The sequence below is a fragment of the Netta rufina genome (genome assembly GCF_964035555.1).
Source record: "Netta rufina genome assembly, chromosome: 4".
NCBI lineage: Eukaryota > Metazoa > Chordata > Aves > Anseriformes > Anatidae > Netta > Netta rufina.
The window spans coordinates 67,345,099-67,481,354 of record NC_140127.1 but is presented as its reverse complement, the minus strand read 5'-3'; the positions used below and the strand labels follow the sequence as shown (position 1 = coordinate 67,481,354).

Below are 136,256 nucleotides of genomic sequence, written 5' to 3'. Positions count from 1 at the left end.
CTCTTACTGTTTATATATCATTTTCCCTGTCATGATTCTGTTGCACAGTGCAATTAAAATGATGATTTCCACCCCTACCCTTCTTGTCTTTAATAAAGACAAACTCACTTTAAGTTCTCCTATCGAAATTTTTTATTTAAGATGACTTAACTTTAATCTTCTAATGCTTTTCCTGGTCTGCAGGATTCCCTGTGTGTTGGTTGACTTCTGAAGTAGAAGTAAAATCAGTTACTGTTGAAAAAAGGTTATGATTATTTTATTAGTATCTTCCTATCTTTCTCATAACATTTGGGAAGAGGTCCAGGTGAAACTGAAATTCACTTTTAATTCACTTTTGTCCAATGGATTACCAGGCTTTTATGCAATAAAACCTTTGTTACACAAGCAGTAAGAAGAAAAAAAAAAAATCCTGTCCTGGGAATAACAGCTGCTCCTGTTGCCAGCACCAGTGCTGTTTTCTCAGCAGAAATGTATGTGCTATTTACACAGCGGTGGAAGAGCCATCCAGGTCCCTACTGAGTGCTGCTCTTGGTGTCTTGGCTTTGGGGGAAGGTGGATTTTTGTTACCGCTCCTCCAGTAAGCTGTTAATTGCCATTTAGTCTTCTTGTCGTTGATACTACTTTCAGTTCATCTTCTAGCCTTGGGCAGAGTTTTGAGGAAGAAAAGGTACTACTGAACATGTTGCTTTGCCACATTCTCCTTTTCCTCATTTTTCATTTCTTCAGAAGAGGTGATGAGTCTGAACAAGCAAAAGTGTACACAGAGAGTTCTGGCTCTCTGTTCAGCTCTTTGAAACAATATAAAGTATATATATTGAGACCTTTTGGTGGTTCACCGCTTTGAAGTTGCTTTGGGACTCAAAAAGTCATATTGCATAGCTCCCAGGCGGCAGAGCCACACAGACAGGAAGTCTAAAGCTGTGATTATTCACCAGCTTCTTTTTCTTTGCTCCTTCTTACTAAAACCTACCAAGAACTGTGAAGTTTTAGAATACCAGAAAATACTGGAGAGTCTTACTCAGTTTCTTAAACTCATATCTTTTTGTAAAACGAGAAGGAGCTACACAGAATTTTACAACAATAAAGTGTGGTTCCTAAAGTTTAAGAGTTATACATTAAATACTCCAGTGATATAAAAGGACATAGCACCCATTAGCTTTACAACTTTAATTCTTTTTTCATGATTAAGTGATTCTGCTCCTATTATTGAGGGAAACATTAATATTAGTCTCAACACATTGTGTGACTGAATGAGGATATGTGCTGTAAGAATAACTGGTGTTTTAAAAACTTCCAAGATTAAAACCCATTTGAGAGCCATGCTAAAATCACAGTGGTGGAGCAATGTTGGATGTTAGGGGAATTCACAATAGCATTTTTGAGGCTGTCAGTGCTAGTTGGTAGCTGAGTATTTTTTTCTCATGGCAGTGAATAAAATGAGCTGATTGTCTGAGCCCATATCCCACTGCAGCCAGGTATCCGTGCCAGGGAAACACAGCTGGCAGCAACTGAAATCAGAGGTAGGAGTGGGTGAACAGGCTTGGAAAGTGATGCAACTGGATCCCACACCGTGATGAACTGAGCTGCTGAAGCAGAGCCACAGTGCAGTGTGTGCGGGTTGGCTTTGCAAGCACTCAGCTTGTACCTGGGCTAGGGATAAAGGGGGAATAAAGGGATAAAGGGGGAAAGCTGTCTGTTCCTTTTGATCCATAGGATAGGTAGCTTTAAATCATACTGTGTATCATCTATGCGGGACACAACAAAGCAGTGACAGCACAGTGGTTATGAGAAAATGTTTAAAACATCTCTGTATTTTAAGTGGTTTTCCCATGTTTGCTTCTTATTGTTTTGGTAACATTTAGCTAAGAATTGCTCGTGCTAAGTTATTTCTTTGCACAGATAAATGGGCACGTTTATCCTATCTTCCAGCAAATTAGTAGCTTTGTTCTAATCAAGACCAACATTACACCAGTAAAGCTCAAGAGAGGGCTCAGTGACCTGTGACACATTTTGCACTTTTTGTGTGTTTTGGAAAATCAAATCTTGACCTCAAGCAGGTTAAAGCTTGAAACTCAAATACAATAATTGCTGTCTTTATAAATCCTTGATCAGTATTTTAGATGAAACCATCTTACATTGTGGAAGTGTGCCTAAGTGGTGTTTGGTGAGCAATATACAGTTATTTAACTGGAAAAAGAGACAGCTGAGGGGAAGTATAATGATGTCCTAAAACCCTGGAGTGCTATGGAAAGGGTGGACAGGGACAGACTGTTCACTCTCTTCTAAGACAAGAGTTAGGGACCATCAGGAGAAGCTGGTAGAAGCCAGGTTCAGTTCAAAGAGGTGGTTCTTCACCCCAGAGTATGAGACTGGTGAAGACCTTAGCCAAAGGATGTTGGGGAGGTGGGAAATTTACGTGGGCTGCACTAGTAAGTAGTTGAAAGAGACCTACTGAGGTTTGCTAAACAGTCAAAACTCATGGGATCCAAGAAACCTCTTGAGCTTGAAACCCCACAGCTTGAGCTGGGTTGTTACGCACGTGGAGGTTGGGTGGACACAGCTGAAGAGCATCTGGTTATCCAGCCTCTGTGCATCCTTAGCTGGTAGAGCTAGTTGGTTAATTTAAGATAACTGAAATTTGGTCTGTTTTCTTTCTGAACGCTGGTAAACTGAAGAAAAAGAAGGCAAACAACGACAACAACAAAAGCTGTTTTTTAAATACTGAGTGCAGCAAACTGGGTCTGACTCTATCAAGGATTCAAAGGAGACTCAGGCTGCGTGCAGGAAAATGAAGGATGTGGAAAAACGGAATTTTCTTTAACATAGGGAAAAATCCTGGCACAATGCCTGGAAATCCTGTAAACAAGGGAACATGGGAAAAACATTCCTCCCTGCTCTGCACTGTTATGCCAGCTATTGACATATTGTTTAAAACAATGACTTCTTAGCTAGGACTTGTGAAAATTCATTACTTGGACTCAGAAATAATAATATTAGTTCTCCATTTCAATATCTGGCAGAAAAGAAAAATTAAACCTGCTGGAATAAGTTGCCACAGATCATGGAGTTAACAAAAACAAATGTGGAGAGCCTATCTCTGGCTGATATTTTCCCCAGTTTTACTAAGGATATTGTCCAGTTTTAATTACCCTGTGACTTCAGCATTATAATATGGCTTTAAGTTACCTTATTATCCTGTGGTTTCCACTACTAATGAAATCGACTTGCAAGTAAAAAAGCAGCCCATTTGAAGCACTCCTTGGCAGTGTAATCCTTTATCTTGCCAGTTAGTTCTTAAAGATAATCAGGCTTTATGTGGCTTTATTTCTCTTTCACTTTTCCCAGTTTCCCCTTGTTGAAGCTCCACTTACAAAGTCAGTTCCTCTTAAGGCCACAATGACACATAAAACAGGAATTTGATGTTCCCATCCTTTTATGTGGATGAGGGAGATCCACTGACCTACAGCCTCAAACTGTAAAACATAGTAATGCCAGAGATAAAAACAAAACAAAACAAAACAAAACGCTTAGAAAATCCTGTAGCTTTCTAAATTTTATTTAGTAAACCAGTTCTCTCATATTTTACTCGTTGTCATGGCATCTGGGCTTCAAATTGTAGTGGTTGCAGCCTCACAGGCTCCACAACAGTGACAGTCTTCTTGTTTATTGTTTTAAAAGCTCTGTGAAGAATAGAAAATACACATATAGGCAAACTTGAAAAGGGACTTTCCCCTCAGGATTACTCTAGCAGTGCGCCTTGTCAACAGATTTGTGATATAACAGACACGCAAAATAAAAAGCTGCGCAATTTAGCTTTTGGGGCCTGCATGACAAATAACCGCTGTTTTATGAAGGCACATAAACAGGCTTTGCAAAGGGACTTTGCAAGAGATTTACTGCTCCATGGGAAGGAGCCAATACCTGACTGCACCATGCACTTTCTCATGCCCTTCTGGGGGCTATTTAGTGTCTTTTAAGGATGCTGGGTCCTTCTTGCACTACTTCTCCTCCTGAAAGTTTTGAGCTCTTTTTCTTGCCTTTGCTGTCATGTGCATTGTTTGATTTCTCCTCATCTTGTGTTGGAATTTACTTTCTTGACAGAAAACTGCCAAAAGGCAGTGGTTCAGCCAGCAGCCTCCTTGTCTCTTTGGCACAGAGATAATCATGAGCCCATTTTGCTTTTTTGGAAGTAGCTGATTTTCACCACAAAACTGAAATCATTGACTGTAGTTGTTTCTCTGCAGGGGTGTTTCTGCCCATACCACCTCTGACACAGTATTGCTAGTGAATATTGTCATTAAAAATCGTCTCTCTTAAGGTCATCTGTGGCTGGCAGACCAGACTGGTCTGTGGTAGCATGCTGCAGCATCTGCAATGAAACAGCCTAAGGCATCTTTTCTCCAGTTCTCAAAGATTTTGAAAAGCTTCCAAAGGCTCTGCTAGAGAAAGGCCCCAGCCCAACGGCAGGACCTCTTCAATAAGTGTGAGAAGCCAAAACTGTTGCAAGTCCAAGCCACTCCTCATTCCCCACCGCAGCTCATTGTGCTGGGTTTAGAAACGGCTGTATTTTCTGCATCACCAGGCAGATTTCCAAGCTCTGTGAGAATGTAACAAGCCAGTGTGACAACAGGGCTGCTCTGCGGATGGTGTGGGTGTTTGCCCTGCAGCAAAAACAAGTGGCACATCCAAACAATTCTCTGCCTGTGCTCTTGGAGTGTCCCAAGGTCAGCATTGTGGCAGCAGGGTACTGAACAACTGGTAGATTTGTGAATCATAACCCAATGCCAATTAAAACACAGGAAAAAACTTTCATTGATCTTACTAAAATATTTCCCTGCTGTAGACCCGCTGTTATCTTTCACCAGGTCCCTCTTGATTTTTTTCAGAAGACCATTATCTGCTGGGAAGTGCTGGATGATCAGGTGTCTGCAAACCTTGCCTGCATTACTCAAAATGTTATCAAATCCAATGCATTACACATGAATGAACATGTTTTCCGAATTGCTTGTGTGGAAGATAAGGAAAGAAAATTGTTTATATTTTTTCATCCTAAGTGATCATTCTGTTGAATAGTCTAAATATTGTGTTGTACAGTTTGATTTGTATTCTTGTTTTATTTGTGGTTGTGACTTTAAACTTCTCTATAATGGATTTCTAATATGAAAATGCACATTGAATTAATTTCTCATGCCTTGTCTTTCCAAAGTATTGAGAGATCTGTACCGCACAATGATGTGTTTATAGGATCTTCAGTGTGTCAAATATCTAAAATGTTAATTGTGTATTACTAAATAAATAATTTATACCACTGAAACTGATAGTGGCTTGTTGACATCTAATTTCAATGCAGGGGAAAAAAAAAAGTGATTTTTTTTTTTCCAGTTATTCACAAGGAAAAAAAAACTACATTATAATGACTACTGTACATGAACTTAAGTCGATGCATTTTAGAAAGTTCGCATTTTGTCCTCAACACTGGTTCTGGTGGAGTGTGACTGAGCTGGGCACTGGCAGCCATGCAGTGAGCTCTTGTCCCCATAGCCCAGCTGATGGGACCTCCTGCCATTTGGACCTAGCACTTACATACATCACAACTTTATTACAGTATGAGACAACTTGGAAGCAGACTGCACTTTATTAGAGCTTGCAAAAGCTCTATAGAGGAGCTTCTTAAACCTGGCTTACATAAAAAAATCCTTTAAAAGAGAGTTTTTAAGAATTCCTGCCAAATATTTATATACCTTAAAAATAACTCATCTTCAGGAATTTAATAATAGTGGGTTAGATTTTTAGCCTTTAATTAATTCCTTTTGCTTTATTCGAGCAAGACAAAGGAATTGCAGTCCTAAGGTATGGCTGTGGCTGCATGTTTTCCAGGTACAGACTAATCCCTCTTTGGCTGTCCTGTTGCATAGACCTGGGGTTGTCCAGCTGTGCAGTTTCTGCATGGATATATGCACTAAAACTTCTCTGCCTAGCTGCAATGTATGAATGCACTACCAGCGATCAAGAGTGGAACAACCTAGGGCTCAGAGGGTCAGTGTTTGTGTACATTGATGTTAATCAGTGATGTGATAGTCCTTAAATGGTTCCCATCTCATTCACCACCCTTGTCATTTGTGCTTTGAACACTCTGCCAGCGAACACCCTCCCAGAGCAAGGGTCTGTGCAGCAATTTGGTTACTAACATCAGAAAATAATGACTGATGGGGATGGGACGAAAAGTAATTCTTCAAATTCCATGCCAACACTGTGTTATCTGCATGACAATCTGGTACCAGTTTCCAGTAATGGTGCTGAATCCCTCCCATGCATCTACGCAGAGCTGTAAAGGCACAAGAGCAACTGCAAGCACCTATAGCCTGCACCAGGTATTCTTAAATACTTTGTGACTGCTTTGCTAGGACACACTGACCTGTATCTCTCTGCTCACCTCTCTGCTCATGGTCTCAAAACAGTGTATAACTTAGCTCAAGCCTCAGTTTTGGAGCAGGCTGGCGAAGAAATGAAAGGCCAGCTAGAAGTACATCTAATTTAAGTTAATCCTTTTGGAGTGGAGAAAACTTAAATCACAGCACAAAAATGAAGCCAATGTCTGTCTTCTATCCTGTGAGAGAGAACTGGGGTCTTAATGATTTGAGTCTTTCCTGAAAAGATGAACCCATGTTAAGGGAAAACTACCCTTTAATTACTATTCTCCCTCATTTAGAGACTTGCACAAGAATCCCTTTCAGTAACTATATTTGCTACTTTATGAATGACATAAACTCACATACCAATGATATTCACATAACTTCCACCTCTTCCACAATTTTAAAGTTTCCAGAGCCAGTCCTACAACTAGGATGAAGCAATGCCTGGCTGAGATCAGTCCTCTGTATGTAAAGCAGTTAGCTGAAACTTATTTGCAACCAGGAGATAATTGGTGGTGGTGGGCACATATCTTTGATCTTGTCCTTGCTAACTGGAGCATTGAGTAAAATGTATGCATGTGTGTGTTAGAAAATCCAGCACAATGCATGCCACAACTGCACTCCCTGGCGAGGGGGTGAATGCAGAAGCACACTGGTGCCAATCTTCATGTTGGAAGGTGCCTGATGGCCAAACCAGCCATCACAAGACTGACGCCATGCCAGTTTCCCGCAGAATGACGATTCTGCCATTGCATTTTGTCTGTTTGATGAAGAACCTTTCCCTAACCCCCAGCCTGAATCTTCCCTGTCCCAGCTCCATCCCATTCCCTCGGGTCCTGTCGCTGTCGAGGGAGCTGCAGGCCGCCATGACGCCTCCCCTTGGCCTGCTCTGCTTGGGGCTGAACAAACCAAGGGGCCTCAGCTGCTTCTCATATGTCTTGTCCTCTAGACTCCTCACTATCTTTGTAGCCCTCCTTTGGACACTCTCTAGTAGTTTTATATCCTTCTTACACTGTGGCACCCGCAGCTGCACACAGTACTTGAGGTGAGGCTGCACCAATGCAGAGGGCGAAAGGACTTGGCATAAGACATAGTATTCCTTGCTGTGCGACTCCGTAACTAACAGCACTGGGCCTTGTGAGAGCAAAGTCCACTTAAATTCAAAATAGGCTTAACAGAGCTGATCTGAATGTCATGATTTCCCTCCTAGGAGACACTGTCTGGGATCTTTTTGCCTAACTTTAGGTGTCTATTCTAAAGCTGCCTTTGTGCCCTGAACACAGGTGTTACTTTATGTAGTTGATAGAGATATAGTTCATCTTGTCTGTGGAATAAATGTGGAACAACAAATGAGTTGAAACATACATTTGGATGTGTGATCTGTACCTTAAATTTCATTCTTCTCTATTTTCTAGGTCTACATTGGAGCCTCAGTCCCTGCCTCAGATGTAGATACATATGCAGCAGGTCCCTTGAAGTTAGGTGGGGTGAATCTGATCTGCCAGTTTCTCCTGATGTGTGAACAATGTAAGTCAATGACAGCTCAGATTGTTTCTGCAGCAATTACACAGAGCAGCAATTACATTTCTGCAGCAATTACAAGGAGTGGCACTGGAGTTACAGGGAAATGAGGGGAAAAAAAGAGAGAGAAGGAAACACAGCAGGAGTATTGGCCACATTGTGCAATCTGTAGCCTAGACCTATTCTTGGGGCAGGCAGTGAGGCAGCGAGTGGTACACAAATCACTTCTGAATTCAGGAGTTGTGCATCAGAGAGAGAGCTGCTCACTGGTAGGAACCCCAATCTCCTCCTTTTATGCTTTTCCCTGCCTTTTTGGGGGGAGTGCAGAAAAAGTGTCCTTTAGGCTCTGTCAGGGACAGCGTCCCTATTGCTTTGGTGACAAAATTAACAGACAGAGTGACCAGTTAGGAGATGATGAGGGGGAAACATGAAAACAGAGAAAGTTTATGTACCCTCTGGGCTTTCTGCAACATGAAGGCCTGGGGCACCTTCTGCCTCTGCTGACCTCTTGAGGGCTGGTGGACCTCAAGAGGATTTTCTAACATGAGCGTAGTTGGGTTTGAACCCACAGGCTTTTGGCCTCAGCCACTCCCTCTGGCAATGAGTAACTATGCTGCAGTCTCTGAAAGGAGGAGGCTGTGGACAGATGATGGCAGAAGGAGGTCATACAGCAGAAGGGGAGGCCATGAGTAAGGGGGCTTTTTGTAGGCAGCAAGAGGGGAGCCCTGGATGAGGGACAACCATGTCCCTCCCCACCTTTCCATTATGTTACCAGCTTTCCCAAATGCACTGGGATCTATGGCACTGAGAACCAAGGGTTGTGTTTCCATGTAGATACAAGAGCTCTGGTGGGGAGAAAGGCAGTGTGAGGAGGAGGCAGGAAGAGAAAAGAAAAAAAGGGACATTCATGACAGATGGGGAAAGAGATGGCAATTTGTCACTGAAATAATAATTAGAAATACCTTCTGAGGACATCCCCTTAGAGGTTTGCCACAAGATTTGTAATGTAAAAACCCCAGGGAAAGCCTGGGCAAACACTACGCTAAATTAGCAGGTGGAAAATACAGATTAATAAATCCAAAGCAAGCATCCTTATGGTGACACTGCAGCATCCAAGCAGCCCTGCTGGCCCTAGGCAGCTGCTGCAGTGACACCGAGTGATGAGTGTGCTCCCTGTTCGTGGCTTTAGCAGAGGATACCTCATCGTGTGGCCTTGCCTGGTCGCTGTACTCAAAAGGCACAGTCAGAGGCTCTCCGAAGGGTGTTGCCTGGCACTCCAACCCTTGGCGCGTGAGCTACCTACAAAGCACAAAGTGAATGCTTATTAAGGCATCTGGTTTCCATACATATATACATATGGAAAAAAAAATATGGAAAAATATATATGGTTGTGTATGTGTAGGTTTCCATATAGGCTATTATTCGAGCTGCAATCAGAATAAATAAAGTGATGTTGTTGACCTCTGCTCCCTGTCCTGCCATAGGCAATAACCCTGATGCTGAGGCAAGCTGCAGAGCTTGCCTCCTTCCCGTGAGGCTGACCCTTACCCCTGAGTGCTCTCTCCAACCTTGAGAGGGAAGATTTCAGCTGCCTTCAGCTGCAGAAGTGGAGCCACCTTCCCTCACACATGCCTGACTTATAGACCATTTTAAAGTACGCCATGGGGGCGTCTAATATGCTAATGAAGAAAGTGGGTGGAAGAGCAGGAATTTGAGCACAGCTAAAAATGTACATGCCTAACAATTGCAAATCAGCCTGTGCTGAAGTTACCTAAATGGGTTGGCATCAGTGGAAGGTGGGTGCCTCTACACCTCTTCTTGTCAGTTTGCTGTGAGTACACGGCTAAAAAAAAATCATACGCCTCTCTATATGGACCTGCTGTTTCAGCCAGGGTTATCAGTAAAGGTTTATATCAAAAAGTCCCTACTTTCCACTCTTACTCAAACAGTAGGAGGAACAGTGTCTTCATGTAAAGACATCCCAGACTAGTTGCAGGCATAGTATTTCAGATATGCTGTGGCATCTGGGTGCATTAACAGATCTAAGTATCATCTTGAAATGGACTTCTAAAATATTGGTTAATTTTTGCAACTGGATTCACGTCTGGGTTGTGTCAATGAAGGTTCTGCATATTGTGGCTTGTAGTAAAGCCTTAAATCACTCACAGATTTGTGTGATTAAGGGTATAAAATCCCAGCCTGGTTTCCTTTTTGAAGCTCAAGCTCAGCTACTTTTATATGACTTGATTTTTCAGATCAGAACTAATGTTTTTTGGATGCATGAAAGAAACATTTGTAAGTACAGCTGCAAGTAAAGGCAGGACTCTCATAATACATAGCTGCAGTTGCAGTGGCTGAAATGTGATTTTACAGAGTAGAAAGCTTGAGGCCATTACAAAAGCAGTAAACAGAAAGGCGGACAGTTGAAAAGAGAAAAATCACAAGCAGGATATTGTCTGATACGACATCCTGCCAATGCAAAGCCAGGTGTGCCAATGGGGAAAAAAAGTGAAACAGAAGGTGGTGCTCACAGGATTGCATTTACATGCTGCTTAGTAGCACCCAGGGGTGCTTGCTGCTGCTGGGAAGGCTGTGGCTGCTGGGTGCTATGTGAGAGTTGTATGTCTGCTCCTGATATGAGCAGGCAATGAACTGTTCAAGTTGAGCTGGGGAAGGGAGACCAACACAGAAACCCTGTGTCTGGGGAGGGACTGCACTGCTGGTGGAAAGAAAGGCCAAAGAGGTAATCTCTGAGGGATTGCAATGACATAAAGGGCTGGAAGGTGTAGGTAAGCAGCAGGATGTGGGGCATGGTGAAGAGTGACATCTAATGAAAACACACTGAAGATGGTGAGATGCAGGGCAGAGGACCCTAGGGAGATAATCCCCGAGTCCAGGTGCAGATGTATTTTCATGGGGACTCACGACAGCAGCACAAAGGTCTGCAGAGCCTCCAAGGGAAAGACCCAAGCCCTGCAGAAGGCAATGGTGAAAGGAAGACCAGCTAACATGTGTACAGAAGATGTTTGCTCTACCTGCCAGGTGCTGGGGAGGTAGTGGAGGCTGCTGGGGAGGTCACAGTCTGGGATGGGACACACACAGCTAGCGTGTTGGGGTGAGGGATGAGGGTGGTGAGGAACTGACATGAAAAATAAACACGATAGATCTAAGAACAGATTCAGTCCCTGGAGAGAAATGGGAAAACGGTGCAGAGAACCCCAGAGCTGTGAGCTCATGGTTGAGGGAAGCCAGGAGAGGCGCTGGAGGAGTGTGGGAGGTGAGAGGGCTGAGGAGGAGTAAACATTTGGGTGAAGGCGTATCTTTCAATCCCAGCAGGATCTGCTACAGCGCAGCAGCTCCAAATCCGTGTTTGCTGGATCCCAGATGCCCAGAAACCAGACTTTTGCAGCTTCACTTTTACCAGCCTTGCTGCTGCTAGCAGCAGGGGGGGGATAGTTTGAGAAGGGATTGGTTTGCTCTCTCACATTGTGGCTGAGGTTATGAATGGCCGAAAATATTACCAGCAAAGCCTAGTGCAGGAGAGGATGAAACAAGAAAAGCTACAACCATGTATATTCAACATTCCCCCTCTCTTGCCCTCCCACAGATTTCTGAAGCTCCCAGGGAGAGGGAAGGAGATGTGACACCTCAGGGTGTTTGCGTTTGCAGTGTGCCCATGTGGAAAGCGGTGCCTTTCAGGTGCTACGCTGTTTAAGGTTCGTATGAATAACTCATCAGTCTGGGGCACTTTCCAGCTCGGTTTGAGCCAAAGCTTTTCTTTTTTCTTGCTGAAATAAGCAAACAAACAAAATGATTTCAGCTTTCTTCCATTGCACATGGCCTCAGTGAAGGAGGGCAATGGCTTTTCTCTGGGCTCCACTACAGAACAGGGAAGAGGAGGTGGATGGAGGTTCACTTCTTGCCCAGCAGTGAAGACCCTGGTTTTGGATGTCAGCAATCAGGTTGAAGTTACTCTGTTTCTTGAGACAGCTTTGACCTGTGCTCCTGGCACCAGGGTTCCCATCTTGTCTTATTTTAAAATCTTTAGAAAATCAGTAGCCTTGGAACCCAGGAGCATTACCCTCTGTTTTGGTGATTAGGATAGTCAGTAAGAAGGACAGCCACATTTTGATAAGTACTCCCAAAAGCAGGTGATGGGAATGATCTCAAGCCACAGAGGTAAAGTAATCCTGTCCAGCAGTGACAGCAAGGTTGTAAAAACAGAGGACACCGTTGAACCTTCAGCCATAGGACATTCCTCCCCAAGTCTGCTCAGTACCCGATACACAGGTGTAAAAGTAAATGGATGCAAATATGTTTGAACCTGTCTTCTCCATTTACGTCTAGTGAACTCCTTGATGAAAAAAATGCAATTTTATTATTTAATGCTGGTGGCTGACTCAATTTACTTTTTGTTAGTATTGAGTGATTAAGGATGGTTGTTAACATTGCTTCATTATTACTAAGTAGTTCAGAGTCTGGGCTCAGTCTGGGCTTTTACTAATTATTGCTAAATGTGAAGAAATAAAAGCCATTGCAATGTGGGAAGTGAGGAAAAGACAAATGTATGAGGCAGCATAATCAGTATGTGATATACCCCCTGCAGCAAGCATTTCTGTCTCTTTCTGCTCATTTATTGTGTGTTTATTTGCCTTTTCATTTTCCCATGATGATGTTAATATAAAGGGAAAATGACTGCTGAAACTGAGGGGTTTTAGCCTTTGATACAGAAGAATTACAGCTTGCAAACGTGACAAAGACTTCCCAGTCTTACTTTGAAACCTTTCATTGACTTCAGCAGTAGCAGAAGCTGGCTCTAAATGCATTTGGATTATGTGTGCTCCACAGGAAATGTTCAATATTATGTGCAGTGAATTTAAGAATCAGGACATGCCTTTCTTTAAAAGAAAAATGGAATTTTCTTAGAAAACAAGAACCAGACTCTAGCTGCAGTTTCACTGGTGGAATGAGCTGCAATACAGGCCCCATGCTTTGAAGCTGCCAAATAACATTGCTCCAACTCCAGGTCTTTCCTCTATTTCCTATTTTCAGATTTCCTCTATTTATAACATAAATATTCCTCTATTTATAACATAAACACTGAAGATATATATATATATATTCTCAGTCTTTTATGGAGCCTCAACTGAAACAGGCACTGAAAGAATTCTGAAATTTAACATTAGGGACTTTATCCTGAGTGTGACAGGGACTGTTTCCATATCACTGCTTCTCTTGTTGATGTTATGATATCTTCTCTGTCCATACACAACTGTTTTCTCCCGTTAGGGAAAGTTTCCTGCAGTATGCTGGAAATGATGAGTCACAGGCAAAGCGGTTCGAGAAGGCAGAGGAGAGCAGCTCAGTGGGCTGATCTGCCTGACCCGTGGGTCATCGTGTGGTGCTCTGCCTCCATCTCTGCTTAGTCGAGTCCCGAGGTCACGCTGCAATTCCCGTAAACTGCCTGAGCACCCGGGGTTGCGGCACCAATGTACATGAGTAAATAAAAAAGGCTGTACTTGCTGGAGAGTCCTAAGCTCCGTGCTGCTGATTTTGTACCCATTTCTGTTATTTTCATGCTGGAAGCTCTGTGCAGCTGGATTCTCTAAAGGAGAGAGTTAAAGAGTTAGGCATGAACATGTGCTGGGAAGGGTTGTCTTCTCTTCTTGGTGCCTTCGGGGTCTTTCCCAGCTCACCCAGCACTGTGTAAAGGTCTATGAGTGTTCTTGTGTCTCAGCTCTCTTTACCCAATCTGTTCCCAAACTGTCCCTGTGTGCAAACTTGTGCTGCTCATGACAAAAGCGTCAGATGGGAAGACACAAATATCTGCAGCCTCCCATGTTCTTCATTCTCATGAAGTCCCAAGTTCCCAGTACCCTGTGAGGTTTCTAAGAATTGAATACCAAAATTAAATCTCCAGTTTCTCCAGTTTTCTGAGTAGTTTCTTGCCAATTAAATATTTCTTCCTCTTTAAAAAAAAAAAAAAAAGGTTTTTTTTTTTTTAACAGATTCTAGAAAAAGCCTGTCAAAGGCAGGCAGACTTTCTCCTGGTTATAAAGAACGCATAGGGTCACTAATCACTTAATGTAATTTAAATTTTTTTTTCTCTCTGGCAGTAAGATCTGCTCAGACACCTCTCTGCTGAATCTCTGTAGAGCTTAGGGATATGGTTTAGTGGGGATTGTTAGCGTTAGGTAGAGGTTGGACTCGATGATCTTGAGGTCTCTTCCAACCTAGAAATTCTGTGATTCTGTGAATCAATGCAGGCAGTGTTCCTATAGTAGTTGGGGTTTTTTGGTGGTTCATATCTGTCTGAACCCTGAAATCACTGTTGGGTGATTCAGAGCTCAGAGGTGATTCCCATTACATGGTGATGCTCCTTGGGCGGCTCCTGGAAGCAGCCATGGCAACTGCTTGCTTTGATGTCTTCTTTTGCTTTCTGCCTGCAACATCCCTGGTGTTGATTCTTCCTTTTCCTTTTATTAAGGAACCAGTTTCAGCCAAAAGCTAAGAGTTGTGACTCCCCAGAAAGATGTTCTGCAATTCTTGCTTGTAGTTCAGTGCCACCAAACAGCAACCAGGAGCAGACACACTGAAGGGGGACAAATAATTTATTTTTCTACTTTCTTCCTTTTAGATATATGAAAAAGCTTTCCTACAACCTGTCTTGGTCACCACTGAAATGCTTTTGGTCCCAGAAGTAGATGGTTTTTATTCTGGAAAAGGATGGAAGGAGATTTTGAGTGTTAAAGAAGCATCTTCCTTCTTCTCTTGCTGTCCAGGCCTCACTCTTCTCTCTTTCTGCAGAGCTTTTGGGGACTTTGGATGGAATACTAACCAATGGCTCCCCTGTCCCCCCTCCACCCCTCCACAATTTTAGGAGCATAGATGCTAAGAGATGTCTACAGGTCATTGGATAGGAATTACTAGATTGAAGTGTAATGACCTAAGTCAAGAATGAGGGTAGGAAGTGGAAACCTGTGTGCCAGCTTTGCTAGGTGTCTCCAGACAGACCAGACTGTCTCTGCCTCTCATTTCCTATTTGTAAAAAGAGGAAAAATTAGACAGATCTGTTCTGTGAGTCCACTCTAAAGCTTTTTTTTTTTTTTTTTTAATTTCAAATCTTCAGGCAACAAACAATGCATAATGGCATAATCTTTTTCTGCTTGTTTGCTCTTTGCTAAATTTTGAAGGAGACAGTTTAAAATTTATGTGGTTCCTGCTGTTTGAAGCCTTACTGACAGTAGGAAAGTTTTGTCTATAATTCTATATCTGCATAATTGTACTAACAGGAGCTATTACTGTGATGACAGACACAGCAGCGTGATAGCACATCCAGTGGAAATTCCCTCCAACATGATAAACCATCATAGAAAAATCGTGCCTCTCAGTCCCAGGGCCTTAATGCCATTGTCGTGTTGGGGTAAAAGAAAAAATCACGCCACTTCCATAGCTGTGCCGGTGAAACTTCTAAGGGCAGAGCAAAACTTAAGCAAGGGCCATGTTATTCCTTCTACTGCTGTGGCTCTGTGGATGTAGGGTGTGAAGAGGTGTGGTCCCTGATTGACAGCAGATGGCTGGCAAAAGCCTCCAGCACAGGCACAGTTATACCAGCCAAACCTGTGGATTTTGGTTGTGGGGCAAGGTGGGGCTGGAACAGCCTCCACTGGCGAAATCTCAGTTTTAGCAATACTCTGCATCCCAATTAGAAGAGCTTCTGTGCAGCTATCGTGGGCAAGCACTTGCCAGACAGATGGCTTTGCTCAGGTGGCTGCAGAAGGGAGATTTTTGGTACACCGACTGTTTTGTCAGTGCTGTGTGTTCTTTCTCCTTTTAGTTTTCCCAGTCTGTTGCTCTGCAGGGCTGTTGTTGTAAGTCACAGCTGGGCAGGTAACCATCTGTTAATGAGTAATTCCTCTGTCTGATACTGGCATTGATCTGTTCCATATTTTGCAATGCAATGTCGTTTCCTGAGTGGGCTTGTTGGGAGCTCCCTGTTATTGCTATACCGTGCTTTTAATTAGCTCGTGAAGGGAAGATGGGAAGTGTCTGGGTGCTAAATGATTTCTGTTACAGGCAACATTGGATCAGCTGCTCTCGAGGTGTCCTTAGCTGTTTTATGAGCCCAGGGGAGGGAAGGGAGGATACTGCTGTCTATTAGAGGGACAGGCACTTTGTAACCTCTTTGCTCCTTGCGGTTTAGGCAGGGTATCTCACTCCATGGCATTCCCATCTACCCACAAAGACATTAATGATTAACGATAAGAGCTCTGCTTACTTAGAAAACTAAAATACCCTAAAGTCAAGTAAATTACAGTGCCTTGCGAAAGTTCCTTGCTGATTCACCCTCCTGCTTCAGCCCAGCCCTGGAAGCTTCCTTCTGCCAGGAAAAACCTTTGTGAGAGGAGAGTGAAGATGAAAGCCTGTTCTGCTTTCACTCTTGTCTTGGCTCTGGCTCTGAGTGGTGACTGTTTGAGGATGGTAAGTGTGATTCCTCTGCTTTGGAGTGGCTGATCTCCTACGTGCTGCCTGGCAGGACGATGTTGCCCAGGGGCTGAATGAGTGATGCCGCTGGCCAGACGGAAGGGAAGAGTGCTTCGAGTGAAACACGAAAGGGGTTTGTTAGATCAGGGCTCTCAGCAATGCTGACTAACCAGGGGCCTGTAGGATGGCTTGTCCCTATACATTTAAAGCAATTGCTTACATGCATGCTTGCTAGGGGCAAGAGTGAGGGGGAGTAGGGACTACTAAAGTTGTAATACTTTGAAAACGCATCTCAGAAGTGTGTTGGTGCAAGCAGGTACCTGCAATAGCATGGAAAGAGTGCTACCCCACCAGGCTTCGCTGCTAGCTGGTAACAACATGATGGCAACTATCTCCTCCTATTGCTGTTTTCATGCCATGCCTGTCAGTGTTTTAAACACATTTTGTGTCCTTTTTGGGGAATATCTGCAAGGCAGCTGTGGCACTGCATGGCCATGCCAGCTTGACTTTGCCAGTTTGCTCGAACACTGCTGTGGCCCGGCATCCACCATGGCCTAGCTGATAGCTCTCACCCACACTTGTGTGTGTCACGGTTAGTCTTTTATCACCAGCTAGATTAAAACTAGCTCAGGTGTTCTTAACTGATGCTATAATCCTGACTGTCCAAGTGAAGTGCAGAAGTATTTCTGTAGATGTTGTAGGTTGGAGCAGAGAGGGACATTCACAGTGCCAGGGACAAAGATCAGCCTTGGCTGAAGCCATCAGGGACTTCCCAGTGCAGACAGAATTAGCACAGAGGGTGAGTGCTAAAATTGTTTCTTCCCCAGAACTGTTCAAGCCTACCTATATATCTTAGCAACAGCTTGGCTTTACTGCTTGCTTACTACATTTTCTGCACTGCTCTATGTTCATCATGTGCTGCTTCCTTGACTGCTTTCATTATATTTTTATCTTTCTATGGTTCAGCTGTCAGCAGCTTTGGTAGCAGCAGCATTTTAGGTCTATTACCTTTTTTATTATTTCCTGTGGCTTCAAATCAGCTCAACCTAGTGATCTTTGCTTGCTGATTGGTGAACCCAGATAAAGCAGAGGTTGGTTTTTAGCTGATGTCCTGGGGGATACAGCTAAATGGAAGAAAAAATCAAAAATTTGACTTTTTTTTTTTTTTTTTTTAAAAAAAAGATATTATTTGTAACTGTCAGTTGGCCCCAAAATGCACGTGTTCTGCAGAGAAACAGGGCATGTGTCTCTTGTCTCTTGGCAGTAGAAAGATATAATGGAGCAGGGCTTCAGACTTTTCTGTACTGTGCTGGGTTCTGGTTTAACAGAGACCTTTCACTAGCCAGTGTTTACTTACCCTGGTTCATCAGGTTGTGCCCCCAGCTAAAATCAGGTGCAAATAATGAGATCTTTGCAGAAAAACTGAGAGAAACACAGCTTGAGGGCACCTTGGAAAGCATGTTTGTCTCTACAGGATGGTTCCCAGAGTGAATTTCTCTCTCCAATCCACGTTCTCTTTTTCTCTTTGTAGCACTACAAATCTGGGGCAGGAAGAGGCTCAAAACATGAGTTCACTCACCCACAAGGTACAAAGTCAAATCCAATAGGTTTCATGACAGTAAGAACGATCTGCCTGTCTGCATCCATGCTGTGCAAGCTGGTAGTAAGCCTGTCTTTGTTTCAACATGAATAAGGATTATGGAATGGTTATGACAATATTAATGTCTGCGTAGAGGTGAATTTGGGATTAGCTCAGGCATCTAAGATAATTTCCCTTCAGGTGGGGATTAATGCGAAGGTGCTGATGGGATTTTCATTTTTTTGAGCTGGTGTGACTTATGTTTTCTCACAACACGGTCAGGCTGTAGATGTGCAACTCCCTTTATTTTAATCAGAGCTGTGTCTGCCCTGCATTTTAAAGTACATGAACTCTTTGTATGTATGGGTTCAATTTCTGCCACAGCCCTTGATCTCTGTGTGAGACGAGGGTTTGAGTACCATGCAATTTGCTGCACTGCCTTTATTTAGATGGCACATTAAAAATCAGATGTCCTGGCTGTGTGCGGGCATTGCAGACTTCCAGTTTTAAAGCTTTTATTGCCCTGCATTTTTGCCATTATGGATTATATGAATTGGACCATTAGTGGTGCCTTTACATCTTAGAACAGTCTTTAACGACCTATGGGATGAAATATGTCTTCTGGATGGATGTGTTTTCACAACTGTCCTTGCTACATATAACAGGAACTATCATACAGCTAAGGTAAATATCTGAACATTTGCTCAATTCGTTCAGATAATTTTCAAATAAATTTGAAAACCACATTTCAAAAAGTGATAGCAAAGGGTCTTGTGGAAGCTATTTTGCAGTGGCAATGCAGAAGTGATGGGGTGACTGTAATTCCAATTGGCCAAAAAGGGCTAGGACCACCAGGCTGGGTTATTTTTTTTTCCATAGTGCTAACAACTGGCCTCAGCAGCTCTTTGAGATAATGTCAGGGCTTGAAATGGTTAACAGATATTGCAAGAGTGTGCAGGAACCCCAGCCATAACTGCAGGGTAAGCTCAGGACATGGAGTGATTGCACGTCGTCACCAAGAAATGGAAACATGCTGTGCTGCAGGCTTGGTTGTACGCCCCATTTCTCACCTACAACAGCTGTTGGCTTCCCATTCATGCTCCTGGTTCTCAGAATGGATTGCTTTTAGTTTAATGGTTAAATAAGCTCTGACAGTTTTCCATTGTCTTTTTTTATCTTCAGTCTCTTTCATTCTCAACATTCATCTTGAAGGATTTTTTTCTGTTAGACTCCCACCACCCATCCTTACAAAACTATCGCTGACTTGGCAAATGTAAAACTTGCCCTTTTCAGACACCAGTCCCATTGATTTATCTCCATTTATCCCAAAGGGATACAGAATTATCCGTCACCCCCTAACCTTTCCCTACAACCTTTAAAACCTTCTTTCCCCTGGCTGTTTCTATTTCAGTTTGTACTGCCTGGTGCCTCAATTGTTTTAAACAGATGTTACAAAGTGAAAGATAGCCTGAAAGGATACTACTTCAGAAATCAATTTAATATGCTATTACAATACTCCATAATTAGAAATGATAATTGCGATTAATGAATATAATTGGCATTTGCTGTACCAGAAATTGTAATGTATTTTGAGCTTGAAATGATCTGTGATCTTTACCACATAGCCCATTACTCTCTGTTGACTTAGTCATTATGTAGGATTTTTGGCCTCTTCTTATGCACTAGAAGTTGCAAAGACACAGAATCCAAAGCACAGCTGAAAAACTTGAAGTTATCTATCTTTACAATTTCATATAATAACATACAATACGTGTATATATACCTGTGGGCTGGTGTTCATGTGCATGATGCGGTTTTTATTCTTGTATTGCAGTGTTTACGGAGGATGGAAATTTATGCAAATTTCCTTTCCGGTATGGCGGAAGGCTTTACCACTCTTGTTTATCAAATATATTTTCCCAAAAGAAATGGTAAGTTAATGTTGTTCACAAATGAAGACAATGTTCAAATGAAAGTGTCATGCTTTTAGTATTTTAATCTTATTTTTGTAGTAACTAAAATGGGCTCATTCTTGCGCCCACTGAGGGCAATGCTGTTCCACTGCTGATACTCATGGTCCTTGGACCAATAGTCGTGCACAAAGGGGGGTGAACCCAGTTGTGGGGTCCTTAAAACCACATAAATCTCAACAACTGCAGAAATGTTTTTTTTCCTTGGCCTTCAGATTGGAATTGCAATTCTATCAGTGAGGAGAGCTGGTACAGAATGAGCCACTACCAGACAGCAACCCTCTGCTGAAGGCCAAAGGAGAGAGATGACCACCTGTAAGAAGTGACACTTTGTTAAGAAATTGGTTGATTTGTGTGGGCTGTACTTGTAGTGCAGCAGGGACAAGCTGATTTTTGAGGGAAGTTGACTTTTTCCCCCGTATCTCTAATTTCTATTCTGATTGGCACCAGACTCCTTTTGCATGGTGCATTACTCCTGAGTAGAGATTTATTCTACTAGTATGTTTAAGACCAGGTCTCCTAGTTTTGAGCAAAGGTTGTTCTTTCACATGTGGAAGTTGTTAGTATTCATTATTCATTTAAGGTTAAGGGCAGTCAGGTGGGAACCCTACTGCAGCAAGCACCGAATAAACAAGACTAACTTGCAGACAAACCTGTCTAATGAGTGTATTAACAGAAACCAAAGGCAACAAAGCAGGGAGTATATGGGCACCAGTAACGTGAGAATATATGCACAGATGACCTATGTGAAAGGCACATACATACACATTTTCAGGATGAAGATGTTTTGTGTAGTGTGTATTGCTGGCCCATGCAGGACAGAACTTGCAGGTTTTATGCTGCACTATTTTTTTTATTTATTTTTAGGATCTTTATTGTCTTTCTGATGGCACATCTGTTTCAAGTGCAAGGGCTGGTGTAATACAAACAACACAATGTGTTGCAAATGGACACAGAGCTTCAGGTTAGGAGAGCACATCTGATTGTCCTCAGCATCCAAAGATACAATCCAGACAAGAAACACCTCAAGGATTCAAGAACTAAAGGAAGGGAACTGGAATAATTTTCTAGTATGAAACCTGTCCTTGATGGACTGCAGCCACAATGAGCTTGACCTTTGGACCAATTTAATCTCACGCAATGTTTAAGATGAGTCTTGTTAATACGTGACACTCTGTGTATTTGTTTTTAGCCAGTTAGGCTACAGAAATGGAAAACCCGTGAATGTATGGGATCCAAGGTTAAAGCATACTTTAGAGCTGACCTTGGACACTTTGCAGTTGTGCTTCCTATTTTTTTAAAAAGCCATTTACAAGTGGGTAGATGAGGAGGGCAGCTGGAGCTGTTTGGTTTTGACAGGCCATTTAACCCCATGGTTGACCTTCTGGCCAGTGTTTACTCTTCTTTCATAAGATAAAAGCAATGCAGTGTGTGACACGCAGATGCCAGGAACAGAGCCCTGAGGAACTGTTGGGAAATGTGCTCTGTGCATGTTTGTGTGTGCTGGCATCAGCCCCGTGTGGGCTGATGGTGAAGGACTGGTCCCAGGGGATAGACAGGTGAGGACAAGGCTTAGCTCCTTCCTGCTGCTGCCTGTCCATGAGCTGCAAGCAAGGATGGAGATGGTGGGAGGCTGGGAGCCACCTGCCTTTTGGGAATGAGACCAGACCAGGAGAAATTGCTCCTTTTTAGATATTTTGCTTACTCTGCAAGGGTTCTCTGTAATAATTGGCTTTCTGTGCTTGATCAAGACCAAGAGAGTTCTGGAGTATGCACTTAATGAGTACATGTTCTTACTCCTCAGGTCAAACCTTAAGGCTTGACTCAAGGCTAGACTGTGAGCCAAAGCCTGCTTCCACTGGCTTTAGTTTTGTTACGTGCATTCTTATACTTCCTATGAAGCAGGTATAATGCACTAACCCGTGATGTTAGGTTTAATAAAAAGACAGTCCTGCTTCAGAAAGCATTTAAGAGCAGTGTCTATCTTAACACAATGCAGCATATCTCACTTCTGAAAGCTGAGATGTTGATTAAAAGGGCTAAAAGTGTTAAGAAGATCAGACGTGACCTTGATGATTTCTAGCATTAAACATTTCAACATAAGTCAGAGTTCTGACTGCAGTAACCTCTCCCTACTTAATTCTGAGTGCAACAAACAACATTGTATCTTTATAAATATTTATCGAAAACACAGGAAAGAAGACAAAATAATTGCAGTATTCAAATAACAAACTTCCTTTAACAGCATCCTGTATTGCATTCCCCTTTAATTATAATCTGTTTTCACAGATAAATTCCTATTTAGCATTCTCTTACCAGGTACTAAAGATGTCATGTAAATTCGCCTTTTGTGTTAGAGGAAAAAAAAAAATGCTGGAACTGGTGATGAAGCTCATTCGCACCTCCAGAAACACAAAACAATGTAGGGATGGACAAAATGGGGGTGCAAGTGCCAGGGACATCTGTGAGAGCAAATGTGGCTGGTCTGAACTGATTAGATCCTGTGGCTGCAGGGCTGCTGCTGAACCCTGTCCCTTTTGCTAGTGGTGGGATGAGCTCCCCTGAGATCTCAGGGCTCAAATCCTCAAAAGAGGGCTTTTTGTCCAGCTGACAGAAGACAAAAGGTAATGAATTTCAAGCTGGAGGGTTTATGGTAGTTGACAAAAGAAGAAGGATATGCAGGGTGAGCCAGGAGACACCAATCATCAGGCTTTGGTTTCTGCTGGTGCTGGCGGTGGTTGCTTTGGTGGTGTTTGGCAAAGTCAGGCTATCTCTCATGGCTGGGACAATGCCTAAGGAGGCCAGAGGGAACCTCCAGGCCTTGAACACAGTGATAGCACCAGACATGACCACGAAGCTCTTTCCTTCCACCTATCTGGCTCCAGCTCGGTGCTTTGTGTGGTCTCCAAAAGGTTTTATTATTAAGGCTCCCAAAATGCTCACAATGGATAAAACAATGGATAAAATAGCCTTTCTTCCATTTGTTCTACCTATCAGTTAGGCCACATCTGTGGTCCACCATTTTGTCTGTCCATTCCTGGTTCTGTTCCGTGTTGTTTATCACACATAGGTTAAAGTATTGGTTTAATCAACCCCTAGTAATAGTGTGCTACTGATTCTGGTGTAATTCAATATCTGTGTATTTAAGTTTTCACTTTTTTGTTAACAATTTTATGTGACAGGCTGATGTAAAGACACTTGTTATCCCCAAAATTTTGAGAGCGGGCATAAGTAAAACCAGCACAAAGAAAAAATAAGCTGATATTGGCTGGTCTGACAGCTGGAGGCAACATCCTGTGAAAGACCAAAATGTTACCACATTTTTGGAAAGCCTCCCAGTGAATAACAGATATGAAAAAAGGAAAGGAGGGAGAATAGTGAGGTAGCTTTGAGGATGTGCAGAGCTTGTCCCAAACAGTAAGAAACATGGCAGAATATAAAAGGCTTAAATGAATGTGTAGGAAGCCTGGCACTGAGGAGGCAGCCTGGCAGCCCAGGGCATGATCAACGCCTTTGTAGTCATTGTGGGATGATAAGGAATGAGGGGACAGATTGTGAAGAGCATTAGGTGAGAGAACCAGTGGGTTGCAGGAAGCCACTGGCAGAAGCAAAGCCAGGACCTCTTACGACAAAAAAAAAAAAAAACCACACAACAAACCTTTATGAAGAAAAAAATTGAGCTCTCTATTTGCTTCTAACGTGACACCTGCTGGACAGAGTCCAGAGAGTATTACTTTTTGTATAATTTTTCCCCCTAATAACAGGAATTTGCTCCAATTCTTTATGACAAATACTCAGTTAGTTCTACTTTTAGATGTATACGGAACCTTTTCTATTTGCCTCCCCCATGCTGCTCAGTGTAACACCACTCTGCTAAATCAATAATTATGTCATTCAGAAAACTCTCCTTCCCCATCATTACTGGCACAAATGAAATGTGAAGTCTGAGGCCATTTTGCCAACAGTAACACAAGTAACACACTGCTGAGAAGCACTTAACTCACTGCAATCTTCATGTGCTGTCGACCATCCTTTAAAAGAGCATGATGATCCACTTGCCACCAAAAGAGCACAGGGAAATTTCCATCAACTCCCAGCAGAATTGCAGGGACCTTAATGCCTGTGAGAAAGCAGCATCTTTAAGAACATGCTGAGTTATTTTGCATTAGAATACTAAGCACCTTTCTTTTTATGCGCCTTATATGATTGAGGTCAACTAACTTAACATGCGTGGCCTATTCAGAATCTCCATAGGAACCAAAGCATTTTAAATACCACATAGCATCTAGTTAAAAAGAAAGGTAGGGCAGTTAAAAAAACACAGATGTGCTCTACAATAAAATTTTGACCTAGCTTCTAGGGTCCTGGAGTGGAAAGATAATTTGATAACACGAGTGTTCAAAGTATAATGAAAATGCAAATAATAAAAACAGATTATCTGACATGTTAAATAAAGAAAACCTCTATTTCTTCCAATGCCCTGTAGCCACACATTTCCCTATGTGGTGACAGATGGTACAGCTAATATTTATTACAGAACCATAGAACCATTTGATGGTTTAGGTTGGAAAAGACTTTCAAGTTCATTAAGTCCAACCATTAATCTGACCTACTGAGCCCTATCACTAAACCATGCCCCTAAACTGTGTCCCTTAGGGCCATGTCCAGCTAGGGAGGATGTTTTGGTGGATGGAATATTGGGACAGGACGTGGACCTCTGGGGTTCAGGGTTGGTTCAGTCATGTACTCCCTGCATGACCTTGGGGAAACCTATAAGTAAGTCTACCTCTTCAAGAGGGGAATATGAACTTAGTGCTCGTGAGAGTGCTATGAGTCTTGGAGGCAACAGACAGGTAAAGGCAAAAGTGCACAGACTAAATGACCGTCAAAGTCTGCCTGGATGGTGCCTTGGTAGGGTTCTCATAGGCAGTGTGGGGTGCAGGATTCAACGTGCTGCTCTGCAGAAAGGAGAGGGTTTATCCGTGCCTTTGGAAACCACCCATACGTCAGTTATTTCCTCATTTTGTCAGGCAAACTAAAAATTAGAAATATTTTAAAGGAACTGAGTGTAAAATATGTTTGCTGCTGCAAGCCAGGAGAAAGTCCCTCTGCGGACAGTCTTCTGCCTCCGCAGATTATTAAAGGTAACTGGCAGCCATCAGAAATGGGTTGGGTCCTGTTTGGCTTGTTCTGTAATGAATAAAGGAGACATAATTTATTGGCTTTGGTTTTGGTTTTTATTTCTGTCTTTTGTTTTCTAATCTTAGAAATAGAAAGCAGATTTTTTTTTTTTTTAATTTTCCTTTTTCTGGAGGATTCATTGGGGATCTTAGGTTCTGCTTCCACATCTCATTCTTAGTCTGTATTTAATTTGAAACAGATGGGGCAGAGCATCTTTAACAACAACAAAAAGGCATATATTTTCCTCTGGTGTTCAGAGAGTTTGAATGAAACAGATGCTGACTAGGAAAAAAGTATGAATTTACATATTGCCAAAGAGCAAAGGCCATGTAGTTTCAATGTAAAAGTATATTCTTGGCCTTTCTGGACTGAGAGCAAAAAGACGGTGCCTGGCTATAATGAAGCAATGTTTTGAGGGGCACAGTGGTCTGTAGTAGCCCTAAGCCTGTGAACCCTCATAAGCATCTTCTGCTCTGTAAGATCTTTATTTAAAGCCAAAAATCCCAATATTCTGTGCACAAATTGCTCCAACAACAGCCGGGGTGAAACAGCTTCCCATGCTTGCCCTTCATTCTCTGTGATTGTGAGGGGTCCTCTTGCTTCACCTGGTGCAACATCCATGCTGTTTGAAGCTGCTCTAAGCTGCATCTCTAATTCCTTCCAGGTGTTCAACAACGCATAACTACGACCGCGACAGGAAATGGGGGTACTGCAAGTTGTTCTCCAAAGAGCAGACAGGTAAGGCAAACCATTGCCTAGTCACACCATTTACCTGCTTCCTACTTTGCCATCTACAGCAGGAAGGCAAGTGCCTTCTGTGCAGCTTTTATTTGGTATACACAGAACAAGCCTTCACACTAACCATTTCTGGGGTCTCTCTGTGACTCTGCATAACCATAGCTGTGAATTCATAGCCATTGAATATTCATAACCACGAGGCTGTGAATATCACAGAGTCTTTAATTCACTGTTGACTAACCCAAAGCCATGGAGAGAAATTATGGCAGAGCCAATATGGAAATCTGAGCTCCTGCTGAGCACAGAGGTGATCGTCTTCTCCTCCCTCATGCTTTGGAGGTGCCTTTTAGTTTTTCCCTAATCTAATCAGCTACGTTTTCTGTCTCTTTGATTATTATTTTTTTAGAAGGTACAGAAACATTTCACACTGTGTACAACATACAGCCATCGCTTTACAGCTGTCCTGCCTCAAGATCTCAGAGTAAGGGGTAGGCCTTCAAAACCAGTCTTTCTTGGGGTATGGGCTGCTTCAGAAAATACAAGAGGACAGATATTTCATTGCAGGAGAACCGAGGGAGAATGAAAGGGTTATTTAGCCAAGCAGTGCTACAGCTTCATGTGGATCACCCCACTCAAGTGCTATGATTACCTCATTGTGAAAGTCTGTCTAAAACGAGAAGCCAAGATCTGTGGCAAACTCTCCTTTCTATATAAGTCACTCCTAAGTGACACAGTGGGTGAAAGCACCATGTCCCAAGCATTCCTGTGGGGAGCATGCATCCCTGTCCTCAGCATTACCTCGATGGCTGGCTCTAGCATGGCTGTCTCCCCAGCTTCATGGGCTGGCTGCTTGGTGATCTCATTTGGCAGCATATGACATTCATTTTGAGGCATCTAACTCATTCATTTTGCAAGGAATATACACATCTAGTCCTCAATTTATACAGTGACAGGGTGGCGTTGAAAAATCGTATGTAGCACTGATTAGACTTGATGCCCCTGTGTCTATTTTTGGATCTGTGTCTAAATGTTGATCATGTTCCTCTGTTCTCCTTGATACTGCTTTCAGATGTGACCTGTCTTGTTTAGTCTGTGGAATCTGGCTGGACAACCTTATATGTTCCCTTCTCACTTTCAAACAAAGGACATTTTCTGCCATCCCCTTGCAGGGATTTCTCCATCCTGTCAGGAGACTCATTGTCAAACATATTACAATCTACCAGAGCACTTGAGAAGCCAATGCTGGCTGAATCATCCTGAGAGTCTCAAATTAAGCAGTGTGCAACATCATCATTTTAAACTTAACAACTTTAAATTATTTTCCAGCCTGGCTTTAAAACAGATCAACAGTAGATCAGAGACAAATGGCCTAACCCAAAACAAGCAGCAGTGCATGTGCCTTTGTAATGCAAGTGTGCCAGACATGAACACAGACTTTATAGACAGTTCATGCTTGCAAGAGTCAGGTCATGAAGGTTCCACTTCCTTATTCATGGGTGTCCTCCCAGATCGTGAAGTGTTGGAAGCAGTAACTCATGACTATTTTAATCCTCCAGTGAAACCGTGTCACAGTGGTGTCTGGCTGATGGCAGGAGGCTGTTTCAGTGTCTGAGGAAGCAGCTCGCCAAGCCCCATGCTTTGCATTTCCATGTTAGTGAGCATCCTGGCAGGCACAACTCAGGTCCAGCCCCACCAGTGGTTCTCCAGCACCTGAGAAATGCCCCTGGGCTCTGCCCTAAAGTGAATTTAAAAGGAGGGTTCCTGCCTCTCTCTTGTCTTTCCCCATCCTTACTGCTTTTATTTCCCCACTCCATTTCTTCTCAGAACAGATCTTTCAGCCCTTTTCCTTTCCTTTTCTCTTTGAAGTCTTGGGGGTAGAGTTTCTGTTGTGCTGTTTCTTCACTGCTGTGAATGGGTCCCAGACCACCCTGGCATCACTTACTGCTCCTCCTATGCAGAAAAACACAGGGCTTATAGGACCTGTGTCCTTTTGGGACCCAAGATAGTCCATTTGGCCAGGAAAGGGAATTCCCCAGTGGAGGATGGATTTACTGGGGAGCCCTCCATCTTCCCCCTCTCCCCACTGCTCCTCCAGGGGTTCCTCGTGCCACCTCTGTCCCGCTCCCTGCCCATCACTGTGGTCCTGGCAGCCCCATGAGCAGCTGTCTCCAACTCTTCAGCTAATTTTCAGCTGTTACTCTCTGTAGGGTGGTTTGCTAAAAGAAAGGCTTGCCAGCCCATCTCTTGATGAGGGCTGTCAGTGTACTACAACCCCAGTAAGGCCTTTCCCTGGTTACTGGTTCTTCTCCAGAAAGCAATGTGTGAGAGTGAAAAGGAAAAGAAAGAGAGGGATGGAATCATTGCTGGCTGTTACAAAGAAAATACTTTATTTCTAGAAGCGTTAAGGATTTTGTAAAATTAAATATAAAAGTATTGAGATGTTTGTTTATTTATAAGCATAGTTCTATTTTATTTACTTATGTATGTATGTATGTATGTATGTATTTATTTATTTTTTTAAGCAGCAGGCACTGTATTTGGACTTGGAAAAGGTTTAACAGACCACCAGCCATAGGTTAAAGAGTAAAAGTTTATGTTGAGTTCTAAAGGGAGGAGTGGCAAAATGGCTGAAGGGTATTTCAAGCAAAGGGAGGGGAGTTCACTTGGTGGGGAAAATAACTGGGAAGAGGGCAGGAGTCAAACTGAATAATGCTGATCTTCTAAACATGGAAAGTATACCATTTTATTGTGAAAAGAATCCCATTAATCTAACCTAATCGCACTTTTGGGGGAGTCTCAGCTGCTTTATAGGCACCTGAAAAGCAGTTAAAAGTGAAATTCTGGGGGGAGAAAACATCCTTGGCTGACTAGTGAGAAGTGTGCAAACTGGGATGGGAAGGATCAAAGACTGAAGCATGGACTCTCTCCAGGCCCAGAATGCCCTGTGTACGTGGGGAGTCTGCTTGAACCCATTGAAGCTGCTTGCAAGTTAGTGTTAAGCAAGCATTTGAGGCATCGATCCAGAAAAATACTTCTGCCAACTTCCAGAGAAAGTTTTACCAACAAGCCTTTAGCTGCAGGGTGAAGTTAAGCTTGGGTATAAAGGCTCTGCTGGAGGGAGATGTTAGCACTGTGCAGTACAGAGCCAGAGCTCACAGAAACAACACCTGGAGCGCTTGTTCAAAACCCCCTGAAATTAGCAGGAGCTTTATCGCTGCCTTTGGGAGATATTTGTTCAGGTTTCTAGAGGATCTGCCTTTCCTGCCCCGGAAATCCTTTGGAGAGCATGTGTAGTATCCGCCCGAGGTGAGCACCTTCATGGACATGGGCCAGGCTGTGCCTGCATGGCTCAGATTTATACAAATATATAGGCATACATGCACAATGCCCTTATGTACGGGACCTCCAGATCTTGGGCAGCCTGTTAATATTACTGCTCAGGCTGCTGAACGTCTGGAAATCTTGGACAAGTGGCCAAAACCCTGATTTGGAAAAAAATGTCAGACAGCCAGACACCAAGTTCTTTTTTTAAGAGATGTTTGGACTGATATGGAAAGAAGAACTAGAGAATTAGTGCTGTGTGGGCTGCGCAGGCAGGAGGAAGAGGCACCACTGCAGGGGGGGCTGTGAGGAAGAGCAGCCCCTGGGAAAGGTGGGTGGCAGAAACAGAAAGTTTTTGTGGGCAGATATGGTTAGACAAGGCAAGACAAGGCTCCTGCTCATTCAGCAGAGCTTCAGAGAGGTGAAGCTGAAGTCAAAGTGACTGCTAGCAAACACAGAGTGTTTTTCCCATGAGAGTGGGGAGGTAATGCTGGGTGGCTTTAGACATTGGCTGAACAAGCAGGGACTTGGTACTCCCTGGTTAATGGTGGGCAGGATTCCTTACAGAGAGGTGTGAATTGTCCGTGTGCTTAGAAGCATCTCTCAGAGGTAGAAGTTGGTCCTGGGCTCCAGGACAAGAGGGGAAGGATGCAGAATACCCTGGGGAAGTCTGGCAGTGCGTAGGTGTGATATAGTGAGGGACTTGGACTAGGAAGGAAAGGAAGGGATGTTAATGCTCTTTGCAAGTTTAATGAGGGTACTGAGCACTGCTGCACCAGAGGATGGCCTGGAGACCAACTCATGGTTTGGACTTGGTGGGTATAGGAAATACAGAATTTGCCTTTGAAGAAACATTACGTCACTACAAATTTCATAACTATCAAGCAGCATGAACAGAAGAATCATCACTGCCTTTACTTGCTTTCCCTTGATGTTATCCTGGAGTGAAACTACCAGTGAATACACCCAAGGCTGGTATTTACACCAATTACACCACTCTGTCCTGAAGTAAATATTTTGATAAGTGCAGGGGAACCTTCCCATTTACACTGCCATAGCCAAGTTCAGGATCTGCTCTTTCATGCTTCACCTCAGCTCTGTATGTGTGTGCCTGTGTCTTCATACATTACCTCCCATGTTTAGGACCACACTTTAACCAAAGGAGCACTTGGGTTGAATAACTCTACAGCTGCTCTTGTAGAGTTGGACTAGCTTTAACAAAAAGGATTGAAATGCAGACAAGATGTTAGGCTAACTCTTCCACAGGTGTAAAATATGTTGTTGGTTGACTTCAGGGGAGATACTGTCCTGGATACTATCTGGAATCAGGAGCTCTGGGTGGCCAGCTAGACTCACAATTTTTGTTTTGATGGAAGTAGAGCTTCCATCACAGGGCTGAGAGAGTCGTCCTGGTGCACCCTCTTCTCTTCCAACCTATTTTCCCATGATTTAGAAAATTCCCGTACAAACAGATACACTACTCCGGTCCAGCTCAATTTCACTTGGCCTGATTTATTTGGATGTGCCCTTGTTTTGCTTCAAAAGTTTTTTCCTTTGTTCCGGCTGTCCTTTCATTTTAGACATAATCCAAAAACCCATAGCAAATTCCTCTGTGGAGGATCATCCTTTGTGTCATTTGAAAGAGAAGATGCATAATCCCGGTTATTTCTGTTGAAATGCGAAGCATGCAGGGCGGTAATCCGGGCAGAGGCAGAGCTGCAGCCTTCCCTCCCCAGTGCAAAGGCACAGCTCCATCTTGTGGGCATTCAGCCCATCTTCTTCCTCACCATACAACTTCACGCGTGCCTGAACCCACCACCATGGGACAAGTTACTTTGGTGGAGAAGGTTCAGCACAGTGGTTTGCTCTCCTTTTTAAAAAAGCTGGGTAAGTATAGCTGCTCTGGAGCTTAAAACAAAAACAACGTGAATAGTTTGGATAAACACCGTTTTAGATTCATAGGTGGTATTAAAACCACTGTGCATCGAACCAGAATGGTTAAGGTAACCAAGCCGACGCCTAACACAACAAAGCACGGCTTATCTGGCAGTCATTAACAGCAGCTTCTTATGTGGCCTGCCTAGATTACTGCGCAAACAGCCCTTGCCAAAATGGAGGGACCTGTTTTCTCGCTTACGGCCATAGGATGTACCACTGTGCCTGTTCTGAGGAATTCACGGGAAGGGACTGCCAGATGAGTAAGTATCTTCTTACACGAGTGTTACAACATGAAATACGAGCAGTAAGTAGAGCTCATTAAAGTTTGCTTAATGAAAAGGTAGTGTTGTTGTGATGGGAGAGACCACTGCAGCATGGATGTTTGTGTAGGCGGATTTCCAAATGGTTATGACAGACAATCCATTAGTGACAGGACAGCTGAAAATAGCTTGATTATACAGTTGTAAATCCAAGCATGCTCTGAGCCAGTGAGATATTAAGTTATGGGAAACACAAAGAGCCTCTTCCCCTCCCTTTGCTGTTTTTAAGATTTAAATATCACTTACATGTTTGGAGAAGACTAATAATACCATCTAGTAGGTAGGGCAGGGAGACATGAAAAAGCAGCAGCATTTCAGGTGACGCCTTACTGCTTGTGCATATGCAGACACGGGGCCATTTCAGCTTCTCCTATGATGTCAGCCTTCCACCTGTACAGCTTCTCCACCTTCAGGGGAGTCATTTCCAAAGGTGGAGGAGATTCAAGCCGAAGAACTTTGTTTGGGTCATTTCTCCAGTTTTGTGGTGGTGTCACTCCTCCCTTGACATGCAGTAAATTAGGAATTTGGCTTTTACAAGGGCTTTCAGGTACACTTGCTGTTGTTTAATAAAGGCTTTCTCCTGAAGCTCTAGACTGTCTCCCACCATAAGCAAGGATGCCCTTTTCAGTGTTGGTGCTCCACCGTCTCCAGCGCAACCCATTGCCTGTGACTGACACCATAAAGTGTGACAGACACAGCAATACATCACTGATTTTATTTTTTGTATTTGCTGACTGAACTTTTGGGAGGGCTGAAATGATGCTGCCATGTTAACTGAGCTTTAGGAGAAAGCCACCTCTGCCTTGAGGTCCTTAGAGCTGTGGCTTAGCGCAGCCACACCTTGGAGGCTGGCTTCTTTGAGAAGCACCAGCTGTCAACAAACATACATCAATTCAACAGGAAAAAAAGGGAGAAAGGGTATGTGGTGCTGCCTCCTGCAAGAAATAACCTCAGAAAGCCTGTGATGTTTTTTAAACTGTGTTTTAGGGAAATGTTTTGACAACAGTCTCTATGAGTACTTTGATGTGGGCATGACCTGGTCAAGAGTCCAACAAGGAGCTGTGGAGCAGTGCACATGTGTGGATGGCGAGATTGAGTGCCAGAGTATCAAACATGAACGTAAGCACACTATTTTTTATTGCAGCTCTTGACCAGCATGGGGGATAAATGATAGTAAGGGTGTCAGGGTCTGAGTGGTGTTACTAGAGCCAGGCTGCTATTGCAGCTCACGTGCCCTTCCCAAGAGGGCCGTATCCTCCCATGTGTGAGCAGTAATGCTGACCCAGGGAATCACTTTAGTGTGTCCATCTTTATTAAATGAATTAAGCTGAATTTTAGTGACAAGCCTTAGTGCTGTCCTTGACGGAGATTCAATCCTGAACTGCAGTGCGTAGGAATATGCATCAGATGATACAGTAGAAGTGCTGAAATTTCTGACTTTTCTCTCTTCCAAAGCTGTAAGGTGCCTGAGAGACACACCCTCCTCTACTCTTTCCCTGCGCACCTACAATTACTTGAAGTTACTGTTTCCTCTGAGATTTCTTCCCAAGCCTATCCCAGTGTGTTAACTACTTGCCTCCAGGATCCCATTGCCCTGCATCGAACCCAGAGTCCCCATGACTTTAGGCTCAACATACTCATTTCCAACCAGGGTGATGCTTAAGTTGTGAAGCCTCCACCTTGTTTTGGGCTCCCAGGTGCCAGACAGAGTTATCCAACTAGCTGCAGGGCATGTGCTCCAGGTTGTCACCTATCTGATGAAGCCATCATGGCACCTCCCTTTTGAAAGGATAGATGGTGGGAAGCAAAAGTATGCCTTACCTCTGTGTGTATGCTCCAGTATGGCTATTGTGTTATTCAGTCCGGCTGACTGGATCCACCCCCCTTGACTACCAAATAACTTAGAGTACCAAGTAAGCTTCACAGAAGCCCTTTGAAGTAACTAGGTGCTTTTATTTCCACCTTACAGAAGTGGAAATTGACATATGGAGAGAGTTGGTGGCTTTCTAGGACAATGGGAGTCCTTGGGAGAGCTTGTAAATTTAATAGGACTTCATATTTCCTCGTTGGACACCCTAAATATTTGGCTGAGCTTCCTGCTAGATACCTCGTTACAAATTTCAACACAGCTCTGTGGCAAACTTGGAATTGGCAGAACCCTCTGTACAGAACAAAATGCTAATGCCAACATCATCACCACTGGTAATAACAATCACCACCCCCTTTTATCTATTGTTCATTAATAATATTTTTCAATGGCTATGCTGACATTATCCAATACAAGTGAAAGCAATGAGACAGACCTCAGTGGGCAGAAATCAGCGTAGTTTCCTTTTCTTCAATTCATATCAGGTGTAGGTCTGAGATGAGTAAAAAGGAAAACCTTCCTCAAAATATATATGCAGGAAGAAGATGTACTAAATTAAGGTAAAATGGATGGATTCTCTTGAATTGCTTGTATCTTTGATTTAATCTTTGTCTTCTGCTTGTAGGTTGTGTTCGTGATCCTTGCATGAATGGTGGAGAATGTAAAATGATTACCTCCAGCAGGGAAATCGTATGTGATTGCAAAAGAAATTTTGTAGGAAAGTATTGCAATATTGGTAAGTATAACAATGTTCTGGCGGGCAGGAAAGTTGGAATTTTCATGTATGTGTAAGCCTAGGGATTTTTTTACCTCTTTGTTGTATTTTACCTTTGCAGACATTTCTTGTAATAACAGAACAGTAATGTAGAACTTCACAAACAATTTTTAATGTATTCCTCCAGTGTAGAACGTGACACACTCTTCTTCACTGAAACACTGCTTCTAAAAATATTTGTTCATGTCCTTAACTTTATGGAAAATTAAACACAGAAGTTTTAATCTAATTACTCATGTCCATAAAACTAAGTGCATGTGCCCATTTTGTAGGGTCAGAGTCACAGAGCTGTTACCCAATACAAATGCTTCCCCATGGATTCAAGCATCTTGTGCTGTCCCCTCATGAAATAAGGAGTTGTGCTCTAACAAAAGCTAGCAGCTGGCTATATTTGGTAGCACGAGGTTGTTGTGAGATGTAGACAGAGATAAATGTACACCCTTTGTTTGGATTATTTTGTACTTCAAATTAATATCACATTTAGCTCTGTACAACTTACCTAAAAAATTCTTACTTGTACTGGTGGGTCAGGGAAGAGAAATCTGCCCTTTGGTGTCTGTGTGCTAGCTCTCTGCTGCTTCTTATTTGTTGCTGCATTGTTTTTGGTATAACTTCACTGCAGAAGATTTAACGTTTCTCACTGCAAGGGTTACATCTGTTTGTAAAGCTCACCTGAACACTAAATCTTAAGTTGTATCAGTGGCTGCTTTTTAAATACCAAAGATATTAGGCATAATTTATAATAGACCTGCACTCATACCAGCCCGTGATTCCAACTGACTCATTGGCTGTGGCTTTCAGTACATAAACCCCAAGACTTTGATCTAGATTTCATCAAAATCGAAGACAAGGCTTCTGGAAGATACGGTGGGCACCTAGTTGGTCTGATTGAGTGCTTGAGTTAAAAAATAAACAAAAAATGAGAGCACTAATATATAAGTTGGTATCTGGTAATCTTCTCTGTTATTCTGGTGGTTAACAAATTGTGCAGCCATCTATTCAAACTGGAAAAGATCTACTTGGGAGACCGGCAGTACAGCTAGAATAACAGATATCAGGAAAGAATTGGCAAATTGAATGGTTTATGAACTGGTCCTGAACCTTCATTTACCAGATACCTGTTTAATCATGTGAAACAAGTTTGTGACTCTTGGAAGTAGCTCACTGTAGCTCTGTTTTTGTCCTTCTATTGCCCCAGTGAGATTTTTCCTGGGCTTTGCTGCTCCATGGATTTGGGTGGCAGGACTGCATGTATACAGTGCATTTGCAACCTAATATCCTGGGGAGGACTGCACACTGCTTCACATGAAAACACTTTCCAAATTCCTATTTAGTTATCAACTTCCCAAGCCCAGAGCTGCAATGCTGTATGTAAACATCCACCAAGCATGTCTGGGATTGGGAATGTCAGGATGGCAGTGTTGTAGCTGTAATACTGGTTTTCTGTTAGACTAGCTCAGAACAAGAAATAAGCAGGTGCTCTTGATTACTTGAAAATAATAAAAGCAAACATTTGGTTTGCTAAACAAATGGCTTTAGATGCTTACAATCCATCTGCATTCAGCTGCCTAACACCCCCACACAAAACGGGTACTGAAGGATTGTGTTTATGTGTCAAGGGCTTACAAAGAAGTATAAAAATGAAAAAAAAAAAAAAAAAAAAAAAAAGAAGCCTCTTTGCCAGGATTTAGTCATTCTAAATTAATGCAAATAAATTAGTTCTGGAGTCTACTGACCTGATAGTGCCACCACTCAAGTGCAATGGTATTTTGGGGAAAGCACAGGGAGTTTGTGATCTCACAGCACATGGAACAGATTTCTAAATATGTGTTGGATTAATTTATTCTTCAAACCTTCAATTTGTTGCTGTGAGCACAGCTGGCTTTTTTTTTTTTTTTTTTCCTTTTTTTTTTACAGTCTTGTAGTTTCCTTTGTCTCACAGGACTGAGTTGGGAGGTTACACTTTAATCTCAGTAGCCTCTGGTTATAATGCTCGATTTAGAGAAAGTTGCAGTGTCCCCGTCCCAGTGTCTATAAAATTTACTTTATTCTAAATTGTTCATTTGTAGAGGCAACTTTAAACCCAAGTTGTGATGTAAAGATGCCTTAAAAAAAAGGAAGGAAGGAAAGAAGGAAGGAAAACAAAAACAAAACTATTTAATGGACGATAAGTACCCCCAAATGTTATTGGGCTGTGATGTGATTGAGATCTCTGTGATCTGCCCTTGACTTCTACAAAAAATAACCAATCTTCATGTATTTCTAATAGAAAATCAGCTAATTTGTCTTAACATCATACTCACAAATATAAATAAATGCAGTGTTATCCGGGGTGAGATCACAAATCTGAGTACTGTTGTGCCTTGAGTACTGGTAAAGTAGAGGATAATTGAGGAGTAACGTTACTAGCAGGAAATTACAGAGAAATACTTCTGGTCTGAGGAATTTCTCAGCAGACCACTGGACATTCATATTTGATAGACCTTTACTTGTTTTCCACTGAATTTGTCTGAACTTTATAGAACTTTATGATTTCACCTTTCAGAGCATGCCATGACAAGAAGTTCCAGAATTTAAATAGATGTGAAGAGAAACAGTATTTTCTATTGTTAGCTTAAAACCTACTCCCTGATAATTTCATTTCCCCCCACTTTGTACTGTGAGTAACAGAATAATTGTAACTTTGCAGATACCTATTTATCTGTCCGTTGATGGTCTCTTTTTCAGACTACGGGGTCTTGATCACAGCTTAAAATCATTTTTGACAATTTTTATCATTTTCTTGCAAACAATCGTTACAGATATTGCCAAGCTATTCTCATAATGGCCATGCAGTTCTTGGCAAATTGTGAGATAGATTAAAAAAAAGTATGGGTGGTGACAAATGTAACATAGGACATGTCTATAACAAAGGGGATCTATATACAAAAGACAGTTTCTAATATAGATTTCTATTTTTTTGGTAATAATAATTTATTTTCTAACCCCTAAAGAAGAATCCATCATTATTAAAGAAAGACCTGACATTTAAAAAATGTTCTAACACAGTTTCTGCATAAGATTTTTGGAAAGGAAAATAGATTACATCACTAAAAAGTCCCTCCCCAAACAGATGCTGTTTAAAATTATGCAGGTATACACTTTTAATTAAGCTTAATTCATAATAATAGCACTTACATATGTATTTGTAAATTAAAAAAAAAGAAACACGAACAAGATTTTGTATAAAGAGTAACTGTGGAGACAGAGCTCTTGATGAGGGAGCTCTGAATCCAAGCTTTAAGTGAAAATTCAGAATTAATTATCCAACCAAGAGTAGCAATGGTCATCTTACTGTACAGAGAAAGTCACAAAAAGGGTTCAGAGTCAGTACTTTGGCAGTAATAAAGGTGAGAAAGAAATGAAAACTAAGAGGCATGTAATGGTGATATTTTATCTGTGGCCCAATCTGGCATAGAGAGTAGGGGAGAAGGGAGGGAATTGTGAAGATGCTGAGGGAGATGTTTAACTTGAGAAATGTTTAACTTCATTGGAGGCAATAACTCATGACAAACAGTAATGAAGATGTAATTGTAAAATTACTTTGATATTTCAAGTTTCTTTGAACCAAGAGAAGCCATGGTAGAAATGTTCCCTGAATACTAAGGGACACAAAGCTAAAGAATGAGGAACAACTTGAACAGACGACAGATTAATCATTTATACTCGGCATTTATGCAGATATTAAAGGGACTTGGAAGGTGAAGGAAAGAGACATAGATTTATTTATTTATTTATTTTTAAGAAATTGGTGCCTTTAGACTTTTGGGGTCGAAAAAGCACCATTGTATTCATACTGCAGGCCTTAGTTGAAGTGCAAGTAGGAACTGGTGTATATTTGGCTTCCTTTCTGCAATAAAAACAGTTCCTTCTGACTGTGGAGTGCTTGCTTTAGTATTGTTTTGGGGTTTGGGTTGCTAGTTAGTTTCGTGGTCTCAATGGAATTTTTAAATGTATTCTCAATTTATTGGTGAATGTTAGTGGTGTATCTTTATCCTCTAACTATTTGCCAAGCCTTTTCCTGAAACACTTCCACAAAAAGTCATCTGCAGATGACTTTGTTTTGCTGACACTGAGCAGAGAAATAGTTTGCAGTCATATGTGGATAACTGAGGTGGGTTTCGTACCACATATGCCAATGGTTTGTTAACTTTTAACTAGATTTTTGGGGTGCATTAGGTGGTACAATGGTTTTGATGGCTAGCTGGGGTTTATTTCTGTTTCTGTTATTGTGGTATTAGGGTTTAGCAATAATTCAGGGTCTGTTCTTGTGGAACTATTTACAAAATTTAGGTAGCTGTGTATTAAAAAATCAGAAATAGTGTTTGCTAGTAGTTTGGTCATGGTAAAGCATGGGGTTGTTGAAGGTATTTCTGAAAACCCCTTATGTTTTCCAGTGGTGATGGTTTTTCTTTTCTTTTTCTTTTTTTCATTTCCTTTTTATTTTTTTTTCCCCTGCAGGCTATTGGTAATGGAATTAGAGGGACAACATAGCTTTAAAGCAAGTATGAGTTGGAATGCTAATTGTGGAAGGTTTATGGTTATATAAGGAGATGTGTTGGTTTATGTCAGAAGTAGGTTGAAGAATTTTAGAAAAGTAAAATGACAGAATAGATGAATATATAATTATATACAAGAAAAACTCTTGGCCACATCTTTGAGTAACTGGGGGTGTTTGAGTTAATAAAAGAAGTTGAAAAAAAAAAGAAAAAGAAAAAGACAGCAAACCTACCCTCTTAGTGGCTGTTTTACTGACATAGTGTGTTTGCAGTTTTCTGCTAAAAAAGGTACTTTCGTAAAGGAAATCTAGCTCTGGAGGCTGGAGGGAAAGTTTTAAATCTTTCCTTCTGAAGAAGATAGCGAGAAGATAATGAAAACTTTTTATGTTTACCAATGGCATTCTATAGCATCATTTGATATGGTTTGGAGAAGTGACTAGATGGTTTGCAAGCATAAAGTTTATGGGTTCCCTAGGAGGTTGTGCAAGGTTAGGGCAAGGTTTATAAAGGCAAGGATAATGAAGAGGACGCCTAGGGTACTGTTGCAGAAAGTACTGGTGCAGTAAAGGTGGCTTGGATTTTTACCAGATTTTGAATTATTTCCAAAAAGGCTGCTGGAGCTAGTTTCATGGAGAAAAACTAGGTCTGGTAGGCTAAGATCTGAAACGGTAAATGGTAGGAGGAACTGGAAGATGAAGTATATGAGCATGTCATTATCAACTGAAAACGCACCTCTGATTCACTGCACTAGGATATATAACAGATGGTGGACAGGAGACTGGTGACAACTGTGGCTTCACAAAGCAATGTTCATTAGGCACTCTTTATGGAGATGATGAATGTGAGTGGAGATAGAGAGGCTACTCTGATATCTTTGGTTTCTTTACAGAGTTAGGAATTATAATAAAGATTTTGGCTTTTATAGAGGAAAACACAAGCAAAGAAGGGAGCACCATTTGCATACAGGCTGTGGGTCAGTCATTTACAGTGGGCATAACAAATCTGGGCTACAGAGGAGAAAGCTAATGAGCTATGCTATCTGTGTTATGGTGTATTGCAAAGATTAACTTTATGAAGATCAAATGATAAGGACTAGGACTAGACAAAAACTTCTGAGGAGACAGGAGTAGGCTGGAGATCAAAAGAAAACTTTATTTTTTACAAATAAATGTATTTTTCAGATGTTGGTGGGCACTGAAATTTCTATGATACCTTCTGTGTGCCTGCATTGGTGCCTTTTTAGTTGATTACTCTTTGTCATAATCCTAGTATAAAATAATATCATTAATATTAGCAGCTGATAATATGAAGCAGCTGCTTAGTCCTTACTCTTATGATAGGTGGTTAAGGGGGATGTAGTGAGATGCAGGAAGATGCAGACTTGTGGTAGAACTCAGAAGTTCCACTTAGAATATCCACTACAGTGTTTGCCTCTCCTATTGTTTGCTTTCTCCTACCAGGCCACTCTGCATGCTTCAGGTGCTTCAGAGAACCCCCTCTTATTGCTTGCTCTTTAATGAGCAAGTGCTCGTCTACTGGCCATCATTAAGTGCCAGAACGTCTTTTTCTGTCCAGAGTGTATAGAGTAATTTAAACCTTTATACAGAAAGACTCAATTTACTCAGAAGGTAGATTTATACATTAGTTTTTATTAAAATAAAATAAAAACCCTTCAGTTTTATCTCAGCTGATTTAAGTATTTGCAAGTGCAAGATTACAAAGATAAGATGAAAGACAAATATGTTAAACAATAAGTCCAGCTGCAGTGAATGGTGTGTGCAATCCTTAAGTTAGGATGCAACTTAAAAAGATCTTTTGTGCTATATTAATCACTGTTTTTCCAGTCCTAAATTCATTCTTGTTTCACATGGTAAGTTTCTATTAAATTTAATTCATTACAAAGGGATGCCAATTTTCCTACATTGCTGCATCATTTTTGGCTCAGGGAGATTGTTTTTGTGTTTCATAATAAGGCTGTGGTTTCAGTGGGGATTTATTTCAGTGTTAGGTGCTGTCAGACTGGAGGTTTTATTGCTATTCAACAAACTGGAAAGCTGGTTCATAATATGAACCGATTATTTGTTATAAATTTGTTATGTGTTATTTTCTGTTGTATTAAATCATAAGCCCAAATAGAAATATTGAGATCTAGGTAAATATTATAAATATGTGATAGAATTACACAGAAATATACATTCCCTTATATTTCTGTTGTGGTTTATATTCATTAATTTGCAAACTCTGAAAATTACAGTAGTTGTTATTATTCTTACTTTTGGAGACAGGGATTAGTGCATGGCAATATGAAGCAGACTGCCTGAAGCCAGGGACAGCCTAGTCCTGGGGCTGCTGCCTCTGTGCTTTAGACTTCATATTCTCTTCATGATAGTGTGAAAAAGATGGCAACTGCTTTCTGTGCCCACCTGGCACCTTCTTAGTTATTTACGGAGATTTTCAATGGAACAGGGAGGGAGAGTTTGTTCTGAAGAAGAAGCAGATTTTCTTTTGGGAGGATGATGAAGAGCAATGCCAGGTTAATACATCCTTCATAGCTCTCAGCATGGTGTTTGCTACACTTTATCCAGCCAAGTCTGCCTTGTTGCTCTCAAAACACCCGAGAATTCTTCAGATTTTTATACAAGGAAGCGAAATGCCTATAGGAGCAATCTGTACAAATGCTGGAGACTCCTTTATGTTACACATTCATTTATCCTGGGAACTCACAGCTACCCAGGAAAGGAGACTGAGGAACCTCTAGGTGGATCAAGAAAAGACAAGCCCTTCCAATGAATCTGAGCTCATATTGAAATGAAACTTGACTGTAAAGGACTCCTTGGGAAGCAACAATGCTGAGGCAGTATAAGCAATAAATTTATACTGAGGCATAAAACATCATCGTTCATTGCTATTCATCTTCATTGTTAATAGATGAAACATGACATGTAAATATAAATTGATAGATGCACTAGAAAGTTTTCAGACAGGTATGAATGCCCTGTCTTGCAAACAATTTACTGTCTAGTGAGTGCCAAAGTGCTCGCTATGCCCAGCACAGGGATAGTAGGGCATGCATTTGGCTCTGGGGCTTCCTGAGACACTTACACGGTAGTGGGCATTTGCTCCTGGAAACCTCTGAGGATGTTCTCCTAATTCTACCAAGGTTTTGCTTTTCTATGATTTTCTAAAGATCTCTTCTATATGGATAATTGATATTTAAGACACAAGAAAAGACATCTTGTAAGGGCAAGTTTAAGCAGAGAGGGGACTTCAGCCTTTTCCTCTTACCTCTCTCCCTTCCTGCCATGCGCTCACACAGAACAATACAAAAAAAAAGAAACTCATCTCACATTGTATTTGATAAAAGCATTATAGGTTGCTCATGGATAAAACAAAGCATTACTGGATGAAACGGTTACTTAAAGCTATCCTGCCCCAGGATTAGGACCATCAGAGGAAAAAAAAATATTGGCAGAATGAAACAAGATATGCATATCTGAAAGAAAAATAAAGTCAAAGCTCAAAAACATTAGGAAAATCGTGATGAGATATTTGGGAAGAAATATGGAAGTTATGTTGTTTTCAACAGAAAGACTTCCAAAAGAAACTCATAAAATATTCAGGTATGTAACTACAGAACCTGATACAAGGTCTGGTGATAAAAAGGTCTTGTTAAATGTTTTCAGGAAGTTATCAATTAGAACTGGTTGGATAACTGCTCTTTTTGGTTGCTTTTAATTTTAAGACCTGAAACTGCTTTTTATTGGAAAACTAAAAAATCAATGAATTGGTGTGACATGCTGATAAAACATGCCACAATAACACAATAAGAATGTTTTATGTGAGTTATTTAAACCTCTTGGATTTTCAAAATATAACAAGAAATTATTTTAGAATTTTAATGATTTTTTTTTCCTGAAAATGAACAGTGATGATAGCGGTATGGGTCCGCAGAATAAATTGGATCTACATTTTCATCAAACTGAAGTTTCATCCGAAACTTCATCTGAAGCTTCAGGCCACTTCTACTCCAAGGCTGATTGGCAGTACTGCAGGAAAGTGAATGAACAAGAAAAATACGTATATCATGCCCTCCGTTACTTTCTTCCACATAGGAAAATAAATACATTTCAGAGATATGGGAAGCTGCAGAAGCTATAAAGCATTCAGAAGGAATAACTCCCAGTCAGAGAAATCCATTAAGAACTGCTGAAAGCAGACCACCTACACACTGCTTCTGACAGAGGCAAAAGGAGATTTTTCAGTTCTAGTTCAAAAAAGACTATTAGAAACCAAAGATCTGTAAGACTACATTCATTCCAGAACACATTTCTGAGAACTTTTTTTCCTGAATTATAGGTATAAAATGTATTAGACTTTGCGTATACTTCTTAGTGGCTTTAGATACATAATGAGCTGTGATGGGGGTGCCATGGTGGTAATGTAAGCCAGTAATGCAAGGAAACAGCAACTCTGTTAATTTAGATGCTTCTCCACAAGATGTGAGATTAAATTACTTTACTCCTGTGCCAAAAATACCACTTAGAAAACCAAAACCAAAGAAAAAGTGTCTGAGAGATATTACTGTTCCTCTCAACAAGTGCAATATGTAATCCAAACTTCTTAGAGGAGGAAACATGAGGGATGATTTAGAAAGGGGCCAAATTCTTCCAGTTATAATTTTCTGTCAGCTTTAGCAATGACTGGCAGACATGCAGATACATAGATGCATTGGATTTTAAGCCTGACAAGGTTGAGCGCAACTTGTAAACACCATCTGCAAGATGTCCAAACCATTGGTGTTGGAGAATATGGCCCCAGTTCTGCACTGAAACAGAATCTTGTTTCATCCTCATAAAAGCAGGCAACTCTAAATCATTTCTGAATGTAATAAATACACCACAAATAAAAACAGCACCTGGCATTTCCTTGGATAAATGGAAGATTTTTGCATGCAGCATGATGGTAGTATTTTCATGACACTGTTTCAGGCAAATAAAGCAGCTTAACTTGCAACTTGCCCGGAAAATAAATGGCAGGTTGCCAAGAAATGGGTACTATTGCTAACAATGCAAATGGAAGACAAAAATCTTTCCCGTGAGCTCTGAGATTATGGCTCTTAAAAGATTTGTTTGATTGAATGTTATATTCCCCTGTTATTGAAATAAAGGGAGCTTGATTTAAGGGGTGGGTGGGAGGAGGAAACGTAGGCTCGCCATCTCAGGTGCTTTTGTTAGGCCAAGCTGGAAAGACAATTTTGCCAACTATTTCTGTGCTGACTCATGTTACATTCTTCCACCAAACTTTTTGACCTCCAGCTCCCATATTTATGCCATATGCTTGCTTGTGGTTTTGAGGTCTGTTGCTACACTGAAGACTTGTAAGGATAATTGACATCAGCAGTTCACTGCGGCAATTCACTGTTTCGGTGCTGGTTGCGTGCGCCAGTTCACGTGTCACCTTATTCGGTCAAAATAAACAGATCTTTGGCAATAGTTGTTCACACTGTGCAGTGTGATTGATCATCCTCATAATGTGTTTTTCAACACTCAGGCAGTATTGTGATGCTATATATTTCAGCATGTTTACAAGAAGATTCCACTAGCCTTGCAGATGTCAGGGATAAGTCATACTGTCATGGCTGGGCTAAGAAACCCTCTGAGGCTTGATCACAATTAATACTCTTTGTACATTGGATGATTTTGTGTTTCTTTTGGGATACTCCGAGCCACGTTTTGAAGTGTAGACTTTCTGCTCAGTGTAGCTATTTGTATACAAATGCATCCCCATATGCTTTTCAGCCATAGTGCTGGTACGTGCTGTTCGTAGACCTTGGCAGTACACAGGTCATAGAATAAGTACGTGTGAGACCTATCTGAAGAAATAACTCATGTTCAGGTGACAAAGGAATGGAGTTAGAATATGAAAATTCAACCTGTTGTTTTCATTTTTGTAAAATTGATATTTTTCCAATATGTGTCTACATATATATGTGTATAATATGTATGGGTTTGGTATGTATATGTATGGGCATGTACGAGGCCAAAAAAGAAATATTTTACAAAATCTTTTAAGCACTTTTAAGCACTTTCTGGCAGAGCAGGATTGTTTTCACTAATTTACAACACAGATGTCTCTATCTGAACTGGTTGACTTAAGCTCCCTTTATTTTCAATGGAGATTCAGTCAACATAGCCAAGAGCATACATCAAGACTCATCACATCTCAGAAAAGTCACCTCAAACAAGCTAGATAAGTTTGGTGCTAGAAGTGCCTGTTTCTCTTAATTGACTGAAATGGGAGTCTCCAGTGATGAGCTCAGCTGTGTCTAAAATTAGACAGGATGAATCCCAGCCATATTGCTGACTTCACTGCAGATTGCTGACTAAAATGCTCCGTACACGGCAAAAATCTTAGGTCTAATTCTCTGCCTGTTTAATAGTTGTTGTGCACATGTAAAATGAGGCTAACTCACAACTCTCCTTACATGGAAGTTTTAAATGCTTTTTAAAAATAAGAGTAAAAATCCTCATTTGATGTAATAAATTCCTGGGAAAGATGAAAGACACTGCAGAGTTGGGACCATTCATTCTCCTTTAGGATTTCAGATGTGAAATAAGTGTTTAACAGGTAATTAGCACTGAATCCTGACCAGTCTCCTATGCTTTGCCAGCTCCTTTCCAAATGTGCTATCGTGGCAATGGCACAGGGTACAGAGGCACCAACAACATGACTGTTTCTGGACACAGCTGCTTGCCCTGGAACTCAGACTTACTCTACCAAGAGCTTCATATCAACGGTGTTGAGGAAGCAGTACAGCTAGGCTTGGGGCCCTTCTCTTACTGCAGGTGAGGAAGGTTCTCGTTTGCCCTGTATTTCTAAACCACAAGGTGGATGTATTGTGGGAGCACGTTTGGAAGGGAGAAAGGACATGAATGTCAAAGCAGATGGCACCTTCTCTTGGACTGACTTAGCACGCTGAAACAAGAGGTGTAAGTCTGCAGAAGATAGGATCTGGTGGATAGGCTAGATCAAAACTTGGGTCTGCCAAGAGAAGCTTAGACACAACCTCATGTTGGAAAATCCTGGTTCTTTTTCTCCTGTGATTTTTTTTTTTTTTCAAATGAGACTATCATTCAAATGATAGTGCAAAAATTTTGAGATTGTTCATAATTATCCAAAAGGAGATAAAAATGCACTATTCAAACTGAAATGGTTAACCTTTATTTCAATGTTTAAATTGTGAAATATTTAATATAAAGGAAAACATTTTTAAGAGTGAAAGGTTATTTGAAAATGAAAAAAAATCAAAGTTGCTGTACGTCAATAATGCTGAAATGAGATGTCAAAATTCTTATATTTCTTCCAAAGAGAAATTACTGCAAAGTAAAATTTTGGCATTTCAATTTTGATTGAACCATATGTATAATAAACTAAATTTCTGCTCAGGTTTTCTGTTCATCTATAATGAAAATATTTGTGGTATATAGGCTTTCTACTCAGTCATGTTATGTTCCCGTCTGATTTCTTCATGAGACCAATGGCTATCCATAAGTAAAATAAATGTTTCAATTTAGATAGAATTCTGGAGCTGAGCAAAAGGAAGAAACACCAAACTTTAGATGCATAGCCGTAAATTGCTGGTTGATTTCTAGGATTTTTTTTTTAATTAATTTTTTGAATGGAAGTTAGACAAGTATTTCAGGAAGATTGGAATGCACTGCACTTCCTGATCTGTTTGGTGATAAAAAGCATGTATGCATGCTCAAAGTATCTCTTCTCTATCTAAAACAGATTAATAACTAGTTCCTAAACCCTCCCTTAATCCAAATTGGCTTGCTTTCCAAGGCTTGGTCCTTATTCAAGTACTTAAGTATGAGATTTATGGTGTCCTAGCACATCATGGCAATTTATTCGGCATTTATTTTGTGCTTTGATAAATCCTGATCCCTTCAATTTGCATCATTTAAGCACAATATTCACTTGCAGATTTGAAATGCAAAGAATAAAATGGTGTAGGAGCTGATGTGTTCATGTTCTGTAGAGCTGAGAAAAAAGCTTTTCACTTTTTTTGTCAGCTTGTTATAATTTCTTGGGATATCTCTGCTGCACTATATAATCCTGCAGATATCTTCTTCTTCAAATAGTCTAATTTAGAAACACTGTTGGCGGAAGATGACTCAACCTGTGTTGCTTCTTCGGTTCTGAAAATTTGAAAGTGCTTTAATCTTTTTTTGAATAGCAGTCAGGTTAAAAAGAAAAAAAATATTGAAGAACCTTGAAATAATAGATAATGCTTTTGATAAATCCAACTGAAATTAGAATTATGATTTATCCAGAGCCCTGAATTATCTTGTCTATTTTTCTTGGCCTACTAAAGATCTTTCTGGGTCTTCAAAGTTTCACTACATTCTTGGAGGAGTAAATTGGACAACTTTCTGGTTACTTATGCAACATTGATCATTGATAAAGACAATTATGTGGCACAATGGAGAAATCCTAGTGGAATCTACCCCAAATCTGTTTAACATCAGAGTAAAAAAGGACTAAATTGACTGTGATATCTCTCTCTCCCCCCCCTTTCTTTTTGAGAAGCATAGTATTTTCTCGAGGTAGTCTTTCATTTCCTCAGACTCTCTCCAGGGAATGTGAACTCGAGCATCTCAAATTCATTTTTGCTAGCTATTCTTGTTATGGATTTTCTATGAATCTACCTGTGGTGGAATTTCCTTGCTTTAAAATTCATCTAAAAAAAGGAATCTCTCCCATGGGACTTAGTCCTGAAAATAGCTGCGCTGATATCTGTTGAAGCACTTCAGTGTGGGCTGTATTTAAACCAAGTGAATATGCTCATGCATCCGAATACTTGTAGGCAAATTCTACAGATGTTTAGTCATGTGGCTGTATTTTAGTTCCTAAAGAACTTTATTTTTGACTAGCTTTAAACATAAAGAACCCTACTGAAAGGCTACTAACCCATTTAAGAGTTAGCAGGTGTTTCAGCACTTCATTAGATGGCTCAAACCCAAGAGTTCTGTCCTCTGCATGGTACAAGAGGAAAATGCAGAAAATGTCCAGGCAGCTTGGAACAACACTGTGGTTAATTCTTGCAATTTTTTCTCCCCATAATTAATTAGAAATCCAGATGAAGATGAGAAGCCATGGTGTTACATCATGAAGGACAACAGTTTGTCTTGGGATTATTGTAAAATTCCATCTTGTGGTATGTAGAAGTTCTCTTAAAATCCATGTCATGAATTAATGAAGAAAGGGTTATTGATACTAGAACAAGCTTTCATTATACAATTTTAAATGTCCTACTGTTCCAAGGAGTGTAGAATATTTTACTGTTTGCAGTAAATCCAATGAAAACAAGTTTATTTTGCATTTTTTTTGGAGTTGTGATACAATCTGTGATTTTTGCCCTACAATAGTGTATATAAGCAGTGTCACACTACTGCTTTCCACTGCAATCATCCTGATATGAACAGAATTTCTGCTAGAACATGCAAGACATCAGAAATAAATGATGCTTTGTTACAAATGTGAAGTAGGCTCAGAGAGGTGAATGAGCCTCTATGAGCAAATAGAAGACATGACACAGTATTTAATTCTGAAAACTAAAAATTCTGTTTCTCCTCTAAATTAAACAGTTGTTAATATTAAAGCTCTATCAAATTCTTGCTAATGTTCAAGCTGACCTTTAGAACAGAGATTTAATCTGAAGTCAATTTATAAAGTGGTTCTTTTATTCTCCATTTATGGTTCCAATACATTTGATTGACGACATTAATACAAACATACTAGTCCTTGCTGTTGGAATGGCAATGGCAAAGCTCCAGAATCTGAACACGATGATGTGATGTATTATGCATTGTGTTGGGCCTCCTCCATCACTAAAGGTTATATCTGTACTGGTAAATGAAACAGTGTCCAGGAATTCTTTAAGGCACAGTTAATTTACGCTAGTATGTGTGTAGCCAGACTGTTGGGAATAGGCATAACATTCAGTCTTGCAGCTCTCCTGAGGAACAGAATGAGCTTTATTTGCATGTGAACATTTAATGATAATTAAACTCCTGTAAAAGTTCTAGTCCTTAGAAATCACAAGATTTATAGTCTGATGCCATTTCCCTTTATATCTTAGAAAGCAGGGAAAGGAAGCCACCAGTTCCAGACCAGATCGATACTTTTGCAGTTGCCAGAAGACCATGTGGAAGAAGACACAAAAAAAGAAGTTTTGTGAGACCTAGGATTATTGGGGGTTCTTCATCTTTGCCTGGATCTCATCCCTGGACAGCAGCTATATATATTGGAGAGAGCTTCTGTGGTGGAACCCTTATTCAGACATGCTGGGTTGTGTCAGCAGCACACTGCTTTGCTAACAGGTAAACTCACGTGCCATTAGTGTGACAGTAGGTCTTCTCATTGTCACTGTGTGCTTGTGAATCATGACAAACTTGCACTGAAACAAGTGAGAAAGAAAATGAGATTACGAAAGGCAAATATTTCACAGGGAGTTGCTGGCAATTTGAGTGCAGTTAAGCTAACAAATAGCGTGGAGTCCTGTTGTCCCACAGGCCCATATCTGGTTCGTTACAGAGTGTCAAAAATGCTAAATGACCTGACTTAAGTAACAAGGTAGTGCTGAGTGTAAGGACAGGAGGACATGGAATAGAGCTTGCACATTCAGGCATCTGCAGGGGGATAGGAGTGTTTCTCTTCTCAGTTACCTTTTTGCAAGTTTATGCCTGCTTTGAGGTGTAACAGAGATGACTACGCTCATTATTGTGTTTTGTTCAAAAAGGCTGAAACAGCCAAGTAATGATTTATTAGAGGCAATAAATTACTGTTGTTTGACACAAATAGAGTAGGCTGAGCTTTACAAAAATCCAAAGGGAAGAACTGAACTGCTGTTAAATTTTTGAAGCATATTTCCTTGAAGGGTGAATTGGTTGTGTATTTTTTTTCCCTTTTTCTTTTCTTTTCTTTCCTTTTTTTTTTTTTTTTTTCCCTCCAGCTGCAGAGCACCGGGGAAAATATTGACTATAGGATGGTCTTACTTTATTCTAAATATTTAATTTTCTACAAATGCTGATTTTCCTGATTTTGGTTTGATCACATTGATGGTAAAAATATTACATCATTTCATACCCATTGTTCCTTTGCATAGTAAAGAAGCCAAGAGAAACAGAAAACCTCGTGCCAGAATACATACACTGATAGCTTGTAGAGCTAATAATACCATTGTGAATGCTGTACTGAAGCATTTGGAGCTCGATCCACAACGCATTTGTTTTTCAAATGTTGTGAAATAGCTACTAACTTTGGCAGCTATTCAGGACATTTCCACCCACTTCCAGCTGGTGGTTTGGTACATACAGATTTTCCATAATTGCTGCATTGTAATTTGCACTCTTCCGTATGTTTAGTACCTCTAAGTTAGCCACAATTTCAACTGTTTTCCACTAGGCGACAATAGATACTTATGCAGCTAGATAGATTTTTTCCTTTTTTTCTTTTTTTTCTTTTTTTCCCTTTTCTGTGGCCTCTCACTTTTTATTTCTTTTCCTGAATGAATCACCTTTAAATCACAGTGCAACCATTTAGTGCTTTTAAAATCTTTTCTAAATACTGTCCTGGGAAGCAAACTTCCACTCTGTTTTACGTGCCCCAAATCTGATTTTCAAAGGTATTGGTATACTACTGCAAGGACACTGAGAAAATCCTGGCCTTACATATTGATTGAAGCATTTTTCATCATTTTCTTGTTTTCTAGATGAAAACAAAACAAAACGAAACAAACAACAACAAACAAAACAAACAAACAAACAAAAAAGAAAAAACGCACAACAAAACAAACCCCAGATTTTGAGCTTCATTAACCATACTCATAGTAATTATTGCAGGGTAGCTGCCTGCTCTCTGCACTGCAGTTAGTCAGAATCTCTCTCCCCTAGTTGTTGATGGCTGCTTTGTGTTCAGTACTGGAGGAGAATCTGCAGTGCTTTTATATCTGACAGTTGCTGGTGATGCACAGAATTATAACTAGGGAAACTTTGGAATGATGTTGACCACTCTGGATCTGTGTATGATGCACGATAGATATTTTCCGTTTCTGCACTGGATAACAAAATATCTGAGTTCCCCATGTTGAAGATACTGGCTAAATTCATTGTAGATTTATGAATGTGCAAATTAAACTGCTTTTAAAGCAAGAGAGTAATTTGAGTTCAATCGCTTTCAAAGCTAGAGAATTTATTGTCTTTCCAAACTCTTGCTGATTTTTCACAATTTTCCTGTTCTTCACAACTTTTGTACTGGTTCTTATTGGTTCTCTGACACAGGACACTGGATATGAGAGGACTGTGGTAAACAATCAGTAAGATGGTGTGAATTACAAAACCTATATTCTGAGTGTGTTTTTTCCTATTAGATCAGTCTGCTTTTAAACCTTCCTCTACCAGAAGAACGCTTTTGATTCTAGACAACAGATTAAACATGGATTAGTCTAATCTCAGAACAGAAGTGGTGATAGTTATTAGGTGGAAGCTGCCCAGATGCTACTGAGTTGTCAGTTTGTCAGATGTCAGATGTCCTGAGTTGTCAGGCATCTCTAAAATCTTGATCTATACCTATAATATTTTTAAGAGTTTAGTCACCCAGAGAAATGAGATATCCACCACTGACTTGTCCTTTGGTGTCTCATTTCTTCCTCAATTATTTTGTTACTCATTGGCAGAGTCTGGTCAAGGTTGACCCAGTTAAGTTCATATAACAAGAAGTGCTTACAGCCTCTGAAGATGCTTGTAGCCAGACAACAGCTGGGCAGCAGTGCATGTGGCTTGTCTTTTCCTTCTGTCAAAGAGCAACAGCCTTTAATGAGGTTAATCAGGACCCACACAGCACGGGACTCCCTATAACATTAGTAATCTTTTTCCTGGCCCACTGTAGGTAAGAAGCCTGGGTGACAGATCAAGGCATAATGAGAGGGTAAATAATGGGTGTGGTGGGGACCTCAGTTTACATGTATTAACAGTTCATGGTGCACACAGCCATTGGAAATAGGTTTTTATTTGTCCTTCTAATCACAGAATTGCTTGTTCTCTCTTTTGTACTACAGTCCTCTAAAATCCACTATTACAGTAGTTCTGGGTCAGCATATATTTAATAGAACAACTGACGTAACACAAACATTTGAAATAGAGAAATACATCTTGCATCCTCAGTATTCTGTGTTCAGCCCTACTGAACACGATATTGGTGAGTATTTTTGTTCTTACAGTTTTATTTCCTGTTTAGCTGACTTAGTTTCAGCCTTAGCTGATCTGTTGAAAGCTGCCTTCATAGTGGAAGGATCACAGACGTTAGGAGAGGCTTCTGAGAACAGAGGGTTCTTAGTTCTACCAGAGTTATAACAGCAACTGAAAGCTAGACAAATTCATATGAGAAATAAATTGCAAATTTTAAATAATTATGATAATTACCCTTTGGAGCAATTTACCTAGAGGTATGGCAGATTCATCATCGCTTCAAGTCTTGATGCGATTAGGCATTTTTTTCAACCAAACCCAAAACTGTGGGCTTGAAGCAGGAATTGCTTGGTAAAATTTTATTGTCTGTATTGTATAGAGCAACTGACTAGATGAATATAATAGCCCCATCTGCTCTGAAAAATCTGTTACTAAGAATCATTTTTTACAATAAGGAGATGGATTTAAAAATCATCTGTCTTATCAGTCAAAAGTTAAATGCCCTTCTGCCTGACCTTATAGTATTAGCCAGAATGACAATAGAAGAGAAACTTGCTTCTTATTTTCTGATCTGCTATTATGGAAGCTGGCATGTCTCCCTGTGGTATCAAGCTGTATGAGCACTTTGTCTATGAAACTGTTTAATAGTCTGGCACTAGGGATATCTTAGATCGGGAATGTACTGGCTTTTTTACCCCCAGATGATGAACATTTTTCACTATGTAGCAAAAACCATTCAGGTCCTGCATTGGTGGGAACTCTGTCAGAGCATACCAAGAAATTAACTTCATTTGGGGTATTGTTCTGCTCTGAAATATCTTGGTATAAATCACAGTTTGTACTTTGGGATCTCCTGACTCTTTAGATTGCTCTGAAATTTGGCATGACTCACATGCACAGTGTCCAAATTTAGGGTTGGCTGAAGATGGAGTTCCTAAGATATGCCCCGCTGCAAGCAAACAAACAAGCAGGCAGAAACTGGGGGCAAAGATGTGTGGGCACATTCTGCCCTGTCAGTGATTTTTTTTTTTTTTCCCTGGTGCAGCAGAAGATTTATTTGGTGCTGAAACTGCATTTCAGAAGGAAGCAAGCATAAGTGTTTGTTGGGAAGTATTGGGAAGTATGGGGGATTCAGAAACAGGCAGAGTTGGAGGGGGAGAGGAGGCAGGTGAGGAAGAGCAAGCTGCTGAGTGTTGGAGTGGTTTGTGTGGGTTCCTCGACCCGTGAGATACTGCTTACACATTCCACCAAAGCCAGAGATGTAGTCAGAATAGAAATAAGATTATTCAGTGGGATCTCTTGCTTTCCACACAGCTGTGCTCAGAAAATCTGCAGGTTCTGAAAGCCATGATAGGAAGTTTAAATAGGTGAAACCACAGGACCTCAGCTCTGTCCTCTTTGAGTGGTGTGCCCAAACCCAGCACACTGCCCATGTTACACCAAACACAACATCCCCTCGCTTGCCCTACTGCTAAACACAGGAGGTTTGCTACAGGGGAAGTGAAGTTTCTGCTACTTTTGACATCTCTGTTCACTCCTGAGTTCATGATGCTGCACAGCTCCATATTTACACTGTTTTCAGCCTCATGGGGGGAGACTAAAGGTTGTGTAGGCTGTGTAACTCTTGATAGCTTTCAGAAGCTTGGTTTTGAAATAGCTTGATTTTCTTTTCCTTGATTTTTGAGAACTTGAATTTTGCTGAACTCAGTGATAACAAGGAACATGAAATACACTGGCTCTCGCAGTAATTATTTTTTTTTAAATCAAATTGGAATGAGGCAGGTGGCCAGACTTGCAGAAGCAGCGAGCACTTGCACATCCCACTTATTTCAGCTGAAAGTTGTGGATATGTCACTGTTATTTAACTTCGGGGTGGGAGGAGCATGTGTATTTTCTATCTTCCCTCTTCTCTACAAAGGCAGTGAAGCAAAATCTGCTCAGTGAGTGCAGCATAAAATAAATATTCCCACAAGGGGAGTAGCTGAATATTTCAGCCTTCAATTTAGTGTGAAATCAGGTGCTGTTGAGATGAGTCTGTCTGTCTTTGATTGAAATATCTTAATTAAGAGAGGCTTAGGGGATAATTAAAGTTTTATCTGAGACCCATTGCTGCCAATCCCATTAAAGAAAGGGAACAGTCACTTTATTCCTGGTGTATTTTCTGTTCTGCAGCTTTGATTAAGCTGAAGAAGAATGGCCAGCGTTGTGCCGTCAAGTCTCAGTTTGTTCAGCCCATCTGCCTGCCGGACAGTGACACCATTTTCCCCGAACAGTTCAAATGTCAGATTTCTGGATGGGGACACAGGCACGAGAGTGAGTGAAATGACAAAGTTGGTACCTGTGGAAAACCCTGGTGATAACTAAATATAATGCTCAAGGATGTGCTACACAGCTGATGGTTTTGTAAAATATTTTCCAAGGGACTTATTTTGGGATTCATTTTACTGGCCTTTGGATATTTACAGCATTTACATCTGAAAATAGTTATCCTGAACTTCCTTTGTAGTCCCTGGAATTTGGAACATGATTCCCATGACCAAATATTTGTATCTATTTAGGATAAATTGTTCTCTAGCTAGACCTCCATGGACAACGAGGGGAGCTTGGAGCAAGCAGTTTAGCTGTAGGGGCCAGCAACTGTCAAGTGAATCCGACTCCTGGTTTCTCAAGGTAGATATCAAAGACTGCAAAGCAAACACAGCCAACTTACTAGTCTATGATGGAGGAGGTCTTTACCTTCACCAGGCAGAAAACTTAGGAAACATCTACTAGAGAGGGCCTGAGGGACTTTAGGCTAAGAAATGCTTAAATATAATTTAAGAAAGGTGAGCAGAAGGAAATACTGCTTCTCTCCCATCCTTTGAGATAAGGAATTTCAGGATCATAAATCTTGGCCATGTTGCCTTGATGTGGAGATAGCAGAGACCTATGCAGATAGATGAGAAGGATGAGAGAGCTGGCTGCCTCATTTTGGTAAAAGACAGAATGAGCAAATGTCATCCTGATCTAACTGTGCAATTTAAAGGCAAAAAGAGGTAATGGATCCTTGGATAATTTATGATTTAATATTACACCTGGAAAGAGGAGCGCTGGGGAAATGTTCCCATGTCTCTAAGAAATAAGAGAACCCAAAGTGGGTCAATGTCTGGACTTGAAATACTGCTGTTTTAAAGGGCAGGGAACCTGACTGTAGAAGCAGAAAGTAATCTGATCACTAGAATAATTAGTATCTTTTAAAGAGGTTCACAACTGAGATGTGTTAAATGTGTTTATACATTGTATCTTGCATTGTGATTCCATGTTATGCTCTTCACATTTTATAAAAAATACTTTTTTTTTTTTTCCCTGTTTGGGAATTTTTTAAAGATATTTCTGGTTACTCGGATGTCCTGCAAGAAACACTGATTCCAATTATTTCTGAGGAGAAGTGCAGAAGCCCTGAAATTTATGGAACAGAAATAAGTGAAAATATGTTCTGTGCTGGCTACTTTGACAGCAAATCTGATGCTTGTCAGGTAATGTTGTGAGTCACCTCCAAGCGAAGAATATAAATGTATATTATTGGAAGAAATGTTGCAGTGTTACAGTGCTTGCTTTTGACATTACAGTGTTCCTAAAGAAAAGAAAGGTTCCTAAAAAAAAAAAAAAAAGAAAAGAAAAGTTCCTAAAGAAAAGATATTTATGTGACTGCACGGTTTGCTCCCACATTTTTTAACCTGTTCAATGTCAAGTTCTATATTCCTCCTACCTTCATAAAAGCTAGTAGTTATACACTGGAGAGGAGGTCCTTCAGCTCCTGTCTGAGGGATGGCACTGTGTTGGCAGGTATGCTGGCAGGTATGCACTGGCAAGCCAAATCCCCAGCCCTCTTGCTTGAATGAAACAAGAATACTTGGGTAAGAGGTGGGAGCAGTGGTGAAGTTTGGAGGAGGTATGTCCTGAGGTTATTAGAGTGGAAGGGCTTTAATGGTGTAGGATATCTATCCATTGGAAACTGTTTCATGACTTCCATCCTTCATGGAAGGACCTCAAATCTGTACTACTTTGTGTCTCCTTTTGAATTATGACACACTTTGGCTCTGAAAAAGGTTTCAGAATTGTTGTGGTGAGAGATGAGAGGTTTTTTTTAATCATGACATCATTATTAGTGAATCAACAATTCATTTTTTCCCTGTTGGACAACTTGTAGTGTGGTCTAAGGAAAAACAGTTTAGACCTCTTAATATCACAACAAATGTAGCTGACCCCTGAGTTTTCTTAACATATTCTTATGAAATTATCTATAAACCATCTGTAATGTATAAAAATATTTAAAGACCAAGAAATGTCAAGTAGACAGTGTGTTCTGCTATTTTCTTGGAAACTTTATATTTTTTTTAAATCAGTGCACGGGTACTGAAATTGCAATTGATGAGCTAAGTTGTGGAGACACATGCAAGTTTCTGAGAAGTAAATTAATCTCAGATAGATGTCCCTGATTTATCAAAGAAATCTCCTAGTAGGAAGGCAATACAATTTTCCTACTTACTTTGGTCTCAAAAGCATTCCTGTTTAGAAAGCAAATCTCAAGGATTTTCTTTTTAAACAGGAAAAAATGATTTATCCTTAGCTCCAGATGTCTGAGATGTGGCTCCTTTTACCAGTCATGCATTTTCGTTTCATTTCAAACGTTTCCATTTCTGTAGGAAGTCACTCTCAGAGGAACAATAATAATAAAAGCACCCCCTTCCCTGAATATTTGCAAGGTTTTAAATAAGTAGAAGTGTTCCCAATTCATCCTTACTGTAGCATGTCATCAGACATTAGTTTGGCCTTATTTTCAGTTTATGGCTTTAATGACAAGGTAATGCTCAGTAGCATTAAATTCAATAGATACAAAACTGGGTGTACACCACAAAATTATAGCATTGTGCAGTCGTATGGAAAATTATGTGTATGTGTGCAACGATCTCTGATGGCTATAATAAACTGTTTTAAGAAACTCTCCAGACCTTCTATGGGCTATGTAATCTGTGCAGAGCCTATAATGCAATGCAGTATAAAGCTTAAAAACTTGCTTACTCCTACTGAAGGGGACCCCAATTAATCATGCGCTTCAGTAGATGTCTGAATCCAGAAGAATTTCAGAAAATCTTTCAAACAAAATATGACATTTTGATATTTCTTTTTAATGTGAAATTTAAAAAAGCCATTATATAAGAGGTATGATTTTTAAAAAAAGTTTTCTACAATAAAATTTCAGCAGACAAATGCTTCCATATTAATTTTTTAAAACTAAATCTCATATGCAAACGCTTTCAGTTTGGAACTTTCCCAAAATAATCTTTTTTTCCAACTCTTTTCTGTCAAATTATTTAATCTTTCCTTACTTTTAACACAGGGAGATTCTGGTGGACCTTTGGCCTGCGAGAAAAATGAAATCTCTTACCTTTACGGAGTTATCAGCTGGGGAGATGGCTGTGGCAGAGTCAACAAACCTGGAGTGTATACACGAGTGACAAACTATGTGAACTGGATTAATGAGAAAATATCCCCCCGAAAAACTAGTTGAACATTTTAAATGTGATAACATTTCAAGTGTGGTCCTGGAATCTTTTGGTTTCATTAAAGTGGCATAAATATTTTATTGTATTATGAAAACTCTCCTGGTAATTCTTAGAAATTCCAAACAGACCACCTAAAACAGACCTAATCCCTCTGATACCAGCAACTTTGAGCTGCAATTTTAGGGCCATGGATAGCTCAACATATAAGACTGTCTTTATTAGCTTAATAAAACAAACATGTCAAGACAGAGTGTACCGAAATCTACAACTGTTTATCTGCTTGGTGGATTAGGTGGAAAGAGTAATTTGGAAGTTTCTGGTGGAGCTGTCATTCCTCCAACCAATCTGTAACAATGTTGTCTCTGTATTCTCAGATGTTTTAACAAAATAAAAAGGAGGAGCATCAAAAAATAAATTCCCTTTCCTTCAGAAGTGATTTCTTTAAGTGCAGGTTGAGAGAAACCAGCAGAGCAATACAGGTGAAGTGGCTCCTCAGCTAGCTACAGGAAACCAGCTCTGGGCAGAAAACAGAGGATTTAGATTTTGATTCAACAAAATATGTAAGCACATTTCTGTGTTCTGCTGACATAGACATCAGGAACATGCTTCAGAGCTCTGCTGAGTTTGCTGTGCAATTTTCCAGCAAAGTTTAATGGAACACCTGCTGAAAGCACAAGTTTTTTGCTGAAAAATGTTGAAAGTCAGTGCACCTGATTGCAGACCAAAACATTAGGGCCTTTTGCAGACCATCAGCTGCTCCTCACCCTGAGGATAGCAGTAGAAATACTTCTCCTTGGGTGATAAATGACTAAATATTTCTTAAATTTGACAATGTTTTGGAGATGTCTTAGGTTTTGTACTAACAAGTTATTTAACTGTTCAGATAATTCAGGAGGGTTGTTAGCAGAGTTTTAAACTGCCTGGCTGTGGGAGCTGCTTGGTATTTTCCTTGGGAGGCTGGTGATAATCATAAAGTCCATGTGCTGCTGACATGGTCTATGGAATTATTATAAGAACAATTAAATAAATTATTACAATATACAAGTGGTTAGGGCCTGTATAGCCAGCTGTGTTAGCAACGAGGCAGGAAATGATTGAGTATAAAACAGTTGAATCTCATAAAGAAGAACAGAAAATTACAACTTTCTTAATACAGACATCTTTAGCCATGTCAGATATATAAGTTTTGGAGTATTGATGTAAATGTTTTTCTTCTCTGATAGCAAACATTTTAAAATTCTCTTAAATGTTCAAAAAAAGCTATATTCTTTACAATATAGAAATGTAAACTGGTGCTTGGGTACTCATATGTGTGTTTACTGGTGGTGTCTTCATGGGTTTCTTAGTGAATGATTTCTGCAGCTAGAACAAACTTTGAAAGGAAAAATAACTAAAAGCTGATTTCAAGTAACTACAAAGATAAAAACAATGCTAATTTGGATAAGTGATATAAACTATTAAATAAAAATATTTACCCTCTGTTTCTTGGACTTAGTCTGTTGTGTATATAGTTACAATTAAATCTTTGAATCACTGTGTAGGTTGTTCAACAGGTTGAGAGCTGGTAGAAAAAAGAAATAACACTTCTCTGTGCCAGAAGGCATCTGAAAAGCTCTGCATAAGAATCATTTCCAGCTGGTGGTGCTCCCAGTTTATGTAAGTATCGCGGAAAATTTCCAGTAGACAGATGTAAGAGTGAAGAAACTTGAGTCACAAAACTTAGGTAAGATTTTCAGCTATAAATACTGCGAATGCTAAGATCAAAGTCTTTAGCTCTTGATTCCAAAACAATCTGAAGGCTATTGTTGTCTGGGTTTGCCTTCCTGGCCATTTACAGTACAAGTCTGGCTTGCTTAACACTGTGAAACAAATGTGACTGTTTAACAAGACTAACTGTACCTGCTGATGAAAGACAAGTACTAAATGAGCACGAAGGAACTATTTACTCTTCTTTGGAAGTGATTCATTTGGAACAGGTTTCAACACAAAGCTTATGCCATTCTGAACATCCATATCTGTTCTGTGACTTCACTTTCATGTTGAAATTAATATCCATCCACACTGAGCATGATTTAAACTGCTGGATGTGTGTTATACATATTCTCTCAGTCTTCTCTTGCTGTAAAAAGGGTGGCTATTTGTCAGGAAAGGTGTTACACTGGTGTTTCTGGCAATTTGTATAGAGCTTTTAAATTCTGTTTTCAAAAATGCATGATTATTACCACTATGAAGCGACAGTAACATAAAAAATATATGCATTTTTAAAAAATATATTGAATGTTCATAAGTGGAACTCTCTCTTTTCTGCCCTCAAAGGTCTAAATGATAAATCTTCAGTCAATTGTCATACTTCAAATTCACTAAAATTGAATTTTTGGTTTTCAAAGCAGCCTGCTTTTTTGTTGTCACTGCATAATCTGGTGGAACTAAATTTCCTGATTTGAGGTTCTGCTGTATGGTGACTAGCCCTGCACTAAATCCACAACCTCCGACTAGGGGTGGTGAGCACCAGCCTGGGTGGCAAGCAAATACTTCAGTTTAGCAAGAGGTCCGTGCCTGACATGTCACACCCCTGAGAACATCGGTCATATTCCTATGGGTACTCCAGCAATTTCTGCCACTGGCCTTTCTGTTGAGCATTTCCCCATGGAAACTTTCCCCCAGTTTCTCCTCCTCTACGTAAATGCTTATCACTTAGGTTGAAATATGGCTAAAATTTACTAGAGGAAGTTTTTCTGATAATTTTTCCTCTAACGTTTAGCTTGAAATTGAATTGGAATGCAAAACCAGTTGAACGAACACATCCCTAATTCATTATGAAGCATGCTTAAAGATGGTTTTATTAAATTATATGTTATTCCATGCAAACTGACCGATTCAGAGAGAAGAAATAACTGCAAACATCTAAAAAACCCTTCTATTATGCTATTGAAAGAAAAATGTGCTGTGGTGCCATTTAAAAAAATAGCTGAAGGACTAATTACCATCAAATAAGATGCAGTAGGAGTATTTTTAGAATAATGGACTCTAATTAGTCCATCGCTCGTTGAAATAAATCTAAGGACATCATTAACACATCTTATTCTATTAATTGTAGCAGCTCTGGGCTTGGTATAAGTGGGCTGTTATCTCGTGACAGTTGCATTGCAAAGGGGAAAAAAAAAAAAAAAAAAAAAAAAAAAAGAGTATTTTTATCCGGGGTGGTTGGCTGTATGTCTTCTGGGAGCCAAGGGGAGTGGTAATTGCACTTTTTGGAAGCAGAATTGGGGCGCTACAGGGATGCTGCGAGGCCGGGGATGTGTCAGCGCCAGGCCCCGCTCCGTTGTACAGGGGGGCGGCCAAAATCCGGTCCGGGTTTTCCTGCGGGCCCTCGGCCGTGCCGGGCATGGGGCTGGCCGCGCGGTCAGCTGCAAAGCCCGGAGCGGATCCCCGGCACGGGGGGGCGGCGGCGGCCTGGGGTCGTGGCTGGAGGGGATCGGAGGGGGCGGGCGGAGCGGGGCTGCCGCGCTGCGGTGCTGAAACCCTGAAGAAAATAAAATAAAATAAATAATAATAATTAAAAAAAAAACAAAACACCACCAAACCAAAACAAAACCACGCCACAAGCGCACAACACGATAAAATAGTTTGATAAAGCACCAGCGGGGAGCTCCCCGGGACCCCTTTTGCCCCTTTTCCCCTCAGCCCTCTGGGGCGGGGGGCGCCGGGGAGGGCCGGGCGGCGCTGGCCGCTCGCCCGCCCGCCGCGCTCCGTGTGCCCGTGCGGGGACCTCCCGAAGCTATTTTGAAAGTGACCCCTCGGCCGGAGCGCGGGGAGGGAGCAGCCAGCCGGGCGCAGCTGTCCGGAATCATGACTGAAGATGACGGATTCCGCGGTGGTGGAGGGTCACGTCAAGTTGAGAGATGGAAAAAAGGTTCCCCGCTCGCGGCGCCCCTTCGGGACGGGGGGCCCCGACCGACGCCCCCCGCGTCCCGCCGGCGGGGGAGCGAGCCCGCTCTCCCCTCCTCCGGCCCTGCCTAACCCTGTCCTTTTCGCCTCTCGTTGCAGTGGAAGAGTAGGTGGCTGGTGCTGCGCAAGCCCTCCCCGGTGGCAGGTAAGAGCCGGGCGGCGTGGGGGGGCCCCGGGGTGCCGCTGCCCTCCCTCCCTGTTCCGCCCGACGACGGGTTGGGGGACGCGGTGTGGGGTCTGCGGGGCTCCCCTCGAGCCCTGTCGGCTGCGGGAGACCTCCGCGGCCCTCCGCCGTTGCTCTTTTTCCTTTTTTTGGGGGACACACGCGCACACGCAAATTACGGGCTCAGCTGGCAGCCAGCCAGGCGGCCAGAAATAGCCCGACGGGTATCGAAATAAGAAAGCCCCCGGGACGAGGCTTCGCTTTTCACCCCCGTGTTCCTCCCCGGTTTCTCCCTCAGCGCAGTCCCCTCAGGGGCCTCAGTCCCCCCGAGGGCCCTCAGGGCTCGCAGTCCCCCCTCAGGGGTCGCAGTGCCCCCCTCAGAGCCCGCAGCCCCCTCAGGGACGGTCCCGGCGCCCTGTGTGTGAGGCCGGGAGACGTCCTGCAAGAAACCGTCCGTTTTTCCTGAAACTACCCCAAAACCGCCCTCCGATCCGGGCGTTTCGGGGCAGGTGCTGAATAAAACCCGTTTGAGAAAGGTGGCCTGTCAGAGCGTAGTTGCGTGGTTGTGGTTTAAAGCGCATGTTATTTCTTCAGGGTGGCTGTAAAAGGCTGGCGTGGTGAGCTCTGTAGTTATTTTCGATCCGTGTTTTGACATAAAGCATCGTTTTGATTTAAAAATAAACTGACATCTCGGATTAAAAACTTCTCTTCCACGTTTTTGAAGGGAAAAATTGAAAACGTTATTCAGAGTTGATGATTTTCTGTTGAAGAGGGAAAAGTAAGTTTCAGGTTTTCCTGTCTCTTTCTCATTGGGAAAGCGTTTGGCCCCCAAAATATTATTTCTAGAGTTAATTGTTGTCTGCACTCAGAAAATGGGGACCTGCATCGTTTCAGTATGGATTATGGAGCCTTTTCTAGGCTGTTGCTAGTAAAGCGGATGTTTCTTTACTAACTGAAGCTCTTCAGACCTACCTCCCTGGTGCGTGGGTTGTTACAGGTATATGTTAGTATTTTAGAGACATCTTGGCTGCATCTGTTAAACTTCTATCTACAAACAGGCATCTGTACATCCTAAAAGTTAGTATTGAGACATGTAAGTATGGGTCTGGATTCCAAACATAAGGGGAAAATGAGGAGGCTTCTTTGAACACTTACTGACACCATAGCTTATTCCCCAAAAATACTGTTCTAGTAAAAGTAGACAGGTCTACCAGAAAACAACCAGTGATTTGCTTTACTTGGTCTGTAAACCACAGTAGCTCTTCCTTCAGACACACAACTGTATCGCAGAATGTGTAAATATCGGGCTTGCAGCTGTTTTTGCTAACAGGTGCAAGAAAACAATTGGAAGCGTGCGCAGAGCTCCGCATGGGTTAGCAGATGCTTCAGTCTTTCAGTCATTTTTCACCTCTTTGGAGATTTGCCCAGCTGAGCGACACAGGGCACCTTGCCAGGGCTCAGGGCACCACACCCCAACATTCATAAAATGGTGCACAGGGAGCTTCCTCCTTTGTGGTATGCAGGTCAGCAGCAGCTCTGGATGCTGCAGCTTGGGTATTTACTGTTAATTTCAGCTATAATTGAGTGCTGTGCAATAGGAAGGGGACTTGGGGGAAGATGAATGCTCTTGTTATCATCTGCAAAAGGTTGAAGAGGGCTCTCAATTTTTTCTTGTCTTTTGGGTTTGCTTGTGGAATGTGCTTTTCCCAGGGCACCGTGATGCTTGAATTACTTTCTTTGATTACACAGTTGCTATGTAATTAACACCTCTAAGAAGGGGTTAAAAACAAATGGTGACACATGTGAATATGAAAAAAAAATAAAAATAAAGGTGTGGCACATAATGATTATTTAGCATTGACTACTGTGTAACATTTAACTAGGAAACCTGAGCTGACACAGTCTCTGGCAGTGCAGCCCGCTCACCATTTAGTAGTTGAGTAATCTGTGAACTACTGTAAGAATTTCATTTGTGGTTCAGTATGTTCTAATGGAAATATAGCTGACAATAGCCTCTCAGTCCTTGGTGTTCGTAACATGAAAAGCTGTCATACTATAACTCCCAATGTTCAGCATTAATGAGTGGGTCCCGTCCAGACTTAGGAGACGATATGAAAAACCACTGGTGTTTTGTAACGTAAAAACAATTGGGAAGACTTTTTACTTGCCTTCCTTTTTCTGAGCCTGAAGATTACCCTTGAAACATGCCTTTGGTGTCTGCTCCCTGAAAACGAGGACTGCAAACTACCTGGGCAGGGGTGGGAAAAGGAAACAGGTCTTGCATTGACTTGATCAGACTGACCTTGTAATTGTCTAAAGCACTTTTGTATTGAAGCAGGGTACTAAGGAATGTGTTGTGTTCTGTTCTGCCTCATCATCTCTGACAGTTTTGCTTCTTTTAGACTGTTTGCTCATGCTGGTGTACAAGGATAAATCTGAGCGAGCGAAAGGGCATAAGGAGAGGAGCAGCATGACCTTAGAAGACATCTGTGGCTTGGATCCTGGGCTCTCCTATGAGGGCTTGAATCACACGCTTGCAATCATCTGCCTCTCTCAAGTTGTGATGCTGGGATTTGAGAACAAGGAAACAATGTATGCGTGGGATGTACGAATCCGCTACAGTCTGGGGGAAGGTAACCTTTGTCTTTTCATACTCCCCCCTCTTCCTCCCTCCCACCCCCTCCCCCCAGGAAAAAATCAAAGAAAAACATAGACAAAATGCAAATAAAAAAGTATAGTTAAGGAGAAGACTTGCTCATCTGAGTGAGGAGACTGTGCTTCTCCTTAAATCTTAAACTCTTCTGACAGGTTGTGATTACAGTAGTGCCCAGTCCCATTGTTTAACCGAGAGAGCATTCAACTTCATTTTTCACTTTGGTACTGAAAGTGTGTAGCTTTGAAGCAAAGTGATCAGAGCTCTACTTCTGATAATATAATTTACTTTGGGATTTTGATGACAGGATTCAGAGGGGGTCCAAATCAAGAGAAAGAGAGTCCTGATTAGAATTTGACTAGTTCATTCCCAGTTTTCTGAGCTCCCCGCAAGCCTATCTAAAGGTGCTGCCACTGATCCTTTGTTTTGCTGCTCGTGTCTCCTTGCAGGAAGAGACATCTCTCAATAAAGAATGTTGTTAGGCATGGTTTTCCCAGTTATCTTCATTCTTATACATCCTATTATTATTATTTTTCGTAGTTAGCGCCTTAAAATATACAGTGATGAAGAAAGAGTGATAACACTGGTAATCCATAGTAGCTGTCTTATATTTTTTAAGTCATAACTAGGAAAGGAGGGTAGGTGTGTGGGAGATGCTCATTAGCTGTCATCATCGTTTGTTACATATGCTTTGCCATCTGTTGTAGTTACAGACTCGTTGCTTTGCAAAGATGATCAGGGAATTTTACACTGATAAAATATAGAGTATCACAGACAGGGATGCTTGGAACTATCAGATATAAAGCCTTGCACGAGAAAAGTTAGAGGGAGTCCCTGAACAATATAGGCAGTTATAGCTGCAGCAGTGGGCACATTGACAATGTAGCTGTGTTGTGCACTAGTTCTACTTCTTTACAAGTTTTGGGGTCTCTGTACAGCATAGGCTGTACGTGTACATGAGGGGAGTTTGCATTTGACAAGGGTGGTCTAGTTTTCATGAACTTGCTTTGGCGCAGTTCTGGGATGGAGAGAATATTTGATCTCAAGCTGGGTGTGAGAGTTACGACTGCGATAGAAGGAAATGCAGAAGTGTTTTTTAATGCTCTGAATGAGGGGATGATTAGAGCCTATTGGGTGAAGGTATTGTTTCACATGTAGCCCTGGAGTAGGGACAGGTGGGGATAGTGTGTGAGTGGAGGTGAAGAAATGACAAAGGGAGCAAACATGATTGGTTGAATTGACAATAATTTGTAGAATGTTAATTGCAAAAAACTTAAGCGAAGGAGGAAAGACCAGGGTGTGGAAAACTTGTTCAGGGTTCCATCTTCCTGTGCTGGGTCAGGTAGGTGAAAGAAGTCAAACAGAACAGAATCTAGCTTGAGTAGACAGAAAGAGAAAAGTGTGCAGAATACAAAGAGAAGATGGCGACTTTTTTTTTTTTTTTTTTTTTTTTCCTTAAAGACTAGTAAGGATGCCTTTGTGTGCCTTGGAAGTAAAGTAGCTGGATGCTGAAAATAGACTGTGGACAGATGACCTCAGAGTCTGGGAAGCAAGAGGGGAGGAAAAAATGAAAAGAGCTGATGCTGTTCTTGAATGAGGACCACAGAATGGAAGGAGTGTTCACTGGAATTCCCATTGTTTTCTCTTTTTTTCCCATGTCAGGTGGATGTGATTTGTAGGACAGCTCAAGGGAATATAAGAACCAGCATTAGAGAAAGCAGAGGAATTAAGTGAGTGAGGTGTAAGCCATGTGTGAGAAGAGTGCTTAAGTCTACAGCTCATTCTGAGAAAGTTAGCATACTGTGAGCCACTGAATAGCTGTGAAGAGAAAAAAAAATAGCTAAAGGAAATGAAAACCTTAGTATTAGCTTCTGCTCACAGACATATTGAGCTAGGTATTTTATGGTTGATTTTTTATCCTAGAGCAGGAGTTGTAGATGGCTGAGGAGAATTTTTGAAAAAATTACAGTTTACCAAGAAAGCATATGGAAAAATCTTCATGTCCAGACTTGATTTGCCCTCTGCTTTGGCTTTGCTCAGATTGAGTATGCTGCTTTCTAACAGTGCTCTAGACTAGTTGCAGTTTTTCGTTTTTGGCAGCTATGATACTTTGTAACTGATCGTGTCTGATCATGGTCCATTCTTCCTTTATGAGGCTGAAATTATGCTGATGCTTCTGCTCTTATGCTTTAATTGCTGGTGTAGTACCTCTGAAGTTAACTGTGCAGTGGTGTCCAAATTATATTAAAGATTACTTAATTGAACATCAGTCATCAAGGTGGTTTTGGTGTCTCTTTCATATTTTATGTTTAGATAGGTTGTGTAACATAACTGTGTGCCCAAAAGGGGACATTGTGTGACTATTGACTTGCTCCTCAGCAGTACCACTGGCAAAGCTGTAAGGAGAGCTGTGGTTAGTTAGATCTATCTCTGGCTCCTTGCACATTTCACTCAAATGACTTTGTGGCTAATTCTGCTGGAGCCTTAGGGAATTTAGCAAATGTATGTCATGGATGAGGAGCTGACCTACAGCTAAGACGGTAACTAAGAATATAGCAACTATTTAGATGAGAAGCAAGGCTCAGACCTGGCTGACATTCATGATGCTTGAAGAAACACGGTCAAGAGGCAGGGAAGAAATCAGACTACCTGGAAATTACCCTCTAGATGTCATAGCAGTGAAGCTGTTTGCATGATCTTTGATGAATAACCACAATCTAAATCTTTGTGATTCCTGATAAATGCTCTACTGAAAACATGACTGGAAATGTAACAATTCAGATGCTTCTCTGTGTCAAGACAGATTTTGTGTGTGTGTGTGTGTGTCTGATGACAAAGTGAAAGAAACCGGGGGAGTAGTGGTCAAAACTATTGTTTGAAAATTGGTTGCTTGCTGACTGAAATAGTTCCCTTTGAATCTCCACTGTGAGATTTGAGCCTTTGAAGTGCTCCCAATAGCTTACTATTCAAAATGCAACAACTCTGGAGAAGATGGGAGACCAGCCTAGAACAGCTGCTGCTGTAGGTAAGGACCATTGCAGTGTAGGGGACACAGGAGCTGGGATTTGAACCTGAGGTTTGTAAACTTGAATGAGATAGGTGTCTGACCTTTTCCCCTACTCTGCTGGAGTTTAGACAGTGAAACATGAAGAATTAACTGTCTTCTAAGAGTGTGCATTACTTATGAATCACTTAATTTTCTAATCACTTGAAATATCCAGGCATCTACCATCACCAACTTGCAAAAGATTCACAAAGGTGGGAAAATGTACTTTCCCCCTTTTACTGCCTGCTAGGGAAGGCAAAGTGCAGAAAGGATTAAAGCAGATTATTAAAGGTTGCAAATGAATCAGTGACAGAGCTGTGGTTAGAACTGCTGCTTCTTTGAGCCTTGACTTTTGGTCTGTTCAGGCACTGTGTTATGTGTCTGTGTGCACACAAGTTGGAAAGGCTAGGCATGGGCCATTTGGAGGAGGAGACAGAAAGAAATCCCTGTACTGATGGAAGAGGTGTGATTTAAGCATGGGCTGGATAACTAATTTGAGGTAGGGATTATTCTGTTAGACTTTGGATAAATTAATGCAGCATTAAGTTGAAGCATTACAGCTTAATCTTTTGTAGTATTAAGCCAACATATGTTTTCTTATACTAAATTGACATAACATAGAATAATGAGCTTATAGCTACACACGTGGGGTTGTTCAGGCTCTACCTAGAATCCCTGTGTGAGAGCCTGGTGGTGTGGGCAGGGATCAGTCTACAGCTGAACAGAATGACTTGTTACATAAATCACAGTACCTTACTTATATTTTCTGTAGTAATTTTTTTCTTCCTTATTTGATAGTTCATAGATTTCAAGTTTTTGTAGCACCTGGCACTAAACTTGAGAGTGGGCCTGCTACCCTGCACTTCTGCAATGACATCCTTGTCCTTGCCAAAGACCTCCCTCCTAGCGTCATGGGGCAATGGAAACTCTCAGACCTGCGCCGATATGGAGCTGTCCCAAATGGATTCATCTTTGAAGGGGGTACCAGGTGCGGCTTCTGTAAGTACAAATGGCCCTGTCTTCTAAACGTTGTTCGCAACCTTTTTGTGGAAATGCAAATGCTTATTTTGTCAATGTGGAGTTTGTGGCACCAGCTCTGTAGCTTTGTCATACAGTCAGCTTCATGTCAGAGGTTCCGTTCTAGTAAGTAGGTTTCTGCTGGCCTCAACCCTGGTGTTCAGTAGAAACGTGACCACGTGGAGTTGTGGCTGAACATTGCTGTGTGGCTCTCCAGAAGATGTTTTGTCAGTTGTTGCTGGTAGACTCAGAGCAAGAATAAAGTACTGAAATTTTAAGACCTGTGTCATCCAAGAGATGAGGCAAAATGGTTTAATGTTAAGATTATTAAATTATAATTAATTCTGTTGCCAGCAGAGGGAAAATGACGCTGAAGCTTTGAGGTTACCTGCAGAATCAAGGCGCTTGTGTAATGCTAATACCTAAATCCAGTAGAGGAATAGTTCATAAAAGTTAGAAACTTCTGCTTGTTAGCAGCTTTGTCACTCTATGGGACCATAGCATTCATGGGTTCAAAATGAAAGCAAGCAAGCTGAAGATGGAGAGAAATGTCTTGTTCTAGCATCTTGTTTGGGACTTTTTACATTACCACTTCAGATAAAATGCAAACAAACAGAAGAGCTGAAAAGAAAAGATGGTTAATGCAGTAGATATATCGTATACATCAGTTAAAAACCTCAGATTTTAACTTCCAAAGCAGAATTTAAAACTGTGCTATATTGATGATCTTTGAGTGCAAATGGATGTGCATATTGCCAAAGTGAAGTTGTGTGACTTCTGCATAATACAATGTGAAAATAACTGATTTCTTCAATTACTAAAATTAAAAAAAAAAACCAAAACACACAAACAAACACATAAAGTTTCCAAGTTGATTGAAATCCAAAAATATTATTCTTTGGTACTTCTAGCAAAATTTGTGTAGGAAAGGGGAATAGTTTTGTCCACTTTACAATAGTGAGAGTTATTTGCTTTGTTGAAAAATAGAGCTGAGTTACAGAGGTGGTTAGTATGGACTGAATGGTCATACCCTGATTTCTGATTTAGGACACTTCTTGTAATGCAGAAGACTCTACTTCAAATCTTTCCCTGCCTAATGTAGATGTTGGGGTTGAAGAGGGGTTTCCAGTGTCTGAAGGAATGGGTTGTAGGTACAGCCGGTAAGGAAACAAATCTGCTTTTTTGTTAAGGTTATTGTGTTTCAGTTAAAAGGTGTGGGAACAGGAACACGAGTGTCTTGTTTCCCAGTGGCATGGTTCAGGCTGTCAGCTAGATGACTGGTTATAAAGTATAAGGGGAAGTTAGCACAGTCACCTTTTTCCTCTCTTGTGATTCTGCAGATTCAAGTTTAGCCTGTGTCAACTGCAATTAGTGTACATCTGCCAACACCTGCAGTTTTGGTTTGAACAGGCTTTCTTCCAGGCAGAATAAAGCATTTGCTTCTCTGTATGCAAGTACCATTTTACTAGAACTCCAGCTCGCATTTAAATGTGTGCACTTCTGTGCAGACATAATTTGGGTCTGCTTTTTGAATTCTTAACTGAAAATAGAAAATCTTCAACTAAGCATTCAGAATGCTTATGGGAAGAACTTTCCAAAATTGAAACAGTGTGGTTCTTTTTTTTTTTTTTTATTATTTATTATTTTTTTTACACTGCTGTACTTTTTAGAGTAGTAGGTTTTGAACTAATAAAACCTAAGATCATTTAACTGTAGAAAAATTATATTTAAAAAGTATAGGCAGCTGAAAAAAAAATGCTAAGCAATCTTTAAGTAAGATTAGCAATGGATTGGTAACTTGTATAATCTGTGTAATTTATGTAATTCGTCCAATGAGAGAATATAAAACTTAACTACAAGAGTAATTTGTAGTCCTGAGGCTCTCTAGGGAAGTAGAGCATCTGTAATTTTTAGGGAGTAGAAGGTAGAGCAGTACCTTCTGTGGTATGTTAAATTCAGTTTTTCCCTTAAATCCTAAAGTAGGTGCCTCAGAGAAAGAAGACAGTAATTTCTTACTAATAAGGACTTCAATTAATGGCTTAATTTTTGGAGCACATAATTGATGGCAAATGGAATACCTGTGGATCCCACACATGTTTTATGCAGACTTTCATTAGAATATGGAAGAAGACAAAATAATATTGAGAGCTACCCAAAAGTAGAAATGACCAGCAGAAGACAATGATGGATGTTGGGACTGAGGTTCTCATTTAAAAAAAATAACTGAACAAAACCCCCACAATTGGCTTTTTTTCTTTCATGCTTTTTCCAGAAGGAATGTTCAGCACCAACTGAAAAAGAATTTTCCCCACACATTCCTGAAGAGTCCGTTTGTTGGATATACTATAGTTTTGAGAGGGACGTTGTGATAGGGTATAGAAAATAGACATTTACCTATCCTTAATGTGTGATTTTTATTTTAATGTTGATGAATGGATACAACGTCAGTTCTGGCTTTCATTCTTTAAAGGATTAAACTAAGGGGTATTTGCAGATCAAAATGGCATGTGCTGACTTATTTATCACCTATCTTGTGTGGTAGTATCTTTCTTTAGTGGCTGCCTGAACCAAATCTGTGAAATGTGTGGTTCGCTATTTGAACACTTATGTGTGCTGGTTACCTTGCAACTAGTCAGGAAATTGCTGCCATGGTGTTTGCTGGTACAGTCAGACCATCTCAGCATGCAACAGGATTGCAAGGATGTGCACAGGGTGAGGCTGGGTTTATGAACACAGTGCTGTCAGGAGTGGTGGATGAGTAAGCAAGTGCCTCTAGTACAAGACCTTGTTCCCTGCCAAGATTCCCTGAGGATGTGGGTACCACTGATACTCCTTTGGTAACTAGTGTGGCCTTACGGGCACTGCAGATCGGCAAAGAAGGCGGTCTGCGGGAGGTAAGTAACAAAAAGTTAGATGGCTGAGCCACTCTCCTGCCTGCTGGACTCTTGTTTGCTTGAAGGTATATCTATAACAGCTTTCTAGGAGGTCCTCTAGAGCCTTGCTTTGAGGCACGCAATATGTGCTCCTTGGTTGTACAGCTTACCCAAATCATGTGTTTGTTTTATATTTGCTGTTGGAGGGTTGCCTGTGTCCAGAAATCTGAGTATAGCATCTCCACAGTAACTGTTTTGATGACAACTCAATTCTGAGTATTCAGCAATACGGCACTTGATATTAGCATAAAGGAAGAAGGTACATTTTGATAGGATCTACCTCAGTTTAAAAAACAAACAACTTTTCTCTTCCTTTGATTTTTTTGTAATGAAATTGAGTGGGTCTGTGTTATTGGCCATGTACTGTTATAATCTGTATTTATAACTGGAATGGAATATATTAGATTAATAGTATATCACCCTATAATTCTATGCATCACTCATGTGATGTTGTTAAAGATGTGTATTTCTCCAAATAAAGTTAGAGGAGTAAGTAATACAAACCGTGTTTGTGATACTAAAGATGTGAATATAGATGACCTTCAGTTTGTATTTCATTTTCATTACAGCATCTAAGGAATAACTGTTTCAGTCTTCTTATTGGATTAGGTAGCAAATGCAAGCACATATTACAGCATTACTAACATACAGGGACTTTCATTTACTTTACTTACATTGAACATTTTAGTCTTTTTCATGTCCTTTGTCACCAGGTCCACCACCCCATTCAGCAGTAGGCTGAAGCCTGGCCTAGTTTTCCCTTTTCTGCTAATACACTTGTAGACACCCTTCTAGTTGCTCAGTCAGCTGGAATCAGTCAGCTCTCCTGGATCCATTTTCTCTCCAGGACTGCGTACCTTGGGATTCTTCCAAGTAGATTCAGGGTCAATGAACAGGCTAAATTCTGCTCCTGCAGACTAATTCTGGGAGGTGGGAGTGAAGATGTTCTGGGTCCCTAGGTGAGCATTAAAATGATAATAACCAAACAAACATGGAATCATTTTTTTTTTTTTTTTTTTTTTTTTTTTTCCCCTCTGTCAGTTGCCTTACTGGAGAGGACACTGAAACATCTCTAGAAAAGTTGAAGTGGTGGTGGTTGTGTTGCTCTGTGTGTCTCTTCTGGTCACAATACTACTATGGAGTGGGAAACCTCAGTTCCTGGTTTCCTTCAGGGCTTCAAATATTTGGTTTCTTCCTGCTGAGGAGAAACTGGTGCTTGCAGAAAGAAGGGTCTAGGCTCAGTACGGGGCCTGGAAGGTGTCTCCCTGGGATTAGAAGAGAAAAGTGCAGTATGCTTCTGTATCCTTGCAATTGGGAGCACAGCTACAGGGACAGATCCTGTATTCTGGTTGCTGCTCCCAAACTTAAAGCTTGGTTGTGTAAGAAAGCCCCAAATTAACAGGATATATAAATAGCTCTCCATTTACATTATTTAGTTAAATTGTGGCATATCTTCTGTAAGTAGTTCTGGATTTGATACAGTTGCTGTGCTCCAAGAATTTCAGCTGATTTGGGCTTATTGATTGCGGCTGTATCTTATTTCCGCATTGCAGAAAACCTAAATGGTTCGCTTCATAGGCCAGGATGCCAGCTGTGTAAAGAATGTCTGGTATGAAATGTGGATGGATGATGCAAATGTGAAGCTATTGGTGATGTATTTGCTCCAGGAGCTTGAAGCACTAAATTACCTATGTTATGCTGAAGTTTTTCCCCCAGCCTCCCTCTATCCTTTAATCTTACCCTAATTTCTGGGTGCTGCTTTTAAAGAATGGAATATTCTGTGAGTGTTTTTTTTTCTTTCTTTCTTTTTACACTACTGTAAATTGGGAGTATTCCCCAGAAATTGAGTCAAAATGTTGCAGGTGAAAAAAGGAACAAATAAGATACCTTATCTTTCAAGGGAAACTTTTCTGGTTTCAGGGAGGTATTCTGCATTTCTTGATATACCCTTAATTAAAATGCTGTTTGAAGTTGTGGTGAGGCATACCCAAATAACGAATGTGATTTCTGAGTGGCTCCTGACTGTTTCTGAAGGTCCATTGCTGTTTTGAACACTGGTGTTGTTGTGACTCTCTAATCCTTTAAAATGCGTCAAAGTGTGCATTAGGCTAGAATGTGGTCTTGAGTCTTGTAGATCCATTTATATCCATGGTCTTATAAATTCTTTTTAAAAATTTTCCAGCCTAATTTTTTGTTCTTATATCCAAGATTGTTGTACTGTCATTGTCCTTTAGCATCATGTTCTCGTTCTCTCTGATGCTTACCTCTTAGGACATTTTTAGAGCCTTTATTTATGCTCTGTGTCTCTTTTGCTAGGCTAAGTAAGCCCAGCTGTCTTCCCTGTAAGATGCAGCAGCTAGTCAGTAGCTCTCCAGTGTACCTGTTTTTTTTAGTATGAATTAATCTTTGGCTGCCGGCCACCAAAATTACAAAGTATTTTGAAAAGGGTCCTACTATATTTTTGTGCATGATATTAATATTTATTTTTTTTTTTCTTTAGAAGTGTCTGTCTTGATACCTGGTATAGTTACGAACCTTTGATTGCCATGGCCAGATGTTTTTGCATCTTGTCCTCTGCCTGTACCCATTCAAAGGAACAAAAAGCATAATAATTGTGGTACAAAATAGCATAACATGGTAGGAAACTCTTAGTGAATTCAAGCAACTTCTTTCACTGAGTCTCTTACCCGAGGGAGGAAGGGGGGGGGGAAAAGGGAGAGAGTGCTCTTCAGTCTAGCAAACAGCTGCATGGCATTACAGTGATGCATACCACATATTCCTCAGCTTCCAAATGCTTGTGAACCAAATCTGTTCCAGCACATGGCTGAGATGTGTAATTTCCAGTAGTGAATTTCACAACTTTCACAAGAAAGTGGAGAACAAATGTAATTGCTGGCTTTTATGTATGTTTTCAGAACATAACTTCTTTGAACCTTACCTAGTCATTCATCTCACCTGATGTATTTTGCAAGGACTCCTTAGCTTCTTCTCTCCTAGTTCTGTCTAACAAAACAAGAAATAAAACGTATCTCGTGCGAGTTGATCAGCAGTTACGGTGATCAAGTGAATAATGAAATCTGTAAAGAAATGACGGATATGTGCATATATTGGATTTGAACCCCTGGGCTAGGCATGTGTATACACTGTTTGCACAACTTATATAAAGGCATTCAGATTTGTTTTTGGAATTTCCAAATGTGTATTAGTTCTCCATAGAAATTATGCCTTGAATTAAGTAGCCAATTCATACAGAAGTAAATTTCTGCACACATTTACTTTTTTTGTTTAAAGCTACAGGCTTGTAGAGCCTCCCAGGAGTTTAAGAAGCACTCTTCTTAACAATAGTGATACAAGAACAAGCAGTCCAGATGAAATCTTTATGTGCAGAAATATTGGAGCTATCTTCTTTTCCTGAGTGGTAACATGGATGTGTAGGATTCTTCTGAGATATTAGGCCACGTAGTCCATCACCGTGCTTTAGGTATGAACGTTCTCTGTTATGTTGTCTCCATACCCTGTCTACTTATTGTGAATGGGATGAGAAGGTCATGTTTAGCAAAGCCTTGTGCCACTTCACTTCCTCAAGAAAGGCATGTCCTTTGGCATAGACATGATTCACAGGGGAAGAGTCATACCCTTTAAGATGAGGCAAACTGATTTTTACTCAATGGGGGAAGGAGCACAGATCAAGAGCTGAATTTCAAGTTTCTGAATGCATACTTTGCACCCAACTCTTTCTAATACAGAATTCTTTGATTCTTGGTCATCTCTTGAAGAGGGGGAAGTGAGACAAAACTGTGTGTGAGTCACCACCTGAAACTTTCACACCTGTCAGACTGCATGGATAGTGTTGTAATCTCCTAGATGGTTTTTGATACTGAAGCCATTGCGTGTATATGTGCTGTGAGAAAGTGCAGGACAAATAGCTTAAAAAACAATACAAAACAAGCAAACAAAAAAAACCCAACAGTATCAAAAATGTAAAGTAGGATTTACTCTGGCTTATATTGCATGAGCCAGTGTGTGTGTCAGTCTTAATTCAGTTGCTTAAACATAGCTTCGTGTTTTAATATTTGTCTAACTTGAGTCTCAAGTAATGTTTCAGACCTTATACTCTGGAAATGTTGGCAAGCCAATTCTCTAGTATGTCTGAATGAGTACCAGCAAATGAATTCTAATTCCAGTTGTGTTTATAGCAGTTTGCCAAATGAAATAAACCGGACCAGGAGCAGGATTTCTTTCTTTCAACTAAAAAAGTGTTGATCAGTAAGATCTGGAGAGGAACATATCTGATGGTGTGATATAGCAAATTAGAAGATGCTGCAAATTAGAAGAAGCACCGTAGTCTTGAACAGATTAAAACAAAGCAGGCAGAGACTCAGATGTGACAAAAACTAGGAATGACACAATTGTGAACCAGAAATCGCTTTTTCCTGGAGTAGTCCTTTACTCCTTGCTGGCTATATCTAATTTCCTAAAATACTTTGTGGTCTATGTTTTATTATCACCTTTATTTGAATCCAGTAGCTCTTTGTCAAGCAATCAAAAGCATATCCATTGCTCAAGTGAAATGTGGATCCTCTTGGATAGACTAGGGATATGTGTGGGAAGTGGTGGGCGTGGAAGTGTTCTGGTCAAGACCGGTGCTGCCGCTTTAAGTAAAATTGACAAAAATATCCATGCAACTCAGAAAAGGCTAGAGAAATATATCAAAGCCAAACTTATACCCAAATTAATGACCCAAGCCCCTATGAGAGTAATGCGTAAAATTCTTTGCAGGACTAAGATTTGATTTCTGGTTTTCTAGTGTGCTAGGTTCTGGTGAACTGGCAGCACTTTTAAAAAATCTATATGCTAATTTCACTGCTTACTGGGGTGGAGGGTATTTTGCCTAATGTTTTCAGATCATCAAGAAGGCCAGCTACACTTCTTCTCTGATGTGAGTACGATTCGGGCTGACGGTTCTCAAACAAAATGTTCTGTGGAGCATTTTTAGTCTTGTGTCTTGTTTGCGTAGCTATATATCATGCAGCTCAGAACTTGTTTGTTTATTTAGTGATTCTCATTCTAATTTTGCTTGGGGCTATTCTTAATGAATGGAAAGCAAAATATCAGAATAGAGCGAAGGGTAAAGATCTGATGACAACCTGTGGAGTCGTGTTACGTTCTGTTAATAATAGGCACATAGGACTTAGTCTAGGTTGTTCTAACAAGTAGAAAAAAATATAATATAATGCAGCAATATAACAAAATCCCGATCAGTATAGGATATAAAACACTATTCTTTGATATAATTGAGTAAAAATAAAATTAACCTGGTTCATTTTGCTTTAACACTTTCAGTATCTCTGACACTTACATAGCTAAGATTGGATCTACAGAATTCTAGGGGTAACTGAGAGTAAAAGACCCAGGCAGCTGTAGAGCATATGGTTTGTGTTTTGGCATTACTCTAACTGTCTGCGTTGCAGAAAAGCAGCTTAAATGATTAGTTAGCTGTTGAATTTATGTGTATTTTCATGACATACTGTGTATGCTGACCCATTTTTGGTTTTCTGTTTGCAGAATGTCTTGTTGATTTCTTTTCATGGCTTGCATTTTATATGGTTTTGATTGCTATGTTATAAATAGCTTCAGCTAAATATATTTCTGATGTATCCAGGTGAAAAAACACGCATTTATGTTGTGCTTTCTTGCAGGGGCCGGTGTTTTTTTCCTTTCTTGTGCTGAAGGGGAGCAGATCAGCTTTCTGTTCGACTGTATCGTCCGTGGCATCTCCCCGACGAAAGGCCCTTTTGGTTTGCGTCCAGTCCTACCAGGTTAATATAGGAAGTACAGCGTGACCGAGCAAAGTAGGAACTTGCCATGTCTAGCACTTACTGCTCTGATTGTAAGAACAGCTTGCAGACACTAAGGGTGCAGAAAGTGCAAAGCGTTTTTCATTCTGAAATGTCACAGTACAGATGTATCAGTTGAATGTACCCAGTTTCACCCTGTTGCTCTGGCTCATTCAGATTTCTGTTGATATTGCTATCTTTAGCCTTCTCTTTTTTAAAGGTTCTAAAATATAGCAATTTGAGTTGTGAGGATTCCTAACCTTTAGTTTTAAACTTGCACAGTGCAACTTGGATCCGTGTCAGAATTACTATTTTGATAGTTTAGTGAACTGAAACCTGGAAAACTAACTTCTGGGGTATTTTGAGTTCATCCCGAACACTTAGAAAAGTCTTGCCAACCTTAAGTTTTGTCAGGCCTCTATCAGTTTCAGTTTTGCAGCTTTTTTTTCTGATGTGCAAGGAAAAATTCATTTTCTTATTTCATGGTAAATGCTGCATGTACTGTAACGGTTGGAAAGAAAATTAGAATCACAGTAAGCCCTGTTGCCTTTTGACTTCAGCAGATGAAAAAAATACAGTGTTGAGTTGGAATTACCCTGTCAAACAGGGCAAATGTGTGGAAATAAGATTGCAGAAAAATATCTGTGTATTGGCAATGTGATATAGTGGGAATAGGCTGAAAGAATGGTGAAGGACAAGGCAGGATGTATAGGAAATATTTAAAGTTTCTGTTTAAGTGTTAGACATTTAATAGGTGTTTTACAAGGTTTTATCACTGTTGTAAGATAATCAATTTCAGGAAGGAAGTATGATGGAAAATGTTAGGTCTGGATATGAAACTTGTGAAAATAAACTGCAAAAAGTTAGTTAAGGTAAACAAAGTAGCCACAAGGTTGATTTTCTCTTCTTCCCATTATTGTAACAGCAAGGTACATTAAACAACCAAGTGGCATAGTAGGCAATGAGATCTCGTTCTTTTTATATGATGATGTGTGTTTACATTGAACTAAGAGGAGTGGTTAAAAAACAAACCACAACCACCAAAAAAACAATCAACCCGCTTCACTCCCCCTAAAACAGTGCTAATACTTAAAGCTTTGCCATCTAATGCATATTTTCTGTATTTCTAAAACTTTCCCTAAATCTTTCATTTAACAAAAATGGATATCCAGAAAAGTTATCCTTACAATGACTTTTTCATTTAAATTTATTATTACTATTTTTTTTAATGATGGCACATTATTTGAAAAATGTTTTTTTCTGGATATGTGGAAGTAAATTTGCTTTTGCATCTTAGTTATCAATTCAGTTATCGATTGTACATTGTTATACATAGTTACATACCACATTCCTTTCCCTCCTTCAAGCATTCTGATCTCAGTGAGCACATCCAGTGGATGTGGAAAATCCTGAGGATGAGTTGGTGATTTGTGCAACCTCTTTTTTGGGGTCTGTTTCATTTGTCTTCTTGGCTTGATAGACCTGCCACTGAGATGTAGTCAGCCACTGGATTTCAGTTTGTTTCCTTGGTCAAGACGAGACCAGTGTTCTGTAGGGAACTGCGCTCATGTTCTTGCATACTCCTCTGTGGCCCCTTTCCAAGCTACTTTGGTCCATCTGTTATTTTACGGTATCTCTAACCTTGTCTCTTCCATTTTTTTGTTACCCATGTTATACCTTCTCCTTCGTAGAAACTTTTTATTTTTCATGTTCTCCTCCATTTATTGTCCCATTCAGAAGCTTACACAGACCTGTTCAATGCACGTACACATATACGATACTAGTGATTCATCCATAAAATAACCTCACTTATCAAATATGCTGCTGCACAAAACCTGCTGTATTGCTTGAAAAGGTCATGTCTCTACCAGCTGCATACTGTATCTGGTAAGAGTACTGGAATGCATGCAACCTTTTGAAAGGGATATGGTAAATAAATTAGTCATCTGCACACCTCAGATAACTAGATAAAAATCCACAAACTGAGGATTTTACCAAAAACCATCAATATTATTCATATTTACTGCAGCGTGAAGTGCTGCACACCCTTGACTGTGCTTTATATATGCAATGTTCTGTTTTTCTATAATTTATTTTGCTTAAAAGCTTTCATAGGTAGCAGCTTTTTCCACAGTTTGCCAGCTTCTTGCTTTTGGCTGTACCTCTCCAATTTAAACATGAAATACGCTTGAATAACTATTAGGGATTCCCAAGAAAGGCAAAGACACAAAACCAATCTTATGTAGAAAAAACGTGGTGAAAAAAAAAGTCATATTGACAGTGTTCTTGGGTTCCAATACATGCCTGACAAATATAATTATACAGTCAGCATTTGCTTAGTCTGCCATTTGAAAAGGGTAATGAATGATACCAGTGGCTCCTTATGTACAAACACCTCATTTAACTGTAGTTAAATGGAGCACTAAAGTATATAAAGATAGACATGTACACTGCATGTGCAAAGGAAATTTGATCAAGTACTATATTCACATCTTCATTTTGGGATTGCAATTTTAAAAAATACACCCTATCTCTTTAAAAGCTTGGTATTCTTATATAGATGCATTTGATTATTGTGTGTATGTATGTCATCTGTAAAATATATAGTAAGTGAAAATGTTGTGGAGTGGAACTCATAAACTTGACTGACTCTATAGCAAGTCGCAAAATCTGGTCTGACATTTCATAACTGACCTTGCTTTGAGCAGCAGGTTGGACTGGAGAACTCCTTTGATCCCTCCCAACCTGAATTGCTCTGTAATTTTTTATTTTTTATTTTTTTTTGAAATGCATAGCAAGTGAATGGGAATATTATCATGATAAAAATAATTCTGTTATGTGTACATACAAAATAAAATAGAAAATGAAAAGAATGTTAGCTCTTTTACAGTTTACCACTGTATAGTGCTTATTTTGGAAGCCCACCAATTTAGAAGAAGCATACCAAAATGCAGTTGATTTGTTAAAGGCTGCGTAACAAGGTCTCACGTTTTAAGACATGACATTGAGTGGAAATCCAAAGGTAGTGTATGTATCTGTAGATGGTTTTAGGCAGTGTAATATTTTAATAAAGGATTTAATTGAGTGACAGGAGGTCTTTGGACTGCTTATTTTTCCCCAGCTGCTGGCTGATATAATTGCTGTAATTGGCTACATGCACAGTCCTTTTTTTTTTTTTTTTTTTTTTTCCCCTTGAGAGGATATTTAGTAAACCAGGCCAGAGAATTTTTTGTTCTTGTCTTGACAGAAGTCTAGTTATTGACAAAGTACTGAGTCACTGATGGCATGGTTTGTAATCTATACTGAATTTTCACGCATGTTATCTGAGAACTGTTTGCTTATCAGGTGTGTGTTGAATTCCTTCTTTTCACTAATAAGAGTCATCTTTAATTCCAAAGATGAACACAGCAAAGGGTCAACAATCTACTGGTGATATCCTTCTTTGTTGCATGAGACAGATCTGTACCCTGTAAACCTGGCTAAGGCTAAGGGACAGCCTAGTCTTGCAGGCTGGAGAGACTCCAAGTGTAATGTTGATAGTCTTGATGCTCTCTTTTAATTTTGGAAGCTTTTTCAGGATGCTTTGTGACTGACTGAGAATGCACAGTGCTGCTTGCTGAGGATCTATCTGATGCTCTTTCTTTTTGTTGAAGCTTGATACACCTTTGACCATTGCAAGACAGCTCTGTGGCTGCCTTCTGCAGTTATCTGTACCAAGTGGATCCTCCTCAAACTTTTAGGACATCTTTGCATTCATCCAGACATCTTACAGGGTGTGGAGATGTTAGCATGAAGGTGAGGGGCCAGGCCTGATTTGCAAATATGACTGCAGTTACAAAGGAGGAAAGGACAGATGTTCAGCCTAATTTATCTAACTTTGTTTAGCAAAGTAATTAACCAGTTGCATTTTAAGGATGCATATAATCAAAAATATCTTAAGTAGCTGCTGACTTAACATGATATGATGCATTCTTCCTGGCAGGTGCTTACCAAACAACCTTGGAGCTTTGAATTACAATGACAATTTATTTGTGTATTACCAAAGTATTCAAAATCTCCCACAATGAGCAGCTAATGTGGCTCTAATGAATAACCACCAACATAATATAAAAATAAAATCTCCATCAGAGACATTTTTAGTCCAGCCAAATTTGATGTAATCCTTTCCTCTTTGCCCCAAAGCAGGGTTTAAAAAACTTTTGGTGACTGTCTCAGACAAAAGATTTTTCTTTATAGCAAGGAAACCGTTTCTGGTTGGGAAATGATAAAGCACTTTTGTAACTGAAGAACTTGAGCGAATCTAAATGCCTAGATTCCATGGGAGTAAATAACATTATAGGATACATTTGCCTAGAGTTTGGGAAATGAAGGTACCAAATTGCTCTGAGTTGTTGGAGCTGCTGTAGGATGTTGTGTGGGCAGAAGCTGCCTGAACTTCCTTGGACAGCTGCCTCAGTACCGGTCATGCTGCTGCTGTCCTCCTGAGTTAGTAATATGGCAAATTATTCCACAGTTACTTAGGAGTTTTGAGGTACAACTGTTGAGTGAAAAAAAAAAAATAATTTATTTATTTATTTATTTATTTTTTTTTTTTCTTCTTAACCTAATTTGTAGGTTGATACAGCAGGAGAGCATAGGTTATTCTGGGTGGCTGCCAGTGACTTCAGACCTTAGACTTATGTTGTAATAAAACCTCCTGATGACCGATAGGTGGTCTATAATCAAAAATTCTGGTGTAAGACTGCACTCCTGGGAAATGGTATTTTGTGTGTTTTCTATAGAAGTCCTGCTTATTAGCAGAGAACTTCAAGGTTAAATGTGAAACAAAGACTGCAGTAAAACTGACAAACTACTGCTAATAGTATCTGCCTAAGAGTTTAGGTCTATGTACACATGGTAGGCTTAGAATTGGTTTCTCCAGATGTCTTCTAGTGCTTGCTGAAAAAGGGTTCTTATAATCCTTTTTCCCCAAGGCTGGGCAATGAGAGGTCAGAGCACGTATGAACCCAGTTTTCAGATAGCAGTTTCTATCTCACGAGTGATGTGGCAAGGAGGGTCTTATACATAGGGGATCTGTGTCTGTAGGTGTGTATTAGTTGATTAGGAAGTTGGTTTCAAGAAGCAGTTGAGCATCTGAAATGTGGAGCTTAATGATTCACTGCTAATTCCCTTCTACCTCCCTATCTTGTATTTTATTCAAGGCCATTTTTGCAGGAGCAATTTCTTGACCAGTTTTTTTTTTTTTTTTTTATAAATTCAGTTATAATGCCTTTTCCTTCTGCAAGAGGGATAGCAGTTATTAAAAAGCTTGTAGTTGTGTATGTGCTCTAGTAACATTCTGAAAATCAATATGCATCAAACACTCAAATTTGTGAGGAAAGGGGAAAGATCTTTCCTACTGACGGTTCTTTGTTGTTGCAAGGACTGGTGTCTGTTGCATCCTGGTTTGACTCATTTGCGGGTCTGTTACGCTAACTTTCCATTCCAAGTGCTCATGGAACCTTTTTGAACCTTTTTAGACATGAGAGCATTTAGCTACGTACAGTAGAGTAACTGGAGCCGAGGACATCTGAAAACAGACTCAAGCAGTAGCCTGTGACGCATTTTGCCACCTAGGAGATCCTTGCATAGACCTGTCTGAGTTGCACCATAGGTGCTGGTGGCCAAATCTCGGATCTGCCTTTGGCAGAGATCCATGTGGAAGCACTGGGGGTTTTATTTGAGTAAGCAGTGACTCAAGCAGGTTTGAACTAGTCAGTACTTGATGTGAGTTGTATTGCAGGGGAAATAGGAATGGAGACCTAACAAAATAATAATTAAAAAATACATATAAAACAGTCCTCTATTCTGAAAGGTAGGTTTGGAGGGTGTCAGACACTGATATCAAGTGCTGTTTCAGCTGGGAGAAACAGAGGTCACATACTTTGTTTGTCACAGGCCTTGTTGTCCTGTCCCTGTTAGAACATGTTTGATTTCCAGCATATGCTGTTATAGCAGGACTGTGTGTATGCCTGGCTTGTTCCGCTAATCTCATCTAGATAGCTAAATATGGAAAACCCCTCTGTGTGGAGAAGAAAGTTCAGCACTGTCACTTTTGCTACTGTGATGCAGTCCCATCTATCCAGGACAGGTCAGAAAGTGTGAATGGGGTCACGGAGGAGAAAGAATTTGTGATGTAGGCACTTGTATGCCTACAGCTCATCTGGAAAAGCCACTTCCCTGACTATGAGCTTGCTTTGACTTTTGTGTTGACAACATCAAACCCAAGTCATTAGAAATGGAAAGACCTGGGCTGAAAAGGAAACTGTCCTTTCATCATTTCAACTATTTTTTTTTTTTCTTTTACTAACTCAACCATAGCAATGTGTAGCCATTTTCTTCCTTTTCCCCTTATTAAATGATTCAGTGATTAAATGTTTTTGTGGTGTGCTGTTATTTCAAAGTTGATCAAATATACAAGAGCCACAGCTGTGAGGAAGCTAATCTGCTTTATCTGTCATTAATTCCTTTCCCTGGATAATTGAGGGCTTCTGAAACTTCTGATGATGAGCAAGTTAGCAGACCATATCCTTTGCAACTGCTGAACATGACACAATTGTTAGTGCTGTTTGAAGAAATCTGCAAGATTTCTCTTGGGATGATGGCTATGATTACTTTTGACATCTGGTTTTGTTGCTATGCCTAGTTGCAAACCAAGTGGTTTAGAGGAAACTGGTCTGTTTTTCTGATGAAAGTTTTCCCACATTCTGTGTAACTTCTGGTCTTTCTGTTGGAATGGAAAGAGCCTTCTGCAGTGAAGCAATTTTAGCTGGAATGGCAAATACACTAAAATGAATAGAGAAAATCCCCTGCAGCATATCTTAGTATTGTTTTTTTTATCATTTTATCTTATCTTGTATTGAACAGGAACACGCTCACCACACTGCTTCTCCTCTGACTTCTGAACTCAGTGATGTTCTGAACATCAACCTTTAAAACAATGTCTTTGCAAATAGGTGATCTGTATCAGTTGTAATGTAAGGGTATCAAATATTTTAAGCACTATGACTCTAACTTTATTCACTAGATTTACAAGTTTGTAGGATGACAAATTCTTTCTTTCTTGGTGATAAAATATCTGGTGAGTTTGGTGAAGTCAGGACACATTTTACAGGTCACATACATGTATTAGCTTTTAACTCCTCTAGATCTGTAGATATTTCCTCCAGTGCTGTGCTCTTCAGGGTTCTGTCCTTGGTGGCAACTCTTACAGATATCGGGTATAATTTCCAAAAGTCTTTGACATTTAAAATTATGACTGGTTATGTAGCATTTCTCCAGGCTGTGTTTGAAGGCAGATTGTCCCATATATTTTCCGATCAGCATTTTCCATCTCCTGTAACACAAGAATAGAGTGTCTAACATAAGAATGCTTTTTAAATTTCTATTTATATATTTTTCTGTCATCTTCTTTTTATTTATTTATTGTATGTTCCTTTTAAAGATCCAAGTACAAATCCAGCCTATTCAGAAGAAAGATTGGCTCATGAAGCTTTGCAATTAGAGAAGCGCTTGAGCTTGCTGTCCCATACAAGTCGCCAGGGCAGTGGAGGTGAGAAGTGTCTTTAATTAAATAAAGATAAACAGTGTTCCCTTCCTTTCTGGGCTTTAGGAATGGCCATGTGTATATAATTATAAGATGGTGAGCTTAAAAGAAAAATAATAGAGTGATGGTCAAGATGTTTCATTTGTGCTGCTGTTGCAGTCTGAGTTTTGGATCAAACAGTATTAATACAAGAAAATCTTTTAATATGCTGAATCCTGCTGAAACTCTTCATGTGTAACTTCAAATGAATTGCCTGTGACAAGTTTGGTATCTGATTAAGTACTTGACTAATGCCAGCCTGTGAGAGGAACTGACTTGTGTAGTTCACATAGCAGGCTTACAGCAGATATCTGTAGTAAATCTGAGGAATCCTGCGCTTTAGTTCTGTGTTCCTTTTCTTTTTCTGGTGGTATCTGTGCATGTCCTTTCTGGAGTTATTTATGTATCAGAGAAGAATTGGTGTCTAGCACTAGATTTGTAAAAGGGCCTGTGCCCTGAACTGCAATTTGAATTGCTTAATAACAAAAGTTATATTCTCAAAACATCTGCTTTGCTCTTGACTCTAAATAGTCTACAAGCCTAAAAATGGCTAGTGAAGGACGTCAAGAGCTTAATTATTTGGTTCTACACATGTCTATGGTTACTTTGGTCCTGATTTTTAGTCACTGCTGAATAAAGTGGTTTGTGACTGAATACCACTGACACTTCTTTGAATATATCTACTAGATTGATGTACAACAAATGAAACTGGATAGTGAAGCATGCATGCTGTTTAACCCAGTCACTCTGGTTAGGTAACGTGTGGCCAAACTTCGTGTACATTCTCTGCTTGAGATTTACTTGAATTTTTGCCACCATTTTCCTAATGATATTATAATCCTCAGAGAATGAGAAATCAAAACGAGCTTTTTCATATACTATTATTTGAGTTTTGCACTGGAAAATTAAACATTTGTGTTTGTGGAAAATTATAATAACAAGAACATGGGAGGGCATTTGCCTGAATCTGGACATCTAAGTTCTGCCACTGCCTTGGAGCTCTGTGTTCTAGTTTCGGCAAGTCTGTGGGAGAGCTTACCTTCCAAAGTTTCAAATTACCTAATATATTAGACTAGGGGATGTAATTTCAAGTAAACTAATCTTATTTTTTTTCAATTAAAAAGGTATTTTTTTTTTCAGAAGATTAACTGTTTTATTTAGCAGGTATTTTTCTTCAGGTATCAGGCATACTGCTGAGAACTACGCCAATATTTTTTGTAATTCATGCCTTCTGTCTAGGTGGCAGCATAATGTCATCTTGGGAGTTACATTTGTGTAGGGGTCACAAGCTATTGTCGAGCAGTGGACACTGCGGGAAAAGAAAGGTTAGATTTCATGGAATAAATGTTACTATTTTGTGATAGTACATAACAAGAATTACTCCACTGAGAGTATGAAAATTGTTCTAAACATTTCCCCCTAAACTGAAAATAGAAATAGTTTAGCAGCACCTGCAGCTTATGCTGTGTTTTGTGGTGGACCCCTTACATATCTTCCTCATTTGGTAACTTTTTGCCCAAGATTTAAAATTAAGTAAAATTAATACCAACACAGTGATCCTGGTGTTGGCTTTTGCCGTATTTGTCTTAATAAAATAGGTTTAATTACGAATGAAGAAAATAACTTTGTTGCAGGAGGGTGGTGGTGTTTTGTGTGTTTGAAAATGTCCATAAAAGTGCCCTTTTATGCCGATGTTTATTCTTTTTTTCTTTTATCTTCTGTTGTGGATAGCTGTAGATAGCTGTAATTGTGTCCTTTCAAGTATCAAGAGGAAAAAAAATATTGCAATATATGCATAAATTAATCATGGGACATCTTTTACTATGTAGATTTGTAATCATTGTCATAATGGTAGTATTGGCATTTTTATTTGTGGCTATGATGTATTATTGCCTTTTGGTATGGATATTATGGAGAAGTACGGTGTAGGGAGACATGAGTGGACAGGACAGTCTTAAGTTTGATTTTATTCTTGCTGTCTCTAACATGCACTTTGTCATTCAGGTAAGATTTAAGTAGAGGGGAAAAAAAAGTATGAGTAACCATTTGGTTGATTCAGATAAAATAGAAATATTGGAATTTCTTATGTATAGTGTTGGGTTACAGTGACTAGTTGTTTTTCAGAACACCCTCTGCTGTTCTGAGAATATGGGCCTCTGTGACTATGTCCTGTGCGGTAAGAGGAGTGTCTAAAATAAAGCCAAATAACTGTATAGGAGTAAAATATGTTTGAAAAGGGGGGAACTGGGTGCACCAACTCTAAAAATGTAGCCCTGAATGCAGTGTATTCCACAATGTGCTAGGGTTATGGTAAGCTAACATACTATTGCATTTTATTTTTCCAGTGGGGATAGGAATTATTACAGGAATCCTGGCGTTCTGACAGAACTTTCCCTTACAAAGCAGACAGAATTTTAGGGTCCTTTCTGTGCATACTCGTTCTGCTGTCAGTCTCTCCATTGTATTTTAAACATGGGTTGATCCATTTTCTTCTTTTCTAGGAGATGATAGAAGTCTTTCAAGCTCGTCTTCAGACACCAGCCACTCGGATGTTAGTGTTGGGAGCAGATTGACAATTTGGCCTGAACAGTCTTCAGCCAGCACCTCACAAGAGAGTCATGGACTGGCAGCTGCAAAGGGCATTCATCTTGGGGAAGAAAAGACCCTTCCAGAAGGGGCACGTGGCATCACAAAACCACCTCCGAAGCCCCTCCGATCCAGACAGCTGCAGGAAATAGGTCGTCAGAGTTCTTCTGACAGTGGAATAGCTACTGGTAGTCACTCCTCTTACTCTGGAAGCTTCTCTTCCTATGCTGGGAGCTTGGACATTTGCCACGGTGATGAGTTTGGATCGTTGCTAAGCCTGCCATTGAACTTTCCTTCAGATCAGAATTTATGTACTTGTCCTCACAGTGAGCCTCAGAGAGGTGTGGGATCAGAGTATCAGATTCCCAGCTCTCTCAGACACATTTATGACACACCCAGGAGTTTGTTACAGGCAGCTGCTAAAGATGTGCAACCGAAGAGTGCAGATTCCACACTACCCAAGGACCAGACCCTGCCACCTCATGGTGCTAGTGACCCGAAACTGCTACTACCACGCCTAGAAGCACAGAGGGCGGCTGAGCACAGCCAGGACCGAGGGAGGCCTTCATCCCTACTCCCAGAAAGCACCAAGGACTCAAGTGATGAGACACATGTGGATTTTGTTTCGAGGTGGTCAGATACAAAGCCACAAGGACAGGTGTTAGACTCCAAAAGTAGTGAGTTGGCACCACCTAGTGGAGTCTCAGCTGACCCCTATGACACTTGTAGCCCCCACCTTGGGATGACAAGAGCTCTTTTTTCCGCTTGTCCAATCTGTGGTGGACTAAAGGTAAATACCTAACACTGAGCAGATGCTAACAAGCCTTACTTAATGATAGAGCATGATTAATTTAAAATGGCTTAACTTGCAAGTCATAAATATTATTTCCTTTATAATTGTAATAGATATTTACTTTTGTGTCGTTTATGCTCAAGTTCAGAGGCTTAGTACACAAGTTCCTCAAAATCTGTGCCTGATCAAGAAAACACTGAATAATATAGGCCATCAATCATTGCTTTTAAATTGGCCAGTTTTGTCTTTGAGTGTATGTGAGTGGCTTGTGGTGACAGAGATGGAAGCTTTACAGGCACACCAGAGGGCTGAATTTGTCATATAGTAACAATAATTTAGTATGGAGGTCATTGATCTGTCTTGCTGCTGGCACTTCAAAAGAGGAAAGAAGAGAGGCCAAATAGCCTGTGCTTAAGGATGGCCATGGTGCATATTTTTATTTGTTAATGTTTCTATTTTCTTTATTAACGGAGTTTGTGAGCATATCTTGCACAAGAAAAAGCTAGATTAGTGAAGCTTCTTACTGGGGAAAGAGAAGGTAGCCCAGTTAGTGTGGCACTCCATAACAGATCACCGAATCCATTTATTATAAGTATTATAATAATATATATAAGTATTATAATAATATATATAAGTATTATAAGTATTTATTATAAGCCGGTATTTATAACCGGCCTCTGACAGATATTTTGAGGAGGTATACAAAACCAGACAGTGTTCTTGCAGGGAAAGTTATTTTTGATCACCAGTCACAGAAAAACTTAAAACCTGAAGCATGGAGATTCATATACCTTTCTAAACACGTTTTTATCTCTATCACTATCTGTTACTGTGACTTTGTTCCCAAAAGTTTTCTGAACCCTGTTAAATTCTTGGCTTTTTATGACAGTAAGCTTTATACATTGCATGAAGAAAATATTTCTGTTTTTATCTATTCTGGAGAATACTTTTTTCTTTTTTGATAAACAAAAAGAAGGCAAAGCTGTGTTGGTGAGCTCTTGAAGTGCTGGTAAAGTCAGAGGAGTAAAGTCAGGGAGTGCTCAAATTAGGAATGTGTGAAGTAAGGATTCAGCAAGAGAGACCTCTGTATGAGGAATTAAGTACTGCTGTTGAAGTGTATACTTCTTAATTCAGCATGTGGGATTACGTAAATCACTGCTGTGAGAAGGATTTGAGTGTAGAGTAAGTTAAGAAAGAAATTAGAAGTTTATAAACTTTAGGGGCTGTTTTCTTCTCATGTGGTGTTTCATGTATTTGCATCATTGGCTGTTTGTGCATCTGAAACCTAGAACATCCTTCGTGCCTGAGGTGCTTGTGTGGTTCTGTAACAGCAGTGTGAGAGCACCTTGGACATTTCTTTGTTGTGTACTTGTGGCATTTGGGAGGAAGGGAAATGCTGGTGTAGGAGGCGGAGGTTGTGCCTGTGCTGCTTTTTAGGATCAGTGCTCTTGTGAGGCCATCCAAACCAGCCATCTGCAAGCCCTCCAGCCTAATTTTGAAAGCTTGGCTGGATGCAAGGGCCTGAGACTCAGCCTCCCACTTCTGCTCTTCCTGCAGTGCGGGTGGTGAGGTGCTCCCTGGTGCTCAGGCTCCAACTTGGCTTTGTTGGAGGCAGCAAGGAAAGAACCAGTTGGGCTGGGGTTAGCTTATATGGTCTCAATCTTTATGGGTGCTCTGAATTGTCAGTTTAGAGATGATTTTATCTATGCTTTCCCTGGACATCAGTGGCAGACAGGCAGTTGAAAGTAAGCATTCTGTGACATACAAACCCATTACTTTTATTTGTGTGTGTGTATATATATATATTTATTTAAATGTGTGTATATGTATAAAAATATATATATTATTGTGAAGGGCTGTCAGGTTTCACAGTGACTCTAATAGCCCTAATAATATCAGTTGGCAAGAATCTCAGGAATAGTCACTAAGCAAATTTAGTGACAGAGAAACGCTGGTGCAACACTTCTACTAACTCTTGTTTTAGCATCATATGCACTTTTTTTTTTCCTTACCCAGTTGAAAGTATTTGGGAAAGAATTTATATTAAATTGAATGATTGATGGATTTATTTTTACTTTGGAAAGAAAAAATAACCTTTTGATACATTGTCAAGTTATTTCTAGCAGTATTTAATGGGTACTGTGTTTGGCTTTTCTCATGGCAAATGCATTGAAAGCAGAAATCCATTGCTGTAACTAAAAAATAATTCTTATTTCTCATGCTCTGAACAGAATTTAATTGAGATACAGTTAGGGCCAAAAGGAGTTGACTTATGAATTAATGAAGACATCAGGTTTTCACATTTATTCGAGTTGATGTTCAAAAGGCTTTAGTGTGCCAGTGTTTGGAGTGCCTTTGCAATTTCAGCTTAAGCTGTTAATTAAATTGTGTTGATGGTTTTTTAAATGTCTCCTGTTTCGAGTGAGTGGGTGGCCTGAAGAGAGGAAAGCCTACAGCAGTAATAATGCATGGAAGCATTTATTTTCTGCCCTGTATGAAAACTTTGGCAAATGAAAGCTAGATTTGGGGATGTTGTCTTTGTGTTGGAGTTCAGCATGTGAAGAGCTGGAGACAGGGTGCAGGATGAAGATGTGCACATGGGGAAGGGCTGGCAGCATTTGGGATGGGGACTGACTAGGTTAAGAGCCACCTGCTCCCCTAATGACATGGTTGATGAGGAGCACAGGGAGAACATACTCTGGGAGAGCACCGGGGTTTAAACAAAACAGGGGAAGGAAGCCTTTCTGTTTGACTCTGGGTGAAGAATAGAACCAGCATGAATAAAACCTCTAAATATTGCTTCTTTAATTTCTATATTGTGTTTCACATTAGACACTGGGGATTAATAAGCAAGCATGCAGGGTGATTTGCTTTCTATTTTATGTTATTGTAGTGTGCACAAGATGTTCCTCATTATAAACTTCTCAAGGTGTGCCTTTGCTATGTAATTTTTGCCTAGGTGATTTCAGTGCTATAGATTAATGCAGAGATGAATTCTGTGTGTATTGTAAGAATATTTTAAGTTCAGAATGTTGAATTGTTGTGGGATTTCTAAGTAAGGTGTAGAGATTTATTATTAGACTTAATTTTCAGCTACTTAGCTGATACTAATTTGAGGAATGGCATTATACTGTAAGTTTGTTGCTCTGTAACTTCATTTGATGCTGTAGTTTGAGAAACTGTCAACGTTTTTTTTATAGGGTGTCTTTTTTTACACCACCACTGTTTGTAAATTTCTGAAAAATAAAATTCTTTTCCAACTGGTTTTGTCCTTTTCCATCTGACAAGTATTGCTTTTATTTTTGCTTCGCTTTTTTGTCCCCTGACGTTCATCTTCTTGCGATTTGAATTAATATGGATTGACTCTGGCTTTCTCTTTGTACTGCTTAGTGTTGGACTCAAATCACTGTTGGCAGCTCAAAATGTGTCTATCAGTAGGAATTACTTTTATGTATTTCCGGTTCACCTAAACTCATACCTACGTTAGGAGTTCTTACATCTGTAGAAACACAGGCTCGATTGCAGCTTTGGTAGTTAACTTGCCACCATCCGTTTGTATGTGTCTGTTGTCATCAGTCCTGTACTGGCACTCAGCCACCTATTTTAGTTGATCATTTAAAAATACCAAAGCTTCCTTGGTGACAGTGGTCCCAGATTAGGAGCAGATCCACCAAAGCCCTCTATGGGGGCCCTACATACTATTTGCATGGTTCCTGCTGCCACAGTAACTGTGTGTCTCAGACTTTGAATCGCCCGGCGTATCTGTAGCAAGCTGAAACACAGGGATGCTGTGGCCACCATGCACAAAGGAGTTTAGGGACTCTGTCAGGTAGCAGGCTCACAGCTCTGAGTGGCTGAGAACCTCTCCCTACACAGCACAGGGAGACCTGGTACCTGCCTTGGGGGGCTGTGGGGGCATTGCTTATATGGGGAGTTGCTTTGATTAGCTGATACGAAAGTCATCTCTGTTAGTCTGTGCTGTAGAAACTGCTTTATTTTGCACTGTAACTTTTAAGAGAGGGCATGCGCATGTCTGTGCTGTGATCATCACTTCATGCAAGGTCCCTGCAGAGCTTCTTAAACAAATGCAACCTTCTGTGAGTGCACAGTCTCTGGGTAGGTGTAGGGCTGCTGTGCATATGTCTGTTTCCATCATGCTCTACAGGGAGATAATGTCTAGAGAAGCCCAGGCCTGCTTTGTGGTCTTGCCTGGCCTCACTTACCAAGGTCACAAGAAGCCTGTAACTGGGTTGGGAATATGGCTTCTGTCTTCCAAATCTTGTACACAGCCGCAGACATGGATTTTGCTGGTGCTTCACTGTAGACACTACTTCTGGAAGGGGTGGAAGAGAAGGCCTGTAAGGTGTAAGCTCCTGTGGTGGGACTCGGGATACAGCAGCTGCAGCCTACACTGTCACACTCATGTAACAGCAAATATTTTCCTTTTTTTTTTTTTTTGTTGTTCTTTTTTAGCTTTTAATCGGGTACTTTTCTAAAGCAGTATTAAAATAAAGGAAGCACAGTAGATCACTATATATAACTTTATTGTAGCAACTTTCTCCTGTTGGAGCCATTACCTTTTTCCCCATGAGGCTCGAACATTTTATGTTTATTTCCTTATTTTTCTCTTAAAATATAGGAACATGATTATTAGTAGCTACACGCCTTTTACATTTCTTTTCAAAGGTTTTATTATTATTGCTATTTTCTATTACTGATGTGTGATGCCGTAACATCTTATGCTTCCTTCCACCTTCCAAAAAGCTCCAGGCTGTCTAAATCCTCAGTTGAGAAGGATGCATTTGTCATCATCAGTGGTGCTATTCCTACTTGTCTTTCTGTTTTAATCTCAAAGCTCTGGGCAGTTAGGCAACATGTTCACTGTTAAAACTATAAAAGGAACGGCTCACATCTCAGAGGAATCTGAAAGTCAGTAGAAGTAGGTATGATCTCAGTAATGATGTTTGTGAGGTCTCTCATGTTTTGGTGACCCCTAATTATGGGTACTATTGGCTTTTGGTATGAATTAGAGAGTTTGCATTTGTGCTTGCTTCTTAAGTTTTAATTCCACTTGCTTTTCTTTAAGTTGTGACTGTTATACTTAAATCTGCAGTGAGGTGCATCTGCCATAACATGGGTCACCTCTTAATGAGGTAATTGTATGCATTGGACAATGATTTGACAAATATTTTTATTACAGCTATTGTAAAAGGCTCTAAAACTTTTGCTGTAAACTAGTGTTATTTTCTGCTTTTCATAGATTTAAAGAAATCTTTAAAAACATTCATTTCCCCACAACATTTCTTTGAAATAGAAGAAATCCATTATCACTGCTGTCCTTGACAATAAAATGCAGTCACTTTTAGAACTGGTTTTCTGCCCTGACAATGCTGCATACAGCATTCGTGTTATTTTTTTACAGCATATGACATGCTGCATACAGCACCATGAAAACCAAAGATTGGAGGAAAAATACATTTTCCAGTTGAAACTGGCAGAGGAAAGAGCACAAAAGATGTGAGGGGAGTGTCAGGCTCAGAGCTTTTGTTTTGTTTTCCCTTTTCTGGTTTTGGCCAGGACCCCAGGTATGCCATGGAGTTAGCAGCCTTCATCTTACCAAAGTGCTGTTGGGTCTGCTTCTGCACTGTTTTGAGATGTTCCTTATTAGCAGTTCATAGAGGAACGGTGATGATTTACTTTTTTTTCTTGTACAAAATAACGGCAATAAAACAATACTATAACACTTATTGGCATCAGGCTTCACTCACAAATTACCCAGAGACCAAACTTCCTTTTTGCTTTGCTCTTGCTGATAAAGGCTTATATAGATGACCTTTAGATTTTTTTTTTATTATTATTATTATTATTTTTTTTTAGAATAGAAATTTCTATTTTAGAATAGAAATTGTCATGTAGATGTCTTTCCTTAAGAAGGTCACTTAATGGGTACAGCTTGGATTTGAGATATCACAGTGAAATGGAAGATGTATGCACCCTACAACAATTGTGCAGATTGCTTTTGCCACTTACCTCTTATCTAACAAATTACATTGGAGATACTCTCCATCTCATCTATCACAAAAGAATCTCCAGCATTTGTGCTAGGAGCAAAGATTCAAATCCGAATTCAGAATAGCAAGAATTCAGCTCTTAGCACTTCTTGGGATCAGGCACTAAAGTGAAACAGACACCCTGTGCTCTGCAGTGGGAAAGGAGGTACCTGCCAGACAAGCACTGGTAAGTGAAATGGCATTAATAATCTCGAGAGAAGCGAGCATCTTCCCTACATGCTTGGAATGTAGACAACGTAGCTCAGCAGAACTCATTCTTCTGTACCAAACAGAAATGTTGCTGGATTGCTTTTCTGTCAGAGAGCCACCGAAGATACTGATAAAACCACAGTATTGACCTTTCATACCCATCAGAATGAACAAATGGGAAAATCATCTTCCTCCCCTAAATACAATTGAGCTGGATAACAGCTTTTATTATTACTACAGCTGATGACTACTTCTTCCTCTGTTGGGAGCAATAGCTTATCTGAAGAGAGAGAGAAAGAAATGTTTTGAAGGAGGAGGAATCTGACAATGAAAGCTGGAAAAAACTACTCCTTTTGGAATGTAGGATTTACAGGGTTTTTGTTTTTGATCCAGTTGTAGAGAGACTCATCAAATTGCTGGGAATGTGGCCAAAATGGAAAAGTGGAAGTTTTTTTTTCCCTCTTGTTATTTCTCTCTCTTTCTTTTTCTTTCTCACATACATCCATTTATTTCTGGAAAAAGTCTAGAGAATACTCTAAAATGTTAGCAGACATTTTCCGTCTTCATTTTCTAAAAGGTGAAAGTAGAATTCACCTGTGCAGGCAGGTAACACAAAAAGATTGGGAGAGGGTGGATTAAATTGCACCATACTTAGAGGGAAATGAATAGCTCCAGTGTCAGCCCCAGACTGATTCCTAGGTTTGATTCCCAAGCAGTTCATTTCCTTCTGTAATGTCGTAAAAAAGTAAAAAATCTCAGTTACTGACTTGCATTTTTGTAAATTGATTGTAATTTTAATTAATGTTATATTTCTAAGATCATGGATTGAAGAAGGCTAAGCAGAAAATACTGTGCTTTGATTAAAAGTTACTGATACTAAAGTAATTGCATGGCACAGAGAAGGAATGGGTGAGTGTCAGCTGGATTGCACTCATTCAGATGGGATGTCTGAAGGCTTGACAGCAACTCACTGACAGTAGATGGGAGGAGTGCAAATAGATGCTCAGTATGTGTAGGGCCTTTCCTACCAACTCTTTTTCACACAGCCACTTAAAACTAGAAGTGTGGAAATTAAAAGGATGAATGTGTTTTGACAAAATTGCACTTACTTACATTCTTCCATGATCCATGACAATACATACAAGGGGAATTAGTTTGGGGAATTTAGGATGCCCTGTACACTAAATACTTCATGATATTTGTGGAAATACTGTCAAGTGGGCTGATAATATCCTATAACACAGGATATAACGCAGGCTGGGCAGAGAATGGATTGAGAGCAGCCCAGAGGAGAAGGACCCGGGGGTGTTGATTGATGAGAGTGCAACATGAGCCAGCAATGTGTGTTTGCAGCCCAGAAAGCCAGCTGTGTCCTGGGCTTCATCAAAAGCAGCGTGGCCAGCAGGGTGAAGGAGAGGATTGTTCCCCTCTGCTCTGCTCTTGTCAGACCCTACCTGGAGCCCTGTGTTCAGCTCTGGGGCCTCCAGCGCAAGAAGGACATGGATGCATTAGAACAAGTCCAGAGGAGGGCCACAAGCAGGATCAAGGTGCTGGAACACCTCTCCTATAAAGACAGGTCAAGAGAGTTGGGAGTGTTCAGCACGGAGGAGAGAAGGCTTCGGAGAGACCTTACAGCGGCCTTCCCGAACCTGAAGGGGGCTACAGGAAAGCTGGGGAGGGACTCTTTGTCAGGGGGTGCAGTGATGAGACATGGGGGAATGGCTTTAAACTAAAATAGGGGAGATTTACATTAGATGTTAGAAGGAAATTCTTCACTCAGAGGGTGGTGAGGCCCTGGAACACGCTGCCCAGAGAAGTTGTGGATGCCCCATTCCTGGAAGTGCTCAAGGCCAGGCTGGACGGGGCTTTGGGCAGCCTGGGCTGGTTGGAGGTGTCCCTGCCCATGGCAGGGGGTTGAGAACTAGGTGATCTTTAAGGTCCCTTCCAACCCAAACCATTCTTTGATGTAGATTTGTAGTACTCAGATTAGATCCATAAACTATCTGTCATGTAGAGGTTGTGATATGAGTAAATTCTTACTGTTTCTAACAGAAATGTTCAACCCTATACCAAGCAATGCTACTTGGCTCATAAAGAGCAAATAATGTTTTCTAATATTGGCTTAGCAAAGTTTAATAACATGGTAATGACATATGGGCAATGTGATTTTCGCGTTGGTTAGCAAAATGATAGCAGTTGTGCCAACAAACCTTCCGAAGATAACATTATTACCTGCTCCACAAAAAAATCGACTACCACCACCAAAAAAAACAACACACTGAAATGAATTTGAAGAATGAATCATTGGGGTATATATGATCATAACAGAAGGAATACTGGAATACTTTCCTTAAGGAGAACAGATAGAAAATGTGGGTAAACCACTCTAGTATAGAAAGAGAAACAATACGTACCCCAACAGCTTTCAAAAGGGACTGTTTTAAAGTTGCCTTACAATTTCATGTATTGCTTTATTATCATAGTTGCAAACACTTCTGCTGAAAGGACAGGGCATGTGCCCACAGGAGTAAAGAAAGGCAGTTCTTCAAAATTCCATGTAGCAGAGACTAGACAGCTGGGGTCTATTGTTCTGGACCTCAGGAAATACAGAAGAAATCCATCCTAAAGTTTGGTGTTTTGCCCTGCCTGGCTTAACGTTTGATGTGTTTTATGAACTTGGTAGCTATTCTTTAAAGCCAGTGGTTTAAGGCAAACTCCTGGTAGGAATTTGTGATGGTGAAGTGCAGATGACAGTGTTTTGGGTTTTCTCTCATTTTGACAGGAGGGAAATTCCGGGGTGTGCAAGAGCGATAAGAAATTTGATATTTATACTGATCTAGAAATTTTGCATTATGGTCTTATGGTGGCTCTGACACCTTCAGTCTGTGAATCTGTACCTGGATAATATTTGCTTACCAAGGCTACTGTCAGGATTGATCAGATGCTGTTTCTACAGTGCTATGGACAATTCTATCTGAGTGCTAAATCTGTTATTAAATCTGATGTTTTCCAGGCTGCAGTGAGAGACCCAGAAAGTTGTTTGCCTTTCACGTGAACTGTGAACAGAGAAGGAATAAGAGTTACTAAAGAAGAAAATCAACCTGCCAAGATGGAGCAGCTGCTCTACATTTTATTTTATTTTTTTTTGACATGCTGGAAAGTCTATCACTAATTTTAATAACTTCAAGAAATAGTTCAAAGCCATTTTCTAGTAAATGAGAAAGATCAGAGTAGTGGCACCGAATATATTATCTCCACAGAAGATTTTTGTGTGACATAGAACTTGAAGAATGGGGTCTTTCAAGAACTGCAGAATTACTGGGAAGAAGTTATTAATGCAGGAACCTTTGCACTCAGTGTATTTAGAGTCTGAGGACATGGCTGTTGAAAATCAGTTCTTTATAAACATGGGATTAACTAGAGGGTTGAGGTATTTTTATAGCATGTAGAAAGGTCTAAGATATCAAGAACATGCTCGAGAACAGGACTAAAGTTCAAGCAAAGTTGCAACAACAGAGGAAGAAAAGAAAAACATAAAAGCTGGCAACATTCTTATCCAATCAAGAATTTCTGTGTTCTGGAGAAATTTGTCTTTTCAGAATCCAAAGACATATGCCCTTAAATGACTATGGAGAAGCATATTGCATTTAAAAAAAAAAATATTATTATTGTTATTATTTTCTTTGAGGTCAAAAGCAGTTTTGCCTGATTAGGGAATAGCTAAAACTCCAATGTGTGAGAGCCACAGGGAACTTTTGGAGCAGTTCAAGGTGTCTGCAGCTGAGTATTTCAGCTAGTCAGCTTGACCCATCTTAGGTACGTAGATACTGACTGTTGAGTTTCTCTGGTGCTGGTTAAACTCAGATCTAAGCCAGAACTAAGCTGACACAACAAAACCTTAAAATTACTGCAACTGAGCAAATCCTTTTACAGTGTAAAAAAAAAAACAAAACTATTTACCCTACTTTTTACTAGTTGCACACAACCTTTCTGTACCATTCCTAAATGATGTTTTGGAGGGGTGGACTTCCCTTCATTCTGGCCATTCTTGCTAGGATAATAACATCTTAAGTGTTGAAGGATCCATTGAAAATCTTGAACTTGCTTCAGGGAGTAATCCTACCAGCAGGCATAGGACAGAAGTATAGGAAAAATGTTATGTGGAGCAATTATCCATCCCATCTTCTTCAGCTCCAGTGAAGTTTGGTGCATCAATGTCTGTGACAACACGCATTTTTTGTGTGTGTAAAAGTTAGGCTGAGCTTGCTGGGGTAGGCTGGGGCTATTAAGATCAAAACATGTGATGGTTAATGTGATCCATGTGATAAATGACAGCCAGGATGGGGTGAGTGAATGCCAGAGTGCTATGTACAGATTCAAGGCTGCAGTAAAGCTTCTCTGTTGCTCTGTGTTTATGCCTCCCTTTGCTTTAGCTTTTATGTGCTTCCATGCTGCCCTTCCTAAACCAGGGCAGATGAAAGAAACCGGTCCATGAGACTTTCTGATGCAGCACATTCCCACATGAGTCCAAAGGGTGGATGGAAAAGGGGCTTTGAAAGGGACTTTGTGCTCCTAAGTCTTGTCACATGAGGATATTGTGCTATTCGCAGCATAAACTGCAGCAGCCAGCTGTCAGTCAACTGAAATGACTGTTTCAACAGCTGGGAATCAGTGGGACATGAGCTCTGGCCGTGTTCCTCTCCCCTAGCCACATCCTTTGTAGTAGTTTGGATTCTGTGGAATCCTCTGCTAATTCAATGCTGATTGGAAGCAATTTTGAATGCACAAGAAATTTGAGACCGGAAAATATTAAGGAAATATAAACCTTTTCCAGAGCTGGTTTATTGCAAGGACAGAGAAATGTTAAGTGGGCTGTATCAGGGCTCGTAACTGTATACCTGAATCCTCTGCAGCACTGGCAAAACTTTTCCAGATGAAGTTTGCAAATTCAACTCGTTCCTTGAGACTGAAAGTTAAGCAGAACACATGTGCTATGGAGATAACTGCTATAGAAAGCTTTGGAAAGCTACAGAAATAATTATACCTAATAATTTATAGCAGTGCTTTCCGATGTAGGAAAAGCCTGTGAGCAGCCCCCATGCATAGTTAAGTATCTGTATCCTTTGAAGCTGTGCAGTTTAATTATAGTTTCATTACCTTTGACAAACCATAATTTCAGTGATGGCTGGGCTTGTCTTAATCTTACTATTTTGAGCTTTCTCTCCCTTGTTTGTCCTTTTAGTTCCATCCATTTCTTTCTAGTGTTGATCACTGATTATCTTGTTAATCATTTTTCTGGCAGAAGTTGACTAACCTTAGCTACAAATGTGGGATTGCAATTGAAAAAGAAGGAAAATGAATGCAAAGATGGTATGCAAGGCTTTAATCTTTATTCTTCATAGGTTCATAATTAAGCCCACTCTAGTTCTCTCTTTGTGCGGAGCAGGATGCACAGGTTATAGCAAGGATTTTTTTCTTCATGTCTTTATGTGAAATGGGCTGGGAGGAAGGAATCAAATAGCTAGTCTAATGCAACTTGGCATGGTTCCTTTGCCTACAGAACAGGCCCAAGTGTATTTTTAGTGCAAGTACAAACTAAGCTCTCGCTGCCGAACACTTTGAGGGAAGTGGAAGAAGCAGCAAAGCTTTCTTAGGGCAGTCCCTAGGTGAACATTTCAAAACGATAATTACAGCTTAAAATAAACTTTCTCCATCTCTAAAAATCAGTAGACATAGGTTTAATTTGTCATAAATGTTTGAGCTTTTACTTCGCTAGCTGTTGCAACATTTCCATATTTCAGCCCTTCTTTGTTTATTGTTTTTCACTGTAGCTGTGGTGGTATAGTTGAATCCATGAGTTCCATTTATTTTCAAAAATTTCCATTTTCTTCAAGGACAGATGACTTGGTTTTACAGTCTTGTTGCAAGCAAAAAACTGTGTAAAAGGAAAACCTTCTGCATTTTTGTATAATATGTGGAATTAATTTTCTGCTAATCAGGAACTTCTTAATAAGCGTAGTTTTGGTGCGTTGGAATGCCTCTCAGTAAAATTGCATAAGAACTATATGTATACATATTTGAAATATGTAAAATGTCTTACACATTTTTGGTTGAAGTCATCCCCATTCCTCATCAGAGAAGGAATGGTTCTGGGTCAAGAAAACGAATTATTAGAGCTTTTGTATTATACATCTCTTCCTGTGTAAATTTGCCATAAGGCACCCTTTCCTAATTGAGAAGGCAAGAATATCTGAATCCCTTTGTGTGTGCAGGGGTGTGTATGCTAATGACTGTCCTTTGCATTTACATGTATGTTCAGTTGCTTCAAGCTTCCTGCTAGGCAGTGCTTTCGTATTGACTTTTAAAATCCTGAAATGGGCTAGCATTCCTGCTGCAGCGGAGCTCTTTTTTTTTTTTTTTCTGGGATGCGCTATTGTAAGAAAATGTAGAAAAACACTTTCTGTTTGTCAAGCTGTCCACATTTCTCAGGTGTTTCTATGCTACTGATATCCACAATGGTGGAACTGTTAATCTTGTGAACTTCATAATACGAAAGAGATGGATCGTGTGAGGTGCTGCATACTGTCTGTGTACACCCTGCCTCTTCTGTGTCTTTTACATACGGAGCATGAAGAAAGGGGTTAGGAAACCAAACTGCTTATTATCTGAGCAGTAAAATCTGCTTTTACTTGGACTTACTTGGGCCCCATCTGAGGCTTATTTTCAGTGGTACAGTAGTTTTGTCTGAGTGGATTTCATTTTGTACAGAATGAGTGGAATTTAACACATCTGTTGGACAAGGAAGCTCAGACCAGCAAATGTGGGGAAATTGAGTGTATTTTAAATATAAAATGTTCTTGCAGTAGTGTAATGCTACCCCCTGTTGGAAATTAGAATATACGGAATTTAAACTGGAATATAGGGAAGTGAAGCCTGTGTGACTTTGTGTGTATGACTTTCTTTCTATTATTCTTGATAGGACTTTAGAAGTGCCAGTGTCTATTAAATAATAATAATAATAATAATAATTATATATATATATAATATATACGATTTTGGGGGGGACTTAAATAAAAAAGATTCCCTCCTCCTCAGTCATCAGAACTGAATCCTTTTTGAAATAATCTTTTCATGTTAACGTAGGTGCTTTTCTTTTTTTCTTTTCAAGATAGGTGTGATATCAATATGCAACCCCATATAGTCAATATTGATTTCTATTGTTGATAAACATCCATCTATTCATAAAAGCCTTACCACTTTTAAAAAAGAAACACATTCTGTCTTTCTGCATGGCTGAAGTTATTGTATACACTATAATTCATCTGCGTTATTCATAACACACTCATGTTCACCTGTGACAGTGTGAATGGTTAAAGCAATGCTGTGGGTGCACTGCTGAACCTTTAACAGTCAGAACAAATGCATATTTGAACTCTCTTCCTTAAACATCACAGCTGGAGTTTCTGTATGTAGCTTAGGAGGGTGGCTTAACTAACAAGAGGCTGGCTGAGCAAGGCTCTGAAAGGGGAAAAGGGAATGTAATGTTATTATGAAAACATCCCTAAAAAGTTGACATAACTATCATGAGTTAGAAAAACTGCTGAGTGTCTTATGCTTAAGTTAAAAATTGTTAATTTTTATAAAATTCCAGAACAGATCTTCTGCTACTCTGAATCACCACAGCTCAGCTGAGGGGTCAGGGGGAAGGCAACGTACCTGATTTTTACTGCCTGGAAGAATTCTCCATATTTATTTTGGCTTTAGGAATATATTATATGCTGAATTTAAGACTATATCAGGAGTATCTGTCCTGAATCTTAGATCTGAATGCCTCTTGAGAGGAATCTCATAGCTGGAGAAAAAAAGTTACCATTTCAGAGCTTGAATGTACTTGATGGTTTATTTTATTGGCAATTGTGTAAAGAGTCTTTCTTGTCCTGAATGGCAGAATGATTTTATGCAATGCTGAAAGATGAGGCAGTGAAGACTGATATTAATGAATTTTATTATCTGTCTAGATTATCTGTCTATCTAGGTGTATTTGTTCAGGGTTCTGTGCTCTGAAATGAGGCGATAAGTACTATGCTCTGGTTGTTGTGTTTGATGAATATACCTTATGACATTTACATATGGTGTTTTTATTTCTTATGAAGACTTGTTTTTAGCTCCTGCTTTCTAACTCCTGCATCAATTCTAGGCATGTTTATCACATACAGAAAATGAAAATTATTTCAGAAGCCATTTGCTGTCTCTTGATTAGCCATTTCTTCTTGTTGGTTGAATTTTACAGCTTAGCCATAGCTCTGGCTATGAAAGCCCTCCTCTGAGGTGAAAGGTGTCCTGATCATACTCCAATGTCTTAGTGGTGTGAGGTCTGTCATGAAGCTTAGATGAGATCCTGTGTTCAGGGACACTCATAGTGTCTGGCTTCTGAATGGAATGGCTTATATTGATTCACCCTGAGGATTTGCTACTGCAGTATCTCTCTCTGCAGCTTGCCACTGTACTCATCACTGTAACACCTCTCTAAGACAGAGAAGTGCTTCTACCTGCATAGAAATCAGTGCTTCTGATTTTTCCCTGTGGTTAAGGATAGATGGATCAAATTTCCAGGGGAATTAAATCATCTGGAACCAAAATAGCCATTTTTTAAAAGTACTATAAGAAAAATAAACCTTATGAAAGTAGTTCAAAAATGTAAGACTAAAAATATCCCAAATCTCTGTTTGAGGGAGGTGGTGGAATGTCTTTATTTACATCACTAAGGCTGTTGTGGTTTGGGGCATTTCTCTGTAACCACAAGCATGAAAAACTGTCTAGCTGATACTGGTGCTAGGACTGTTGCTGTTGCTTTAGTGTTGTGTGCCTTCAGATTCTGCTCACGGTGAGCTTTATTGGTTTGTGTCAGCTATTTATGCCCTTGACTTTTTTTGGTCTAGCCCAAAAGTATGCAAGATTGACTTGTGTTAGCGTCTGGAAACAGACACAAACTTCATTGATGTGTTTATGCCAGCTATTTTATATGTACTGGTTGGGATTGCATAGCTGTCTCCTTTAGCATTCTGCCTAAACACTTTTGCATGTAATGTGTGATGTTAGAAGGAAGTTATTTAGGTTGAAAAGCTAAACCCCTTACTGTTAAGGAATTGACAGATTTACAGTTGCTCCTGCTGTCTTGATTTTACCCACACGTGTCTCTCTTAGGCAGTGAATGGGGCAGATGTCCCATGGAAAAGAGGATATGTGGCTACATAATTAATTGCATTACAGTCCAGTTTGGCACAGGACTAGTGTGACTCTTTGGTATATACTGATTCAAGGTCCATTTTTGAATACCAAAACAAGAATAAACCACGTTAATTGTTGCTGTGTCAGCTTCCTCGTGCCAGTACCATATTGGTAGCAGGGCACAAAATTTGACCCTTCAGCATTGCAACCCAGACTCCTACCATCTGAATTTTGGGGCTATGGCCACCAGCTGGAAATGGCTTTCATCTCTGGGTGGAAGCTGGGTAGCAGGGTCCAGGTACTGGCTTTTGTGGCAGCCATGGCAGAGGGCTCAGCCCAGGCTTTCTTACTCTCTTCGGTGAACAGAGGGTAATAAAGGAAAGGATTGTTTATGTTGTTCTGCTGGACTGTTGCGTGCTGGTGACAGTGCCTTTGTGGGCCTCATGGCGGCCTGCAGCTCCCTCATGAGGGGAGCAGAGGGGCAGGCACTGAGCTGTGCTCCCTGGGGACAGCGACAGGACCTGAGGGAACAGCATGGAGCTGGGACAGGGGAGGGTCAGGCTGGGGGTTAGGGAAAGGTTCTGCACCCAGAGGGTGGTTGGGCCCTGGGACAGGTTCCACAGGGCAGCAGTTATGGCCCCAAGGTGCTGGAGTTCAAGAAGCATTTAGACAATGCTCGCAGACATGTGGTTTGAGTTTTGGATGGCCCTGTGTGGAGCCAGGAGTTGGACTTGATGACCCCTGTGGGTCCCTTCCAGCTTGGGATATTCTACGATCTTGTAGAGTGTCATTTTCAGAGCTGCAGTATGATGTCAGTGGTCATATTGTGGCAAATGGCTCACATTTGCAGGTGGCTGGGACGCTCACAGCAAGAAGCAGGGGGCCCCTCTCAACAAAGGCCTGTGACCGGCATGGTAGTTCATTGTCACCACTGAAGTGTTCCTCTGTAAAAATACAAGAACAGTACACAGATCTGGACTAGAACTAAACAATACTTTTAATTCTTTCTCATATCTTTTGGTTTAAATAATACCTCTAACCTGTGGGTTAGTGGGGTTGTGACTATTCTGCAGGTTTCAGGAGACACATTTTAATGTGACACAGGGCACTGCTTGCCAGTGCCACTAAACTCATCAGCCTCACGCTTCAGAAAATAGCTGATGTTTAGGTTTGGCTGAGCAAACTGAGATGTTTCTGAACTGACTTCAGCAATCCTTCTGTAAGCCAGCAGTTGGCTTGCAACAGATGAAGCTGAGTAATCAGAAGGTTGCGGCTGAAATTGGAGCCCTGCACCTGAAGCATGCCATGGTCTGGAGTTTCTGTTTCATTTGGAGTTACGAAAGACTGTAGAGTTTAATAATTTTGTATTGTTTGTTCAGAACCTGATCAACTGCTGGGCATTGTGAAACAGCCCAGCAAAGCACATGACCTTTAAAGGTTGCTCCACGTGTCCATATTTATTGACCTTTCCTGGGAACTCTTTTTTTTCCCGTGGCAGCCTAGGCATTTCAGCTTTAAACTTTTCTTTTGGTTTGCTCCAAGAATAAGTCATAGCCTTTAATCCTCATGATAAAAGTACATTAGCTGTGAGTTTCATTAGGAACTGATTTATTTTTGCTGAAGTATCTGAGCTTTGCAGAACTTTGGGCATGTTTGAGGCATTTTCTTTTCCATTTTCTAAAAGCAGTTTACAATTTTATATTTTTGTGATGCTAATTTCAAAATCCTCACTCAGGATTTCCCATTGAATCCTTTGCTTCCTTTTTGAAGTTACTTACAGCTCAAGATGCAATAGTCATAAACATAACTGCAATCTGCTGCCTCCCTCTACATACAAACTATGTGAAGCAATCACAGGGATACTGATGAAGGACTATCAGCTGTATACAGCAGGCATGAGAATGTTTGTTTATTGTTAGAGAAGTCCGCTTCGTTTTTCTCTTTTCGGTGACCAACCTATGGATTCTGAGTCATGATTTTGATGGTCTTCTTTTGAAAAACTGGATGCTTTGCATGGCCTTGATAAAGCACAGTGGCTTCAAAAATGTGGGGGGGAGGAGGGAAGAAGAGAAAAAAAATTAGATCATAACCTTCTTGAAAAGTAGGCAGATGGACAGTGTTGCATTCCATCTTCTCCAATTATGATCATATTTTTGATGTGTGCAGGACAAAAATCTGACTGCGGATAATTGCTCCTATCACTGTTTCCTCTTTCCAAAAAAGAAGATGGGGTCTTCTCATTTATGTTGAGCCTTTCTTCCAGTCTGAGGATCCAGGCTGTGGCAAAGCTTCATAGATATGCACAAACAAATGCAAATGACACTTAAACCCTTGTACATCTAGCTCTTACTAGGTTCAGAATAACGGAGCTATAAAAAACTTAGATGAGCTGAAAGCGAAGCTTTAGTTCCAAAGATACACAAAGGGAATGACATAAGCTGTGGCTGATGAGGTGTGTCTGAAATGTTGACAGTAATCAGGCAAATGGCATTTCATTTCTCTTGCCAGTGATGATGGAGACCAGCTCAGCATTGCAAACTACAGAAGCTGATGTACTCTTTCTTGGAAGCGTGGCTTCCTCCTTTTTTATCAGCCATGTTTAAAAATATGAAACAAAAATCTTTTGTCTCTTTGAGAATGTATATGTTTTATACCCTTGGAGCCAGTAGGAGGAGGAATTAGCTGTAAGAGTGATTTGTGTATGTAAAGAAATGTAGACATGTTGCTCTTTAAATGGGACAGTATTTGTTCTGCTTTTTTTTTTTTTTTTTTTTTTTTTTTTTAAAATGAGGACTGATTTAGTAAAACATGTATTTCATGGAAATTGAAGTGAATCAAACAATAAAATCAAATGAAACAAAAAAAAAAGGGGGAGAGATATATCAAATATACACGAGACAAAATAACTAATTTTTGATTGTAAAAATAATTGTGATGGTTATTTGCACACACACACACACACACAAATAAATGCCAATGCTTAGATTCTGTTCAGCTGTTTAGGGCAACAGAGCTAATCTGTGAATAATGATCCAGCGTATCAAACTAGTGGTTCTCCTAACATCTATCATTGAACCCTACCCAAGTTATTTGGAAGCAGAACATCAAAAATGAATGTCATCTGACAGCAGCCAGATCACTACCAGAGTTAAAATAGCCCTGGACATGTAGTTCATGATGTGTGATATACAAGTGGTACATATCCGTTTACTGTGGGTGTTGTAGTGGTGAGGTTGTTTGAACTAACAACCATGCATCACATATTTCAGCACTCAGCTCGTGGGTCACAGATAAAAGAATCCACATTAGAATGATGTTTAACTTAAATTATTTTATAAGTAGCAGTAGATTTCCAGGATTTAGGCACTCTCATCATTAGTTATTGTCTGAATATCATATCAGGCATAACAAAAGCATGTAATATGAGTGAGGTCACTTACTCATTTTCTTCTTTGGCTTAATGGTAGTTTGAGTTCTGTATTATACTCTGCATATGAAAGCCGTGCACTTACATTATGCCATAGTAATTTAAATTTTTGTTTCCTGCAGACCAAAGCATGTTTTGTCTTTGTTATGTAGAATAAAAAAAAAATTAAGTCTCTAATCTCATTCTGTCTACTGGGTTGCCTCAGCAGCAGCCACTGTAAGTCAGTGGAGGCTCTTTCTTCTTAAGGATTGTTGCAGGAGGCCTTGCAGTTGCAGAAATAATAGAATAAGTGCAGTGAAATGAAAATGAAAACAACAACTTTATAGTCTAGAAAAATCACTTGATGACAAAAGATTGGTTTAATTTTTTTGTTATTATCTTTGACTTTTTTTTTTAAATCTAATCACATCTGATTCTTCTGTTTATTTGTTGTCTTCCATCTCTTCACTATAATTCCAACAATATTTTATCAGTGTCCCATATCTGATGAAATTTCACCCATCTAACTTCTTCTAGCCCTTTTGCATCTTTTTATCAGGTGTGATCTAATCTTCTAATAATGAGTTTGAAGGTATATTTGTTTGATATTATTTGTCTAGTCTTTCATCAGTTTTCTTATCTTACCCACCTAACCCATACATTTTTATGAAAAACTATTTAGAATTTATTTTGTAAGAGTGACTAGGAATTCCAGTCATGAAATAAGACTCCACTGTTGAACAAACTGTGCATATGTTAACAGAGTGACATCTCTATAATTTTGGCTACTTCCACACGATATATGATGCACAGAATAAATAAAAAGTGATGGTTTGAATGCTGCACTAACATTCAGAGGTCTGAACTCCCTGTTGATTTTATTATTTTGTTTGGAGTTGTGCTGCTTAATGTGAGTTAAAAATCAAAGTTTCTGCAGCTGAAACATTCAGTGTTGCTAGCTTTTTAATCCCTCTGTTCCTTGCAGAAGTGCTATACTTATGCAATGATGAGAAGATGGAAAAAGAGCAAAAATTAATTTGCAAGTAAATCAAGTAGTTACAATTTGGATTTACAGGGGAAACAGAGCTACTTAGCATGTAGGAGCCAATGCTATTTTGCAAATAATAACTTTGCTATAAATTGAGAAAAAAACCTATTCTAGTAAAAATTTTCAGTTTATTTGTTTCTTTGCATCACTGTTGCTTGTAAGGTCTGTACTGTTGAAAGAGTTCTCTCTGGGAGACTCAAAGAATAAACAAGTGCCTTCTTTCTTTAAAGAGAGTTCTCCATCTTCTTTCAGGTTTTCTGCTTTCTATCCTAAGTTTCTATCCATGTTTTTACCATAGTTTATGATATTCTGATGTGCAATGCATTTATGGGAAAAGAGTTAAAAATATTTTTCAGACTTGCTATCTAGTTTCATGCATCAAGCACAAGCCCTGAATGACAGCAAGGCTGTACAGATAATGAGTCTAGGGGCAAAAGGGAAGATAAAGGCTTTTTTCCCCTCCCCAAACAATTTGTGATTGACTTTGTGAACTGATAAACATATGGTTCTCCCCTACCCCACAAGTTACAAAAATACTCCTTTGTTTGTAAAAGCAAAAAAACTGCAAGAAAGTTGCGAGACCCCTTCTCATTAGCAAGATTTGAATTTCATGTGATTCAGCACTGCAGTCTGATGCTTTCTATTTCATTAACTAAACTAGCAGGTGTTACCGTAAAGACACCATAATCTGTTTTACATCCACAGACACAAAAAAAGTCAGGATTTTTTTTTTAAATTTATTTTTGCATTCTATATTAACATACCCATAATAAATTATTGGAGACAGGAGAAATGTATTTTTGAAGTCTGATATAAAAAAAGAGACAAAAAATGTAGAAATTCTATTGCAACAGAAAAGTATTATGTTACCTAAATATACATGATATTGCTCACATTGGATTCCAAAGTCTTCTGTATGTTACCTGAGCAGATAAGTATGCATACCCCCCAGCTGAAATCAGCATCTTCTGTGATGGCACACAGTAACTATAGGAACAAACAACATTCCATATGGTTAAATTAATGTTTTATTTTTATTTTTCCGAAATACTGCAGGATGATATTTTTCTTGTTTCAGAAATGAAATCTGGTCTATGTTTCTGATCCCTCCACCCCCTTTCCACTCTAAACAGTTGCTCACATTCAGTGTCTCTTATGTTAAAACATACTGCTAGCACAAAAACTCCATAAACACTGAGGCTGGAGATTCCATGTCTGCAATAGGATCAGGCTGGTCTCCTGTCTGATGTGTGCTATGCTACTATTCTAGGCTGTTTTGTGTTGCAGATATCAAAATGGCATTCAAAAAAAATTCCTTACACCCCCAAAGGTCCAATGAAGCTCTTTTAATGTGTATTTTATTGTGTGAAGCAGAATCGCTGTAATCTTTTCTAATCTTTTCCCACTTCAATGCAAGTTCCATCAAAGCCAAAGTCTTTCCACTTGCATTAAGTGAAGTTGGATAGATTTGCTAACTCTGACAGTTTTTCTTGTATGTCACATTTATAGTTTCTGAAAAATGGAAGGCAGCTCAGAAAAAAAGATTTTTTTGAAGTAGTAAACAAAAGGAAGCCTTAAAGTGATTAATATACCATCAAGAAAATAATCTCTGATTCTTGAATCAGAAGCTACATCACCACTTGAAAGCATCCTGACACATAATTTCCCAGAAAATATTGCTTCTGGGAATTTCTGTGCTTAGATTTTTATTTTATTATTATTTTGTTTTTCAGGTAGAATGAATCCTGTGAAATTCTTTTTCTTCCATCTCACTGTTCAGTGGTGTCACCTTGTTCTGAATTCAGCAATGCGTTATGTAATAAGATTTACATCTTAATATGTTTGCCTTAAGAAGACTTTGTGCAGGAATTAGTATGGCTTGAACTTTCTAGTACATAAATAAACTATTTTGTTTTCTATTGAGAAATTTTGGGGAAGTTAAAACAGTAAACAGTGCTTGTACAGAGGTGAAGATAAGTAGTATATATAAAATCCTGATAGCTTCTCAAAAGCTATCAGTTCGTAGGAAAGTGTAGGAAACATATCAGAACGTCTGTGTGTTTAGATTAAGAAAACCGATGCCAGGTGTTAACATAAAATGGAATTTTACTGCTTTGGAATTGAGCAGTGTTATTGCTCAGGTCCAGGAAGCATAGAGTGTTTTTCCACTTCAAAGTCCAAAAGATGCATTTATTAATCAAAAAGAATAGATCGTGATGATGAATTATTGCTCTTGTGAATATCCCAGAAGTAAAAGAGATCTCCTTGGCAGAGTGGTGGTCTGCAGCACAGAACATGCTGGCTTCATAGCCTACCTTGATGTTTTAGTGTAGGAGCAGCCTTGATGTTGTCTGGAGATCAAAGTGCCAGAGCATCCTCCAGATCGTCTTTGAATGACGTAGCATAGTTGGGAAAAATGTGTCCTGCATATTTTGGAACGTGCTTACTGTTGGGTGTGGATGGGCACTGGTACTCAGGCTGCCTGCTTTGATGTGCCTCAGCTGCCACTGTACTGATACCAGTAACGTAAAGTAACTGAGATGGCTCAAAGCTTTTCTAGAGACATACCTTGATGTCTTGAAGAATTTGAAGGCAGTCTGAAGTCAGTCTGATCTCCAAAATAAAATGTGCTGGTTTTGTGCAGCTGGGACAAGCACACACAACTTTGGTCTGCTCACAGCACCTACCATTTTAAGCAAATATAGACATGACCTTAATTAATCTGTTAATTATTTTATCTGTTACTCCAACTCAGTGCTAGCTGTGTCTGAATACCAAATTTTGTTGCTTTTTGTAGGTTGGTTCATGACTGATTCAATTGTGCTAAGCCTCATTGTGCTTGTTCCAGCTGTTGCAAAGCAACCAAAGCAAAAAGTTAGCAAAGTTAGTTTGCTTTTACTAAGGTACATGAGGGTTTCACAACTTATGCCTGTTCTAAACACCTCCAGGTATGAACACTTTTGCCTGCTTGTGTTCCAGATTTGAATAGCACGTATTAAGCCTTTGTGATGGTGAAGTGTTTTTTCTGCCATTCTTCCTATACTTTGTATACTTTTTTTAATTTTTAAAATTTAATTTTTAAAGATTTTCATTCTAAAATTTTCTGTTTTCTTTAGGGATCAGCAATATTACAGTCTGGAGTCTTACCAGCTATACCAGGTAGGAACCACTTAGTTACTTGTTTTGTTAAAAAATAATGCCCAAATGGTCCCAAATGGTAATCAGCAAAACAGCAGACTTATGGAAATAGAACTAAAGACTGTATTGAAAAGCATCCTGCTTGCGGTAGGTTTTGCTGCTGCTATTCCTGAGACTGACATTTATGAAGTACATGTAATCTGTAGTATCTTCTGTTGCAAAGATTAATGTATTTGACTGTTTCCTTCATTTTATAATGTAAAGAGGTTCAAACTTGTCAGTTTCTATAGAAAGTTATTTATTGCTTTTCCTGCTTACATTCTTGAAGTCAGGATGAAGTTCTTTTATGCTATATTAACATGAAAGGCAAGCTTGATTTATATGTTTTGTGTATATAACCAGTTTTCTAAATAATACAAGACCACAGGAATGGATCCTTACCAGAGGCAATATAGTGTGGCTTCTCTTATGCCCATGAAACTGTTGACTGACACAGTCAGTAAATTATATCATCATTTTGCTTCACACATAACATTTTGTAAGGCTTTAAGTATGCTTGTTTTTGTGTACTGTCTCCATTTCATTCTTTGAGAGATCTGTGTAGGGAAGTTGTTTAGTTTCTTAAATATCTTTGTATTCATTAACTATCTACTTGATAATTCAATAGATCCACTAAATTTATCATGTACCCTTCTTCAAAAAGAACACTACCTTGTGCTCGGGTTTCTTTATTAATTTAAAAAATCTTAAAAAAAAAAAAAAAAAAAAAAAAAAAAGTAGCTAACTGATGCTTGTGTGAACAAATCCAGTAAGATTCCTAGGATCAGGAGATGTCTTTGGAGAAGGTCATAAGTAATTCTATTCCTTTGTTTGCCTTAGCAGGAGAAAATCCAGAAGCATGTAGCAGATCTTATTCCTAGTTATTCCACTTGAGTCAGTGGAATTACTCCTGATTTATAGAGGTCTAAGTAGAAGCACAAATTGGATCATTACATCTAATTTTATTTTTCTATCTAATACTCAGGTTTCTAGTCCTTTAATCAACCCAAGGAAACCACAGCAATTCTTATGATGTAAATTCTTATCATGTAAATGTAGGGGCACTTGCATCTACAGCTAGGTGTGGTGGGTACAATATTATTTCTACACTGAGGTCAGTGGCAAATTAAGTGTGCATGCAAACAAGATCTGCTGAGAACTTGATCTCAGGGTATTCATGCAGGTGAAGGAGTTAGATGTTTTGAAAAAAACTTATCAAAAGCAAACTGGAAATGCAGATAGAAGGCAGCTTTTAAGATCAACAAAAAGGGAAGATGCAATGCTGAAAAAATGGGTTGTTTTTCATATCTGGTACACTAGGAAAAGAAACGACTATTTGTTGCAATGCATATAAAATGCTTTAGGTGGATACAGCAGCTGAAGTTTTTAACTGTCTTTGTGGGGTCTTCAGCTCTCAAATAGTCTCATGTGATTCTGTTACTATGTATACCTGTAGAACTTTATTCTTCAATTTACATTTTTCATGTAATTTTTTTCATATTCTTCAGTTTACATTTTTTTTTTTTTTAATACAAATGCCAGCACACCTCTTTTAGTGCTACTGGTGTCCACTTGAACCATTCAACAATTTTTGCTCTTGAGTGCCTCAGTTTTGTACCAACAAATGTAGTTACAGAGTCAGGATAAGTTGTTTAAATGTGTATATTGCTTGTGAGTGTGGGGGATGATATTCTCCTGCTACTCTCAGTTATGTATGCTGGGCAATAAAATAAGCTACTTCAGAGAAATGTGTCTAGTTCTAATGGCAAGCTGGAAAATGTTCATAAATATGAACCATATGTATTTTGAATTAAGGGATCATGAATGAAGTGCACATTCAGTGTTGAGAGCTGGAATCAAAGGACAGCACTTTTCGTCACAGGATGGTCAGCTAAAGAGCTCATTGCTTTCTTGTTTGTCCTTCTGGTGCTATAAATCACTGTGACGTGTTTTACAGGGAGTAGGAAAAACAAGGCTCAAGTGCTTGTCTAGTTCAAATCTCTGTCCCAAGGCTAGGATGTGCTTCTAGGTATGTGTCTGCACGGTGTTTGTTTAGTGTGTTCTGCAGTGAGAATTCTTAATCCGTCTAATTTGTCTGAAGTCCTTTACCGTTCTTACATTTAGAATGCATTTCTGAATAGTTGAGGTGTTTCTTGCTGTAACTGAGGTCTGTCAGTTAAATCTTGTGCTCTTTTGTGGAAGCTCTGGTCTCCTTGTTCTTCTGTGCTGCAGGCTCTGGTATTACAAAAATCAGTAGCTGAGTGGGAAAATAAGTCAAAAAATGTTCTCTTTTGGAAGCTGTATACTTGAATATTGTAAAGTTTTGTTACTCTTAAATTTCTTTTATTTTTTATTTTTTGGCTGCACAGTTCCATTTTTTTCCCATATTGTAGATGAGCAAATTCATCAGCATTGCGACAGACGCTCTTGCTATCTGTCAGCCTCTTTGTTGTAATACCTACACAATGAAGATGTTCTGAGAGGCTGAATTAAGGAATAAACATAAAACAATGCTGTGGATTGGAATTCAGCTGAAAAGTCAGGGTGTTGATTATGAACACAGCATCTCTATTACGTTATTCTTAGGTAGATAGGGAGTCAAGGGAGATTAGAAAAAAAGAATAAAATTAAGTATATAATGGTTGATGGATGCTGAAAATGAACTTGTCTGTCTGACAGCTTAGCTTTTATGATGGAAAAACAGGCTTTCTCTCAGGCATTTTTAATATTTTTATTGCAAACATGTTCAGCTTGATGCTTCTATTCCAGGCTTAGGAGTTTCAAGGAATTAATTGAGAGTGGTGAGAAAGAAGAATTTGGCTCATACTGAGTTGGTTATTGTTGCTTAGTTTGGAAATAATTCATAATTCACATAATTGTATATGTTATCTGTTCTTCAGCTGTAGAAAAATAATATCCACAATGATACATTTATTGAGCCAGTAAAGGACTGTATGCTGAACAGTGTCCACTATACATCACGGGGCTAAGCATTACAAGAGCCATAAGAGCTATTTTCATGGCTGTTTCTTGTGGTATGTGTGCTGTAGGTTGTGCTTATTTTTTGAAGAGTGGACATAAAGAAATGAACATACAGTTGGAAAAACTTTTCAAATAGTGGTTGTCTTCACTGAACTACACTGGAGTTTTGAGTCTAATCATAGGTAGGAATGCAAAATATTCTGGAAGGAGGCAACTTATTTTCATTTTTTTACATTTTGAATATCATTGTCTCCTTATACGTTGAAGGAATTAGAATACAAATAGCTTTCTTGATGAACTATTCAATTATAACAAAGACATGAACGAGTCAGCCACACAGAATTGGACGGCATAGGAAACTGCAGAAATTTATTCTTAACAATCCCTTGTAAGATGAAAACAACAATGAAAGGGATTGTCTGTCTCCTACTGGATGCTTCATATGTTCAGAAGCTATCTTGCTAGCTTTTCTGTTCCTTCAAGTGTTATCCTAGGATTCACAAATGAGAAACAAGACAGTATATGTGGTAGCTGTAAAGGAGAAGGAAGAAAATAGGTCAAACTCTGTTGACGTCTGTTTATACAGTGCAGTTCAAAGCTTCACAAGAATTCCATGAGAGATTTGACTATGTAAATATTTGTTAGTTGCCAGATTTGAAAATGAGGAAAATGCAACAGGTCAAACCCTGAAACATTAACACAGCTCTTTTAAAACATCTTCAAATCGGAAAATTTCAACTTGACGATAAATGGACTGGAACACTTTATGGTTGTAAATTTCCTTTCCTGTTGTGTGCGCTCTTCACAAATCCTAAAAATGTTGCTTAAAAATCCATATTTCCTGTAGAATGATTTCTATTGAATTGCATAAAGTTTTTGAGGGGAAAAAAATACCAGTTTTGTGATGAAGCTGCAATTAGCATAAAGCTGTAGTCTTCTTCTCAAAGTGAGATGAGACTTTCAGCTGCATGAGGTATATTCAGATATACTTAATAATGCAGAGACAGAATGTTCTGAGGTGAGAAAAAGGAAAATCAGTCACAGTGAAAATACAAGTAAATCAGCTAGTCCAGGATGTCATACTTCTCTGTCCTATTTTTGTATTTATTTATATCAACAGCCTTGTTAAAAACAAAAGTTCAAACAATATTTTTAGTGCTTAAGCTCTCTTCAGGATACATAAAGATTCTACAATCTGAACTCATTGGTTAAAATACAAAATCAGTTTTTTTCAGGATGGCATGCTTGAAAATTCTTGTAACCTTGTGTTACCCTAAACATGCCTTTGAGTACAAAGCAAAAAATGCAAAACCAAAGGTTTTGGTTCAGTCTTGTGCTTTTGAAATATGTTCACTACTTTTTAACCTACCATCCTCGATAAGTGAAATTATGTGTACTTTATTTAGATTTATTTTATAAAAGTGTGGAAATAATTTCATAAGCATGAAAATGATTACAATTAGAAAATAAAATCCATTAATATATACTTTATGCAGGGGAAAAAATAAAGAATTGCCATTTTCTTTAGGTTCCTAGGTCATGTAGGTTTCTTAAGCACTTGAGATTGTATTTATCTTGAAGAATTTCTTCATGTTGCTTATGAATTATGTTAATTTTTGGATGCTATTTTAAAAACAATTTGCAGAGAGGTGTCTAACCTGCTCAGAGACTATTCATCAGTTTTGAAGACAGTATTAATTTTATACCTGATCCCAAACACCCAGCAGCACGTGGCATAGCTGCCCTGTCACCAGTGGCAGGGTTACTCATAAGCACAGCCTCCTACCTCATTTCTGTTAAGTACCACTTACTTGCACAAGAAGTTCCCTTGAAATTATTCATGTCAGGAAGTAAATGCCACTCACCTTGATTAAGGTGCTCATTGTAAGAACAGCAGAGAGAAGAAATTCATGGCTGGATAACAATAATTCTAACTGAACAGGTAGGTATAGTCCTGATTAGTTTGCTGGTTGTGTAAAGAAGGGATATGGGGATACAGACAAACATGCACCACTTTGTATGTTTCCGAGCTGCTGGCTTATCGTCCTTCAAGCTTCCTTATCTAGAATTGTGTTTGGGACATTCATGATGATCTGAAAACGGCAGAAGAAAGAAGACTGAGCCATCAGACATGCCCTTGGTAAAGCTTTTCTGGCTGTAGCACTCTAAAGCTAGATCGTTCACCTAGCCTTCAGCTTGCCCCCGTTCATGTATTCTTATATCACTGAACAGTGGACTACTGAACTGAGATACAGTTATTCCCATTAATTTTGTTAGGTTTTGGATCCAGTCTGGTGAGATTTTAATGACAGCTTTAACTTTGTGGCTACCAAAGCTGTGTTATGGATTGCAAAGGCAACTCCTCAGTTTTTTACTGCCATTTTACTTCTCGATTGAGGATGAACTTCTCTGTGAGTAAGGTCACCCTGAATAGGGAGGCCAGATATCTCAAAGTTTTATAGAAGGCATCCTCTCTTTCTAAAAATCAACAACCCGAACAAAACAAGAACAACTAAGTTAGATTATAATGCCACAATCATCTCAGGATAAAGAATTTTGCAAAGAAACATACTTCTTGAAGGAAGAACAGAGACTTGTATTTTTCACTAGAATTTTTCTTGATGTTTCAGAAACACTTACTAAGAATGATGATGCACAGCAGATATCTAATAATAGCAACAGGTATTTAGGTTTAATGTGAATATCTCTCTGAAAACAGGTGCATCTTCTGGGTCTCTGAAACTACATAAAGGGCACAGTCTCCAAGCTGGTAGGTACAACTGGTTATGAGGTGTGTGTGTGCATGTAAGTTTAAATTAATTTCAACTTAAAATATTTTAAACTTCAGAAATGGTAAAAAGTAATGTATGATTTGATTCCCTATTGTAACACTTACATATCTTTGGGTTTTTTGCTTTGCAGGTTTTTGTTAGAAAGGCATTGACAGATGGGATAAGTTTAGAAGAGGCAGTGACAGATGAGATAAGTGTCAGAGCATAGGCAGTAATTTTATTCACAGCAGTAAAATGTTGCCAGCACTTTAGCAAAGGGCACGCACCAAAAAAAAAAATAATCAAAAAACAAAACAAAACAAACCCACAAAACATAAGCCCAAAACAATACAACAACAAAAAACCCACCTCAGGCCACGAGACATTTTGTACCCTAGCAAAGAGATGCTGGAAAAGAAAGAACAAACACATTTAAAGATACTTATGGTAATGGAGGAAAAAAACAACATTAGCGGGTAAAATTGCGAGCATTTGTCATTCAGATTTAATACCAGTACGTTCATACTATGGTCATAGCTTTTCAGCTTCCCTTACTTGAACTGGGGTGGAGACTGAGATCACGATGGAACATGGGCATCTTTTTTCAGCTTAGAGCTCTGGAAGCACCAGTGATGTTGTGCAACCTGGCTTCTTGCAAAGATGACGATTTGCACTTGGAATGAGAAGTTATCTTTGGAAGGGCTAGTTTAGGCACTTTCTACAGAGCTTTGTCAGAAATCAAGAAGTTATCCATCATACTGGAGGTGGAATTTTAACAAGAGTCTTCCAGATGCTCCCAAGATCACCCACGCTCTTCTCCCTGATTCATGCATTCAAGACAGCTCCGCTCCCACATCAATGTATAGCAAAACATGCTGTTGACTTTAGTGGCCTTCAGTGTGAATACTTTTAAAAATGCCCTATTGTTTATTTATTTGTTGTTGCACTCTGTAGAAAATTCTGATATCATCATCACAGAAAAGCCAACACTAGCCACTGTTATCCTTTCTTGGATTTTTTCAGTATGACTATTTAGATTAGAAGGTTACAGGTCCAAACCTAAAATTGCGTTTTCATTAAGTAGATTCCCACCTTTGAAGCCATTGATGGTTTTCCTGTATTCTAGGTCCTAAAGGTGGTTATGAGATGCTGACACTTCATTCAGAACCTGGAACTCCTACTAGCCCTGAGGAACCTGGTGAGTAAAGATCTTTGCAACTAGTTACATCAGAGGACTACACTAACATCTCCTGTTTCTTTCTCCTTATTTGCTTTTATATTGTGATCTCTTCTAAATGTTGATTTTTTCTGAGGTGATGGCCTTTGAACATGTCAGTTTTACATGTATGTTCATACACTCACACACGTGCACACAGTTAACTTCGGGTGTTAGTGTTCTTTCTGCGAACAACACTTGTTGAAAGAAAGGCTGAAACACCAGTTTCAAATATCATTCTCTTCTTCTCTCCACAGTCATACCTATGTTTGCCTTTCCTTTCTTTTTCTTTTCACTCTTATCAATGCTACTCCATTTCCTGTTTTTACGCTTCTCTTGTTACTGATTTAAATATTTCTTTTGGTTCTCCTTTTTCTCCCTTTCTCAGAAAAAATATCAGATATGACATTCAGCTTCCCAAAGCCTTTCACCTATTTACCCCTATAGTTTGCTAGTTTTCCTGCTAGCTAGCTTTGAGGGCACTTGACTTAAACTCCTGCTACATCATTTTAATAGTGTATAGAAAGACTTCAAAAATTATCTTTTCCTTAACAGCTATTGCGCTGTATCAGTCCTTATGATTGTCATTTGCTTATGACTTTAACTATTTTGGGGTGCACGTTTTCAGTGCTATGGATCTGCCAAATTCATTTGAAATACTCAAGACAGAATCATTTAGCTATTTCTGATAATAATGTTTGGTGCAGACTTAAAGATTTCTCCTTTGTTGTTGTTCTTGTTTTTTAGTTCGCTTTTGTTTTCCTATTGTTTTTAACATTCGCTCACTTGCTTTGGAACAACAACTTGTCTGATGGTCAGAAATTGGTTGTTTACTTCTTGGACGTCCCTGTTTTTATTCATTTATTTATTTTTAAAAAATGAAAATCTATCAGAAAATTGGTCGGTTTACAAGTCTTTAAAATTTTTGGAATGTACAGTAGATTCCTTTGATTTAAGTAGCTTAAGTCTAGAGAGATTACATTATTGTGGATCCTACCGTAACCTCTGACAACTCTTACTGTTACCCAACATTGTATGAGCTCTCTCTGCTGTTCATAATGCAGTCCAAGAAGAAGAAAAAGTCCCCCTTTATTAACAGCTGATGCTGTTTGGATATAGGAAGTCATCCTCTTCTGTGCTCTAAAAAGACCACCTACTGCCTTTCCATTTATATCCTGACAAAGTCCGGATTGGATGAAAAGAGACATAGTGATTTGGACAAATAAAGTTTTGATATGAGTATTATGTGCAGACAAAGAAAGGAACTTCAGGGAGAGGAAGAACCTGAAAGTGATACCATTTTTCCTTTGCACTCCTCTGCCCCAACTTAACCTCAGGCTCTAAGGTGACCTCTCTGTAGTTCTTAGCACTCAGAAGCTGTCAGTCCTGCAATCTAGTGAACACACAGGAGTGATTTATGATGCCTTATTTGGTATGGGATTTTACATTTCCATTTGAGATAGACCTTATAAATGAAAGTCAACATAATTTGATCAAGTTTCTTCCCTTCATAACAGCTGATGAACCACACATATGCATCTTATTACCCCTTCAATTTAGTACTCCTTTTGTAAGTGATGACAGACAGAGCTTGTGGCACTGAGTCTTCTGCTTGCTTATGACAACTGTTTTTCCACCAGCTTACTCAGATATATGTAAATATATAGTTGTGGAATTATTATGCTCTGGTTCTGGAGAAAGCTAGCATTAATCATTGACCAAAATGTTTTAAAAAGCAAAAACAATCCCCCTTCATTTCTCCCTTCCACCAAGCTGTTGCCAAAGATAAACATGGAAGAAAGAAAATCAGAAATGCATTGCTTTAAAATGCAATAGCAATCAATCAGTAGTGATCATTGTATTTATAAAAATACATTTAACAAACTTTTTTTTTTTTTTTTTATTAATAAAATGTAATGGATGATGGCATTTAGGCAGTAACAACAGTCAAAACCCATCTTCTCTGGAAACTCACTTGACAGAGGCATTTTAATGTTAAGTACTTACTGACCTCTGCAGGCCATGGAGCACTCCTCCTGGCACTACCTGAAGTAGGAGGCAGTGGCAGTAACTCACTTAGTTGTTAGTTAAATTATGACTTCTTGGGACACTGAGGACTACACATCTGCATCTTTATTGTGTGATTGTACTGTGTAAATATCATTGATGTTTTCAGGGCTTTTGCTCAGCTACTTGCAAATTCTAGGCCCCAGACTTCCTTAATTGAATACCTAACATGATGCTACTGGTCACAACCAAAACCCAGCAAGCACAGAGTTCCTCTTGATACAGGCAAGCTGCTCAGAGTCTTCATGCAAGATCTGGAGAACCTGAAGCAGGATTCTAGGCTGACAGAAACCTGAAGTTTGACAAAGGGAAGTGCAGTGTCCTGCACCTGGAGATGAACAAACCCAGGCACCAATACCTGCTGAAGAAAAGGACCTAGGGGTCCTGGTGGACACCACATCAAACATGATCCAACGGTGTGCCCTTGCCATGAAAGTGGCTAATTGTATTCTGGTCTACATTAGGCAAAGCATGACCAGCTGGTTGAGGGAGGTGGTCCTTCCTCTACTCAGCACTGAGGGGGGATCTTATCAATATATAAATACCTAAAGGGACGGTGCAAAGAGAATGGAACCTTGTTATTTTCAGTGGTGTTCTGTGATGGGACAAGAGTCAATGGGCACAAAATAAAGCAAAGGAGGTTCCCTCTGAACATCAGGAAACACTTTTTTACTGTGGAGATGACAGAGCACTGGCACAGGTTACCCAGAGAGGTTGTGGAGCCTCCTCCTTTGAGATATTCAAAAGCTGTCTGGACATCGTCCAGGGCAAGCAGGTTTTGGTGGCCCTGCTTGAGCAGGGGGATTGGACAGAACGGCCTCCAGAGGTCCCTTCCAACCTTAACCATTCTGTGATTCTCAAAACAGGCTTTCCATTTTGGCCTATAAGGTGACCTGAGTTGGGTACAACTCACAAAACAAATGATGGGAGAGAGTGTGCATAGGTGGATCCTGGTGATCCTGGTGATGAGCGTGTAAACTTGCAGTTTGTCATCTTTCTGTGCTGACCTGAACTATGAATTCTAAGTTACCCATGCCTTGTGAGAATGTAGCAGCCATGGTACTGTAAGCTTGAGCACCGCCCTAGAAAATGTTTAATGGTAAGAACTCCAACAGGCCTGGGCAGACAGGTGATAACTGGCTTTCTGAATAGTACCATAAGGGTGGGACTCAAAGCCTTGTCTAGGTACAGACAGAATACAGCTTTGTATTTGGGTCTCCTATAGCCCAAGTAATTCTGGGAAGTCTTTCTGTTGGTATTTCATCAAGACTGAAAAGCTTGATGTAGGTGACTGATGTCAGGTGGGGTTTGAAGGCTGAAATGCTTGGCAGGCCAGTGAATGGAACATTAACCTTTTATCTTCTCTCTTAGTTTCACTTCTGACAAGATTAGAATAATTGGAAATAGTACTAGAGGGGGTCTTGAGAAGTCATCCAATAGACAATATAGTCCCCTTTAAGTCACAATTGTTCTATAGAGAACTATTTCCTGGTAGGCATTAACATCTCTCTTTTTTAGACAATTCTAGACGCAGACATTCTTCAGCTTCTGTGGGATTATCTTTAGTGTTCTTGTGATCTTAACTATTAAAGATATATTTCCAACTGTCTAATTTTCTTTTTTTTTTTTCTTTTTCTTTTTTTTTTTTTCTTTTTTCTACAGTTGAAATCTTTTATTACTTGGTCTGTCCCCACTTGGCATCAGTCCTCCTAGGAAAGCTGTCTGCACAAGATTGCCTTTCCCTTGTTTTAAGCAGTTCTTCAGTCTCTGTTTTTGTGACATGCTTTCTGAACTTCTACTGGTTTTGGGTGCTCTCTTGCATGTGCTATAATAGTCCATATCTTCCTAGAACAGGCTGCTTCATGTAAGGCTTTATTAATCTGAGATATAGCTGATAGCCTTGCGAAGTAATGTTGCATACCTTGCATCAGTTAGAAAAATTCTGTGCAGTGTTTGTTTTCTGACACAACCCAATGAGATCACAGGCAGTGGTCTGTGGTCTTCCGCGTAGTTCCTGATTTGATCGGTCTCTGACAATATTTTCTGTAGAAGCTTTGGTCTTCTCATGTCCCATTTAGGATTGACAAATATACCATTTGGTGAGCTGAGTTGTTACTGCTAAATGTTTTCTTTCAGAATATTTGACAGAACAGTGTGTTTTATGAAATTGATCACTGGTCATCACAGTGTCTATAATAACATATTATTTATTTTAGAAGGGGCAGTAGGTTATTCAGCTGATGTACCTGCATCAGATCGACCCCACAGTGAGGCAGCCACCTATGTTAATATTCCCGTCAGTCCGACTTCCAAAAAACAACTTCATTACATGGAACTGGAACTTCAAGAACCTACCACAAGCATAAGAGGTAAGGAAGTCTACAGTACTATTTAAACAGCAAAGGATGCAGTAACGCAGAATGTACATGGTATGGGGAATCTTAATTTCTCATCTACCTATTTAGCCTCTGGCTAACTGTGGAGTTGTACCCAGGTACGTTTGTGAAGCACTTCTTGTAGCTGCTGACTCTTTTGAGAAAGATTTTGAGCTAACAAGGTTCTATAAGATGTTGCATCCCTCTGACAGGTGCATTGTATATGCAATCCTAAAGTGAACATTTCTATGTCTGTAGAGTTTGACAGACAGTAATTTGCTTCATGTTCTCAAGAGTTTTATTGCATGTATTAGGACTGCATTTGTTTAATTTTCCTTGCTTGGCTTCAGAGACAGGGTTGTGGGTGTAGGTGTACAAGGCTTGCTTCTAAAGGTACTGAAGAAGACACTGCCTGTAGAGCCATGCAGCAAATGCTTGAGAACAGAAATATGGTGTTCTGTCTGCTTTCCATGTGAAAAGGCTGCAGAGAGGAAGCTAGCAGAAGCATTTGATTCTCCTTCACCCCCTGATTCTTTGGTCTGCATATGGGTATTTACTTCTAATGCTTCATTTGGAGAATTAGCACATAAATGTGCATTATAACTAACATGTACGGTCATTTAGAGGTGTAAGGAGGAATGCCTTACAGACAGCTAATCCTAATCAGGATTTGGCATTCAATTCCTTAGTATTGATAGATTTTCCATGCTTAAATTTCAGCTACTGACATTTTAATTTTAATACCTTTAATATCAGCATGTTTACAATTTTGAAATGCTAGCACTTTTTTTTTTTTTTTTTTAATAAATATAGATCTCTGTATAACACCCTGTTGAGATATGAGAGTGATGTTTTATTTTAAAGACAGTAAACTAAGGCATTAAGAACGAAGAGATTTATTTCCATAAACTGACATGAACTTTCTTAAATGTCAAACGCTAACCCATGCTCAACTTGTATAACTTTGAAGGTGCTGATAATAACTATTTTAATGTTTCATATTAAAGTTTTTCCAGCTTCTGGAGTTGTATGTCTGCACCCTTACAGAACTGTTCTTCTCTTGAACAGGCTGAGCAGCTTTTATCTATCTCATTGCCAATTATCACAGAATCACAGAATCACAGAATTTCTAGGTTGGAAGAGACCTCAAGATCATCGAGTCCAACCTCTGACCTAACGCTAGCAGTCCCCACTATTATTGGACTAAATTGTCATTTTATTCAATTTTGTCATCTACTGGGAGGAGCAGGGGTGAAGATTAAAACTTGGAGCAGAAATACAAGCATTTCAGATTCTCATTTGATGAAAAGCAAATACCTGAAATATCTAGATAACAAAGCTTCTTTAGTTGTGTTTATCATCTTACTCCATTATAGAGACTGCTGCAATGCCAGACCAAGATCCACATAGAAAATCCAAGGAAGAAGTCTCTCAATAGCTTAACACTCAGTCAGTCTTATTCTGGACTGTGTGGTATAGTCTATTATACCATTTTGTTTGGTGTTTCAGGGAGTGGATCATCCCGATATGCACAGATTGACATCACAGCCACCGAGACAGCCCACAAAGTGGGAACACAGCATGCGCAGTGCAGGGAGGAACGCTTGCAGGAGCTGGAGCAAAAGAAGAAAGGGGCTCAGCAGTGACCTGTCTAGCAAAGAACATTTTGCTCACCATAAGCTGGTACTAATTTAACTTCCAAAAGATTCACATTTATTGTTAAAAATACAAAAGCTGCCACTGAATATTGCATTTATACCAGATTCATTCCAATATATTGATTCCTAATTGGAAAGCTGGTAGCTTGAAGGGTGTGTGCGTGTTCTTTCTTCCTTTCGTTCTTTCTTCCTTTCGTTCTCTCCTTTTGTTCTTTCCTCCCTTTGTTCTCTCCTCCTTTCGTTCTCTCCTCCTTTCGTTCTTTTTAAAATTTGGTTGTAAATTCCAGAGTTTTTTTCCATATACAATAGATGTAAGTTATCTTTTTGTGTAAGTCTAAAGTCATGTAAGAACCTGGAACAAATTCCAGCATTTATGAAATTGTGGCATTTTCTTTAAAGATAAAGAACTTGAATGTGTGCAGGTAAGGGAATGTGAGTGTGTGTGTGGTATGTGTACACATAAGTTTGCATGCGTGCATTTGTATGTATGTAAGCACACATTACAGATAAAATATATGTATATATCTGAGTGTATAAATTATGTAAAACCTTTATTAATATATTAATTAAACTTTACAAAAGCAAGAAAACTCAGTGCCTGATTTTTGCAGGCACAGTTTTGTTTAATTTATATGCTCTTTTATGGACATGCTTAAAAAGATCTATGGGTAATTCAGTTTTATACCTCACCAAGAGTTCTGTAGCTTTGGCTAAAATTGCTCAGCTTTAAAAGATGTGGTGTCAGGAGTGCGTACAGACAAGGGTGCACAAAGACAAGAACACATACACACATATATAACATAATTTAATTATACTTATAAACCTTAGTAATTTGAAGGGATGTTTAGGGTGCTTCTGTTCTTAAAAGCTCCGTTTTAGACAACATGAACTTTGCTTTCATCACTGCTGAGTACCTGTAATTCTTGTCAAATTTTACTGCATCTGAACATACACATGACTTATAAAATGAGGTTTCACGCTTCTCATACAGAAAAGCTTAAAAACAAGTTACTCAAAAGAAACAGTCACTTTTGAATGTGAGTTCTTTATATCTCCAAAACTATGCCTAATGTACCAGCATCAAAATTGAATCATCCACCTTGACGCTAAAACTTTTGTTAAATAATTCTTTACTGTCCCTAAATAGCAAAAAAACAGTTCTGGGTAAGAGCATGTCTTCAGATATGCTACAGAATCAACAGAAAAAAAGTTCTCTTGTCATATAGGTTTATCCACAAGTCTTTGCCAACTTGCTTTTGTACAGTGAGATTGTATGATACAAAACTTGACTTAATTTCTTGTGTTGCATTGTCTATGTAATTATTGTTTTCTGCGTATTTGTCCCAAAACAAAATGTTATTTAAATAAAACGTGAATGTAAATATGGCAGTTATCCTACACTAAAAAATTAGTGTAGTTACAAAGAAAACAAAGTTTTGACCTGTAATAATGTACCACCTTTGGCTTCCAGTGGTTATCAAGAATGATATCTTGGGTATTGCAATCTTTTGACTGTGCCTTCATAAGACACAATATCACAGCCCAATTCTGTTTTTTAGATATGCATAATTCATAATATTGCTGAATGTAAATTTTGTGCAAGAGAGGGTTCACTATGTGACCTGGTAAGAGAGGCAGTTGCTTGTTTTTGAGACAGATTTTGGCCTTTAAATTTATTTGATTGTAGTCTCAATAGTAATGTAAAATATCAGAAATCTCTCAAATAAAAAAAATACTCATTTGAGAGTTGATTAATGCCATTGTCATCTGTTCTGTGCTGAGATGTACTTTCCTTTTTATCAGCCTAACTTATTTCTGAAGGGAAAAAGGAATATTTCTTATGAAACTCCCAGTTTAAGTGGTGATATTATTAATATTATTATTATTATTATTTATTATTATTTGACAAATGGGCAGTGGTGATCTACATTATAAACACACATTTAGTACAACTAGGGTAGCCTGGACTTGAAGCTCCTTGGGAACAGGATATCAGGGCCCAGTGCTCACCAGGCCTAATAATTGCTCTTCCATTAAGAGATCGCCACTAGAGGACTTGCAGGGACAAAACCCTTGTGATGTGCCTATTTGTACTTGATATTTAAAATGTGCATTGCTTGCCTGATGCATTGAAATGCAGTGTTTTCCACTTTCAGTCTTTGTTTAGTCAGTGTTTCAGAGCTGTCTTCTGATATTGGAGTAAAAAGTTGGGGTCTCAGAAGGCTGGTGTTTAGATGTAAGTAGTGGATTTCATTATGCTGTACCATAACCAGTGCAAAACTGTTTTCATGATGAAGTGAGTTGCTTTCTACCTCCTATAGTTGCAGGATGTGTGACAACAGGATGAAGCAAATGCCCTTGTGTATTGTCTCCAAGTCATACGTTGGCCTTGATCTGACATCTGCATGGAGCAGAGCTTTTCACCTGCATGGACTCAGCATTTAGCAACCCATCTACAGGACCGTACTTGTAATAGTTGCAGCATTGTGATATATAATGAAGCCGCAAAATTTCTATTGTAAAAACGTACCTACCAGGAAAATATATCACCCAGGTTCTCTGCAAAGGCTGCCTTTCTGTAGATTGCTTAAAACTGCTTGCACTGGGACTTTGCAGCACAGGAGGAGATTTGATGAGATGTTAAAGGTCATCAGACTGCTGCTGGCCTTACAGGAGGAGTCACAGTGTTAAAATGTGTTTTTTTTTTTTCAGGTTAAAGGGGGTGTGAATCAGCACATTCATGTGGTTCTCTGTGTGCATGGATTTGTGTATGTCATAGTAATTTCAGCTAGGATTATCTAGATGGTTGGATACATTTATAGTCTTTGTTAATGTTAACATAATTATCCTATAAGGCTTTCCACAAATGGAGTAATTTGCTTTCCAGATTTCTACTTCTCTTTTTGTACTTACCTTGAATAAGTCAAATAGAAAAGATGATTTTCACTTGTTTTTTAAATTTGGTTCCTATTCTCATGCACTAAATTACTTTGCAAAATGTTCAGGAGGCTGAAGCAGCAAGTCAAACCTTACTGTTGTGCCCGTTAAAAACCGGTTGCTTTTCATTTTTATAGTACCTTGCAATCCTTGCTATCATGTTATAGGCTTGACATTTTTGTTGAGGAAATCACAGTTTTCTGACTAGAACAACAGGAGCTCACAGAAATGCAAACCCTTTTATTTTATTTTATTTTATTTTATTTTATTTTATTTTATTTTATTTTATTTTATTTTATTTTATTTTATTTTATTTTATTTTATTTTATTTTATTTTATTTTATTTTATTTTATTTTATTTATTTCTAAATAAATAAAGTGCCTCCTATTTCCGGTGGCAAACTGGGAAAAATGAAAGCCAAGTTGCAATCCTATGAGTAGATTTGTGCTCACCATGTAGCTTCCATTGGTTAACACTGGTAATGCCGATAATGTCCAAATAATTGGGGGATTACTCACACATCTGGTGTAAGTGGTCTAAAATGCAGTTTAATATGGGTTATGATTGTTGTAAGATGATTACAATTTCAGAACTCTTTGCACAAAAACAAAACAAAACAACTCCAATACTTTTGGTCATAAATGTGACTCATAACTTCTGCTGGCACAAGTGAAGGCTTTGCTCATTTTTAATTTAGCATTCTCCTCTTAGTGAGCTCTCCCCTTCTCTCCCCCTGCCCTTACCAGGAGTATGGGAATCAACTATGAGAAGGACAAAACCATGTGATGCTGCTGATGCTTCTGTAGGATGTTCTTGAAATGTATTAATGTGCCAGTTTGTGGACAGTGCTCTCAGAGATGAGGAAGCAGGCTGTCAGCAAGGGAAGTGTCTCGGCATAACAGTTAGGTCTGGACCAATCTATGCCATCGCCAAGCTGTCTCTGCCATGCATCTGTTTTGCACATCTGTGTGTCACATGTGTGTGCCTCTTTCACTCTGGTCGTCTTGCTCCGTTGGTTACTGCCAAATGTAACTACTGCTCCAGTGTGTTTTTATGGTGCTGCTCACAAACTGTTATGGAACAGTTTTATATTTCGATGATGGAATTTCTCCAAGTCAAAAACTTGCTGCTGGGGTTTGGAGGCATTTTCTTGTCGAATGATGCAAATAGTTGCTTGGGTTTTAACAGCACTGCGGCACCTGCAGGGAAAATGCCAGTAGGTGCCTTTAGGTATCTAAATGTGCGTGAAAATGTGCCCCAAGAGTTGTTTTTAGCAAATAGCTTGGAAAAATTCCTCACTTTCCTCCCTGCTGTAGACTTAAACAAACAAGTTTTAATTATTGTAGCTTGGAAAACTATACTTGAATTTGAATTATGGATGATTACACTTTATAAAAATGGTGCTGCAACATGCACACTTCAGTTAGTACCTTTTCCAGTGTGGCCAGGATAACATACACATTCTTTGCTAAAATGATCACAGGAAGAACACATGGGATTTTTTAGATTGCTGGCTGCTCATTTCTGGGAAAATTCTGCATTCTTTTAGATGACATTGTTACAGTTTTGTGTCCCTGTTTACCTGGGAAGATCCTCAGCTATCATTCTGCCAGCTACATGAGCATTACTTTGAAGTCAAGTTTGAAAACAAATGTTACTTTAACATCATGCAGCAATAAGACCAAACAAAACAGAGTAACGATGGGAGACTTAGAATTTATTCAGTGGAATTTTGTAAGGACTAGCTATGTAAACATATGTTTTTTCAGTGTGGGTGAGTAGAATTAAAGAAAAGTGCTATTTTTTTTTTCCAGTTAGGATTTTTTCTGATGATTGTGGTTTCATGCTCTCCCTGAAAGATGATGGGCTTCATGGTAGCCTCACTCTGACACTTTGGTCTGTGATGATCAAGTGGATACAGCCTAGAGTACAAATAATTCACATCCTGGATTATGATAAAATATGCAGTGGTCAGGTTTGGAAAAGTGCAGCTACCAAGTGAACTTTGAGTTTGGTAAGGACTTCAGAGTGAGGGGAAGTTAACTTTAAAATTTACTTGCTTTTGAGCATTTGTCTGCATCAGAGCATCTAGAAATGATTCAAATTTATTATCCCACTGTGTACCGAGGCGTATGTAACATCACCATTTTACTGAAATAAGAAGTGTCAGTTTATTTGAGGAATGTGTAGTGGGGGGTGGGATCAGAAAGCAGATTTAGCCTGACAGTAATTTATCTCTACATTACACTGTTGTGAAATCCCTAAAAAAATAATAAAATAATAATATCCTAGCACCTGATATTGTATAAGTTAAATTTTACTTATCTGTGGGCTGAGCTAACAATTTATGGGTAGTTCAACATACAGAAAATAGAGCAGATTGTGTACTCAGAAGGGAATCTGGCCTTTGGATACCAAAATTTTATTATGTAAGGAGTTGCTCGGGTTCATCACAGATCAGTGTTTCTCTGCTGCTGCTGCTGCTGAAAGACGTGCCTTGTGGCATGCCCTTGGCTGCTGCATGCACTTTGTCCTTTTACAAGCAAAGCTTCGCAGTACTTGCCACAAATTCAGAAGCACAGCAAAAAATTCCTACTGGGAGTTTGGCAGAGAAGTAGGTAGGTGTCAGCAGAGAGCTGGAAAGCAAGTTTTTATTTGCTAGTGATTGTAGAGAAAAGAGTAGGATAGTGGCAGGAGAGTGTTCATGCCTATGAACTGTTGCGTTTGGATGGGTGCAGGAGTCTGCCACTTGCATTGCTGCTTCTCGTGGATGCAGCAAGGATGCGAAATCTCTTGGATCAGGCTGAGGTTGCTGCTGTGTCCTCAAACAGATCTGCTGTGCCACCTCTACCAGAGATGGAGTAGAAACTGTGTGATAGTTAAATGCCTGCATCCACTCCAAATTGCTAGACTGTCATGGTGGACGTGTGACAATGCGTGTCCTGTTGTGCCTGCGTCAGCTGTGTGAAGGGGTCAAGTCTGTACTGAATATATGGCTTGGTCCTTGGAGAGAATCACCTTCAGTGGCTGTTTTTCTCCTTGGAGAGAAGTGTGCGTAAAGCCCAGTCTGGGTGACTCACATTGGGTGAGTGCTGGTGCAGAGCAGCCTGGCCTGATGCTGAAGCATACCTGGTTCTGCATTCAGCATCGTCAGTCCTGTTTATAATAGTTGGGGGACTTACTGGAGATGGAACAAGACAGAATTTGATGTGTTTAGACCCTCTCACGGCTGTCCATTTAGTTGGGGAACTGCCAAGATGCAAGTTACAGTCTGCAGCTGTTCACACCTTCAGTCTGGGCTGTCACAAGAACCTTGTCTGTACATTGCCAAGGTGCTTGACTAGAACAGTGCAGCAGGAGCTGGAAGCGAGTGGATAAAATACACCTTGGTGGCCAAGCAGCAAGATTGTCATTATGAAAAGGCCTGTGTTACCCCTGGCTCTCAGGCTGACAGTACAAAAAGGCCTCTGCTACCCCCTGCTCTCAGGCTGTGAGTACAAAAAGGCCTGAACTCTCAGGCTCTAAGGCTGCACTGGAAAGTTGTAGGTGGTCAAAGCTGAACAGGATTTTTATTTTCCTTGGTTTGAAGGAGCTAAAGAGAACTCGTTTTTAATCTCGCTGTATTCTTGTAGCTAAATATGCTCACTCCTGTTCCTTCTGTAATCCTCTGTGTGGCAGAGCTACTTTGATTTGAACTTCTGACTGCCCTTTTTGGGTATATTGGCTATTTATTTATTTTTTTAATTCCAAAAATTCCAGCATAGCTATTTCTACAGATGGCAATAAAATCAGAAGGCAAAAAACTGCTAAGAACACCTTTGAAAAATCACAAATGGAGACTTTGCTTTGCAGTTCTGCAAGGCTCATTTCTCTGCCAGGGAATGAGGGTCAGTTTGCACAAGACCTGAAGTAATCAATCAGGAAGAAGGGTTTAGAGAGACGCCAGCAAACTGCAGATAATGCAAACATTGCCTAAGATGGATGCAGCCTGTATAGATCACGGTTATTAGCTGTTTGAAGAAGGGCTTGGAAAAAGGTAACTTCAGTCTTCCAGGCTATATTTGCCTGTGTGGATGCTGTTCAGACAGTTGGAATGGGTTTTTCATGTGAGAATCTTTTCCTGTTTGGTATGAACTAGGAAAAAGGTATAATCTGAAAAATTCCTAACAAAAATCAGGTGAAATTTGCTGCATTTCCCACCGCCAGCAGCCTGCTGTTGAACTGAAATGAGCAGTAACTTGTGACTCCTAATCCAGTAACTCATGATTCCTCTTGCCATGGAAGTCTCTCCTTTCAGAGATTTTGCAGAGTTTGTTTCACTCCCCTTTTGCTTTCTTCAGAATGGAACAGATACTAGATTGGCAATGGCCCCACAAACTGGTGTGGATGAAGACTGTTTGCACTATGATTTTCTACTGGTCTAATGACCACATGCACATCCAGTAAGGTAAGTGGGAGCCACAGAGCATGGTCTGAATTAAGGTTGGAGAATGAACTCTTTCCCCATTGAAGGACATTCAGGTAATGGTTCTGGTTCAGATGTCTTGAATTAGAAAGTAAGAATTTGAAGTTGATGCTAGACATCCAGATGTGATGCCAAGAATTGCAAATTATTTGGTTTCATATGTGGGCTTTCATTTCTCAGCATGTTTCCTAACATAATGTGGTTCCTTTCCCTCTTTAGAGTAAGTGACCTGGAAAATTGTAACTGTGGTACATTATATATCAGTTTGTTTTAGAAAGAGGTTTATTTCAAAGAAATTCAACACACATTTTGTCCTTTAAAAAATCACCAGGTTTAAATTATGGTAGATCCATTCTTGACAGGCAATTTTTAAAACTATAAGAAATATTATTAAAACAGATGTGTATAGTTTTCTGGTAAGTTAACACATCAGTGAAGTAAAAATCTATCTACATACTATATTAACGTACCCATCATTTTTATGTTCACACGTTAAGCATTAATATCTGTGTAGTCTTTTTGATTTAGGAAAGCACTCGTGTTGAGTGGTGGGATAATAAAGGTGAGGATTTGGATATGTGAGTGCATTAGGGGGTATTGATAGCATTTGAGTTACCATCATTGCTGTACTAAATATGGCTCAACTTGAAGTATTTCCTGTGGATGAAAGTTTATAAATTTATTTTGGCTAAACTGGATGGATTTTTTCTATTTTATGAGTGTGGATGCTAGTAAAAAAAAAAAATCTAGTCTTTTTTTCTGTAGATTAATGACCTGCTTCCTGACATGTGAATGGCCTGAAATTATATGTTAAGTGTGTGTTGTATCTGAGAACACCGATTCTGGTATTTCGAAGGTTTTTTGTTAGATAACACAGGGTCTGTGGAAAATGCAGTCTTTGTCTTTCATAGCTCTCTGTTCTGTGTTACAGGGATAGATCCGTTTTTCAAGTAACAGTCTATTATATGTCTTGACATATTTCATGACTTTCTAATCTAATTAAAAACTATGGAAAGAATAATGATATTTTAATATGCATTTAGAGCTGCCTATGTACTACAGGTAGATTTTTGTATGTGAAACAGTGCCTTAAAAAAAAACACACAAAAGCCAACACCAAAACAAAACCCAAACCCAAATACAGCTTTGAAAGCAGTAGCAAATGATGACAGGGAAGGTCTGTGGACGATGAGTGTGTTGCGAACCAACTGTGAGCTGTGTGTTGCCTTGGTGTAGGTTACTCCTGAGCTGAACGGCTTACAGCTGAGCTGCCAGTGCCATGGTCTGGTTTCTGGGCACTGCAGCATGTTGGATTCCTGGGGCTGGGAGGTGTTGGCACCTCACCTGCAGCTCATGAAATGCAAATGGTCTCTGAATTCAGAAACTCTTGCTATTGCCTGATCTCTCAGGCATGAAAACCCCTTGGGAGGGGAGCGGGGAACATCATTACAGCATTACATTTGCTGCAGTGGATGTCCTTTATTTGTCATGGTTGGATGATATGATCTGAGCTCCTCTACCAGCACACAGGACACAATGTTTATTTTAAGAAAGACTTGGTTATTTTTGTTGTATGCAATGCCTGGTGTATTTATTACCTGCTCACTTCCTACCTCCCAACCTGTTTAATAAATAAAATCTGTGCTATATAAAATCACTGACACATTTATTTAATTTGATTTTTTTTTTTTTTTAGGGCAGAGTTTGACAGGCTGTATAAAGGACAAAATGTTACAATCTTTTTTTCCTAATAAATAACAGTTCTTTTCCTCCCTCTTCTGCTCCCACTTTTGTATTACAAGTTGTTTCTCAGAGAGGTTTGAAAAAACTGTAATTTGAATAATTACAAAAGGATCAGATAAAATACCAATTAAGGAAGAGAAGCAGAAAGTTCAACCCTCAGGATAAGCTGTTAGAGCTTTCCTATTCAGTCGTCTTTTCCATGCAGTCTCACCTGTGAACTCTGTTATTCACCCTGCACCAAGCACAGAACTGTATATGTGAACTAGGCAGGATGTAGATCTAAATATTTCACTTATACCTTTTTTTTTTTCTTGGCTTTGAATTTTTGTTACTTTTTACAGAAATATGAGTGGTGATTCAAACTATTTTTAAAATTTCTTATCATCTCAGACTACCCTCTCTTGTTTATTTTTACCACATTAAGTGTTTTGATGTCTTAAAAACTGCAATAATTAACGGATGTACATACGTCGATACGTGGAAGGCACAGACTACAGATAAAAGGGGAATCGGGCTTCATAGACTAGCCTGTGCACTGTCTCCAGATCTAAAAAAGTACAGAAAGCAGCAAAGAGCCTTGCCAGGAATGGAAACCATTTCTGATGGCTTCTGTGTTATTGCAGAGCCTGGCTCAGCTAGAGAGTATTTCAGGAGGAAGTTGGATTTGGGGGCTGCAACAACTGATGCTTAGGATTTTTTTCCCCTCTAGGTTTGTATGAGCAATCTTTGGGCCTAATAACTCATTTACAGCAGCGTTCAATAACTAAAGTGAAGCGACTGTACTAATCCCAATCTCCAATCTGTGCCATTGATGATCTATGTCTTGTTTCTAATTTTAAATTACAGCGATATGTAAATATATTGTCGGTATCTTGTACTTTGAAGCACTTGCCAAGTGCTCTCTCTTTCTGCTGGAGCTTACCTGGCCTTTGAGTCTGATCACCGTGGTGGTATAGCCATCAGCTCTGTTTACAGGGAGTGCCTTCCCACCAGGGCAGCAGCTGCTAGCCTGATGAAGCAGCTGTGCACTCGGAGACAGCCATCACCACTGCTGCTCTGACCCCAGTTACGTGTTCTGTGAAGCCAGCACCTTCTACTGTTCCAAAATTCTTCAAGAACTCTTCAGAAAGCATATTCGATTTCAGGTACACCCCAAAGGTGAAACCGAGCTTTGTGATGTATGTTCTCGTGCAGAGTATACAGCTTCTCTGCCCTCCTTCAGTGAAGGCTGAGATACTGATCATTGCTTTTCCCCTCATGCAACAGGTTTCCACCAGCAGGAGCCTCTGAACCCACTTCAGTAAAAGCTTTTTTTCCATTCACATACAACCCAGCTAGCATTTTATCACTTGATTCAAACACAAGCAGGTATTAACTCTGAATGTAGAACTTTTCAGATTTCGGTGCTTGCTTAGTTCCTTTCCTCTGTGGATGTACATAGTGCATATGTTCAAATTATACTATTATTAAGAACTAACTGACTCACTGCTACTATTAATACTAAGCCTGTGTTTCTAGTGATGGGCTATGGTTCTCTGGAATATAAGTAACATCTTACATTAAAACAAAAATGGTAAAGAAAAAAAAATTGCTTACTGATGCAACATAAGACATTCAGGATCTCAAAGTAGGACTGCTACCACTGTTTCAGTTCAGGTCACTTGCACGTTATAGAATAATCTTTACATGCACAATCATGCTACATTTAACCCACCATGGACACAGGACTTATCTAAGTAACACACACAGTGGCTGATTCTGACTGACCATCTTTTTGCTATTTCTCACAGAATAGGTATAGCAAGCAAGTCTTGAAGACAGTCTCCTCACGTGGCATGCTACAGCTCCGCAATATGTGAGTGAATGCGCTTCTCAACCAAGTAGCTGTAATGATTTACCTACACAGGACCTTTGCCTTAGCCTTGTTGCTGGTGCAGCTACACGTGAAACATTCCTTAGAACAAAAGGGTCAGCATTAGTACTGTAGAAAATTTCAACCCAGGTGGCTAATCTTTACCAACAGAGTTAAAGGCAAAGTGATAAAAACCTTTACTGGAGATTTTACTGGAGTACGTACTCAAGAGACAAGCTGCTTTAGAAAGCTGTCCACCTATTCAGAATACAGAAACACATTCTTGTGGCGCAAAACTACTCTTCCTGTCTTGAAAACTAGTATATGAGTGAACTTTAGTTCCAAGCAATACACATAGTTCTCAGAAAAAAGTCTGAATACTTGTCATTGAACAGGAAGGAATTAAAAAACCACACCTCACAGGTATCCTGTCTTGATTTTTAATGACTAAATGTAACAAAACCAAACAACAATGAATGACAATTGTACATTTACATTCAGTAACTTCTGATGTGTTAGTCTGTAAGTTGTGAACTGACCTCAGTACTTTTTTCCTCCTTATCCCTCCTCCCCATCTCACATGGAAGATTTATATACAGTGCAGCTCTGAACTACTGCTCAACTCAGTAGAAATATTTTAGTTACCTTCAGTAGGAAAGTCATTAAGTCAAACATGGAAATAAAAAACTTCTCTGACCTCTGTTTTAATGTCCCGTACCTCAGTGCTTGCTTTTATTTATCAGAATACCTTAACTAATTACAAGATTTGTATTTTTTTCTACCACCAGGAATGTTCTGGAAGTTCACACGTGTTTCTTTTTGAAATGGCTACTTATTTCAAAAGCTGTTACTTGATACACGTGTATGATTTACATGATCCAAGATGTGCAACTTAAATTTCTAATGTAGTCATTTAATTTAATAGTGCAAATACAAAACTAAGTGGACCAAAAAAAGAAGTTTTCTTACAGGACAACCTTCTTCAACCCTTAGTATTTCAGAAAGACAGCTTTGTGGATCCTGTTCAGA

The 136,256-nt window shown here is 39.7% G+C and overlaps 3 protein-coding genes across 5 annotated transcripts in view; 2 read left to right on the top strand and 1 right to left on the bottom strand.

Moving 5' to 3' along the window:
• Positions 1-16,349: 16,349 nt before the first annotated feature.
• HGFAC (HGF activator) lies at positions 16,350-57,446 on the top strand (the record flags this gene model as incomplete). The annotated part of the gene is made up of 14 exons (XM_084285657.1): positions 16,350-16,415; positions 17,950-18,004; positions 19,832-19,928; positions 25,813-25,886; positions 31,292-31,405; positions 32,453-32,584; positions 33,958-34,068; positions 45,316-45,490; positions 47,780-47,865; positions 48,790-49,030; positions 51,766-51,905; positions 54,068-54,208; positions 55,262-55,410; positions 57,276-57,446. 14 exons carry the CDS (start codon positions 16,350-16,352, stop codon positions 57,444-57,446), a joined length of 1,752 nt encoding a protein of 583 aa, XP_084141783.1.
• Positions 57,447-61,234: 3,788 nt separating this feature from the next.
• Positions 61,235-125,911, top strand: DOK7 (docking protein 7). 3 transcript variants are annotated; one of them, XM_084286345.1, is made up of 12 exons: positions 61,235-61,354; positions 61,489-61,534; positions 63,955-64,185; positions 68,050-68,250; positions 76,901-77,020; positions 84,522-84,629; positions 87,164-88,038; positions 111,100-111,142; positions 116,862-116,912; positions 118,040-118,111; positions 122,413-122,565; positions 124,081-125,911. In XM_084286345.1, the coding sequence occupies exons 1-12, from the start codon at positions 61,301-61,303 to the stop codon at positions 124,215-124,217; spliced, it is 2,091 nt and encodes a 696-aa protein (XP_084142471.1). In that variant the 5' UTR covers positions 61,235-61,300; the 3' UTR covers positions 124,218-125,911. The 3 variants fall into 3 exon arrangements, with proteins under 3 accessions (XP_084142471.1, XP_084142472.1, XP_084142473.1); XM_084286346.1 differs by lacking the exon at positions 116,862-116,912; XM_084286347.1 differs by lacking the exons at positions 111,100-111,142; positions 116,862-116,912; positions 118,040-118,111; positions 122,413-122,565; positions 124,081-125,911 and adding an exon at positions 97,315-97,487.
• A 9,740-nt stretch (positions 125,912-135,651) lies between these two features.
• LRPAP1 (LDL receptor related protein associated protein 1) overlaps positions 135,652-136,256 on the bottom strand; it is an 8,781-nt gene continuing 8,176 nt past the window's right edge. The window contains exon 8 of the mRNA XM_084285455.1: positions 135,652-136,256. This exon is cut by the window's right edge and continues 128 nt beyond it. The gene's annotated coding sequence lies outside the window, so the exon portion shown is untranslated.

Coding starts and splice junctions, on each gene's coding strand:
- DOK7 (XM_084286345.1), top strand. CDS start 61,301: ATGACGGATTCCGCGGTGGTGGAGGGTCACGTCAAGTTGAGAGATGGA. Junction 61,355..61,488: donor AGTTGAGAGATGGAAAAAAG/GTTCCCCGCTCG, acceptor CTCTCGTTGCAG/TGGAAGAGTAGGTGGCTGGT. Junction 88,039..111,099: donor CAATCTGTGGTGGACTAAAG/GTAAATACCTAA, acceptor TGTTTTCTTTAG/GGATCAGCAATATTACAGTC.